Consider the following 144,179-nt stretch of genomic DNA (forward strand, 5'->3'; position numbering starts at 1 on the left):
AGTTGTAAAGTGAAATGTGTTAATCTGGAAAAAGTTTGATTAAATTGATTTCAATTTCCATGGTGTAACATGACAAAAGGTAATGACTTTGAAAGTGTATTATGATTTTCTAGACTCTGTATATGTTGTACTCTCCAGCAGGTCCATTTCCTTCTACATTGCATACATGTTTTTGTTGTTGGTTCCACAAGCTTCCAAAGCAGTTATAAGCCTTTCCTTTAACTGGTTGATTGTGCTCACATTCAATCCTGCACATTAATCCAACAGCCAAGCTTTCAGGTCTGGACAGAAAACAGAAGGCTGATAGCTGTTCAGCAACCTGACAGGAGGAATTGAGTGAGTGCTTGATGCCCAGGTGCTAGTGGTAATATTTTGGATAGATTGGCAACCGTGGTCTCAGGATTTATCAAACCCTGATCATAAGAATATTGGAAGACATTAAACAGTACTGTGGTCATTTAAAGGCCTGAAAAAAAAAATCACACTCTCTAAATTGAATTCTAAAAGTCTGAACTTTTGTTTATAATACTAAAAATGTATTTTTTCTGTTATGGCTGATGGAATAAAAAACAAGAAGAAGTGACTTTTGGGTTTAGAAGGAATGTGGTGTAAATTTGTATCTATACTCATCTTTTTTAAGGTGCATCTTACTAACGGCGAGAAACACATCCATCTGGATCCACCTTCCCCCACAGAAGAATAGGAAGAGACAACTTGTATAAAATTTGTTTCTATTATGGGCGCAGCATGCCTGGTATTTTATTGTAAATACAAAAACTGTACTGATTAGTAAGGTAATGCCGTTTTTGAGGCAGCATATTGGTAATACTGAAAGAGCATCTATTGCATTTGAGACTAGAGGTCACATGTTGTATTTGGTCTGAGGGGATTGTGGTGAATGCACAGCATAGGATCATCTTTTGTTTTCTGTGTGTCTGTTCCTATCATTGTGTGTCCTGTAGAAGTGTCACCATGAAGTACACAAATGGTAAAGTGATGTTCATTTTAAATTGTTACTTCTTTTCCAACTGCAGCTGGTACCATATATAATATGGGATGTACCAAGCACGGGCTTATTTTTTCTGTTTTTGTCTCAAAATATTACCTTATGTTGTCATAGCAGCTGTCCATCAAGCCTATATAAGGCTCATTTGGCTCTGGCTCACAAACCCCTATACCTGGGAGGTATACCTGATTTTAACTGCATTTTAATGTTCTTTTAAAGTAAATAGGTCAGTGTAGGACTTGCATATAATGAGGTGCCCTTGATGCTGGTATGCAGGCTCAAATGTTTTGCTCAAAATATGAACTAATACCTCATGTTTTCATTTTGCTAGATACACACATATATGCAGTGTTAAGGATAAGCACTGACAACAACTGTCTTTTTCTTTTGTATACATATGTGGCATTTATATTGCCATGCTACTGGTACCATATACAATATGGGATATACTGGGCGCAGGCTTATTACCATGCAGCTGGTAGCATAGTTAATATGGGATATACTGAGCGCAGGCTTATTTTGTCTATTATCTTTTCCAACTGACCCTGCTTTCTCAGGTTCTATCAGTATTTGTGCTGCTCTACACTGTCACTGTAGTACTGGCCAAATACTGAAATTGCAACTAGGACATTAGTTTGTGGCTCACTATACTTCTCAGTACTCTCTACTGCCAAGAGCAATATTGGTTGAACTTGGATACTGTATCCTTCCTGTTCCATCATCCATACCTGCTACATCAGTATCCTATCGGTGCATCATCTATCCCAGCGGTCATGGTACTGTCAGATCAGTATTTTCTTTGGTCATATCCTATTTTGCCAACCTACACCTGTTAAGTTATTACTACTTGAGATTAAGTCCTGGGGACAACCACGTACCAGCTCACATATCTAGCTCCATTGGCACAGTGGTTGGTATAGGTGAAGTTCTGATAACGTAGCAATTAAGGGTGTTGTGACATTATAACCAGCCATAACAAGTTTTGGAAATATAGTCCAGCACAAGTTCAGTATAATGAGCTGCAATCTCTGTCACAAATTGTGCAGCACATTTCTACTCTATTGTCAGTTCAAAAATAATGGTTGATGTACAGTAAACTAAATTAAATCTTCCAGATAGATTTTCTGGCAATAGAAGAGACTTTTCCAATTTCAGAGACAGGTGCAAACTATATTTTAAATTCTGGGTCTAAGTCACAATGGGTCGGCATCATCATCTCTATATTACAAGAAGAGCTGCAGACATAGGTGTTCAGTTTGGTTCCTGACAGTATCATACGATTTTTGTGGGTTCATTCTTTCAGATTCTGAGCCTGTTGTATGACGATCTTTCAAACATGGAGGTCGTGCAGTTGAGGACTATTGTACAGAATTGTTGACACTGGGCCTCATATTGAGTGGAATAACCTGGCTCTCTGTAGCCAATTCAGGTTGTGTCTTTCAAAACAAATAAAGGGTACTCTGATCCATTATCCAATTCCTAATTCGTTAATGGGTTTATCCATTCAAATTGACAGATATTTTTAAGTAAGAAGAAAAGAGAAAGATTTTGTAACACAGTATACTTCTCATTTTTCTAAGCAAGCCAAGATGTAAACTTTTGAGCCCATGCAGTTAGCAGTCTTTCGTCTGACCTCTGAGGAAAAGGCAAGAGTTTTTACCCAACAATTGTGTCTTTACTGTGACGAAATAGACCATTTGGAACAATAAACACCCTACAACTCTGGAAATCCTATGCACTTAGATGATAAATGGAAAGTTCATGTACGTGTACTTACAGAAAAGTAAAAATACCCTTCAGGTACCTGCTCAGGCATCTCGAATTCCAATGTTTTGAAATTGTACACAGTGGGCAGCTGGAAATTTCTTGTATATTTCAGTGGCCTGTAAATCTCTTACTACCCAACCTCTGACCAATCCTCTCTCTGTATGTGGTTTAGACAGCCATTTGCTCACTGGAAAAAGAGTTTTGGAGAGTACTGTGTTCATTACGCTTTCAGTTGGGTCAATGAATATAGAGTCCAATTCTTTTCTATTGCTTGAATCTTCATTGAATGTATCCCTGACCCTTGGATAAGCCTGCCATTGACAGGTCCTTAGGAGAACTTAGTGCATGGAGTAAAAATTGTTTAGGGACATGCCTGTCCAAAGTTGGCCACTACAGCCATGAAACCCTCCTCAGTACCAGGATTACTCAAGTGTTTTTTCCAAACAGGCTGTGGACATATTACCCCCTCATTATCCATATATCTGATAGATCTCCACATTATTCATAGATCCGATACTAGGTTGCAAATATCCTAAGGCCATAATTTATTATCTCTGAAACCCAGGCCATGGAAGAATACATTTTAGAAAATGTCAAGAAAGAATTCTTTAAGCCTTCCAGATCCCCCCTTAGTGCTGGGTTCTTCTTTTTAAAGAAGAAAGACTGCAATGTACATGTGTATGTATTGATTTAAGGGGTATGAATGAGAGAGGAATAACAAATAAATATCCTGGAAATCACAAGTGCCCTCCTCTTTTAATGGCATTTTAAAGAGAATATGATATGTATACCATATAGAATACATTACCTCCATTATTAATAATTTGGCAAAATCCTGATACGTATTTGTGAAGGCGATAAGTAGAGAATAGGTTTCAATAGTCATTCCAGGCAAAATGAACACTGTGTAATGTCATTTGGGCTATGTAATATCCCAGCTGTGTTCCAGGATTTAATCAATGATGTGTTAAAAGACAATTTGGGCAAGTTCATTATAGTCTAGATGCCAAGATAGAAAAATGACATTTCTTGGATAGAACATTTTTGCCAGCAGCTTTTTTCTATGGGCGACTGCCAAAGTTTGAACCATTACTGATTGGAATCTCCCCACCACCCTGAAAAAGACCCTAATTTTTAAATGTTGTAAATTATTTTTTTGTGAAGGGAGCTAACCCAGCTGCCTGGTCCCTTGAGGAAATACAAGCATTTGGGACCCAGATTCAGAAATGCCATTTTCATTGAAGTGGATGTCTTCGATGTTCCATATCAATACAATTGTAGTGACAAATGATTCCACTGTACATACTCTAAATATTTATTCTCATTATGTAGTTGACACTCACACTGAGGGAATATAATTAAATGTATATCTCTATTACATTTACATGGCCTAAACATCCATTTCAACTAATCTAGCCACCACTACACTTTGGCCTTTGGGGTAGTCCAGGCTACATAGCGTTTCCTCAAAAAATCTTCTGCTTCTTAGACTCCACAAAATTAAATACCCTCCAAAATGGGTAAATGCAACAAATCCACCTTTCCTCTCATATGGTCAACTCCTCATGCTGACAAAAAAAAAAGCAAAAGAAATCTCCTGATGATTTTTCAACATGGCCCTCACTATACTTTACTCCTTTCTCCAGTAGAGGATACACCAACATGCTACTCACATTAAAATATTACAATTGAAAATATTTGTAACAGGTATCAGGATTGATACCTGGCTATACTGTGTACGGCCAGGTCAGGATTCAAGAATTGCAAATATACAGGATTGCCAGGTCAAGATCAAACTTACAGATGCACAGGATTACCAAGTCAGAATCATGGTCACAAGGTTAGCAGATAAAGAGAATCTCAGTTACTGTAGCTGAGTTACACCATGAACTCTGCTCATCAATCTATCTAGTCTGCTGGGAGAGCCAGGGTTTACAAAAGCTAAAACACAAGTGCAGTTCATAAACTGCTGGAGAATGTAGAAGAGTGGATTAAATGCTGCATTGCTGGAAAAGCAGGAAAGCCAGATACAGCTGCACCCCTGGTGGAAGTATGACACTGCACAAAAGTTTTTAGTCCACGGAGACCAACGGATAGATTTACTAAGGGTGGTTTGATGAAGCCACCAGTCTTCAGCGGTCTTAAAACCGCCGGATCTACTAAAGACCAAACCACCAGTTAAAAGGCTGAAAACCAGTTTAATAAACCACTACTTTAATGGCCATCCTGATTTGTAATATGATCAAACAATCAGATTGAAATTGCTCAAACTAGCTGTTTAATCTATCAAAGATGAGGCAGCACTGAATTTTTGAATTGTGGGGCAATTTTTATTTACTGATTAAGGGGTAAGATTAATTTGTAATCAACTTACGGGGGCAAATTTTATTTTTTATTATATTACTATTAAGCTGTATAAGTGCATTTTGCAGTTCCTTACTGCACAGCCTGGAACACTCTAGAAATTCTAAATAAATGGTTATGAAAATACTTAAAAGAAAAAGTTAAAATATATAGGATTATGGTTTGGAATCTGTAATCTGGAAACCGGATATCTCGAAAAATAAATAATTTCTGATTCTTGGTAATAATGTCATACACAGACATTATGGCCAAGAGCCATCTCTAACAGTCTGTGTATGGAGTACTTCTTAGCGAAGTTTAATGAAGGATGGTGACCAGAACAATTTGGGAAAAGAGAGGAGTCATCTCTTAATGTAATTTAGTATATTTATCATCATCAGCTATTTCTGCAGCACTGTACACATCAGTCCCTGCCCCATTGGAGCAGTCTAAATTCCCTAACACACACACACACACAGAGGGAGAGTAAGGTCAATTTAATAGCAGTCAATTAACCTACTAGTATGTTTTTGGATTGTGGGAGGAAACCGGAGCACCTGGAGAAAACCCATGCAAACAAGGGGAGAACATACAAACTCCACACAGATAAGGCCATGGTCGGGAATTGAACTCATGACCCCAGTGCTATGAGGCAGAAGTGCTAACCATTCAGCCATCGTACAATGTTCTCCAAATCATAGACAGTATTTCGGGTAATAAATTGCATACCTGTAATAAACAAAACAAGATAGAGAGAAACCATACAAGGTTCGGTAACATTTTTATTTAACTTTTTTTTTTTTGTGTGTATTTTGGGCTATTGCCACAAATTTATTTTTTTCCTTCCAGTGTCTTAGCTGAAGATCCACATGGTGGAGCTGTCACAGTTTGAAAATAAAATACATAGCAGTTTCCCCCTGTCCTGATTCATATGTAGAATAATGATATGGATTTCATCTAGAAGCAATTGCAGAGCAATATAAGGACCTCTCATTCCTGACGGTCCTGGGTCAATGTCCAAAATGTTTCCCTTTGTGCATTTTAAGAAGAATCCAATACTGTTAAGACTGCTTTTTTTTGTTTTCATTGTTTCCATAAGTAGAGCCCCTGTCTATTTCAGTGACGCCAATCATCCGACGTACTCCAACAGAAACTACAAAAAGAATGAACATATAAATATAAAAATGAAGTACATAAACAGTCTTCTCCTTCTCAAGCCACTGGACCACTGATTGGTTTAATCATCAAAAATAGCTTAAACAGTCTAGATTTTCAGTAAGAAATGCTGCCATATGTAAAAATACCTCACATTATTTTATTATCAATATAAACTTCATGAAATTGAGGTGGTTTAAATGTGAGATAGCTATAAAAGCACTATCGATTTAAATCACATAGGTGATAAAGGAATTTAAGGAATAGATGAAAGTGGAGGGGACATTTAGCCAATTTAAAAGTATGAACTGCTACCGACTACTGCACTTAACATTTTTAAAAATAATAAAGTTGGCTTTAGCAAATTGTTAAATAGCATATTTATCCCTTACCAACTTGACAGAAACCTCAGAACTACCATATAATGTTTTAATGTTTTGGTACAAGAATTGGCTACGAAAGAAAGGAAAAAAAATATATATGACGCTCAAAATTTAAATATTAAACTCTGTAACAAAACACAGCAGTTGTAGTACTGGGATCCTTATTTTTCCCTTTGATCAACTTTCAGCCATTAAATTAGTATATTAAGCACTTGTGTACGGAGCCAGTTACTTTAACAAAGGCCTAGAATATTCTTGAAATGAGAAAAAAAGTGGAAAGTAATAAAAATATATATACAATCTTGTCTTATTCCATATAAAATAAAAACCTTTATAATAAAGCATGCATATCTAAATCACATGCAATGTTACTATTGAGATATTGTTTGTATTCTATTAAGTAACTTTGAGCAAGACTTTGTGGCCATGTTGTTTCTTATTATATAACCGCTATGTGCTAGTCTACTTTAGATACCAAGTGGCTACAATTATTTTAGCAAGTGGTTTCACTATTTAGCATATTTGAGTAACAGAGTCTGAATTATTATTGATTTACTAGAGTTGAGCATCCCATGAAGTTTTAGCTATTAATTGCATTGTTTTATTCTCAATTGGTGTTCTACAAGATTCAGAGCCGTAAATTACAATTCTAGCGCTTGGGGCAAGAAAGACAAATGCCGCCCCCCTAGTCCTCAATTTTAACCAAATGAACCTAGAATATTCTAAAATTGCGCCCCCTTCAGTGTTGCGCCCTGGGCGGTCGCCCGTGTATATGTATGGTTGGTGTTATGCTGGCTTATTGACCCTTAGGACACACACACTTGGTAAACATTTATAGATACACTATATGGACAAAAGTATTTGGCCACACCTGTTAATTATTAAATTGAGGTGTTTTAATCAGACCCATTGCCAGAGGTGTAAAAAAAATTGACCACCTCCGCAGTCTCCATTTGTAAACATTTGTGATACAAAATGGGTTGTTCTAAAGAGCTCAGTGATTCAAGCATGGTACTGTGATAGGATGTCACCTTTTCATTTACACGATTTTGTGAAATTTCATCCATGCTGGACATTCCACAGTCAACTGTAAGTGATATTATTAGAAAGTGAAAGCGTTTAGGAACAACAGCAACTCAGCCATGAAGCGGAAGACCAGGTAAAATCACAAGCAGGGTCAACGACTGCTAAGGCACATGGTGCGTAAAAGTCGCCAACACTCTGCTGATTCCATAGCTGAAGAGTTCCAAACTTACACTGGCAATAATGTAAGCACAAAAGCTGTGTGGCTTGAGCTTAATGGAATGGGTTTCCGTGTCCAAGCACCTGAATGCAAGCCTCACTTCACCAAGACCAATACCAAGACCACCGACACTGGACTATGGAGCATTGGACACGTGTTCTGTGGAATGACGAATCACACTTCTGTTTGGCAGTCAGATGGGAGAGTCTGGGTTTGGCGGATGCCGGGAGAACGCTTCCTCCCTGACTGCATTATGCCAACTGTGAAGTTTGGTGGAGGAGAAATAATGGTATGGGGCTGTTTTTCAGGGTTTGGGCTAAACCCCTTATCTCCAGAGAAGGGCAATCTTAATGCTTTAGCATACCGAGTCATTTTGGACAATGCTGTGCTTCCAACTTTGTGGCAACAGTTTGTGGAAGGTCCTTTTCTATTCCAACATGCGGCAGTGCACAAAGCAAGGACTACAAAGACATGGTTTGATGTGGAAGAACTTGAGAGGTCCGCACACAGCCCTGACCTCAACACCATCGAACACCTTAAGGATGAACTGGAATGGAGATTGCGAGCCAGGTCTTCTTGTCCAGCATCAGTGCCTGACCTCTACAGAAAGAATGGGCACAAATTCCCAAAGAAACACTCCAACATCTTGTGGAAACCCAAGAAGAGTGGAAGCTGTTATCGCTGCAAAAGGGAGAGCATCTCCATATTAATGTATATGAATTTAAATACAATGTCATTAAAGTCCCTGTTGGTGTAATGGTCAAGCGTCCAAATACTTTTGTCCATAAAGTGTATATGTTTATATGGGATGTAATTTGCACTGATAAAGTTATGTTTTAAAATAAACATTTTTTATTTTATATGGCATGGGATGATTTTTACTTATGCTTTATAATTTCAGTTTTCTTTATTCACCTCTTTGATCATTTTGAGAAAATTATAAATCAGATCAGCTGTCTTACTGTAGGTTATTTAAATCTAGAAATGTAATTTTGTTTTAGAAATGCAGAGAAGTTATTCCTCTCACAAAAACTGATTTCTGGCATCCATTAGTAAAGTCTAACTTCACTGCTCAGCAGGGAGCAGTGATTATATTTTCAATATTAGATTTATATGTGACACCCAGGTTATACCATTCTGTGTGCTGAAAATCAGACATTATGTTTCAGCAGAATCTATCAATATTTCATCCATGAATCACTTTATATGGGGTTATTGGCCGTAGCAGAGAATCATCAAGCCCCGCTGAAGCTTATGCAAGTTCAATTGTCCTAATAATATATGTGAATAGTTAGCAAAATAATATTTTGACAGAAGCTACAAAACCCTGTCCTAGTACCCATATAATAAAATATAACCATGCAATTACTAGTTGGAACACACCAACTGCATAGGAACTTAAAATGTATGTCAGAACAGCAGTGCTTACTCGCGCACCTATCTTATTGACTTGGATGGGTGAACAGTCTCCTTTAGCCAACAATACATAAATAATTGAACAATACTACAATAATCTAATAAAATCAGATAGTTTCTTTTTAAAACCAGAAAGACCCATACAAAAAGCAATAAGAACAGACAATCAAAAGAGGTATAACGAAACTGGAGGCAATATCAATTTATCAATTGTATAATAATTTCTTATTTCTAGAATATCTGTTACATGCAAAAAAACTTTTACCTCCCCATAGTTCTAATTAATTCAAATAAATGTATTAACATTGACCTGATTTATGATAATCTACTGCAATTAATTAATTATATAAAATATAATAATATATTTATTTATTTAGAATTTATGTTTCTCTTTATTTCATTTTTAACAATGCAATTAACAAATGTTTAAGTCCAATTAACCTTTTCAATATTTTACATTAATGAGCATGGATTATAAGTGGCTATTATAGAAATGTCTACACCATATAAACGGGTCTATTTGAATGAAACTACCCATAATTCCACAGACAGAGCACTTCAGCGTTTGAAACCCATTTGTAATCTACTTTGCAGTATAAGCCGCACTTCTGTCTCTTGGCAGCATACAAGCGAGAAGCACGTTGGGCATTTTAATCTGGCCGCTTCCGACATTGGTACTTAGATTGCGCAGCACTTTGTTTTTATCTTACTGTACATGGATTCTATGCATATTTTTATAATTAAAGAATCTATTTTAACCTCCATCTACTTTTGAAACCTCTAGTATGATTGGACAGTGGAGATGCAGTCTGGATTGCAGTAGGAGGAGAATTAATGTAAGGAACAGAGAAAAACACATTATTATTATCGTAGATTTGTACAGCGCCACAATATTCTGCAGCGCCGTACAGTAGGGAAAGAGTCACATACATAAAACATGGACATACAAGGCAGACAAAATACATGCAGACATGAAAACAAAGGGTATGGAGGTCCATGCTCACTAGAGAGCTTACATTCTTCGTGGAAGAGGGCACATCTGACACAAGAGGAGCAAGTGTGGCTTAGAATGGTGATTGGGACAAATGTGAGGGTGTATTCGTGTGAATAGTATCATCAGGGATAAAGTAAGCTTAAAAAGTGTGGTGGGGAATTTAATAAGTGGTGAGCAGCACGGGTGAAGTCTTGTGGGCGTGAGAGGTGGTTACCAGAGACGAAACCAGGTGCAGATCAGAGGTAGATCTAAAATCTAAGAGGGTGGGAGGGAGAGTATTTTGATATGAGATTTGAGATGTAATGTATAACTGGGTTGTGTTGTTGAGGGCTTTGTACGTAAGGGTGAGTAATTTGAATTGGATTCTGGAGGACACATGGAGCCGGTGTAGGAATTTGCAAAGCGGTGCAGCAGATGGGGAGCAGTGAGAGAGGAAGATCAGTCTTGCAGCAACATTTAGGATGGATTTAAGTGTGGATATATGGATGTTGGGAATGCCAGATAGTAGGAAGTTGCAGTATTCAATACAGGAGATGATGAGAGAATGGATAAGAGTTTTGGTAGCACATCGAGTTGGAAAAGGGCACATTCTGGCAACGTTTTTTAAGGTGCAATCGACAGGACTAGCTGAGTCTCTGGATATGAAGAATAAAGCAGAGGGCGGAGTCATGTGTGACACAAAGGCAGAGGTCTTGGGAGACTTTAGAAATTGGGTTGTTATTGACAGTGAGGGAGATTTGAGGGAAGGTGATGATTTTGGCAGGAGGGAAGATAATAAGTTCTGTTTTGGAAATGTTGAGCTTTTGGTAGCATTGGGACCTCCTTGTGGAGATAGCTGAAAGACAGATGGTTTTATGAGAGAGCACAGAAGGGGAGTGGTCAAGGGAAGAGGTATAGATTGGGTCTCATCAGCGTAAAGGGTGGTATTGAAGGCTGAATGACTGAATTAGTGCCACAAGATAGGAGGTGTACAATGAAAAAAAAGTAAAGGGCCAAGAACAGAGCCTTGTGAGACCCCAACTGATAGTGGGAGTGGAGGGGATAGGAGAGAGGTAGAAACGCTAAAGGATAGATGGTTTGATAGGTAGGAAGTTAATCAGGAAAGAAATATGTCATGAAGGCCAATGGAGTGAAGGGTGTGTAGAAGAGGGTGATCAACTGTGTCAAAAGCAGCAGAGAGGTCCAGGAGAATGAGTAAGGAGAAATATTCCTTAGACTTTGCTGTAAGTAGATTGATCAAATTTGTGAGAGCAGTTTCAGTGGAATGTTGGGAACGGAAGCCTGATAGTCGAGAATGGAGAGAGAGGAGAGAAAGCGAGACAGGCGTATGCCTCTAAATTACTTGAGCGATTAGTGTACATAGGGAGGAGAGAAATAAGGCAGTAGTTGGGGAGAGAGACTGGATTGAGAGATGGTTTCTTGAGAATTGATGAGATGAGCGCATGTTTGAAGGAGAATGGAAATCTGCTAGTGGAAAGAGACAGGATGAAGAGGTGAGCGGAGAAGGGAGGGAGTGGAGAAGTTGAGAGGGAATATGGTCCAGGGGGCAGGTTGTAGAGAGAGATGATGAGATGAGTGTAGAGACCTTATCTTCAGTTACTGAAGAGAATGAATTATGGGTGGATTGGGGAGTGTAGGGGAAGGTGGTTAGAGTGGGTGAAGTGTGAGGAATTTGGCATGAGAAAATATCTTGTTGAATGGTGTCGATTTTGGCTTTGAAGTAGGTGGCAAAATTATGTGCTGTGAGGGAGGAAGGGGGGAGGAGGTGCAGGTGGGCAAAAAAGTGAGTTGATGGTGGCAAATAGGCAACGTGGGTTAGAAGACTGGGTGGATATTAGAGATTTGAATGATGTTTGCTTGGCAATTGAAAGGGCAGTGCAGTAAGATGAAAGGATGAATTTATAGTGGAGGAACTAGGGATAGGAATGAGATATCCTCCACAGTGTGGGAGCACTTTTGCAGGTAGCAGGTCATTTTGATGTGCCATGATTGGGACTTGCATTGTCAGAGACTGTATGTGGTAGCTAGAGCTGCATTGTCTAGGGCTGAAGTGAGTGTTTTGTTGTAGAAAGAAGCGGCTTTATTAGGGCAGGACAATGCAAACATAGGAAAAAACAGTTATTTTAGTGAAGATGAGAAGTGGATTAGGTTAAGAGTACTTAGGTATCGTTGTGTACGTGTGGATTTGGGTGCAGGGGGGAGGGCATGATATAAGGTGAGGCTGAAGGAAAGCAGGTTGTGGTAGGAGAGTGGGAATGCTAAGTTGGTGAAACTAGAGTTGGACCAGTAGCGGGAGAAGACAAGATCAAAGGGATGTCCATCACAATGGGTGGGAGATGAGGTTCACTGGGAGAGACCAAAGCAGGAAGTAAGTGAAAGGCATTTAATTGTAGAAGAGACAGTGGGATTATCAATGAGAATGTTTAAATTTCCAGTATGAGAGTAGGCAGGTCAAAGGATAGTAAATAAGAAACAACATCAATAACACATCAACTCCGCTTTTATAAACGTCCCTACTTCTATCTTCTCTTTCTCCCTTTAGACTGTATGCTTCAAGATATGAGTTGAAACAAGAGGTAATGTCTATACTTCCTAACTTATTGTACACATATTAGAACTTTATGAATGCCAACACTAACCATCACTTAAATATTAGGTTTATACATACACAGTGTTCACGAGTTTAAACTTACCTACTACCATGAGAAGTGTAAACATGGTCAGTGTGAGGTATGATCCGCTGCTGATCATGTTAACAAGCACTTTACATAAAGGATAAGATAGCAGAGAGGCCCAAAACAGCCAGTTCAAGAGAGTCCATGGTCTACGGGGATGTACAATAGCGGTGCCAGGATAGACTCCAGTTTTGTAGTACTCTTCTTGAAAAGCATCCTAAGAAAATGAAAATGAAAATATTTACATTACAAAAGTGGAGTCTTAACTTTCATTAAAAATGCACATTCAGGTAATTGTTTTTTTCTTTTTTGTTCATATTTTATCTTTTCAGGTATACATTGGTGTCCTTTAATCTATAAGATAAAAACAAAACGACAGGGTGCTGTAATTGTAGCATAGGGCCTGATTTACAATGTGCATTGGATGTGTTTATGGTCCACCCACTGCACATCAAGGTGTATGCCAACTCTCTACTTTCAGGAGACACCTCTGCAAACTAGAATTGCACTGCAGTGGAAAAATGTGTAGAGGTGCACTGTGCAAAAGTATAAACTTCACATCAAAAGTCCAATCTCTCAACACTTTAGAGCCACCCCTTCAATTAACTAAAATTTCTGTTTTTTCCTAAAATACTCCTCAGTTTAGCCTCATTTATGGCTTAAATGATAAGAGTTAGGAGACAATCCTAAAAATACTTCCTCTTCCACCATTCTCATTTCAATATTGCTCAACAATAAAACGGTTTCTAAATTGCCCTGCAAAACTAAGTTTAGCTATACCCTACTTTGCGAGCAATATCCTCACTCCATGCATTAGCCAGAGCACACTTTGCTTCTTCACAAAACCATACACTTGGCATAAATCTAGGCACACTTGCGCAAACCAAGGTATTGACCGTTTTGTGGTTCGTAAATGAAGCACAGAGTATGCACTAGAAATAATGTTTTGTGAAGACTTAAGTTAAGGCACAAACAGAGACAACTTAGGATTCTGTGTCTGAAATCTGCATAAAGAAGGACATGGCTTCATCTGCTTCATAATGAAATGGCAACAGTAAAGCACAAACATGTTAAGGCAAATATGATGCTGCTTGATGCTCGGGCATTTCATCAGGCGTAGAACATGTATTTTTTGCAATAAGTTCCTGCAACTGAATACAATTTGTCTATAACTGATGATATTGCTTTGCTGTTATGAAATAGATACAACAGAATAAAAAGTGTTAATATAATGTAAGTGTTATTCACTATTATGATATCCATTCAGCACTTGTTTTGCTCCTTTCCTTGCTGAGCAAGAAAGAGAGAACTTCCCGCTAATCCAGCCTTCAGATTCTAATACCAAATGGCACCAAAATAATGAAATAAATAATTTGTTTCAGTCTCTTTCTCCTCACACTCATAATGGATTGATAATGAGATAGCAGTAAGTGCTGAGTCTATCTAAAATACTCACTTTTTCCTGGTACAGTTTGTGGAGCCATTCGGCACATTCATGTTCCTCTTCTGGTATTTCTTCTAATGGAATTCGCCTAGAGGATTCACAAAATGTAAAATAAAACAAACAAATATAGAATTAGATAAACTATGCTTGTAGAGGTGTTCATACACTGGATCTATGTCCAACTCACCACATCATTTTGGGGTCAAAACAGAGCACTAGGGCCATATATCTGGTTCTTATGGGGCACAACTAGTGCAAAAGACTGACGATTGCGCACAAAGTCATTTCGCTGTCACTGCCTGACCCCATTTTCTGACAATCTTGATCAACAACTGAAATATCACAATCAAAAGTGTATTGGCAACAGAGGTTGTTTTGGGCGCATACATGCCGATATTGGCAGACAACTGGTGTAAAAAAACGAAAAAAAACGAATTGGCCAGCAAAAGAGCAGGATGCCTGCCCACCTCTAGGCCATCTAATAAATACAATGGCAAATCTAATTTAAAGAACTATGACAGTACTGTACAAAATTTTAACACACATGTAACAATCAAATGCTTACAGACAGGATTATGCTACATGAGGAATGGCATCCAGTACTATACACTCCTTAAGCCAGATCCTTGCACATTTTACTACTCAAGCATCTATGCACTTAGTAGGGCGAATGACAAAGGTTAAAGTGACTGGTGTGGAGTTTCAGTGGATCATGGCTGGGACTTAATTTGACCTGATTTTGCAATTTTAATTGTTAGGACATCGAATGCGCCTTACCCCACATGTATATGCTAAATATACTGTACAAATAATTAATGAAATCATGTATTATGGAAACATCTTGAGAGGATGAAACAGTATCAGTCTAATACCTTTATAATCTTGCCACCCGAAACCTTGACCTATGAGGCCTTTCCACAAATTTGGGCCTGAAGGCACACAGGCACACACACACACACACACACACACACACACACACACACACACACACACACACGTGTCATTTTCTGTGCTAGATACATTAATCTTTTTTCCTTTTCCCTTTAAAATACCTATTCACTGCATCACCATCTGTCCATCATATAGAGAGTTTTGATTCTGCATTATTTTTCTGCTTCCAAATTACTCCAAAAGAGTCTGTCTCCTAAATTCAATATTACTGCAACCATGTGAATGTGAATATTAGTATGTATGGTGTAGCGGTGCTTATAAAAGTCTGCTGATGTGCATAAACTTACAAATACAAGCATACAAATCATAGATGGCCCTCTGGCTATTTGATCTACTGTGATACTAGTGTATTTATATGAACCTTTATGCAGGTACATCTGTCCTGAGCATTTGAAGCATAAACAATATGTATTTGCTATACTTGGATTTATGTCACACTTTGTATTTACATTTTAATTTGGGACACTTTAAATTTAGTTACCAAAACAAATTTTGGGTCACTTATGACCTAAGTGGTGCAGAGAAAATTTGCATGGAGTCTGCATTTGTGCACACAATGGGCCGGATTCACCTGTACATAAGTTACGTTTTTAAAATGAGCATGGAACTTGAACATAACTGCACCCGCATTCAAATCCAAGTGGATCTCAAGATAATTTGAATCTGGGTATAAGTACACTCTGCCTAAACAGTACTTGCCATATATTAATAGACAGAACGCATGCAAAGTTAGAAATTTTATAAAAGAAATTGTGTTTAAAAAAGTTAAAAAAATATATTAAAATCGGGATGTTCTTAAAGTGTACTGTACATACAATTAGTTTTTATAGTTTCTCTTCCTTGCATACACATGTTCTGTACTATCTAGTGGCACACATACATGTAGTTTTTGATACCTCACTATCGGTCGATACTTACACCTGCCCTGTAGCTGGTGCAAATGATACAGCTAAAATACCCCACATACTTAAGAGATATTTGAAATTGGCTGCATTTGCATTGCCAAGCCCTTACTGTACATTGACAACGTTCACCCCCCTTCCCTTCATTGTTCCTCTCTTCAAGTTGTAGGTGGTGGTAGTAAGAGTCATTTGCGTTCAGACATGAACTGAATGCAATTGCGTTCACTGATGTAATGTCTGTTTTTGAGCACGCGCAGACCTATTCGATGCAACATACGGCATGTAAAGGGACTTACTGAAGATGAATCAGGCCCATTATTAACATATGTGCTTGGGGTAAGTCAAATTACTATCAATCATATGTACCTTGCTATCAACAGGCTATGTTTAGCTGTATTTTATGTGCAAAGTAAAGTTTAATTATGTACAGCACATGTTAAAAATCTCTTGTAAAAGGCATATAATCTCTGCATTTATTATGCTTGGGAAAAGCCATGTTAAACAGCATTAGGTCTTCATCAGATTGCTCTCTGATGAGTTCATCTGTAATTTGTTTGATCTCTTTTTAGTAGATTTTTTTTTACAAAACTGTATTTGAAATTGTAGCATAAATAATAATAATAATAATAATAATAATAATAATAATAATAATAATAATAATTTAAAAAAAAAAAAAAAAGTATGAACAAAAGGAAAAATGTATGGGGTAGGAGTGAGAGAGTAAATATAAATCAGAGGAAATCCTTCAGTACCAAACGCCTCTGAATCTCTAGTATGGGGTGTGGTGGATTGTCAGGTTACAATAATGGGATGTACTGTGGGTATATTGACAGTTTTTGAGGTTGTCCTTCCATTTAGACAACAGCAGCAACAAGTTTAATTTGAAGAACTGGGATAGGTTTTTAGAAAAGTATGTCTCCTAAGTATTTCAAATGGGATGGATGCCAAGTAAATGGAAAGGCCTGTTGTAAGCCCCTGTGAATTGGCTAAGGAGTGGTAATTTTTAATAAGGTAATTTAACATACTAAACTCTCAGGTGGCTATTTTCCATGTCACATTAAGTTTTTAGGTTTTAAGAAACCTCTCCTGCAGCATCTTATAGCTGCATATCAGAAAGGTAAATGGTGGGAGGGAAGTGATGGCTCAAACTTTATAATAACCTAGGGGAAGACAGGAAGAACAAAACCCTAACTCAAAAAGGTAAAAAACCCTGCTGAAATACATTTTTTTGCACTAGCTGCCTCACACAAATTTGGAAATAGACTAATATGCAGAACAAAAGTCCAGAATTACTGCAAAACATACTATAGTACAAGCAACTGTTCAAAACAACTCCACCCTCTTTTCAAAACTGCATAAAACTAGAGCCTATGGAAGTTAAGTGTGAGAACAATGAAAAAGCCTTAGCTGATTTTTTTTTTTTTTTTTAACAAGTCTAATTAGAATAAACAGCCAAATAAATTTAGGTTATTTGACAAGAGCATGTATTGCCATGTACTGTAAAATTCTTACCTTACAAACAGATCTGCATGGTACTTCTTCCCATTTAATACTCCAAGTAAGGTTGGATTTTCATTATTTCTAAAATTTAGTGTGGAGTCATATACGGCGGAGACTGTGGTGGAGAAAAGAAAAAAAAGTCAATGATTATTCAACACAAAAGGTATAAGCATTTCACAGTTAATCAGGCACAATATTAATAAATAGTAGATACATTTGATTAAAATTTCCAGGAATGCTTTACTGCCTATATAAAATCAAACTCCAGGATTTCTAAAGGTTTTTTTTTTGCCCCAACTAAAAACGATGCAATGTGTGACAGGAACCAGGAATCTACAAATATTATAATGGAAAGGGAAATACAGAAACTAAATGCCGTATTTTGTTTAGTTGACAAGCACTGGGATTTTCTAGTTTGTGTGACAAATGCCCCATGTACTCCACATAAGTAATTTTTTCAGGATTTTATGTGATCCTCGTGTATTGACAGCCTACAATTTTTTCAACATTTGACTTGCTCACAAAATGGCTGCCTCAATTGTGTGCAACAGATATATCCACATTGTGATTCTTCAGAAAAGCCCTTGACCAGAAGGGGAAACCTACAGCGGGTAGGGTGTATTTAGCTGAAGTCTGTTCTGTGCTGAAAAAAATTATGTTGATGGTGAAACTTGGGACACCCACCCAGGGTTAGGCTGGGTTGGGGGGCATATGCCCCTCGGGCCGGTCCCATTGTGGGCTACCATCCTGGTTCACTGGGCCACCTGCAATTATTTTCTTTAAAATGTTCCTAGTAGGCTGTAATGTAGAGTCTTGACATACGGGCTAAAATTTACCAGCCCTCCCCTGCCTTCCCCCACTTTGCCTCCAGAATTCTGAGTGGCATAGATACAGAAATGTGCTGGAGACATTCCTTAGAGATTATTATCCATGAAATGATAGCATCATGCAGTTACTGCAGGTTTGTCGGCTGAACATGCATGCTGCAAATCTCCTGTGCTTCCAAATCTCAAAGGTGCTCTACTGGATTGAAATGTGGTGACTGTGGAGGCATTGGAGTACACTAAACTCATTGTCATGTTTGTAACAAGGTGCATTATCCTGCTGGAAGAAGCCACTAGAAGATGGGTGGACTGTGGCCATAAAAGGATGCTCATGGACAGTAACAACACTCAGGAAGATTGTGGCATTTAAATAATGCTCAACTGATATTAAGGGATCTAATATGTGTCAAGCAAATATTCCTCACACCATAATACTGATCCTACCATCTACATGTAGAATAAGAAATTGAAATTCGTCAGACCAGGCAATATTTTTCACAGTCTTCAAATGTCCAGTTTTGGCAAGTCTATAGCCACTGTAGCCTCAATTTCCTGTTCTTAGCTGTCAGGAGTTGAATCTGGTGTGATCTTCTGCTGATGTAGCTCATCCACTCCAAGAATCAACATGCTGTGCATTCAGAGATGCACTTATGCATACCACTGCTGTACTGCCAGGTTATTTGAGTTACTGTCTCTTTCCTGTCTGCTTGAGACAGTCTGGCGATTCTCCTCATTTTTTTGTGTACTATTCTTTGTAAATTCTACAAAGATATGTTTATTAGAATGTTAGGAATGTTTATTGTGTTTGTAAAAATGCATTTTATATACATGTTCTAACAAGCATAAGTGACCGTCATCACCATTACTTGGCACTTTCACCAGACCTGTAACTGGTGCAAGTGATATGACAGAAAGACAAGTACCTTTGAGATACCCAAAGCTTGAATCAGATGTTGCTGCATAAGCTCAAGCTTGGCACGCCCTTACTGTACGTTGACTATGTGCATATGCCCATTCCCCTCCCCGTTACGCCCATGAAATCATAAGTGGTAGTAAGGGTCCATTGCGCTTGAAGATAAATTGGACATTACTGCGTTCTCTGGCATATGGTTAGCTTCTGGGCATGCGCAGAGCGATTTGATGGAAAATACGGCACGTTTAGGCACATAAAGATGCACAGACTGGCTACTATATTACATCCACTTTATAAATTTCTCCTGTCACGAACACCCCAGCCTGTCTCAGATACAGCAATCTGAACAGCTGGTCATGACTGGTGTTACCTTAGTTTATTAACAATGAATACACCTTCTCTGCCACCACAAATGATTTATTATGGTGTCCTTACGTTCACCAGAACCACTTATTAATGTTTCACACTTAAATCACATACACATGTAGCATGAGCCTCCCTGGGCTTCATGAATTCACAAAGAATCACGGAAAACACACTAGATTAAATTTATTTAATCTGAAAAATGTTTCCAAGGCTTATTTACAAAAAGGTAATAAACATACATACAATAGGTTGCACAAATAAGTTTTAAAAAATTAAAATAAAATAGGAAATAAAAACCAGAGTCCCTACTTACAAGTTCAGGAATTGGTGTGTGAGGAGTACACATTGAAAAGAATGGCACATTTCAGTCGTGACAGACCACCACAAAGAAATTAACCCTGTCCTACTGAAAAGCCAACTTCTTGTTGGTTCTTCACCCCCTACCTTAGGAATTTCATTTATACCTAAGTTAGTTCGATACCCAAAATGACACAGGGCTTTCGAAGTAAATTATGGATACCCTGAGTATTTTTACAGGACCAGAGTTCTCACCTCTGCTCGTTCGGCCTGGCTAAGTCTAACTTCTCTGCATACACAAACTACTCATTTTACCTGTCTCTGTGCTTGGCTTCTTTCACAAGACCATTGACACTTGCCTAGGTCAGACTCAGGTCAGTTAACAAAATACACTTTAAAAAGGTTACATAAAATGTAATGAGTGTTATACATAAATTTAACAGAAAATGACAATCAGTCATTAAATATACTACATTTCTTCAAACCTCCTAACATAAGCAATTGGGGGACTAGATATTTCCAGACACAGGATATTACAACACTATTGATTAGGGTATAAACTAGTGTACATCATCACAACAGGTACCACATGCATCATACCAGAGGACAAGAGATACTATGCACATGGTCACTGTGAAACGTTTGTGAATTTGTCAAGTAAAATTCCCTGGAAATTAGGATAGTGTGAAATCTGTTAGCAGTTGTGGTGGTGCCCCAGGCCCCTGCGACTCTGTAGGGGCTTCTCGTGACGTCCCGTCTGTCTCCATGACGACCGGGGGGGTCACTTCCGGTTCATGCGTCCCGGTTGCCTGGGCAACAACAGGGACGCATCGAGATCCGTGCCGCAGCGCCTGGCCAGCTGTCACACAGCCGGACGCATGCGCGCAGGTCAGTTTTTCAGTCAGCCGTTTCGGGATAATTATGGGGCAGACCAGAGAGGTCTCCATTCCCTGTTACCGGCTGCATGCCAGTAATTAATTTAGCAGCACCTTGCTGGGCTTTGGTCTGATTGGTCCCTTGCAATATTTAAGGCAGTGAGGACTGAGCCTCACTGCCGGTTATAGCGTCCTGTCTCCAGTACTGCTGCCTGCTCCTGTTCTATTGTTTGGTGTGGAACCTGTGATTGATTACTCGTGTATGACCTTTGCCTGTCCCTGGATTCTGAACCTGAGCTAGTGACCCTGACCTATTGCCTGTCCCTGGATCTTAAACCTGTGCCTGTGATCTTGATCCTTTTGCCTGCACCCGATTCATCCTCTGGTCCTCTGTCCAGTCTGCTGCTCTCTGGCCTGCTGCTGCCCCGTGTGCAACCTCCTATACCTGTACGCTGCCGTGCCAGCATAAACTCATACTACTCGGAGCATAAGACCTGGGGGCATCTGAGTACCAGTGTGCGTAACCAGACTCTACAGGAAAGGCAGCTGCTAAAGGTGAAGACCTCTTATACCTGTTCTAGGAGTTTATGCCGCACTGGTGGTCATAACAAAATCCATGTATTGTATAGACCAAAGTGTAAAGATAAATTATATTTATTATGCTTCAATATTAATCTAGTTATTCTAAAACATCAAACAAACAGGGGCGCTTCCATGGTGTGTTATCCAAGTTAAAAGGTTTATTCAAAAGAATAAAATTGCACGTACCAGATAATCAAAGGTTTCACGCATAGGTTACAGTAAAAGTCACTTCTAGTCTGCATACACGGACATCATTTTCGAAGCGGCTATAACATGTAAGTATTCCACAAACACCTCTACGCGTTTCATCTCAAGGACTTCGTCGGGAGGTGTGGTTCTAAGTTCAAAAGCTCACCTATTTCTAGGGTAATCTTAATTGACACCACAGGTGAACGTGACAGCCCTTCGTTCACTAGTTGGCTTAACATATGCACATATCAATTTAAAAATACATTATCCATACTATTCAAATTACATAGATATAATACAGAATAGTAACAATTGGAAACAACCATGATAAAAATACATACAGTATATAAAAATGTATAAAAACAACATAACATAAACTATTATGTATATAAACTCTTATAAGAAGGGAGTGACTTCACAACCTTCATTTAACCCCCACGGTACAAATGTATTCAGAGTATAGATCCAGTAAGTTTCTCTCTGAGCGAATTTTAAAAGGCGATCTCCTCCTCTTTCATTCACCTCAATGTGTTCTATTGCCTTAAATCGAACGGTATCAGGATTAGCATTATGACAGGCGAGAAAATGTCTTGGGACACTATGATTTTCAATCTTATGTTTAATATTACGTAAATGTTCAAAGACCCTTTTATTTACGTAATATTAAACATAAGATTGAAACATTTGTACCGTGGAGGTTAAATGAAGGTTGTGAAGTCACTCCCTTCTTATAAGAGTTTATATACATAATAGTTTATGTTATGTTGTTTTTATACATTTTTATATACTGTATGTATTTTTATCATGGTTGTTTCCAATTGTTACTATTCTGTATTATATCTATGTAATTTGTATAGTATGGATAATGTATTTTTAAATTGATATGTGCATATGTTAAGCCAACTAGTGAACGAAGGGCTGTCTCGTTCACCTGTGGTGTCAATTAAGATTACCCTAGAAATAGGTGAGCTTTTGAACTTAGAACCACACCTCCTGACGAAGTCCTTGAGATGAAACGCGTAGAGGTGTTTGTGGAATTCTTACATGTTATAGCCGCTTCGAAAATGATGTCCGTGTATGCAGACTAGAAGTGACTTTTACTGTAACCTATGCGTGAAACCTTTGATTATCTGGTACGTGCAATTTTATTCTTTTGAATAAACCTTTTAACTTGGATAACACACCATGGAAGCGCCCCTGTTTGTTTGATGTTTTAGGATTTGCTATTTCCCCGTGGAGATCGGGTGATAAAAAGGGAAGGACGCGCAGAAGAAAAATCTGCTGGTGTTGGATTTCTTGTGGAACTATTATCTACCACGAATTGGCACGACAGTGAACTTTATATATTTGCTGTGCGCACTGTCTGTTGTGTTGTATTAATCTAGTTATGTTTGATTAGGGCAAACAGATTTATAAAGCTTACTAAAAAAAAACAAGAAAAAACAATGTGAGGGTATGTGGAAGGGCATCATGACAAATATATGCCAGAACTATGCATGCTTTCCTATGAAATACATTGAGTAACTCTTTGTTTGAAGCACATAAACCAATGGGCATAGTCCAGAGGTCTGGGAAAAAAACCCATTAGATGCCTAAATAAGTGATTCACACCTTAGATAAAAACAGAATTATACAACTTCCACTAGATGGCAGCTATCACAGTGTGAACACTATTTTACTCTGACAAGTAACTTACATTTTTTATTTGACATGCTTTTTGGAATGCTTTACCCAGATGCTTCATATTGTAGATTGTTTGTGGGTTAGATTGCCATTTGTCAATTGCCATTGTCCAAGATAAGCTATTGGCTCTGTATTGCAAAGGATTATAAAAAAAACATGGCACCTCAGCATTTTAAATAGCTTTTGTAAGACACGTTACTAATATTTAAAGAATCATAATTGCTTATGTTTCAGCTACTATCAGGCACACAAGTCCATCCCAGCATATGTGAAATGCAAGTTTTCTTTAAAAATATTTTAACAGTGACAAGCAAAGATAACCTAAAATATTGAATATACACAGGATGACAGATAATGTGTCTAGCCAATGAAATAAGTAAATGTATATATATTTTTTTTATTTCATTGCTAAAAACTCACAGGCTTTCGTTCTATATTAGGCTTCTTTCACTTTCAGTTAAGTAAAACTAGCCCAATGTTCATTTGTTACCAGGTCATGTAACAACAGTGAAATTAAGTCTCTAGGATTAATAAAACGAACTGTGTATATCTCCATTAATTGCCGTATATTGTAATTAATTTAAATGGTATTCAATATTACAAGCTCTCCATATTTTCTGTTGTATCTGATTTAGCCACAAATGAGCTATTATAGAAAGAAAATTTACATTTTAAATTTATGCACTTCAGTCAACAACAAATTTTGCTTTTGAAAATATGTACACATCAACTACTCACACTGCTATAAATTCAGTTCATATAGTGTACTTCTGATGTTGCCTCATGCAGATACACAAGTTGTACATCTCAATGGAATTGTATATTAACTCCACAACTTACAATTGGAAGCCATGAAAGTTATTGTGCTTCTTATAGCATGATGTCTAAGTCCTGAATGTGAGCTGGAACATTTTGTAGGAATGGCACATAAATCATGGACATACAGAATATATGTATCGGGATGTGCATTAATGAAGCATTTGTTCATTAATTTTAATATACCGCCGTGGTACTTGTTACATAGGCTTCCCCAGGTGTAGAATGGGGAAGCCTTTACCGATGAAAGCCTATAAAACCAACCACTTGCGAGGGTTAACACCGGCGATAGCCTTTCAAAAGAAAAGCAAAAAATGATGTTTATCCCGAAACCCATTTGTTTGGGTGTGAACATTTTTATTCAAAACTACACGGACAGCCAGCCTGCTGGATGACAGGCCGACTTCTTCTATATCGCAAAGATTTTCAGCTATGCAGATTCTTAAGTGTTTAAGAATTTAAGTGTCTACAAAAACTATGGGGCCTAGGAAAAGTATTTATTAATATGTGAAAAAGAAGAAAGACATTACTACAAAATGTGCTTATCCCACTGAAAGTGTAGGACGTGACTATACCACTTCAGAGAAGGTGTAAAAATTCAAGTCCTTTTGCAGGGAGAGAAAAAAAAACCAACAGACTAAAACACACAACAGGGAACACACCTTAAATAGGCTTTCTCCACTTTATCAAATGTAAATAATCTCATCCAACAAAACAAAACTTTGCATCTGCATGTGGGTGTAATAGTAGCCCACACACCACAAAAACTGCCTCCAATCTCCCCAAATACAATAAGACACTAATAACTTTGCATCCCCGCAAATGCCTCTATTAGCAAATCCATGCACTTACCCATAAAACAGATGTACTTGCAAAAAAGTAGACATGCAACGTCAGAAATCAGAATTTGCACTGAAATTTTAGACATTCATAAAAAAATTATTACAACTATATTCCACAGCCACTGTACATGGGAAACAACTTTATCCCTCAGCGAGCATGACCGTAAAGAGAAACAACAGGTTACACACAGCTACTCCACACTGACAAATAATGACAAGAGCTCCCATGCAGCACAATAGCAAAAATCTCCACTAGAACCAGCAGAGGAAGGATGCTCAGTCGAGATACATGGTGAAGGACAGTTAGAGTTGCCAGGTGCTTATGTTTTTGCTATTTCTGTGGTGATTGGTTCAGGTATAACTTCAGCTGTCTCTCCTCATCCCAAGTTTACCACCCAACTGGTGGCAGCACGCAGAGGCCAGTGGCCAATGACTGCTTTATTGTTGGAGGCGGATGGTGCTGCTACCTAACAGTGGCCATGGGCACTTTCCCAACTAGCAACTACAATTTTTATTCCACTACCTTATGTGTCAAGTGTTCCCAACACCTCTTCAATTGTAAGCTCATTTGGGCATTTGCAATATGATGCCCTCAATGTATGGTGCTGCATAATATGTCAGCGCTTTATACGTAGAGGATAATAATTAGAGATGGGCGGGTCCGGTTCCCCGAGAACCGAATCCACCCAAACTTTGGGTATCCGAGTACTACTCTCCCTCCCGCTCTGAATCCAAATCGAGGCTGAACGTCATCGGATCTCGGGGCTCTGTTCTCGCGATACTTCAAGATTATAAATACACACCTCCACAGCAATCCATCGCCATTTGACAGAGGGAGAGAGCAGGGTGTAGTCACAGGCTGATTAGAGCAGGGACAGAGAATCCAATATTCTTATTCCAATTGTTGTAACAAAAATCGCTAGAGAAGAAAGGAGGATAGAGTTTTTTTTCCTTTTCAATATTTGGCACTCCCCAGTGCTTTTGGGGTGTCCCCCCTAATTGTGCATAAATATTTCTGGCTGTCAAAATTACTATCTGTCAGCAGTATCTACCAACTAATTTTTAGCACTCCCCAGTGCTTTTGGGGTGTCCCCCCTAATTGTGCATAAATATTGCTGGCTGTCAAAATTACTATCTGTCAGCAGTATCTACCAACTAATTTTTAGCACTCCCCAGTGCTTTTGGGGTGTCCCCCATAATTGTGCATAAATATTTCTGGCTGCCAAAATTACTATCTGTCAGCAGTATCTTACCAAATAATTTTTAGCACTCCACAGTGCTTTGGGCTCAGAATGGATTCAAAGCAGTCCACATATGATCAGAATGAGCAACCAGGTTCTGTCACCAGTCCTGATGTTAGTGTTCCCAGTATGTCATCTGGGCAAGGTGATGTCAAACTACACAGTGTTTCGAAATCAATCCAAAAAACAAACAAAAATTTTTTTTACTGTGTTGAAGCGAAAAAGAAATGTTACTGAGCAAAAGTTAAGTGGCAATAAAAAAAAAATTGCCAACACGCCATTCTACACATGCAGTGGCAAAGAGAGAATGAGACCTTCACCTTTGGCTATTAGTGGCAGATCCCAAAAAGTTACCGAGCCTACAATTGGTGCACAACTACTGTTACGTGTCAAAGCCGAGCTGCAAGATAACAGTAAGGCATTAGAGGATAATATTTGCTTTGATTCACAAATGACACCAATCCCTGTGGAGAGTCCATCCAACAGTGGGATGTCTAATCGTGAGCATTCTGTTAGTGTACCCATAAAGAAGGGCCCTTTCAGCAGTTCTGCTGATGTGTACCTGAACAGCCCAAGTGTAGCCGGTGATACACAAATTGAGGATGCCACTTTGGAAATAGAAGAGGATGAGGGGGAGATTTGTGGAGGTGACGAGGGCGCTAATGAGGATGTTGATGATTATGATGCAGACAGATACCAAATTGCATAGATAGCCACCAAACTACCGTGGTCCATTTAATTTTACTTTCTAGTTCCACAGTCTGTGCAGGCTACTTTTTTTATATTCAACTACAAGTGGAGGACGGGGGGGCATAGATAGCTACCAAACTACCGTGGTCCATTTAATTTTACTTTCTAGTTCCACAGTCTGTGCAGGCTGCTTTTTTTTAATATTCAACTACAAGTGTAGGGTGTAATATACACCCAAAGACGATGGCTACATTGCCAATAATCAAAGATGGAGGAGGTAGACAACCAGGTTTGTCTGTATAATTTGCAGACAAGTGTTCGAATTAAGGACGGCCTACCAGGGATTTAACAGTTTTTTTCATAATTTATTAGCTTTAGAATTACCTCACTTATCTAAGAAACTGGTGGAGCACTAAATTAGGTTATTTTAGACCCAAATTTTTTTATTTTTTTCGAAAATAGCAAAACAAAACCAAAACCAAAATACGCAAGGGCGGTTTTTCCAAAACCAAATCCAAACCCAAAACCAAAACACGAAGGTAATCCAGATCCAAAACCGAATACAAAACCAAAACACGGGGGTCAGTGACCATCTCTAATAATAATATCCCCCTTACTAGACATGCTTGTTTGCTTTTGGTTGTGAGGTGTCACTTCTAGAGGAGACACTGGACATCAACTTTACAAATGTAGCTAGACATGTAATTATTTCACATCTTCCCATTCTTCTAGGGAAGAAGTCAAGAAAAACCAAAACAAGCAAAATGCAGCAAAGTATGTTAGGACATAGTACTTACTATAAAACGTGTTTTAATAATAGCTCAGTCCCCTAATACAAAAGGGAAATTAAACTATGTTTAAAATAATTTACTCTTGAGTAGCCAAAAAAATTAAGGATCAAATATTTCCCAGGTTTCAAAAGAGAGAGAGGGGGAGGGATTAAATTGTTAAACTGAAGTTTCTAGTGAGATTGCAGGAAATGATGAATTCACTTTTCACTTTGACCATTGCTTCGCTGTATGTTTCAACCAGGCATCATTCTAACACTAGTTTACGCATCCTTGTTCAGCATTGGTTCAGACTGTGTGTCTACATTGTATTACAAATAACAGTCATGCTGGGATAAACCTAATAGGCTCCATCTCGTTCTATAATAGGATTGTTTAGGATTTCATCATCAAGTATTCCTTTATTCAATTATTTTCATTATCTTAAAAATTACGTTCAACTGGTAATTCAATGTACTAGATTAGACGCCAATCCTTCTGAGTGTTAATTATCTTGCACATGTGATTGCAGCAGCTGGTCATATTGTATTATAGGCAAAGCTGTAATTCTAAGTAAAATTTCTCCATAAGCTGTTTGTTCAGAATTCTAACAACAATAAATTGTGTTATTTGAAGAGGAATAAATATTAAAGTATTCATTTAAAAACAAAACTCATCAACATTAAATTTGTAATACTGTGTAAAATTAAATATTGTATAAGTGAACTTTGAAATGTAATAGATGACATTGCACAGCTTTGATTATTTATAAATTTAAGGTGCTCCGCTTTTATATTAAGTTGCTCTCTTAGAAACATTTTAAATGCTATACTTTGGTGGAAATTCACTAAAGTTGGACACATTTTATTGCAATTGTTGGCTTACATTTTCCCTTTTTTCTGTAAAGCTACAACACGACTGAAATTATTAAACAATTATTAAACTAAAACTACCTGAAAATAACGCAAAAATATAATTCCAAATTTAAACAAGACACACAAAACATCCCTTGGCTGTTAAGAAATGTGCAGCCCCACTTGGTGCTGTCCTGAGCTAAGGAGTGTCACTGCTGCTCCATTACTGAAGCAAGAACAGCATTAACATCATTTGTGGTTAGCGTGAACTTCCCAGCCCTGCCCTATGTGCGGAGGTCTTGTGGTGAAATTAATCGGGTGCCTCTCTTATCCAATGCCTTTCTCACCCCCTCTCAGTTTTAAAAAGTATGTCTACACTGGCCCCAATGTGATATTGTGACCAGTCCTCTTCCAAGTTTCCATTCAGTGAGGTCCTTCTTCCCCCTGGTTAATGAAAACTGAAGTATATCAGTGCTAGCACTGAGCCAGTTCCCCTGACCAGCACTGATCTATTTCAACATCCCATTGTATGTATCACCCCTCCATCACATACAACTCTACCACTGCTTGTATATCTTAGCTTCATGGATGACCATGAAGAGCTATTGTTTTATATAACACAACATCCAAACTACAAGATAGAGATGCCCAACAGGTTCAGACCCCAACTCCAATCCCTAATGTCTGCAAGTGGGACATATTTTAAAGACGTTTGGCCCTGATCTTTATCTGTATTTGTATCTAATTCAGTTATTGTTACCATTTTAAGACACATAGGGGCATATTCAATTGTTGGCGAAATGCCAAAAATCTCGCGGCGCGCACTATTACCGTCATTATGGTAATAGTGCACTTAAATACCAATATTACAGTAGTTTCCTCGCTGGATTTCAGCTTGCAGCTCCCCGAGCCGCGAGATGAAACCCAGCTTACTATTACCGTAATAACGGTAATAGTTTTAATGCCGCGGGAATTAAAAACAATTGAATATGCCCCATAGTCTAAGACGGTTTAAAATTTAGGTCATCTCCCACAGCACAGCAAAAGCTGTGAAGAGAGATGGTCTCCCTATCGAAGCAGGATAAACACTATGATACCTCAACATCAGCTAGTCATTAGATATGACTTTATGCATGCTTAGCTTTTGTTTATTTTTAATATTTGCAAAAAAGTTACAGGTTACAGTTCTGAACGCCTTTACTCATAGTGACGTCTAGAAAAGTCACATCTAGTGGTGTCATGCAACAGACTAACAATTTTAAAGTCATTATGAAAATTGTGGAGGGGGGGCACCCATCTCCAGACTATGGATTTCAATGACTGAAGGCATGTGCTGTGACAGTGCTAGGGACTGGATAGTTATTATTATTATTATCATTTATTTGTTAGGCGCCACAAGATTTCCGCAGCGCCGTACACAAAGCAAACAGTAGACTATACAGGGTGAGACAGTGCAGAACAATAAACAAAAATACCAATGCTTCAGAAACTCCAGGCAGGTTAATGCAGTAGAGGTGGAGTAGAAGAACAGGTGTGGAGACAAGAGGGAAGAAGGCCCTGCTCATTCGAGCTTACATCCTAAGGGTGGGTGAAACGAACCAGACACAATTGAAGGAAGTTGAAGTGTGGTGAGAAGGACCGGGAGGAGAGAGGATAGAACGTTAGGAGTAGATGCGGGGTTAGGTAGAAGGTTGGTACGCTTTGAGGAACAGGTGAGTTTTGAGTGCTCGTTTAAAGGAGCACAGATTAGGAGAGAGACGGATGGAGTGAGGGAGGTCGTTCCAGTGAAGGGGGGCAGCACGGGAGAAGTCCTGGATTCTGGAGTGGGAAGTGGTAATAAGAGTGGAGGAGAGGCGGCGGTCATTAGCTGAGCGTAGGGAGCGGGCAGGAGTGTGAATGGAGAGTAGGTTATAGATATAAGGGGCCGTAGACTGAGAGAGAGCCTTGTACGTGGTGGTAAGGAGTTTGAAAAGGATTCTGTAGGGGAAAGGGAGCCAGTGTAATGCAAGGCAGAGAGGAGAGGCAGAGGAGGAGCGGCGTGAAAGGAAGATGAGTCTAGCAGCCGCATTGAGTATAGAGCGGAGGGGTGCGAGGTGGGAGTGGGGGAGGCCAGTAAGGAGGAGGTTGCAGTAATCAAGGCGGGAGATGATGAGTGCGTGTATGATAGTTTTGGTGGCATCCTGAGAGAGGAAGGGACGGATGAGGGCAATGTTGCGGAGTTGGAAGCGACAGGCTTGGGCGAGGGATTGAATATGGGGGGCAAAAGAGAGAGAGGAGTCAAGAGTGACCCCAAGGCAGCGGAGTTGGGTGACAGAGGAGATGGTGGAGTTGTTAACAACGATAGAGAGGTCATGGTGGGAAGGGAGTCTAGGTGGGGGAAAGACAATGAGTTCGGTTTTAGAGATGTTAATTTTAAGAAAGCGCGAGGACATCCAGGAGGTGATGGCTGAGAGGCAGTCAGATACACGAGAGAGGAGGGAGGAGGAAAGAACAGGAGAAGATATGTAGAGTTGAATGTCGTCAGCATAGAGGTGATACTGAAGACCGAAAGAGGAGATGAGAGCGCCAAGGGAGGAAGTGTAGAGCGAAAAGAGTAAAGGGCCAAGAACAGAGCCCTGAGGGACTCCAACAGGGAGAGGGGAGGGGGTGGAGGAAGAACCAGACGTGGATACAGAGAAAGAGCGGTTAGCAAGGTATGAGGTGAACCAGGCATGGACAGAACCAGAAAGGCAGAGAGAAGAGTTACTTGCCTAGCAATGCGTACAAACAATGTTGAAAACTGATTGCTGTCTGTACAGTGATGGGACTAGGTATTTCCTCATGATAAACTAGGCTACTAATCCAATTTGATCTGTATCTATTAGTATACAGAGCTCCCTCATTAAAACACAATCTCAAAGCTGCACGATCACTAGGAAAATATTTTCCACTTACTGAAAAGCAAGTGTGACAGCAAAGGGAGCACTGTACAAATTGGTGAGACATATTTTAGTCTCTTATGAGTTTGAAAAGGTCTACTCTGGCTAAAAAAGTGAAAGTAGTAAAGTACAAAACAAATTTAGTTTATCAATACTTGGAACTAGACAGATACACCTAATGAGAGCATTTCTGGGGTTGTTCTCAATATATAAAAGTCACCAAGGAATCATTATGGTAAGTGTATTTTTCATGATTTTGATGGTTTTACCTAGCTAATCTAACAGGTTACTAAAAGTGTCCCAAAAAAGAATATAAAATTTAAATGGGTAGATTAAAATGAACCCTTTCAAGTCCTACTTAATATTTTATACACTCAACAATTTAATTATTAAGCAGTCTTTAGTAACAAACTATTTTTTAAAAATAATATTTTTTTTCATAGGAAAGTATATCCCAGTGACATTATCTGTATCGTTACAAGAAAAAATAGTCTCTAAGTTGCTTTCCTTACCTACATTTCTCAAACTTTGCACAGTGACTGCGAATCCTTTTGTTCTGGGCAAAAGATGATACTTCAGCTTAGGAAGGCCCTTTGACTCTGCAACTTGCATGCTGATAACATGCTTCTTTTCTGTGAATCGCGTGCCCTCACAATGAATTAGAAACTGAAAAGAAAAAGTTGTGATTGTATAATATATATATTTATATATATTCCAACTTATCAACATTTAGTCATTTTTAAGCTCAAATCATTTCTGCAGCACTGTAGAGAACGCATACAGATCATAACGGTTACATAATTTTTACATTTACGTGAAATGGACACAATATGCATGAGAACTTTGTCTATATTGATTTTCATTATACTCTTCAAATTGGAATTCACCTGATGTCTTTCAGCAAACCTGTGAGTCCGGGAAGTAGGGCATATGTGCATTACAAGTGAGTAAAGCTCATAATACAATTCTATTCAAATAGTCCTGGTATGCAAATAAAGGGCAGAAAAGAGATCCTGCAACACGCTAGACATGTGGAAACTTTTATTTTGGGTTTTAAAGTTTAATCAAGTTTGCAAGTGGCAAGAAAGCAAACGGATAGGTACATTGTGAATTCAAAGAAACATATGATATTGCATCTCATAAAAAATGCCATCAAACAGGGGTTAGCTAGTAAAATTTAGCCTGGGGTGAGACTCGGCTCAGCAATCCATTAGGTGCATTTTAAAGAAAAGTAAATTTACAGCGCCTAATGACCTAGCCCAAGGTAGAACACTATGGCACCGGCCCAGGGGGCAGATGCGTTCCTTACGAGCCAGCCCCCGCGTAAAACAATGAAAACTTTGGCGAGTATATATTAGAATGTGATGAGGTCTACTTTATTATGCTATGATGGCACTGTTATTTATTTTGTTTGCGTAGAACTAACAAAAGATGAAAAATAATTCTTTGTTTACCTTTAAGAATAAAAATAGGAATATTGGACATGTACTGGGTAGGAGCATGTGAGACTTGTTACTCAAAGATGGTTTATGTTTTATCCAAGGAAAGACCTAAGATACATACCAGCACACTTTTATTTTGATTTAACTTACCCAAAAATGCTCAGGGTAATCCCTAAGATTTCGTAAACACTGTATAACTGTTTTCCGATCTTCTTCCCATTTTCGTTTACAGAACACAATCTCCAAGAAGTACCACATCCAGCCAATTACAGGCACATAGGATAATTCCTTTTTTGCTAGTACCTTTGAGCTCTAGCAAATAGAAAAAGACAAAGCAAATAAGAGTCATGTACATTTAGAGTTACAATTATATTTCAGAGTTCTCCATTTTATTTCAAAGTTTAGGCCTTGAAGCCATAAGATATCAAAAAGATTCAACAATGCTATATATAGTTCTGGATGCTTAAAAAGGTCTCAAATATAATTAATATGCTGCTATAGCAACATATATGGAAGGAAAAACAAATTCACAGCTATATTATGTTATTGAAGCAATCTGACAGAAAACATGGGAAGGGAAAGAAGGGTTTTTAAGCCACTCCCTAGTGACTATGAGCAGCTACAAAGTAAGAGCAGGCTCCTCTGCAAACAAAAATTGCATTGTAAAATTGGTATCTACTTTTACAATAGAACTTGAAGAAACTATAGTGCATTCACATCCTACAGGTGGTGCTATAAAAGTTGAGCTTTTAGCCCAAGTGTGGTACATCAGTACTACTAGTAAGAAAAATATTTTTCACAAGCCTCACATGAGACAAGTGGAACCACAAGGCATACCTCCTAACTGTCCTGATTTAGATGGGACAGTCCCGGAACGTTTGTAGGTAAGCACAACAGAACAGTGATGAGCGACGCAATACAGCAATGAATTTAGAGGTGTGGAGGATGGCTAAGAGTGGCCTGGTTTTGCAGAAGCACCAGGTATGACTCCAGGAGATGTGGCATGAACCCGGGGAAAAATAAAAATAAGCTAATAAAGTACAAATTAATTTACGGGAATTAAGCATAAGTAATAAATACATCAGACATTCTTAAATAAGGGGGAGAAACAATAAGCTGTATTACAAATATTACAATAACTATATCAGTGTTAAAAAGTGCATTAAAAATAGTAGGTATGTAAAGCAGAGCACTATTAACATATACTTCTTAATTGCATTTCTTATGAAATTAGAAAATTAACGCATTGTGCAAAGTCCTTAAGAATACAATATTAGGTCTAATAAAGTGCAAGTAAATAGACTATTTGACATTAGTATATCAAACGCTGTTTCATATAATATACTTGTTACATAATCATCATGCTGTCTTTCAATCCTTTGCAGCAGGTTACCATATTGGGGGCGGTATGCTTCTCTAACATGGCAGACATAGTGACTGAAAACTTGGCAGTCTTCATTTGCAGAAACTCACTTTGTGGATTGCTTGATTCATACAAAAGGTGATCATATATGATAGCAGAATAACTGAAATGATTATTCTCCGCCTTTTGACCAGCACCCGATTCCATTAAAACAATGTTCTAAAGACATAGGGAGAGTATTTCCTGTCTTTTATGAACTGTGGAGGGAATACTTAACTTTTTGGCAGAGCTGCGGCAGAACATCAAATTAACACAAAACAATGTATTCTAAGTTCATATCTATACATTTTAATTTTGGGGGTTATTGGACATTTAACCTGGTTCAAGCTTGCTACAGTATATTTATATTGGGCTAGAGGCTCTGAGTTTCATTTGCACCTGTATAAATCATTCTCCGACATAAGGGATGTAATTGCAATTTTTTTGTTTGCATGCAGTGAAAATGCAGCACTCAAACAATTGGTAGCATTTTCTTACAGTGCAATGGGAGTTGAGCTTGCACTACCAACTAATTCTATTTGCACATCTTAAAATTGACCCCCCCTCACCCCCCCTTCCGCCTCACTGAACATGATTTTGCCAAGGATCTAGCTGGTTTTCCTCCCACATTAAAAGTAAAGCACTATATCTGTAAATCAATGTATATTTTTCTGTTGGGAATGGTGTCGGTCTTACAGGCTGCCATAATTGGACTCGGTCTGACAGTGGGAGAAAGAGGATCATTCACCGATAAGCCGCAAAGCACTTATGCATTCAGTGGCAAAGGAATGCTTGTGTGTAGTATCTCAATAGATTGCAGTGGATCTCCTCTACTACAGTATTAGAGCCAGTGTAACCTGGACCTAATAGCAGCATACATACATATAAACTGTTATTAGCTCTAAACAATACTGGATCTAATAGTGTTCATGTGCAGGGGAGAGCCAGTTGTTAACCTCACTATTGGGTCTTCTGAAAAGGAAAAAAAAATATATAATATGTTTTTGTTTTTTTAAAAAAAACACATTTAAGTGTTTAAAAAAATAAAAATAAAATTATATATTACACACACACACACACACACACACACACACACACACACACACACACACACACACACACAATATATTAAACATTTCCTTCCTTCTTCTCACTCTCTGCCTGTCGTCACACACTTTTGTGAAAATGTGTAACCATTACACAGGATGAGGATTGACCCAGCCCACCACACCAAAGGACACTAGCCACCAATATTTCTCCTCCAATCCTGGGTGACAACTTGTAGTTTATGTGAAACTAAGGGGAGAATCATGTGATCAAGCGATTTTTTTACAACTCTTAGCTCATTATAATTAGGGATGTGCACCGGCGACTTTTGAGGTCTCGTGTTTTGTGTTTTGGATCCGGATTTTCGTTATTTTTGGGGTTCGGATTTGTCTCGCAAAACACTTGACGAAAGGTCTCGGTTCGGATTTAAGGTTTTGGATTCGGATTTTTTTTGAAAAAAACATAAAAAGTTTAAAAATCAAGTTTTTGGGCTTATTTTCACTCCTAGGCTATTATTAACCTCAATAACATTCAATAACAAGCATTTCCACTAATTTACAGTGTATTCTGAACACCTCACAATATAGTTATTAGTCCAAAACGTTGCAACAAGGTATCTTTCTGGACTGCGTAGAGGAGTGGGTCACCACAATATATATTAAAAACCCTGAACTTGTTTGATTCGCACCAATAAATGTACCTGGACTGCGTAGAGGAGTGGGTCACCACAATATATATTAAAAACCCTGAACTTTTATGAATCGCACCAATAAATGTACCTGGACTGCGTAGAGGAGTGGGTCACCACAATATATTAAAAACTCTGAACTTTTATGAATCGCACCAATAAATGTACCTGGACTGCGTAGAGGAGTGGGTCACCACAATATATTAAAAACCCTGAACTTTTATGAATCGCACCAATAAATGTACCTGGACTGCGTAGAGGAGTGGGTCACCACAATATATATTAAAAACCCTGAACTTTTATGATTCGCACCAATAAATGTACCTGGACTGCCTAGAGGAGTGGGTCACCACAATATATATAATAAGAAAACCATCAACTTGTTTGATTCGCACCAATAAATGTACCTGGACTGCGTAGAGGAGTGGGTCACCACAATATATATTAAAAACCCTGAACTTTTATGATTCGCACCAATAAATGTACCTGGACTGCGTAGAGGAGTGGGCACTGGGCACCACAATAAAATATATAAAAAACCTTCAACAGGTCTGCATTACACTACACATACGGCTGCTCCTCCATCCTCTCCATCATATACATGTTGGAGTTTTAGCGTGTGACAACCTCTTGTTTTTGATAATGTCAGTGCATTTTGAATATTTTTCAATTTGCCCCACACCACTGAATGTACTTTATCTATGATACGCATCTATCTATCTTGACTGCGTAGTGTGGTGGCCCCGGTACACAATTTGGTACCGAGGCCACAATATAATTAAAAAACCCTCCACGTGTCAGAATTCCACCAAAAAAGGGTATGGACTGCGTAGTGTGGTGGCCCCGGTACACAATTTGGTACCGAGGCCACAATATAATTAAAAAATTGGGCATCAACTGTCACCGTTGTTTAATATCTGATACACCTAAATATGGACTGCACAGTGGAGTGGCCCCGGTAGTAAATTTGGTGCCGGGGCCACAATAAAATAAATACACCCTCAACTGGTCTGAATTCCACCAAACAAGTATCTGGACTGCGTAGTGGGGTGGCCCCGGTACCCAATTTGATACCGGGGCCACAATACCTCCTCCAAACATGGTACAGACAATTCGTCATTGAGATCCCATCAAGTATGTTAAAGACAGACAGGGTCGAAGTGTTATTGGTTGACTTTGTAAACCAAAAAACTGTCCCTGTTGCACATAGTCGTGCAATGAAGACTGACTTTTTCATTTAAAGGCACCATCTTTCAAGTGTAGTGTTTGTAAGTCTAAGTCATATTATACTTTTGGTAAAATTGGTTTATTTTGTTCCTCTTTATGGTAACTACTAATAGAATTAAAGTATTAAATAGAAGCGGCAGTTCCTCTTTATGGTAATTAGTAATAGAATTAAAGTATTAAATAGAATTAAAGTATTAAATAGAATTAAAGTATTAAATAGAATTAAAGTATTAAATAGAGTGGTATAGAGTTGTAGTGTGGTATAGATAGAGTGGTCCCCACAATATAATAATAAAACCCTCAACTGGTCTGAATTCCACCAAACAAGTATCTGGACTGCGTAGTGTGGTGGCCCCGGTACACAATTTGGTACCGAGGCCACAATATAATTAAAAAACCCTCCACGTGTCAGAATTCCACCAAAAAAGGTATGGACTGCGTAGTGTGGTGGCCCCGGTACACAATTTGGTACCGAGGCCACAATATAATTAAAAAATTGGGCATCAACTGTCACCGTTGTTTAATATCTGATACACCTAAATATGGACTGCACAGTGGAGTGGCCCCGGTAGTAAATTTGGTGCCGGGGCCACAATACCTCCTCCAACTTCCAAGTGTAGTGTTTATAAAGACAGACAGCGTCAAAGTGTTATTAGTTGACTTTCTTAACCCTAAAATTGTCCCTGTTGCAAATATTCGTGCAATGGACAGTTACTTTTTTATTGAAAGACTCAAGCTTTCAAGTGTAGTGTTTATAAAATATAAACAACAATACAGTAGTTTTAGAGCACGTCAATACCTCTTGTTTTAAATTATGACACGGCATTTTACTTTTGGTTTAATTTCTTGAATTTTTTTAAATTTGGTTTTACTTTTTGAACATGGCAAACGACTGTTGATTGGTCATATAATGCAAAAAAAAAAGGTCCAAGATGGAATTGTCCTTGGGCCCTCACACCCACCCTTATGTTGTTGAAATAGGACATGCACACTTTAACAAACCAATCATTTCAGCGACAGGGCCTACCAAACAACTTTGGCTGAAATGATTGGTTTGTTTGGGCCCCCACACCAAAAAAGCTATTCATCTCTCCCTGTACAGACTAAACAGGCTCTACTGAGGCAAGATGTCGTCCTCATCCTCAACCTCTGATTCCTCTCCCCCTACAGTGTGTACTTCCTCCTCATCACACATTATCAATTCGTCCCCGCTGGACTCCACAACCACAGGTCCCTCTGTAGTATCTGGAGGGCAGTGCTGTACTTCATTGAGGAATTGATTATTCATTTTTATAAACATCATTTTTTCAACGTTCTGAGGAAGCAACCTCCTTCGCCGCTCACTGACCAGGTTCCCCGCTGCACTAAAAACTCTTTCCGAGTACACACTGGAGGGGGGACAACTCAGGTAAAATAGAGCCAGTTTGTACAGGGGCTTCCAAACTGCCTTTTTTTCCTGCCAGTAACAATATGGACTGTCTGACATGTCTACTTGGATGGTGTCAGCAAAGTAATCATCCACAATTTTTTCTATTGTGACAGCATCCAATGCAGCGAGAGTAGACATGTCTGCAATGGTTGGCAGGTCCTTCAGTCCGGACCAGATGTTATCAGCATCCCCGCCAGTGCCTCTTTTGGGAAAACTGAGCTTTTTCCTCGCAGCCATAGATGTGAAAGAAAATGAGGGTGGAGCTGTTGGCATGTCACGGTCCTCTTCAGAGGACAATCTCCTGACCAGCAGGTCTTTGCACCGCTGTAGACTTGTGTCCGCCGGAAACAGAGACACAACATACGCTTTAAACCGAGGATCGAGCACGGTGGCCAGAATGTATTCCTCTGACTTTAAAAGAGTGACCACCCTCGGATCCTGGCAAAGCGTACGAAGGGCTACATCCACAAGAGCTACATGCTTGGTGTAATCGCAATGGCTTACCAGCTCCTCCCTCACTTTCTCCAGCTGCTTCTGCAACAGCCTGATCAGGGGAATGACCTGACTCAAGCTGGCAGTGTCGGAACTGACTTCTCGTGTGGCAAGTTCAAATGGCTGCAGAACCTTGCACAACACGGAAATCAGTCTCCACTGTGCTTGACTGAGGCGCATCCCCACTCCTTTGCCTATGTCGTAGGTGGCTGTGTAGGCCTGAATGGCCTTTTGCTGCTCCTCCATCCTCTGCAGCATATAGAGGGTGGAGTTCCAGCGCGTCACAACCGCTTGTTTGAGGAGATGGCAGGGCAGGTTCATGCTTTTTTGATGTGCCTCTAGTCTGCGGTAGGCACTGGCTGAATGCCGAAAGTGTCCAGCAATTTTGCGCGCCACCGCAAGCATCTCCTGCACACCCCTGTCACTCTTGAGGTAATGCTGCACCACCAAATTAATGGTGTGGGCAAAACATGGGACGTGCTGGAAATTGCCCATATTTAATGCCCGCACAATGTTACTGGCATTGTCTGACACCACAAATCCCCATGAGAGTCTAAGTGGGGTAAGCCACTGGGAGATAATTTCCCTCATTTTCTCTAATATGTTGTCAGCGTTGTGCCTCTTATTAAAGCCTGTAATACACAATGTTGCCTGCCTTTGCACGAGCCGCCATTTTGTAGTTGCTGCTACTGATGCAGCTGTTGCTGTTGCTGCGGAAGGGGATGCATCTACCCAGTGGGCTGTCACAGTCATATAGTCCTTCGTTTGCCCAGAACCACTTGTCCACATGTCCGTGGTTAAGTGGACAGTGGGTACAACCGCATTTTTTAGAGCACTGAGGACACTTGATCGTACTTCTCTGTACATTTTTGGTATCGCCTGCCTAGTGAAGTGGAATCTCGAGGGGATTTGGTACCGGGGACACAATACCTCCATCAACCCTCTAAATCCCACTCCACTGATGGCGGACACCGGGCGCACGTCTAACACCAACATTGCAGTTACAGCCGCAGTTATACGCTTTGCAATAGGGTGACTACTATCGTATTTTGTGGTCATGGCAAACGACTGTTGGACGGTCAATTGTTTTGTGAAAGACTTAGCGGTCTTACGACTTCCCCTCTGGGAAGATGACCGACTAACAGCAGCAACAGCAGCAGCGGCAGTAGTAGGCGTACCGCTGCAGGATTCCTCGGATGAATCCCGTATTGAGGAGGACTCAGTTTGGCTGCTGACTTGGGCTGCAGGACTGAATCTGATGGAGATTGTGGAGGAAGTTGACGAGGAGGGTGTTGCTGGTGTGTATCCAACTGGACCACGGGATTTAGGTGTCCCTGTACCGATGAGGGTCCTAGCCCCAGTTCCTGAACTAACCACTGAACTATGAAGGTTATTCAGGTGACGTATAAGGGAGGATGTTCCTAGGTGGGCAAGATCCTTACCCCTGCTTATTTGAGCTTTACATAAGCTACATATGGCCATACATTGGTTGTCTGGATTTGGATAAAAATAACTCCAGACCGAAGAGGTGCATTTTTTGGTCTTCTGACCAGGCATGACGATGGGCTTTTTCATCCCATGGACATCAGCTGTTTCCCCCCCTGGTGCCTCATTTACAATAACCACATCACCATCCTCATCATCAAGTTCCTCCACAGCGCCAGCTACATCATCAATAGCCTCCTCCCGAGCCACCTCTTCCCGTACAGTGATGGGAAGGTCAGGCTTGACAACCACCAACATCCTTGGACTCGCCTTGGGGATTTGTGATAATTTCTCTTTAGAAGGCAGAGTTGTTTGCTGTTTTGTTGCTGACAGCATAACTCTCTTCAATTTTTTGTAGGGGGGGGAGGAGGAGGAGGGCTAAGATCCGTGGGTGAAGCTGAACCACTAGTCATGAACACGGGCCAGGGCCTAAGCCGTTCCTTGCCACTCCGTGTCGTAAATGGCATATTGGCAACTTTACGTTTCTCCTCAGATGATTTTAAGTTTCTCTTTTTGCTACTTTTTCTTAACTTGGGCTTTTTGGATTTTACATGCCCGGTACTACGAGATTGGGCATCGGGCTTGGAAGACGACGTTGATGGCATTTCATCGTCTATGTCATGACTAGTGGCAGCAGCTTCAGCATTAGGAGGAAGTGGGTCTTGATCTTTCCCTACTTTATCCTCCAAATTTTTGGTCTCCATTATATGTAGCACAAGATACTGCAGAATGTGTGAACTTGGTAATATTGCAGTACCAATGGACTTATACTGCTGGATTGGTTTTGCAAATTTGGTTATAATTATTATATATATTTTTTTTTTTTTTTTACTTTTTTTTTATTTTTTAAAAACTTGGGAATAATGGGGAAATAACTATGCCCTTAGAAGCACAGAGCACAGGACACAGCACCACTGCACTGAACAGGACACGGCACAGGACCCAGCAGCACTACGGAACTCAGCAGGACAGAGCACAGGACACAGCACCACTGGACTGATACTGCAGAATGTGTGAACTTTGTAATATTGCAGTACCAATGGACTTATACTGCTGGATTGGTTTTGCAAATTTGGTTATAATTATTATATATTTTTTTTTTTTTTAATTTTTAATTTTTTTTTACTTTTTTTTATTTTTTAAAAACTTGGGAATAATGGGGAAATAACTATGCCCTTAGAAGCACAGAGCACAGGACACAGCACCACTGGACTGAACAGGACACGGCACAGGACCCAGCAGCACTACGGAACTCAGCAGGACAGAGCACAGGACACAGCACCACTGGACTGATACTGCAGAATGTGTAAACTTTGTAATATTGCAGTACCACTGGACTTTGACTGCTGAATGTGTGAACTTGGTAATATTGCAGTACCAATGGGCTTATACTGCAGGATTGGTTGTGCAAATTTTGTGGTAATTAAAAAAAATTAAATTAGTTTTTGGTATTTTTTTAAATAACTTTTTTTTATTTTTTTAAACACAGGGGAATATTGGGGAAATAACTATGCCCTTAGAAGCACAGAGCACAGGACACAGCACCACTGGACTGAACAGGACACAGCACAGGACCCAGCAGCACCACTGACCTCAGAAGGACAGAGCACAGCACACAGCACCACTGGACTGATACTGCAGAACACAGCACAGCACAGCACAGCACAGCACAGCACAGAACTAAACAGCACAGCACAGAACTAAACAGCACAGCACGAGATCTACCAGGACAGAGGACCACCTAACACACCCTCCCTCTACCCTGATCAATGCCCGAGTGAAGATGGCGGCGACTAGCGGGGAATTTATAGGATCCGAGTATCGCGAGATCCGACAACGGGATTATGAGTCAGAGCCTCAGTTTCAGATTTGAATTTGGCGCCAATACCCGGATCTGTCTCGGATCCGACTCGGATCGGCAACGTTCGGGTGGGCTCAGATTTCATAAATCCGAGTGCGCTCATCCCTAATTATAATGCGAATATAATAGATATGTATTTGCATTTTTGTAACAAAACAAATCTGTCAGGAAAAACAAAGCAATTTAAAAGTTATGCCCATTTTAAGCGACACTTCCCAAAATGTCTGGTCTTATAGCTAAAGGACATCAACTGAAAAATAAAAATATTTGGTTGGACTGCAAGGAGTTAATATAAGAAACAAAACTGTACTTACTGCGGCTGTCCCTTTCATCAGATCCACACAGGTCTGTCGGATTTCCAATGGCTGTAAAAAGGTCCTACTCTACACTCCTCTCTACACTTAACAACGAGCCGGTTGGAACAGACTCATTGGGTGTTGATGCCTCTTTAATTACTGGAAAAGGAAAGTTCAAAGAGGGGCATCAACACCAATCATCATGTCTGAAATAGGAAGAACGACCATCAGGAAATCCAGTGGATCTGACAAAACATGCATACATAGTAAGTACAATTTTGTTTCCTATATAAGCTCATTCAACTTCACCAAAAACAATTATTTTGCAAAAACTTTATTCTGCATCTTCACATATAAGCATAGGTACGTATGACTTGAAAGGCTTTTTATCTTCAGTGAACTAAAATGTATTAGCTTGTATATAACCTGCTGCAACTTTTACCAAATACACTGGTTCTCTCTGGCTTTATTCCTGTGTTCAGAGTTGTTTGTTTTGTTACTGTCTGCTTTAAAAACAGGAAACAAGTTCTGCATTTATTCAAAAGGTAAAACAAATAAAACAACTCCTTATTTATATAAATACATGGCTGAAAAGCAGCAGAGAAGCCAGAAAGATGAAGCAATTTATTTAATGAAAGCAGCAGAAGTACATGTACAAACCAGTAGATGAAAGTCATCTAAACGATGGATGTCTCGTTAATTTAGCATAACACAATCAAGTACCTTATGCAGACAGCCAATATTGTTCTTTAAATGGTGCAAATATGTTACCTGTAAAGCCACTGTGAAAATGCATGACACCAGAATATAAAGTAAACATTAAGCAACTTAATAATAAATGAGAGCATTAGATGACTAATAGATATTTCTGAAATGAAGAGGAAACACAGATACTGTAGTGGCTGAACAAAAAATTTTGGTAAAATTTTTGGCACCGCTCTAACAAAAGAACAGGATCATTATTTGTAAATAATTCAGAAGGTTAATTAATATATATACTAAAGCTACTTTTTGCTTTCCTCTGCCATTTCCAAATACATATCCATATATACATACAGTTTAAATTTCATTATAAAACACTATTACATTGAATGAATTCATCACTCTATTTTCAATTTGAATAAAGTAAACTGTTGTTTGACAAAAACAAATACTGTAAATTCAAAAAAGGAAGATGAAAGTAAGCTACAATACTATATAAGCAAATCCGTGGTATTTCTCCTGTTCTGAATTGTCCAGATTTCAATTATTCAATAGAACATTCTTTCCATAAAAGTTGGTTCCCTTTTAAACAAAATAATGAAATTTCCTTTTGCCATTTCTGATTCCCTGGAGATTGGGTCAACATCTACCAGATAAATGACTCAATGGGGATTATTTGAAATAGCAGTAACTCATAGCAATTAATTGACTCTAATCAATCTAGAGCAAGTTGTAACAATAAAACCAAATGTCTGATTTCATGCTTTGTTTTTTATTTATGAACAAAGTGCCAAAAACCCAGAGTGGCTCGAATCCGTTCAGGTTTGTTGTTTTACACTAAGCATGTCACTTCCATTCCTCAGGTTACTGTTCACCAACAAATTGTCACAGAGTCGGTACTGTTAGATACACCATTACGACCGACCAGTATAGTATCTGTGTGGAGTTTGTATGTTCTGCCCAGGTGCTCTGTGTATCAGGGTCACTAGGCTGTGACCCTATTGTATAATAGAATGCTCTATATCTTGTATATCAGTCGTTATACTGCTATGTGCATTGTATATTGTTTATTAAGATGCTCTGTGTATTGTATATTGGCCACTAGAATGCTCTCCACATTCTATAAAGGTCAGGGGCGCACGCAGGATTGTTAGGGGGGGGGAGGTTTCCCCCCCCCACCAAAAAAAAAGCGAGAGAGCTGCTGCGCATGCACAGCAGCTTAGTTTTGACAGCACTGTACTATACAGCAGCCGCAGCGCTGTCAAAGAAGCGTCTGCGGTGGTGCTGTATACAATACCCTGCGTGCGCCACTGAAAGGTCACAAGAATGCTTTCCATATAAGGTGCTCTCTAAATTGCTTATTAGGATAATATTTGTATTGTGCAGAGGTCACTAGAATACTCTACATTGTTTAATAAGATGCTCTGCATCGTATATTGGACAAAATAATGTGTCCGGCATTGTGTCAATAAAATGTTCTGTGTATTATATATTGGCTATCAAATTGCTCTGTGTATTGAATAGAGGACACGCAAATGCTCTGTATTACGCAATATATAGTTTATCAAGATGCTTTGTGTATTATTGCCTGTTACTAGAATGTTCCCTGCATTGAATATATGTCACTTAGATGATCTCTGCATTGGTAGAGAATAGATCACTAATCTGTACTCCACATTGTATGTTATGTATTAATATGATCTGTGGAATGTATATCAGGCTCTAGAATGCTCTCTAATTGTATGGACATCCCTATAATAATTTCTGCATTGAACACCAGTAACAGGTTTCTGGTAGGTTTTGTATTTGATTATAGCTGTCTGGCAAAACAAAATTTCAGAGGCTATATAAAACCACCACACCAAACTGTTTTTGTTACACCCAAGTTTTCATTGCTACTTGCTGACAGAAGATACAGTGTTTTCCCTAGGATAAAATTTTACAGCCAGACCCTGCCTGTGGTCCAAATTCCTGTTATAATGGACATCATTACACTGCACAGGATTGAAAGTACCATATCATCATCATCATCATCATTTATTTATATAACGCCACTGATTCCGCAGCGCTGTACAAAGAACACATTCACATCAGTCCCTGCCCCATTGGAGCTTACAGTCTAAATTCCCTAATATAGACACACACTCACACACACACACAGACAGAGAGGGAGACAGACAGGTAGAGACTAAGGTCAATTTTGATAGTAGCCAATTAACCTACTGTTTTACCTTGCTTACTGTACTGAAAACATAACATAGTGTGACCATATCATTCATACAGGTGCTATGTAATAGGGATTCCCCCACAGGCAGGTGAGGTAACAAAGGAAAGAAATGTATATGTTTTTGTGTAGTTTTTAGCTCCAAATATAGGTCTCTTGTAAGCAGCGACACCATTTCAGATGTAAAACATAGGCCTCCACCAAGTAATCCACAGTGTGTAACAATAGGTATATCTATCAGCACTCGTAAAGCAAACTAACACTGGTAGAAAGAAAAAAAAACAAAAACTTTGCCCCAACTGGGAGTGCCAACTCATTTCTTCACCCCCCCCCATTAAGTGGCCAACAATGCACCGCTTTACCATCACTTAACACAAACCCCACAGAGTTCCCTCCACAGCCAGTCTCTGTAGTCACTTGAGGTGTTTCAATTATTCAGGCAAAGGAAATGCTCCTTACTCCAAATATTGTAACAGTCTTGGGTTTTATTGTAGCACAGGACTTTATTGAACTCCTGGCAGCCAAAACCAGTTCTCAGGAGACAGACTGTCTATCTCTACAACTCTTAACAGTATCCCGATTGCGGCAGTACAGGACACACTACAGCTTTACACAGAGTTTTCTACGGAACATCTTTTCAATGCTGAGAGGCAGGGTGGATTTGACTGGTTCCTTCAAAATATTACCCCCTGTTTTTCACCATACCTACCCAGCCAACTGATCTCCTCTGCCGATTGAAGTTACTGTGAATTTGTATATGAAGTGTCTCTGATTGACATGAATAAGATACATGCACTAGTTCTTTAACACGCTGGTTTTGGATAATTTAATCATGATCTGCAACTGTGGATGTTAGAGGTGAAAGTGCATGCACAATAGCAAAACAAGCCAATGCTGCATGCATTGTAGTGTGCCTAAATGTTTACACTCACCATGAACTTGAACACCAGAGGCTCAAATGACAATGCAACTAAGCATCCACTTAGCAGAAGGAGATATAAAGAACAGCAAAACTTGACAGTAATCACTTGAAAAGTAAATACATATATAATCTGCCTCATATGTCTGTTTGCATTTTTTTTAAATCACTTTATAAAAATATATTCCATCAACAACTAACTGCATTCTATGAACCCTTGGAAGCCACAAAATAAATATTGCTATTATGGTAAAAAGATCTATTGGCAGGCACTGAAATAGAAACATTTTTATGATAAACCTAGAAGGTTCAGGCATGCTATAATTTCAAAATAACTGCATTTTAATTATATATATTTTTTTCCCTTTTGTTAGGTTTATGTTCATAAAAAATAGCAGATACCAATTACATACTTGATGATTGTGAATTTTAAGTTAGATGGAAAGAATTATAAAAGATACAGATACTAATGTGGGAGTTCTGACTGTAATTCAGAACAACATTGAAAAAAAAAAAAAAGGAATATTATACTCACCCCTAAAACACCAAATCTCTCACAAAAGTTCCAACCACAGAGAAAGTCAATTTCAAAGTTATGATTGAGAATTACTATAGCGTTCTCATGGCCATATTTGGTGTAGTGTTCAGGATTTGTATATAGTGTGCAATCAGTGGCCGACCACCATTCCAACAACATCACCAATTCTGGAACAGATTACAAACACCATTATAGGTTACATGTTATAATAGCAAGGTGAATCATAATCAATTACTGATGGGTAACATTTGGCAGCATACTAATTTAGATTAGCAAAATTTACTTCAAATGCCACATAAAAAGTAAATCACAAACCCCATACTGTAAGTTATAGGTGCACAAAATGACAGTGCGCGCGTGTGTATATATACACTAAATTGTAAATGGAGCAGTAAAATATATATTTACTGCTCCATTTATAATTTAGTTGTATATGTGATATCAAGGCGCCCTGTAGATGTTGTTCTTGTTGTTACCTCTTGATCAGGCAACATACAACTAATACCTCAAGTTGACCCTGGTTGGCCACTTTTAAGGACTGCCCTGAGCCTTGTTGATGACAAAACAGTTGATGGCGAACTGTAGGGGCTTGAACTCAAAGGGGCAGTATCTGGACATGAGTGGCATACTGGTTTGAATACACTGCCCCTTTGGGACAACCTGTTAGTATTATGGCCTTTATGACATGGGGTCTCAATTCATGAACTTGTAGTTGGGTTCTGCTGCAGGGTTGTGGGGTATTGAAGTTCTGCAGCAGCATAATAGATATTCATGGATGATTGCGAGAGGTGAGGAATTCCACAGGGTAGTTGACTAAGCCTTCATCATTCATTGTGTTGTCCAATTACTTATGTTCTCTTCTTGCGGGGAAATTGAAATAGCAGGTACTTGTTGATTGCTGTGACTGTCATTCTTTGGTGATTAAAACATCACAATATTTAATGGAACTGCTATATTTTCACATATTGTAAATGTGTGAATAATGTTCATTTGTTAACATTATTTCCATATAACATTTAGGTTAAAATAAATTTACGTTAGACTGTGAAATGACACATCAATAAATGTGTATATATGCAGACAGTTTTATAGAAAGCTGAGTAACATTACAAAGGCTGTTCATTATGTAAGTCTATCACATGATCAGCGTAGTCAGCTGTTTAATCTTAACCTGTCTGCACGGAATGTAAAGATTCACATGCTTCCTTAGGGAAACAATGAATGTTAAATAGACTTGAACCTAGGCTCCAATGGAGGCATTTTGGATTTTTCCAATCAACTGTGACTTAAATGCTCTAATTGTGCCAAATTTCAACCTTAACATAAAACATTATTTGGACATGCCTACAACCTGTTTTACATTACACTAATATGATTGATCACATATTCTACATATTCCCTGTATAGCAAAACATAATATGATTGGCATTATATAAATAACATTATTATACATAATATTGTGTGTTTTAAAACCATTTTCAGGAGGTAATAAGAATTAAAATATGAGAGAAGAGGTGCTGTATCATACAGGAGGCATTTTTTTTCCCTAAGTACAACAGATTTCCTGTCGATAACCCTATTGAAGGTAATGCAGGGAGCCATTCATGGTTTGAAATGGCCAATGAGAGCTTGCAATTAAGTAGAGTAAAGTTAAAGTTATATTTTTATGGAAGACAAAAGAAGTAGTCTTATCTGCGCTTCCCTCGAAAGATGTATGTTTTTAAAGTACATAGGAAAACCTTATATCCTATAGGGCAAAGATAGTTATGGCAAAAGAGAATCTTGGAGAATTTGCTTTGCCAAAGTTATATTTGTGATAAGAATATTGATAAGAATATTTCAAGATAGTTTCCTTGAATCAGATTATATTTTAAGATTTGTGGGTAAACTTTTTTGGAGATTTGAAATTGTATACTGTATGTGCCTTAGTTAAGTACAAATTGTTGTTTTCTGTCATCAGTCATGTTAGATTTTCAAATGTCCCCTGCTATCAAAATCAGTCCACACAGGAAATAAACAAGAGCTTTCTTAAAACAGAAGATATTCAATATGCTCAAAGCTAGGTTCTTGCAACCAGCATTTCCCAGAACCAGACCAGTCAATGAAGAACTTTACACATGATCCCCATGTACAGCAAATAGAGGATTCCTCATCTGAATCATAGAGCAATCTTGTGCTAAAAATATGTTCCCTACAAGCTGTCACTCATCAGTAGAGCTCTAGGGAGAGACTTTTATTGAAACGCAATTGAAGGACGAAGTCCTCTATCACTGAGACCACCCTGTTTACTTTCCCCCTTCTTATCCTTCTATCTCCTTTTCCCCCGCTTTTATCTTTTTTGCTTCCCCTTGGCTAGTTTTATACACCTTGATTTTGTCTATGTTCTTGTTCTTTGTGTTTGTCTTATTTATTGCATTGTAACCGGTTTCGGATTTTGTATTTATGTATATACTATACAATAAAAATACACCTTATATTACATGTACAACACTTGTTGGTTACTATATAATTATTCCCACCTTCCCATACAGAGACTTATTACTTGCACCAGGGAAAATCTGTTTATTTTGCTACTTTGTGAGTTTGAGGTTTCTTCTTCCACCATACCCCTTTTTCCCTATTTGGCTGCGCCATTACACATCCCCACTAGGGACCGCAGGTAAGGACTCTTATACTATACTATCTATACTATACTATTTTCATCACAGAGCCTGGACACAAGCAGCTCTTCACTTCATGGGGAGATAAATCTAGAAACTGTAAGGCTGGGTACACACTACGCAAAATTTCTCCCAATGTGATATCCTTAACGATTTCATCAACGATTAAAATAAAATAAAAAATCTCATCAGCATGCCTATTCATGTGTACACACTTTTACATGATTCACCTTCAGATCTGTGCTCTTCACCTGACATAGTGACTCTAAATACTTCATATACACCCATGGACATGCCAGTCAGGAGTACACTGCAGAATTGGAATGACATTGTTCCATCGTTAAACAAGATTTTCAGTTTAAAAATCGAATGAAACGATTCAATGTGCTTTGGAATGAAAATCGTTCATAGTTGCAGTGCACACACTAATGAGATATCGGACTGAATGGACATTTATTGTTTGATTGGCCCGGTAGTCGGCTGAAAACACTGTAGTGTGAACCCTGCCTAAGAAGATTTATGCAAATTGATTCAATGTGTCTATTTACACCACCTTTGCACAAATATCTACCATTTTAACAGTAAAACCAAAACCAGAGATGCAAACCAATGGCTTCTGTGCTTTAAGATAGAGCAATAGGACAGGACATCCAATAAGGTTATGGTTGACAGAAGGCCTGGTGCACATAGGAGGATGTATGTATGCTGTGTTTGGAGAGAGTTCGGGAACAATTAAATGGACTTTCCATGTTAGCATGACTCATTTATTGTATTGTACAGGCTATCTTGCAACTTCTCCTAAGCTTTCTTTACAACTGTCTGCAATTATATTATCAGATAGCTTTCTACTTCCAGTGCCCTAGGATATGACACAACACTGCTCTAATGTATGCACTGGGTACATTGCAATAGCAGGTTTGGTAATACCCATGAATATTTTAAAAAAACAAAAAAAAATAACAACAACAACAACTGTACCCAATGAGATAAACAGATAAAGAACTTGAGAAGTTAAAAAAATGTTTTTAGAAAAAGTTTAAGGAGATCAGGTAACAGCCAACTGATCATATGAAGGTTGGAAAGGTCCTTTTGCTATAGACAAATCAAACAGCATAAAGAAAATGATTTTGTTTAGTATGACATTTGTGACACAATGGACAGAAATTTTGTTCCACCACACAAGAAGTTAGAAAACTGCACAATAAGACTCTCACGGCTTAATGGAATTTGCATATAAATGGTATGGATCAGGAAATTAAATGTAATCTTTGTGGTACTGTAGTTTTCTCTAATTGATTAAAATTTGCATAAATTACTTTTTGTTGGTGTTCTTGTGCAAGAGCTAGTTTTTCCAACAGAAACAAAATGCAAACAGGAAACATAACCAATAATTGTTTGATAACAGCACTTGCTAAAAAGATTAATTGCACATTTAAAACCACTCATATTTCAATAATTTTATAGATTACACCAGTGGTTCCCAAACTTTTGCAGTTCGCGGCACCCTTAGAGTCTCCATAATTTTTTTAAGGCACCCCTTAAAATAATTACCGAGCAGTCCTGTTTTAGAAGTAGTTGGGTCAAAAAATTGTATGTAAGTATTTAGGTCAGGACAGAAATGCTTATTTAGTTGTATGCAAAAATGCCCCCTCTGCATCCAGACACTCTGCCCCCGCTGCATCCAGACACTCTGCCCTCTCTCACGCTGCCCCCTCTGCCCTCTGTCACGCTGTCCCCCCTCCTCTGCCCTGTCACGCTGTCCCCTCTCCTCTGCCCTCTGTCACGCTGTCCCCCTTCACTGCCCCTCTCACGCTGTCCTCCTCCTCTGCCCACTGTCCCCCTCCACTGCCCTCTGTCACGCTGTCCCAGCTCATCTGCCATGCTGTCCCCCTCCTCTGCCCTCTGTCACGCTGTCCCAGCTCCTCTGCCCTCTGTCACGCTGTCCCAACTCCTCTGTCACGCTGTCCCAGCTCCTCTGCCCTCTGTCCCCCTCCTCTGCCCTCTCTCACACTGTCCCCCTCCTGTCACGCTGTCACTCTCCTCTGGCCCCCTCCTGTCACGCTGTCAATCTCCTCTGTCCCACCCTTTCACGCTGTCACTCTCCTCTGTCCCCCTCCTCTCACGCTGTCACTCTCCTCTGTCCCCCTCCTTTCACGCTGTCACTCTCCTCTGTCCCCCTCCTCTCACGCTGTCACTCTCCTCTGTCCCCCACCTCTCACGCTGTCACTCTCCTCTGTCCCCCTCCTCTCACGCTGTCCCTCTCCTCTGTCCCCCTCCTCTCACGCTGTCCCTCTCCTCTGCCCTCTCTCACTTTGCCCCTCTGCCGCGCGCCAGCCATAAAAAAAACAAACAAACACTTACCAATCCGCACGGCGCCGGGACCCAGCATCCTCCTCTCTCACGCAGCTGTCACTGATAGGACAGCTGCTGCGTGGGTGAGGAGGATGCTGGGTCCCGGCGCCACGCGGATTGGTAGGTGTTTCTGTTTGTTTTTTTTATGGCTGGCCCGCGGCACCCCCCTGACAGCGCCGCGGCACCCCTGGGAGCCGCGGCGCACAGTTTGGGAACCGCCGGATTACACCACAACTGGCACAAGTGATATTGAAAAATGCACAGATATATTGTTTTTGACAGTCTTTGAAGTACCAGGGAAAAAGTTGAATTTTCTTTTAAAAAACAAACCTAACCAATTTTCTAGATGAATATATTATGATCAAACAAACTCGTAACATGTAATAACAAGTTGCATGTTCCACAGAACTGCAGGTCCCCAAAGTCATGACTGGTAAGCACCACCGCCCACTACCATAACTGAAGAGTATATCTCTGTGGACTTCTACTTATATTGACTCTCCTTTTTTTTCTGCAGGTTAAATAAGCCTATTTGCTGCAGCCACCTGGGATTTTCTGGTATAATGAGGGAAGGTGGATATTACAGTGCAGACAACAAAAACCCAATATGAAGTATAAGGGCAGTGAGAAAAAGAACATAAACGCAATATAAAGAATATTCAGCAAGGCTAGGTAAAAAAAATACCATGGAACACGAGTGCTAAATTGTGGCTCACATTAAAGATCAGAGAATGAGTAATGTTTAGGAAGGCTGCAGATATTGGAAGTAAGAAGCAGGTAAACAATCAGCATCCAAATAGAAAGTAAACTACAGCAGGCCAACATTAAGAAAAATTTGAGGTTCGTAAAAAATAAAAATAAATATGCACACACAACTAATATATATATATATATATATATATATATATATATATATATATATATATATATATATATATATACACACATACATACATACACACAGGATATCACACCAGTCAATTATATTGGTTTAACCAAAATAGTGAAGCGAATGGAAACCAAATATTACCTGGGGTTAGTCCACAAAGTCATGAAAGAGGTTTATAGATTATGACAATAAATGAACAGCATATACTGTGACAATCATTGGCTGTGGTCAAAAATGCTTGTGTATATGAACATCTTCAATTATATTGAAAGCATTAATATGCAAATAACATTACAGCATGTATTGACTCTTTGCTATTATTGCTAGTTAAGCCAAGAGCAGAGAATTAATTTTTCAAGTGAGGATGAGATGCATACCTAGGGACCGTCTTGGGTCCCCATACCCCACGTATGTTCTGTGGTGTTTAAAAAGCATGTATGTATGTCTGTTGACATTAGACAGATGCCATTTGAAACGCAATATACTTCATCTTGCTAGTATTTCAGTGTGTGAACCCACATGAGTATAAACACCAGGGGAAGATATTGCTAGTAGCACTTCCATACCTTTTAACATCGTCGGACTGGCCCGCCAGGGAGGTGGGAGCGCGATCGCAGGAGGAGGGGTGGGGGGAGGAAAGTGTGCAAAGGCATTGGTGGTCAGTGGACAGCAACAGGCAGCCAATCGCTAGACTGAATGTTGCTGTATGGGGTCCCACAGTGCTGTGCGCCAGACAGAAAGTCTCACTTCACTTACTGTGTGCCTATAGGAAGGGGGGGCTGCACAGAGAAAACTATAGGGAGGAGGCCTGCACAGAGAAAACTATAGGGAGGAGGCCTGCACAGAGAAAACTATAGGGAGGAGCAGGGCCGGATTTACCACTATGCAACCTAGGCACTTGCCTAGGGCCCAGCGGTCCCCAGAGGGCCCTCCCAGGGCTGGCGGTGAGACCAACCTTTAAAAATGGGCCACTACTTATGGGACAATGCTATGTGCTTGCCCCCCTGGGCTAAAGTCTGCCAGCCAGGCCCTGAATAAGGCTATATGTTATGCTAAAAACTATAGTGCTATGGATTTTTTCAGGTAGGGGGCCCCAAACCAGTATCTTGCCTAGGGCCCCATGAGGTCTAAATCCGGCTCTGGGGAGGAGGCCTGCACAGAGAAAACTATAGGGAGGAGGCCTGCACAGAGAAAAACTATAGGGTGGAGGTCTGCACAGAGAAAAACTATAGAGCGGAGGGCTACACAGAGAAAACTATAGGGCGGAGGGCTGCACAGAGAAAACTATAGGGAGGAGGCCTGCACAGAGAAACCTATAGGAAGGAGGCCTGCACAGAGAAAACTATAGGGAGGAGGCCTGCACAGAGAAACCTATAGGAAGGAGGGCTGCACAGAGAAAACTATAGGGAGGAGGCCTGCACAGAGAAAACTATAGGGAGGAGGGCTGCACAGAGAAAACTATAGGGAGGAGGCCTGCACAGAGAAAACTATAGGGAGGAGGCCTGCACAGAGAAAACTATAGGGAGGAGGGCTGCACAGAGAAAACTATAGGGAGGAGGGCTGCACAGAGAAAACTATAGGGAGGAGGCCTGCACAGAGAAAACTATAGGGAGGAGGCCTGCACAGAGAAAACTATAGGGAGGAGGCCTGCACAGAGAAAACTATAGGGAGGAGGCCTGCACAGAGAAAACTATAGGGAGGAGGCCTGCACAGAGAAAACTATAGGGAGGAGGCCTGCACAGAGAAAACTATAGGGAGGAGGCCTGCACAGAGAAAACTATGGGAGGAGGGCTGCACAGAGAAAACTATAGGGAGGAGGGCTGCACAGAGAAAACTATAGGGAGGAGGGCTGCACAGAGAAAACTATAGGGAGGAGGGCTGCACTGAGAAAACTAAATGGAGGGCGGCTGCTATGATGTGTGAGGGAATGGGGGTGCTGTGTTAATAGTACATGTTAATAGTACATGGGTTGAAGGTAGGCTATTAATTTAATAGTGAGCACTATTACTTTAATGCTGGGGCTGTAGAGAGGTCTAATTATTAAATGTGGGTGCTGTTGATTTAATGCCAGAGATGGTTGGAATATTCTAAATTTCTTCAAGGACAAGCAGCAACCCAGCAGCCAAAGGTGGTAAAAGTGACAAGACAGGCAGGAGAGAGCAGGACTGCCAACTGTCCTGAATCTGATGGGGCAGTCCCAAATTTGGGTCACTGTCACGCTTGGTCAGGATTTGGTCTGGCTACAAGGATAGTTGGAAGGTATGTCCCACTTCACACTGTACTGATTGTGAAGGCAGAACTGTATGCACCTAACAGCAGTGCACACAGTTTTGCCTGTGTACTTGTCTAAAATGATAACCGCTCTGTCTTAAGTGCACCAGACTGCCCAACACCCCCTTTGCAGCACTACATGGTATTTGGTGGGCTCCAGTGATTGATTTCCCCGGTGGACCCTTCATGCCCCAGTCCGATACTGCCTTTTAGTGTTATTTAGAATACAGAAATCAGGACATAATAAGCTCCACCCTCTGTTCTGCTCACAAAGGCACATATTTTTTGTTATGTTTTGCGGCCCGCGGATCGAGATTTCCTGCCAAAATCGGGTCAGTTTGGGTGATATACATTTCTCATTGTGCAGATTTTACACTTAAATTGTTAGTATTCCTCATATTTCACACTTAAAATGGAGATATACAAACAAGAGCGCTCCACTTAGTGTGGAAGCCTATAAAGTGAATCAAGGGCTATCACCTTACCCCACATAGTAGAAATTTTCAACTTCAAACGTTGGCCAGTATGAAATCTGTATCAGTTCTCTGGTTTCATGGTTTTCATATGGCTGCAGCCCACCCACAACATTATGGATGAAGAGAAATATTTCTTACACTGAGATCAGATAATCATCTCCCGCAGAGCTACAAGTCTGATCTCCAGAAAATAGGAGCAGTGCAGGGCTATGCATCTCACAAATCATAAGGACACCTGATGTGCCAGCTCTTGTAATGCCCTGAAAATGTCAGCAAGTGCTAGAAAAATAACCAGAAAATATTTTAACAGGGCCAAACGGATTTATTTTCTTCAAAAAAGCACATTTTATCTTTGTAGAAAACAGCTAGACTGCAAACATTTAACACATTTATTTTAGATGTTCAATTCCCTTAAACATATTTGTCAGCTCAAAACAATAATTTTACATGTATTTAGAAGAGTATATTGGGTATACTGGGATATTATACTATAAATTCAACAATCATTGGCATTAGAAAAACATAGTTGCTTTAATACACACACGCGGTGACAAAGGGGTTGTGCCACTGCTTTCTAAAAGAGGAGTCAGGTATTTAGCTGGCCATCTGCAGAGAAAGGCTGCAAACAGACTTACGCTTACGCTTTTATACTGTAGTTCACCTAACTTAAAGAGATACAAGTGGATGACATATGTGTGACAAAATAATAGCAAAGAATCTGATTTACCTATATGTTTTTAAGTGGTTTAAAAAACATTTTTTCTATAGCAAGCAGCAGCCCGACACGGTGTCTGCTATCAAAACAGAGCACCTACAAACAACCCCCCTTTTAAAAGCAACGTGGGATTGTCATCTGTCCATCAAGTTAGAGCTATGGCTAACTATTTAAACCTGTCTGTTTCATTGCTCAGTTATGACAAACGTGTGGAACTCTATGCTGTTGACTTACTTTACCATCCTGACACTAAAAGCAAAGTAAAAAGCAAGAAGGTGTTTGTGTGTGTATTACCTGAAGTGTACCCGTGTCACAATTCATATACATACACACAAAAAACATAGATACTCTGCACTCACCAAATACATCATTAATGCTGTTCTACCTACTGTTGTAAGCTGTACTCTATTAAAAACAGCTGTGTACAGGCAAGTCTCAACCAAGATAAAAAGCATAGCAATGATTATGTTAAAGCTCTGAATAAATTCATGTTTTTTCAGTAGGACTAGTTAACAGGGGTAGACTTTGGTTTGAGTTGGTCAACTTAACATATACTGCAATACGTGGAACTAACATACAGCTTGAAGTAGTCAAAAGTCTTAATGGTGTATTTGGTGAATGCGGAGTATCAATTTTTAGTTTTGAGCACAACCCTCTTGCACCCCAGTTTGTACATGGTGGGCCCGATTCATCTAAGCACGTATCTGCTGATTTTTAGCATTTTGTGCTCAACATCACTCGGTGCATGCCCAGAACCAGCAGAAACGTCTGTGAAAGCACTCATGTTACCTGCGCTTGCGAGCGCAAAGGACTCATACTACAGCCTACGATCTCAGAGAGTGAACTGGGTGGGGATGGGGCGTTTTGCCGTAGTCAATGTACAATGTATAATAGGGGCGTGCCAAAAGCGAGCGCACACAGCCATGGCCGTAGCAAGCTCTAGGGCCTTGGAAATAACCTTCCTTACCTGGTGTATCTCTTGTTCCAGTTACGAGGCTAGTCTAATTTGAGCCTGCGGGCTGGGCAGCAAAAAGAAATTAAAAAGAAAGATAATAAATAAAAATGCCCCCCAACCCTCCTAATGATATTAACCCTAGTGCTGCCAGCTTAGTGCTGGCTGCCATGAAACCGGGAAGGGGGGGGGCCCTGATTTCACGAAAATCAGCACTAGGCAAACCAGCCGGTGTTGGTGGCACTATAGTATGGGGTACCCCTAGTATAATGACAAACCAACCCCAGACTGTTCAGCACAGGGCTCAATTCCCTAAGGAGACGGGTCCGCAAAAATGAAAAAAAAAACTGTGCTGAAAACACTTGGGCTTTTTCCATGCCCCTGGGGAGTAGGTGTGCACCAGCATATGCATGGCAGCCAGGGCATGCTGGCACTTGGAGAACCACAAGTGCCAGCATGCCCTAACACCCAGGGCCCGCTGAGCCATGCAGTTCCATGAAGTAAAATTTAAATAAATCCCACCACTTGTGTATTAAATTAATGTGGTTGTAACGAGGGGTGTTATTTATTTAAATTTTAGTTTGTGGAACTACATGGCTCAGCGGGTCCTGAGTGTCAGGACATGCTGGCACTTGTGGTTCTCCAAGTGCCAGCGTGCCTTGGCTGCATGCTGGTGCTTGTAGTTCTAGAAGCACCAGCAAGCCCAGATTGTTAATGGCAGCCCTGGCTGGCTGGGACTTGTAGCTCCACAAAGTTAAATCATGTGTACACATACATTAACCATTTTATAACCCCATTCCCACCACCCAGTGTGGAAAGAGCCCTAGTGGGTGTCCCTAGTGGGGGGGGCCTGCACACCGTGCTAAACAGCCTAGTGTTGGTACGTCATTCTGGCAGGGGGACCCCCTGCTGCGGGTTCCCCTGCTATAGTGCCACCTGCTCCGGCTGGCTTGCCTAGTGCTGACTTTTGTGAAATCCGGGGGACCCCACTCATTTTTCCATGCCCCGATTTCACGCCAACCAGCAGTAGGCTGGCAGCACTAGGGTTAATATCATTAGTAGGGGGACTCCACACTTTTTTTTTTTATTATTATTTATTTACACTGTATAGAGCCGGCGGGTCAGGGGGCTGTAATAACGCCCAATCCTCCAGGTCTACAGGCGCTGACAGGTACGCATGTACCTGCAGCATCCTGTGTAGTAGAGAACAGCAACCCTGCACCGGAAATTCAACAGGGCATGGATCTTAAGATAATGATAGTGAACGTGGGCTTGGAATACCTGACTTAATGAATCAGGCCTGGTGAGTGTAGAAGATCAATGTCTTTATACACACACACACCTCTACCAAGCCAAGCTGTGCCCAAGGAAGCTGTCTCTTTGGCACACTGCTCAGATCTTTCCTGTTTCTTTTAGTGCAAAACAGCAATGGCTTGTATAGTTGCCATCTGTCCCTGATTTCCAGAAACTGTCCTGTTTTAAAGAGGTGTCTCAATTTTTCAATATTGACCCACTGCAGGATCTAATTGTCTATTTCTACATAAAAATGCATTTGTTATGATCGTTTCATGTTTTCTGACCTTTAAAAGTTGAATATGTTTTAAGTATTAGCATGTAAGATTCAACCAATTAAATTATAATCATGTTTAGTGAAAAGATCATGATAGAGCCTGTAGAGCATGGAGGTTTGGCTAGACTGGAATACCTAGAAGTTATTTTAAGATTCTGGCAACTAGGAGCCTGCCAACTAATGCACTAAAATGAAAATTTCATTCCTACTTATTAGTAGCTGGATTTTCCACATCAACACTTTAATTAATTAGAACCCAAACCCTAAGCATTAATAAGTAAGCAAGGTTAACCAAGTACAATAAAATAGTGCATACTGTATTCAAATGCCAAAACATTCTATCAGGTAATGCAACTTATTATGCCCCATGACTTTGCTACCAATAAAGATTTTTTTGTATATGTTAAAATAAATGTAAAATTGAAATCATAAAACAAATCGAAAAGCACAACAGTATATTTTAAGTTTCTCCGGTCCGGAAACCTATTTACAGCGACTTAATATATACATTGACACCACACAGTGTGAAATCAGACAAGAGTCAGATCTGTTAATTATGTTAGAGTCTCATCGTATTTAAACAGATAGATAGTGGGCATTCTAAAATCGAGTTCCCAAGAAACCCTGCAAAACCCTTAGATGAGGGTTCAGTCTATCTTGGAGTTTGTCTACATTGTCTATATTGGTTCATGTGACAAAATGTTAGATTAATTTAAATTTAATCTAACCGCAGCTGATAGAGATTGAGTTTAGATCAAGTTTATACTTCCGTTCAGGTGTTAAAAGACACATACTTTTTATTTTATTTTCACACTCCCCTTTACAGCACTAACCTTTTTCCAGATACAGTACTATCTTGTACTGTTAGTTCTGTACACTAGATATTATTGGTTATTACTAGAGATGCTCCATCACCCCCGTGTTTTGGTTTTGGATCTGGATTACTGTCGTGTTTTGGTTTTGCTAAACCGCCCTTGCGTGTTTTGGCTTTGGTATTGTTTTGCTTTTTTTTAAAAAATACCATTTTTTTGGTCTAAAATAACCTAATTTAGTGCTCCACCAGTTTCTTGGATAAGTGAGGTAATTCTAAAGCTAATAAATTATGAAAAAACAGTTTAATCCCTAATTCTAACACTTGCCTGCAAATTATACAGACAAACCTGGTTGTCTTCCACCTCCATCTTTGATTATTGGCAATGTAGCCATCGTCTTTGGGTGTATATTACACCCTCCACTTGTAGTTGAATAGAAAAAAAGCAGCCTGCATAGACTGTAGAATTAGAAAGTAAAAATAAATGGACCAAGGTAGTTTGGTGGCTATCTATGCCCCCATGACACTGCTGCAAAATAGGACATTTTGGACAGCCAGATAAATTTCTGCAAAAGAATGGGGGGACACCCCAACAGCACTTGGAGTGCCAGAAACTGAACAAAACTCCTCCTCTCTTCTCCTCTTACTGCTGTAACAACTGATTACAATGATATTGAATACAATCAATCACTGTCCCTGCGCTGATATAGCCAGTGTGACCTAACCCTGCTTTCTCCCTCTGTCAAATTGCGATGGATTGCTGTGGAGGCTGGTATTTATGCTTTTCAAATCTCGCGAGAACCGAGCTCAGAAAAACGAATACGTCACGATGACGTTTTGCCTCGATTTCGAATCCGAATGGGCGGGAGAGTACCGAGCGTGCTCGGCTCGGTACTCGGATACCCTAAATTCGGTAGGATTCGGATTTCGGGGAACCGAGCCCGCCCATCTCTAGTTATTACTGCAACTAGTCAAAATAGCAATTTATGTTTTCCTTAAGCAAAACTACAAAAATACTACAGATACAGGGGCTGATTAAAGTCCAAACGTACATCCATTTGCATAGTGTATCTTGCGTGAATCTGCACTGCGCATTCTCTGAAACTAAACGTATGCAAATGCAAGAAAATTCATACATGCAAATATCTGACGCTTACGACCCCTTATGACTTGACAGGTAGAAGAGGGGAGGAAAGGGATGTACTAACGTAAGCCCTGTACAGTAAGAGTATGTTCAAGCAGATGTGGCTAGTTAAAATCCTGTGTGTAGCACAAATACGCATGTTTTCAAAAGTATCTTTTGCACCTACTACAGGGGCAAGGGTGAGAAAATCCACGCATGTGCATTCTGATGTGAATTTATTGTAAATACACATGTAGTTAACCTAAAAATTTCTCCAAAAAACCTCGCTACTTCCGCCTTTATGTGTATCTACACTTATGGCGAAAGTACACACGGTTATAATATAGAACATATTTCCATCCCTATTCAAATCATTATGAATCTTAAAAAACATTTGGATTTGAATATAGGGAAAAATACACAAAAGTTGCCTAATCTTTTTAAACAAGTAAATTGCTCACAGTTTGTATTCCAACTTGAATCAGGCCCACAGTATACAGGTTTTCTCAGGTTAGGACAAATGATATTTTGCTTTTACAGATAAACACAATAAAACACTTTGTTCTTATTTTACTTAATAGTTTTTGAGCTTTTAGACTTCTTGTTCATTTTACACTATTCCATTTTTTTATGGCCCTTGTAAACCTCAATGGGGTTTTTAAGTGTATATGTAGGGCTATACCTGGAAAATCAGGATACATTCAATGTCCGATATCTGCCAAAAATCACACCAATTTCAATAGTTATATTTAACTGCTGGAAATCAAGACTGTTTGCAGGCATAATATTCCAAATGGCTTTGAAGAGAAAGCAGTACCTATATCATGACTTAACTCAGTCATCACTGGCAACCACCTCTCACTCCCACCTACCACGCCCAATCAGGCTTTACAACAGTCTTCAAATATTTAGACACTTTCTGAAACCCTTCTCTTTTTTAGAGTCTACCTTATCCCCAATGACACTAATCACACTAATGCACCCTCACAAATGTCCCAGTCTCCACTCTGAACCACAGTCACTCTGCTTGTTCAGCTGTGCCCAGGGGCGGATTGGGAACATAAAATGGCCCTGGAAAAAAATCTGGAGGTGGCCTCATGTGAGCGGGACCAAATCAAGTGTAGGCAGGGCAAACACAAAAGTAGGCGGGATTAGTGCAAAGTTGATTATGCCATCAGAGGGCTGAATATTGCTAGACTGCCCATTACATACCACCGATGTCCCAACATTCCCACTCATCGGACAGAGCCCTAAATCCGGACTGTCCCGCTGAAACATATTCATCTTTATTTAATAACATGTTGCAGAGGAACTGCCAATATAGAAAAATACAGTTGGCAGACTGTCCTGCTCTTTCCTACCTGTTCTTGTTGCTTTCCCTACCTGTGGTTGCTGGTGTCTCTTGATCAGTTGCCGCTTGTCTGGATCCTGGAATGCTGGGGGTCCTATTTGGAAGAAAAATGAGTACATGAAATTTAGAAAACTCCAACAAGCTCCCGTGTTGAATCAAAAGCACCCACATTTAATAATAGGCTTCCCTCCAGCCCCAACGTTAAAATGCTAGAATTCACATTTAATAAATAAACCTATTTCCCTCCCTCCAAACAGCCCCACCAATAAATTAATAGCACTCACATTTAATAAATATAACCATTTCCACACACATGCCGGCATTAAATAATTCATATTCAATAAATAGCCCTCTTCCCAAACTCACCCCCACATTCAATTAATAGCCCCCAAACCATCCCGTATTAAATAGTCCCCGCTATTAAATTAAATTGCCCCACCATCCCATCACTCCACAAACAAAATAGCACCCATTACTTAGCCACCACCTACCTCACACTCATATTACAATGCAACAAGCCCCCTTTGCCAACACAAACACTACATTGCCACAAGCCCCCGTGGACAGCACACACCATTGCCATCAGCCCCCCCTGCTGCTTTCACACACACACTGTGCCATCAGCCCCCGCTGCTGCCTTCACACACACACATTGCCATTAGCCCCCCCTGCTGCCTTCACACACACACAGTGCCATCAGCCCCCCCCTGCTGCCTTCACACACACACAGTGCCATCAGCCCCCCCTGCTGCCTTCACACACACACAGTGCCATCAGCCCCCCCTGCTGCCTTCACACACACACACACACACACACACACACATTGCCATCAGCCCCCCCTGCTGTCTTCACACACATAGTGCCATCAGCCCCCCCTTTGCTGCTTTCACACACACACATTGCCATCAGCCCCCCCTGCTGCTTTCATACACACACAGTGTCATCAGCCCCCCCCCTGCTGCCTTCACACACACATAGTGCCATCAGCCTCCCCCTGCTGCTTTCACACACACACACACACACACACACACACACACACACACTGCCATCAGCCCCCCCTGCTGCTTTCACACACACACACACACACACACACACACACACACACACACACACACAGTGCCATCAGCCCCCCCTGCTGTTTTTACACACATAGTGCCATCAGCCCCCCCTTTGCTGCTTTCATACACACACATTGCCATCAGCCTCCCCCCCTGCTGCCTCCACACACACACACACCGTGCCATCAGCCCCCCCTGCTGCTTTCACACACACACACACACACACACTGCCTTGAGAAAGGCTCTAGATGAGCCAAAACGCGTTGGCTGACGGGAGGATCGTGACGTCAGACGTGAGAGACCTGTAGTAGGAAGTGCTCCTGTTTCCGTTGATCGGCAGAACGGAGTTTTGTTGCAGTGAGTTTCCCGGGACTTGGCTCGCTACATATATGTACCATCAGACACGCTTTTTGCCCTTCTGAGCACGGTAAGGGTCCACCTATCGCTACTTATCAGGTCCCGCTGACGTTTATTTGTCTGTTTGTTTTTTATTGTTTTTTAATAAATCACCCATACGTTGTTACACTATGGCGTATTTCTTCTTTTTTTGGAGTCTGGTTTAACCGAAGGAAAGTCTGCATTAGCGGATCGATGTATATTAAGAATTACACTATGGTTTCGGTTTGACCACATTATCTGTCCGGCATTATCGAGTGAATTTGTATTAGAGGACTGACGAACGTGAAGAACTACATCTTTTGATACAGGCTTGTTTTATCAGACTATTTGGTGAGTGCGCAACCCTGAGGGGTTAATTTTAACCCGTCATCACGTGAGGTGTTCCCGTTTATTTACTATTGCACGGAGTACATAGGGATTTTTTCTCCTCTATCCACATCTTGATATATATGTGGATTGCACTATGTTTTTTGTTTTCTTTTTTTCTTTCCTAAGTATGATCTACGAGGAACATTGAAATATTCGGGACTTTATAAGAAGATTCTACATCCGTGCCCTTTGGAACATAGGATTTCCTGTGTACCCATATATACCTCTTTGGTTTCTGGACTTTTCATTATTGAATGTCGTGGATTTATAGATGATTGGCGCCTGTTTGCAAATTTTGCTGTTTGTGTAGCTAAAATATTATAATAAACTTATCTGTGGTTTTTATATTAAAAAAATAGTTCAAAATGAGCATCAATAGATCTATAAATAATTCGATGCTCACTTCTGAAACTATTAGAGCTCAGTAGTTCGGAAAGAGAAGCTATTCTCAAATAATGTGATATTGATGTATTCAAACTATTTCTGTCAAATGTAGCTAGTTTATAACTAAACAATTGAAAGACAACTATTGATCTGTATGCTTGCTGCGATTTAGAACGTCTTAGCCTGGTGTCACATATACGCTTTAAATGCTTGTTCTTTTGCAGATAGAAAAGCTCTAGTGTTCACAGTGCTCATTTGATTCCTGGTAATAGCATGAAGTGGGAATGCTTCCCTACTGTCATACAGGAGTTATTAATTCCTCAAGATGCTGCATGTAATGTTTTTATCATTCACTTTATTCTGCCCTAGGGGTCTGATTGAGCACTATGAATGCTAAGGCTTTTCTATCTGGAAAAGCACAAGCTTTTAAAGCACTTGTGTGAAACCACTCTTATTCTGAACATGCACATAACCAGGATTTGAAATGGAATTTAATAATTGGGCACAAAATGCTTGAACTACATGTCCATTTCATTATAACATGTAATTAGTGCTAAAATGTTATCCTAATGACTAGGTTTGAATGGGCCAATTAAAGTCATTTCTAGTTAAACCCTTCTGTTTGCACCAAAACACAAGGGGCTGGAGTGATTAAGGAGAACAAATAAAAAAAAAAAAAAAAAAAAAAGGAGATACTTTGCACCTGGGCAAAACCATGTTGCATTAGAAGGGGAGGTAAATTTAAAATGTGGGGACAGATTTATAGTTGTGTTAGGGCATGTCCTAAATCAACTTTAAACTCCAGTGTAAAAATAAAGTTAGCAAGTTATTTGTGTGCTACATGACAAAAAAGGCCAGTATTTTCTTTATGTACAAAATAATAAACTAATTTGCACCCCTTGCATTGTAACATGGTTTGTCCAGGATCAAATGTACTTCTTTTTTTGCCTTACTCTCCTTATTGACTCTGTCCCAATGCTTCTTAATAGATCTCACTGACCATTATGCTGCAACTTTTCAGAATGATTTTACCGCTGAATGGCACTACTCTGTCATATAACATGCCCATTAAGAAGTTCAATTATTCAGTAGTAGTATTTTTGCAATGATATTGGATACATAGACAATATATACGTAATATATTTTTCCTCTGTTGCCATTTTAACCATAGTTATGGGTGGCACAGAACTCACCACTAAAGGAGGAGCCACATGTGTTTATTCCGCAGGGAAAAAACATTTTATTCAGTAATTGCTGTTTCCATCATTGGGAACTTCTGAATATGTAAGCATTCTTTAAAGTGAAGTACTTGTAACAGATGTAAGAACATCCACATGAAAAGAAAGCCCATGTAATTGCATGGGATACGTGAATTAGGTCCTTTATTATTCGCTGGTCAGAGCAATAACAAAGTTTTTTTTTTCTTTTTAACTGACAAAACATTGGAAGTATGAATTAAGTCAATGTACAGTATACCATGCTTAACACATTCAATATAAATATCCAGGCCTGACACTAGTCACTTAAGTATAAACCCCTTATATACACTACATTATTGAGTAAACACTGAATTTAACAACAACAACTATACCATATGGAAATTAGATAAACAGATTTTAAATATAAATGAAATAACGAAAATAATGAAAAAAAAAAGTAACTTACGACTTGATATGCAATATGCCAGTCTGCAGTTGATCTTCCGATACAGTTGTTTATTAAAAGGCCAAATAAGAAGAGTAAAAAGTTGAATAAAATTAATGATAAGTCCAGTTCCAATAAACACATAACTGATAAAAAGATGACAAAGAAACTGAGACTTCAGAAACCCAATAATGGTCATTTTTCACCAGGAACTGATAATGGATGTTTCCCAAAACCATTCAGATAATCAGGAGACGACCTATATAAAATATAAACATAAAAATGTTATAAAGACAATTACCAGACAGTCTATACAGAGACAAAAGGTAACATGGAGAGAAAAGACAAAATACATCACTATTGTTACTCCCTTGACTCCACTACTTCAACTGCCAGTAAATTGAAATAGAGTTTGACAGTTGAAAAGAACTTCGATCTGTCTCATCTGCCTTTTTTGAGTGCATTTATTATTTGTTTATGCAAACCATGATTTGACTCTCAATGAATCGTGTCATTTTTGGTCCTGCCCCCCTCTGTAAAATGCTGCGTTTGCATAATTATGTTAGAGGTGGGGCCAAAATTACACCATTCACCAAGCCCCACCCCTTCCATCCATACACCCCACCTTCCCTCCGGGAACTCCTGGAGGGGAACATTAAAAAGTTAGCAAGTGTCCTATCTTATGCTATTAGTAGATCTTGCTCCTCCCACTAACATTCAAAATATGTCTTCCTGCTTCTTCATTCCTCTCCTCAGAAAATGAAACTGCCCTGTGATCCATAGACAAGACACTATTTCCAGTACATAAAAATACTATATGCTGTGGTGAACATTCTGCTGATCTGGGGGCAGTTTGTTTCATCTCCACCCATGTAAAAACAGGGGACATTCCAAAGAGCAGGAGGTTAACAGAAAGGGTATCTGATCGGAGTCAAAATTAACTTTATTTAAAAAAAAATGTAATAGTATATCTACTCTTCAAACCATTTGCAAGGGATAGAAGTTGAACACTGCCACCTAAACCAGATATCTTGCATGACTAACATTTTTCTTTATACACTTTATTTATTTTTAATCACTAAGATGACCCTTTGTTTCCATGAGCCAGAGCAGCCACCTACCTCTAAAATTGAGGTGATGATTAGACTAAATGAAAGAAAGAGTACATATGATCACATTCAACTAGAACAGGAGTTCTAAACCTTTTAGTCTCACATCTCCTCTGAAAGTAAACTTAAAATTCACACCTCCCCTCCTTTTCAAATGCAATTAATAATGGATAAATTACGTAATTGACATGGAAATTTTATTTTAACATCCTTAGATACACAGAAATGGTAAAAAAAATGTTGTTCTTCAGGAACAACTTTTTGTCTTTCAGTATGATTATGAAGTCCCTTAAAGTCTTCAGTGTTATTTAATGAGATACTTATTGCTGTATCTGTTCAATGAGACCACAAATTCGGGGTTCAATCTAAGACAAAGCTAGAAAGACATGCCTGGAATCCAACCAAATACTTGCCTATGTTTTCACATACACCAACGTTGAGAATCCAAATACACAAAGGTTGGATGTTGGAAAGGGAATAAAGATTGAAAGGGCATTGGGTATGCCTCTATTTGTGAGCACCAAAATTCACCAATATCTTGACTGAAGAAACTTTGTTTCAGCAAATACTTGCTCTGTAAATCAATGGAGGTCATCTTTCCTTATGTCAGCATCATCCATTGAGTCAAAGTTAAAGGTGAATGGGTTTCGAATCCACTGGTTATTTTTTAATTCCTCTTGAACAAAGTATTTACCAAATGCGCCTATGATATTTTCCAAATGCCTTACCATATCACTTTGTATCAAACCTGGGACGCTCTCTCCCAAAAGAACATTTTCCAGAGTAGAAAAATGTCCATAATTGTCCCTCTTCACATGTCTCTTCTGAAGAGATAGCTATTGTTGGAAATCAGAGAATTTCTCATTTGCATTCAGGACAGTTACTTCTGATCACTTAAGTGAAATGCTGAGGTCATTCAAATATTAAAATATATCTGCAAAATAGCCCAATGACAAATTGAAATATTGAGCTTCAAACTCTTTACACAGCGTATTTTTGTTTTCTCTCAAAATTTCAGCTATTTCCTTTCTAAGTTCGATAACTCAAGTGAAGACTCTTCCACATGATAACCAGCGTACTTCTATGTGGTACAGCAACACTTAGTGATTCTTGACATCATGAAGAGTCTGTAGTTCTGAGCTTGAGACCGTATGAAGTTCACTGCATGAACAGTGGTATCTATGACAGATCGAAGTTTTGAACTGAGTGTTTTTGATGCTAAAGGTAGTGGTTCCGAAACTGTGCACCCAGGGAGCCGCGGCAATCTCACAGTGGTGCCGTGGCCAGGGGTAAGCAAGGTGGGGGACTACTTAGTAATTATTTTGGCTTAGGGGCGCCTTGAAAAAATTATGGAGACCCTAAGGGTGCCTTGAACTGAGGGATCCACTGTGCTAAGGAATGATGATGTAAAAAACAATGTATTAACTTCACTTGTGGAGACTCCCACTGCAACAAGGCACCAAAACCTGATTTATTCCCCAACATTGAAGGGTCACCATCAGTAGTTAAGAAACCCAATTTTACTTTCCAGTCCAACACATTTTTGGAAAAGAACTCATCAATTAGCTGTTAAATATCAAAAGCTTTTATGGCACCCAACAGTGGTTCACAGAACAAAAATTCCTCCTTGATGCAGATGTTGGTGGCATATCTCACTAAGGCCAGGAGTTAACTGCATTGAGCCTTATCCGTACTTTCATACAACTGAAGTGCAAAAGGTAGAAAGTTACTTTCTTGAGTTCTTTCACAAGTTGAGCCAAAACAACAGATGACACATCTAAAAATGTACATCTGATGTCATTTGACAGAGGTATTTGAGCAATCTGGTTCCTCTGTTGCCCTCAAAGAACAGTGTGAGGAAACAGGGTGCTACTGGACTGAGAAATTTTTATTCGTCACCCATTTCTCAAAAGTTTAATGTAATTTTTAATCCTTGGCCCAGTCTAAGTATATACGCCAGAGCATCAGTGTATTATGTGTATTATTATTTCATGTTATTAGGTATATCTTGCGCTTGCAATTACCTGCAATATTGTGTGTATTAGAAATAGAAAAAATATTGCCTTATTGTGTGAAAATAACAGGACAGCAGAAGTCATTTTGCTTGTGTTAGCTAAGGTAATTACCATTTGTCTCAAATGTCCATTGTCATGAGGTGTGGCTTAGATCTGGTTTGTAATCAGAACAAAGTTTAAGTGACTTGGCATAGCTAGCTGGCAGCCCACATTAATTAGCTAAGTCAACAGGTAATCTGAGAGGTAGTTAGGTTAGTCTATGGGGTGACGTATGTGGGGTGAGACGTATGTGCGTTTTCAACACTAAGTGGGTTTTCTCACAAAGTGTTAGGAAATGCACAGTTAAGACAACACAGCAACTAACCATCATTCCTTCTCTTCTCATCTCCAGGTATGTCCAGATTCTACTACTCAGAACTACATTCATTTCTGTATCTCATCTCTGCAACTGTGTGTTTAAAAGTATGTTATAGGAAATTGTTGTCAGTTCTAAGTTAGGTCGGCCAGAGTCTTTTATTGATGCCTAATTTATGATAGGTATCTGGCCTTCTCTAGTCTTTTCAACAAATGTTTTCTTTTACTTTGATTAGCTGACCAATTAGCACATCTGTAGTGTTTTACTAAATTAGCCTGACTACATCTTAGCTTCAGTCTATGGGGTGACGTATGTGGGATGAGACGTATGTATGTTTTCTACACTAAGTGGGTTTTCTCACAAAGTGTTAGGAAATGCACAATTAGACAAACATTGGACTACATTTGACTTGATTTTACTTCCAGCAATAAGCTACATCTGGCACAGCCTATTTCTGCATTACTTGTCTATCTATATGGAACACTGCAAATAGGTAATTCTTTAAAATCCCCTTACTTCTTGCTTTTGACTCCTTTTATCACAATGTTTAACAAATTGCTTTCCTTGGTCTCTTTTCATGGCATGATCTTTAGGACTGTGTCATCTTTCACCCCTCCACCAACACAAACATTTGTTCATTTTGCACCTGCATTACTCCACTCACCTCTAGTTAACACCCATGAACTGTTGTCCTATTTATTAAAAGAATAAAGAACAGAAATTAAAAAGTCACACATCTTACAATCCACTTACCTATCTTTCTCTCACTCTGCTTCTATTAGCTGGTGATATATCACCTAATCCAGGTCCCCCACACTCCTCACACACATACATACATACATACATACATACATCAGAGCACTACCGCTCTATAGCAAACCTCAAACACATCACCTGTCTCCCCTCTCTTCCAAAGTCCTTTAAATGTGCCGTTTGGAATGCACGCTCTGTTTGTAACAAACTTACCTCCATTCATGATCTCTTCCTCTCAAGAAACCTCAACCTTCTGGCAATAACAGAAACATGGCTCATGCAATCAGACACTGCCTCACCTGCAGCACTTTCACATGGTGGCCTCAATCTCATCCACACCTCCAGACCTGAAGGCAGACAAGGAGGTGGGGTTGGACTACTTCTCTCCCCACAGTGCATGTTTACAGTTCTACCAAATGTCCCATCACTCACGTTCACATCTTTTGAAGTACATGCTATTCGCATTTTTAATCCATTCTCTCTACGTGTTGCGGTGATCTATCGTCCAACAAGGATTTCTCTGCATTGCTCCCTCACTTCTTATCTTCAGACATCCCCACCATCATCATGGGTGATTTCAACATCCCCATTCATAACCCACCTTCCAAAGCTGCTTCCAAACTACTCTCTCTAACTTCCTCACTTGACGTCTCCCAGTGGATTGAATCATCTACTCATAAGGATGGCCACTGTCTTGATCTTGTTTTCTCTAGACCAGTGGTTCCCAAACTTTTGCAGTTCGCGGCACCCTTAGAGTCTCCATAATTTTTTCAAGGCACCCCTCCAAAAATAATTATCGAGCAGTCCTGTTTTACAGGTAGTCAAAAAACGTAATAAGTATTTAGGTCAGGACAGAGATACTTATTTAGTTGTATGCAAAATAATACACATAAATCCAAGGGAAAAGAATATTTTTACATATAAATGAAAAAAATATTTGTCAAAGAATAATTTACAGCTAACACACACTGTGCCCCCTGTATCCACACACTCTGTGCCCCTCTGCATCCACACACTCTGTGCCCCTCTGCATCCACACACTCTGTGCCCCTCTGCATCCACGCTCTGCATCCTTTTAGCCCCCTCTGCATCCGCACTGTGCCCCCTCGCTCTGCCCCCTCTGCATCCTTTCTGCCCCCTCTGCATCCGTGCTGTGCCCCCTCGCTCTGCCCCCTCTGTATCCCGCCGTGGACAGAAAGAAAAAAAAACTAAAAAAAAGGAAAAAATAAAATTACCAATCCGGCAGAGCTCGGGATCCAGCAACCTCTCTCCTGCCGCTTCTCACTGAATATGTCACGCCCGGCTTTCAGTGAGGAGGTAGGAGGTTGCTGGGTCCCGGGCGCCGCCGAATTGGTAAGTTTTTTGTTTTTGTTTTTCTTCTTCCTGGCCACGGCACCCCTGTGATAGCGCCGCGGCACCCAGGCGCACAGTTTGGGAACCTAGGCTCTAGACTATGCTCAGTTTCTAACTTTCTTAACACACCCTTCCCCCTCTCGGATCATCACCTTATAAGCTACACACTCACCACCACTGCTCTATCCTCTCTACTGTCTAACTCTACCAAGCCTCCTCATACCCGCAGAAATCTTAATTATATTAATCTTCAACAATTTTCCACCTCTCTCCAACACCTTCTCTCCCCTATCTCTACATTCTCATCCCCTGAGATGGCAGTACCTCATTTTCACCAAACCTTAGCAACGGACCTTGATCAAGTGGCTCCAGCGACACTACATACTACACGTCGACATCGATGTCAACCGTGGCACACTAAAGCAACACGAAATCTTCAAAAACTGTCCCGTAAAGCAGAACGTCACTGGCGTAATTCTCGCACCTCTAATGACTTCACATATATTTCTGTCTACCACTCCTATCGAAATGCTCTGGACACTGCAAAACAAACATACTTCCAATCTCTTATCTATGCTCAGGCTTCTAACCCCAAACACCTTTTTAATACATTTAAATATCTTCTCAATCCTCCCACCCCGAACCCTCCATCTACTATCAGTGCTCAGGATCTTGCGTCCTACTTCAAGGACAAGATTAATAACATCAGACTAGAGATGGTATCCTCTTCCTCGACAAGCAATCAGCTCAATTCCTTCCCACTACCCTCTGACACCCTCTCTTTATCTGACCCCACAAATGAAGAGGAAGTTTCTACTCTCTTCTTATCTTCCTACTCTACCTCCTGTCCTCTTGATTCTATTCCCTCGCAAATTGGTAGATCCCTGTCTCCTGTGCTCATCTCACCTCTAACTAAAATCTATAATCTCTCGCTCTCTACTGACATCTTTCCATCACTATACAAGCATGCAGTGTTTACTCCTATTCTAAAAAACAAAATTACGACCCAAACTCTCTCTCAAATTACCGTCCCATCTCTCAGCTCCCTTGCCCCTCCAAGCTTCTAGAGACTTGCCTACACTCGCCTCACACGCTTTCTTTCCGCAAACAACCTGTTGGATCCTCTTCAATCTGGCTTTCGTTCTCAACACTCCACAGAGACTGCATTGACTAAGGTTGTCAATGATCTGATCACTGCTAAAACTAAATGCCATTACTCTCTCCTAATTCTCCTGGATCTCTCGGCTGCATTTGATACTGTTGACCACTCTCTTCTCATACAAACGCTGCAATCCCTAGGTCTTCAACACACTGTTCTATCCTGGTTCTCATCCTACCTCTCTATTTGCTCTTTCACTGTTAATTTCTCTGGAGCCACCTCTGCTCCGCTTCCTCTATCAGTTGGAGTACCACAAGGCTCCGTGCTAGGTCCTCTGCTGTTCTCTATCTATACCACTTCTCTTGGAAATCTAATAAGTTCCTTTGGCTTTCAGTATCATCTCTATGCGGATGATACCCAAATCTATCTATCCTCTCCTGATATCTCGACATCTGTGTTGTCCTGTGTAACTGACTGTCTTTCTGCCATATCATCTTGGATGTCCTCTCGCCAACTCAAACTTAATCTTTCAAAAACAGAGTTAATAATATTCCCACCCACCAACAAGAGCATACCTGACATTTCTATCTCTGTTGCTAACTTGACCATAAATCCCACCCCACAAGCTCGCTGCCTAGGTGTAATCCTTGACTCACACCTAACCTTTGTTCCCCACATTGACTCTATATCTAAATCATGTTACATACATCTAAAGAACATTTCCAGAATTTGTACATATCTCATGCAAGACACTGCAAAAACCTTAATTTATGCACTTATCTCCCGCATTGACTATTGCAATTCCCTCCTCACTGGTCTTCCCAAAAATAGACTCAAACCCCTACAATCTATTTTGCATGCTGTGGCAAAACTGATTTTTCTTGCAAAACATTATTCCTCTGTTGAATCACTCTGTATGTCTCTACACTGGCTGCCTGTTTTCTACCGAATCCAATATAAAATACTTTTACTAACCTACAAGGCCATCAACAAAGCTGCACCAACATACATCTCCTCTCTTGTCTCAAAATATCCCCCAACTCGGCAACTCCGTTCTGCACAAGATCTGCGTCTCTCATCCACCCTCATTACATCCTCCCATTCCCGGTTACAGGACTTTTTTCGGGCTGCACCCACTCTATGGAATTCTCTCCCTCGCACAAGACTCTCCTCTGTTCTACAAACTTTCAAGCGTTCTCTGAAAACCTACCTCTTCAGACAAGCTTATAATATTCCTCAACCACCCTCTAAACCTCACTACCTTAGCCTATTACCGCCCGTTACACAATTTCACACAAGACAACTACCCCCTGACCAACACTGTTGTGTGACAGGATCATTTAGCCTATGAGTCACTTTTACCTTTGCAGTCTCCCATTGTCCCATAGATTGTAAGCTTGCGAGCAGGGCCTTCTCACCTCTTTGTCTGTTTTACCCAGTTTGTTTATTAGTTTATTATGTTCGTCCCCAATTGTAAAATGCTACGGAATATGTTGGCACTATATAAATAAATGATGATGATGATGATGATGATAGAACTTCTAGATGATATGCAATGTGCCTCCACAGCAATATACTGGCTGAAATAGCATTGGGAAATGTATTAACATGTATCCATATAAATGTCATTGCATCAAAATGTATCACAGACTCAGATTGTGTAATGTTGCAGATAGAATGTGTCAAATGTCTTGTTGTTTTATGCAAGCGTGAAGTGTCATTCCTTGATGTTATATTGTAACCCTTTGTTTAGTGTATCCAGCCAAATAGCTAATTGAGTCAAGTCTTTCCATTGTACAATCAAGGTAACAGAGTCAGTATGTCTAACAGTTAAAGTATCCACTGATAGACCCCTGCTGAAAGGGGGAAGATTGAGACATTATATTTTACTCCCTGTGTATACAACCATGAATAGAAGGAGAGATGAATGGCAAGAGAGTTATTCTAGCTTGGAGGATCCTGGTGTACAAGACATCAGAGAAAAGGACTCTAGGCAGGTATTGTAGTGTCTTTTTGATTTTTGAAACTTTCTGGATAACTAATTTACGCATAAGAAAAAAAAATACAATCATGCCCAACAAAACAAATGACTCTTACTCAGGACTTTGACGACACGCCTCACTGCAAAAGCTTTTTATAGACTGAAATAATGTGAATTTACTGTTGAACAAGTACGAACTGTAATGGCAAGGTGTCACTGTGTATCTAATATATTGTATATTTGAAACTACCTTTAACAGCACTTTCATATAAAGACAAATTGAGCCACTTGACCTCTAAAGCTCTAATGTCTTGTAGGACATCATAAAAGTACTATTACAGAAATAGTAATCTGGCATTTCTTGGTAGTAGTGGTTTCAAATCTTCCAGTCATTAAAATACTTGGAATCAGTGAAAATTAGTGTCCAAACCACCCCAGGCCTTGTATTATTCACCTATTGATGAAGAGTTGCAATTTACATGTGAAAAGAGATTGGAACACAGAGTTTTTACCTTTGCCATACCAACCTTTAACAAGGTTAACACTTTTGTATTCTGAACCATTGCGCAGTTGTCCAAATCTTTTGATGAAAAATAACTTGTCATTTAAAAGGTTGTGAGGTTACCAGCAGCAACACAAGGCTTGTGGGTTACAGTTATTTATTTTCCACAGCTTCCACTGCACAGTGCAGCCAGGACAAGCCATCTGACTAGCCATATCAATATTGACCCTGAACCAACTAGGACCAGCAGCAGCTAGATATTAAGTATAATTGTTACTGGAGGTAGAGAAAAACGAAGATGGCCCATCCTTTCATTTAATCTTTTTTTCTTCCATTTTAAGGAGAGAGACAAATCACTGAACTGTCTTGCACCACTCCTTACACTTACATTTTACACAGCATGCGCAGCTCCCATAGTTAGTTAAAAACAAAAAGTTTTTTTGCTACACCGACATTACAAATTACACATTCTATGGCTAAATTTTCTGGAAGTCTGTGTTTTAGGTGGTTAAAAATTGTAAAAGTTTTGTAAAAAAAAATAAAATAACCAAAAGTGGCTGAATGAGTCTCCTAAACATTTCCTTTAAAAAAATATCTGCAGACATATCATTCATGCAGATCAGTTACATTATTCAAATGTTATCAGCAACTGAAAAGTGGGCAAAATTGAAGGCTCACTTACACCTTAAGTAAAATGATGAAGGATGGATGGATGACCCATGTTTTTTTTTCTTGTTTTTTTATTCTTTGAGAGAAGAGGTTAATGATTTATAGTGTCATAATGGGTCATTTCTGCCTTTGTTGAAAACAACATACATTTATGAAAAAGCTATGCTATGAATGTCTTCTATAGAGTCAGACATTAAAACTAAAAAAATCAGAAATAAAAAAAACAGTTACAAGCTACAGTTGTGAACAAATACTGTATATTGGCAGCCTTTACATTTTTTTTTCAAATAGCTCACAATTTTCTCTAAACATAATGTGAAATTAACAACAGTATTTGGTCCCCTCAATTATTTTTCTGTTAATATTACATAACCTTTGTTTTTATTCAGAATACTTATTCTTTAAAATTAAAAGAATGAAAAAGTTATTGACACCCCTGGCTTAATATAGGGTGGCATAGCATTTGGTCAAAGTAACTGCAATCAACCTATTCCTGTAGCCATGCATGAGCTTTCCGCACTTCTCTACTACCAGGTCCACTTTTCATGTGCAAACTCCTCCAGTTCTTCCAGATTTGATTAGCACCTTCTCCCAACTAATGTTTATAGATATTTCCACAGGAATGAGGGCTTCCCCTATTGGTACCTCTATCATCTACAATGACTGATGTCGCACTGAGCAGGCAATGTATACAACAGTGAGCGCCAAAATCTGTAGTTTCTGTATGTAGTGAGCCAAGTAATATCTTTCTTAAAATCTCTTAAGTTCTACACGAGGGTCATTAGAAATTATCAGTGTACCCTATTAGGATATCATATACACATGTCGATTTAAATGGTCTAAAATTGGTGGCCTGCAACACTGTCACTTGTGGACTGTGGAAGCAACCATTTGTTTCAGTATTAAACTGCTCTTGTGGTCTAAATGAAACGGTTTTGATGATCGCCTTAATTAAAACACCATAATCCACAATCTGTTTTTAGTACAATCGCCCACTTCTGGCCGATTTGTTATAATGTGCAAACTATTGGAAAATAAATGAAAAGGTGACCTAGAGATCAGAAGATGCTTCTAACCTCATCTGCAGCCTCATTTAGACTTCATATGACTGCCATCCATTTGAGCTCCACAGTGCCCTTCCGGTTATAAGAATGAGTATGAGTGCTGGTCCACTGACACATGCTGAATTTCATTGTAATTTCTTCTGCATCTGCAACAAACATTTTTTCTTAATCTGTGTGGTACCGGAATGTCTACTTTATCATTTCTCTTGGAATTTAATATGTCTGTTCAATGTAATTTGTGGAAGTTTATATCCAAAAAGGGAATGGTGCTACTAGTGTGACTAAGTTTATTGTATGCCTTTTTGGAGAATTGTATACAACATGATTTTTAAAATGATGAATTAACAATTGAAAATAGGTCCACTCCCTTACCCCATTGTGTCAGTCGGGAAAAAAATATGGCAGTATATGCCAGAAAAATAGGACTGCACAATTCTACTGTACTTATAAGAAATGAATCCCACCTCATTGTTTATGGGGATTAATAGGCCTTGTCTGTAGCATTCCCAGATGCATGTTGCAGGACAATTCCTGCCAGTGCTTGAAAACAGCTTAGTGTAGAAAGTTGATTAGACTTTACTGTGTCTAAAAAAAGACAACTGGTCTTATATATATATATATATATTATATATATATGTATACATAGTATCACTACCACATGCATTCACATTAAAGGCTGTCTGCATACCTGGAAATTACAATATTGCTACTGCTAACTCATTTACAGCTGAATTTACTTCAACAGATTATAGTACCTTCTAACAACAGTAGTTTTTTAGAGCCTTATTTCAAAATATGAAGTACATTACATAGCCTTTACGATATTTATATCATAAGAGAAAGGGTGTATGTTTATTCTGCCTTTTAGTTGCCTTAGTATCATCTTAAAAAGGTCAGGACAGCTGGTAAAAATGGTCACAAATAGGCTCACTCCTATATCTTACACTAGATTATTGCTAAATGAAATGTGTGCTGCAGACCAACTCAGGTGTAAATCTGACTAGGCTTATCAAAAATAACACAAAGCAGACTTTGGGTCAATGTTGGCTCTCTTTTGAAACAGTACTGGCTAGCAGCCACAAAAGAAGTACTTTCAAGCCAACAAATTCTGTCTTTAGTTTTTCAGTATACCAGATGGATAAAGCAAGACTGACTGTTCAATTAACAGATTACCAGTTTGTATCATATTCTGATTACATCCAATGCAGTATATTATACAAAATAATTAATTTCACTTTAAAGCACACAACTAAACCAAATTTCCTTTGTTTCAACTTTGCTACATTCACGCTGCACAGAGACAATGCTTTCAAAGAGCTTAGAGAACGGCTCTAGAATAAAAACAGGTTTTCATTTATAGTAGTGACTAACTATATGCAAAGCACCTGAAATAACTATTCTGGAAACAGACTGATTTTATTATCTATTTAAAAACAAGACAACATAACAAGCAGCACTATACATTGAGGGGCTCATGATACAAATACATTACAAGCAATAACAAGAAACATAATGGAAAAATGGCCATGCCCAAATTATATTATTTTCGTAAATTTGTAAGGCGCCGCAGCGCCGTACAGTAGGGAAGACAAAGACATACATAAAACAGTACATACGTAAAAGAAGAACAGACAAGTAAGACAAGATTAATGGATACATGAAAACAAAGGGTATGGAGGACCCTGCTCATTAGAGAGCTTACATTCTAAAGGGAAGAGGGCACAGCTGAAACAAGAGGAGCGAGTGTGGCTCAGAGTGGAGATTGGGATAGTTGTGAGGGTGCATTAGTGTGAATAGTTGTATCGAGGATAAGGTCACCTCTAAAAAAGAGATGGGTTTTTCAAAGAGCATCAATATATATCTTATAATAATATTATCATATCTTGGGCTATTGGGGAACAAATGATAGCTAAGGCCGTGTACACACTACAGGTTTTTCAGCTGATTATCAGGCCAATCACACGCTAAACGACCGTTTGGCCCGATATCTCATTAGTATGCATGCTGCAACAATAAACAATTATCGTTCCAAAGTACATTGTATCGATTCATTTGATTTTCAAACTGGACTAAAAATGTTGTTCGAAGATGGAACAATATCATTCAAATTCTGCAGTGTGTATGCACTCATGACAGGCAGTGTCCATAGATCTATATGAAGTGTACAGTCATGATCTTTTCAGCCGATGGTTATGACAGATGAGGAGCACAAATCTGAAGGTGAATCATGTAAAATGTGTATAGTGTGTACACATAAATCAGCATGCTGAACGGGACTTTTTACTTTTAATTGTTGATAAAATTATTAAGGATATCACATTGGGAGAAATTTTGTATAGTGTGTACACAGCCTAAGGTAGATCAACAAGTGTAGCTGTTGGTGGGGAAAGAGTACTGTAAAATATATAAAAATAAGGCATTAGCAGAAAAATGTTTTTCACAACTTCCCACCGCACAAGGTACAAAAGGTGCATAGTAAGTTCAAATTACTTTCTACTCGATTTGAGATGCATCTCACCATTATATTTAAGTGGGGGTAATTACTGCTGGCACCTAACCTTTGGAAGTCATTTCTGTTGTTAATTGATGAGCATCTTTCCTGACTTCCAAGTAGATTCTGCTGGCTCCTAAAGTGTACGTTATTTTATTCAGCACAAACACAGGTGGTATAACGGACTGCCAAGCAGTTCTAGGCTAGTAAGGGTTCCACCACGTCGATGTCCTCAAGGGCGGCCTCTTGGCATGTTTGTTGTAAACAAAGTGAGGATAAGTGAATAATGAAATAACATAGAAGTCCATGATTGAGGTCAGAGCAAGATACGCCAATATTGGTGGCTGCAATTAACTGACACAGTTTCCAGACCACCCAGCAGGTCACATGTTCCAGGTCACCCAGCAGATGCACAGGGAGAGTTCACCAACTGTCTCAGTATCCAGAGCAACCAGCAGGTGCACAGGTGTATTAATATTTACCAGACATGTTGCAGTTTCATGTCAAGCCTTTTTCTTCCAAAGTTGAAAACAGGGAATGGTTGAAACTCAAATCCGCTGTGTTGTCTTTAACACAAGCACTTATTGGATGTACGGTGAAAAAGTGCTGTCTCCCTGGCATGGGACCCAATATTTATTTTTCCTGAATTGTGTGGTGGGATGTTATGTTTAAAATATTTTATAAAAAAGTGAGGTAAGTTTACCCATTAAGAATAATTTTCAAGCTCCAGTGAAGGCACACCCCCTGGAGCTTGGTTTCAGAAAATCTCATCCACATGTACTGAATAAGCACTTCAATTCTGATACTTTATTTTTTTTTTTGCTTCTCAACTCTGTATAGCCCTCTTTCACAGTTAGATTATAGACAGCTAGCTATACAGCACATTAAAAGCAGTAGAACAGGAAAGGGAGGTTGTACAGGAACCTTCCACAAGGCACACATGACTTGTCACTGTGACATCATCGAGCATTTGACTTTGCAACATTGTTAAAAGCCAGCACATTTTTATATGCACATTTATACACTTTTAAACCACAAACAATACTTATCATACAACCAAAGCAAGATGCATGTTTTAGAGAAAGCAGTTTTATTTTTAATACATTTTAAGCATTTTTGCCCTGTCTATGTCCTGAGCTTATTGTGTGCACAAATCATTGCTCAACATAGAAATACAGTCTGGTATATTTTTCTTTTCAGAACTTACCTTCAATTGGTAACAATCTTGTTAAAAGGGATCACCACCTCTTGTCTATTTGCAGTTTCTGTGACATCATCAGCTAAAAGACTTAAAAGGGTTAAAAGGAAAAAAAAACATCAAGATGCAATTTAATGTTGTACAAAACAAAACTACAAAAAAAATAGCTTGGCAACTTATTTCATTAGCCATATATAACTGTTTAATTCTAGCTTTTATATTATTTCTATGTTCCTATTATTTTTAAAAGACAGAAGCTAGCTCTGCTACTGTCCAGTTCAAGAGGTTTATTAGCCTATGACTAAAATCTCTTCACATATCTCAACATGCTTAATAGGAGTATCGACACAAAATGCTAAAAGGTAATTAAATAAATTACACAAAATGTATTAAGTTGATTGAATCAGTGATTAATCCTCCTTCGTTCCTGGAAGGCAACAAATCCACACTGTTTATGTGCCCTGACAGAACTTCATTTGCATATTTTGAGAGTTACATTAACTCGCAGCGCTTATATTTCTAGGGTTAAAAAAATATTAGACACACTGGTGGGCTCTGTCCTTCATGTTTACAGCAATCCCTCCCAGGCACACAGTCGGACTGAGTGTAATTCAATTTAAAACATTGTGTTTGTTTTTACTGTTTTGTTTTTTTTTCAATTTTGCTACATTTATTTCTTAACACGTACAGCTGGTGCGCCCTCAGGACAAGGTTGGGGATCACTATATGACTGGCTACACTACCGCCCTAACAGCCAGCGTGTTCCACTTAGCACACACACCAGCGCTGCTGGGCTTCTCTCGCTCTGTTTGGATTTCGTCAACCAGTTCTCAGTGCCCTTTTCCACTCAGCCGGATAGACCTGTGGAGGACTAGCACACGCTTTATTACTTGCATAATGTACACCTTCCCGTGCCTCCTCATTTCCTTAGGTAAATAATATAACCGCGTTACTCATATAACTGCTCCTGAGGTAGAGGAGGACGAAGCAACGTGTAGCTTCATCTCTCTTTCCATATACTGCACGCAGCTTGAAGCAATCCCCAGATGTATGAAAGAAATAGTACGCTGCCTCCTCCTGAGCCCCCTCTCCTCCATCTTGTCCCTCCCAATTACATGTAATATAGGGCTAGATACCCATGACATTTCCCCCTGGTTACCATGGAGATAATATGAAGGAAGGAGAGTCTGATGCTGGGTGGCACAAAGGCAGCAGCGTTTGCTGGAGCGCATCACAACAAGGGCTGATAAACACAAAAACAGGTTCTAAAATGCTCACATAAAATCTCCCCTATACTATTAAGCAGTCACACACAAGGGGTGGATTGGAAAAGCAACAAAGGTAAACTACATTTTTATTACAGCTTCACAACTTCCCCTTATTCATTCAAAGTACTTGGAGAACTGGCTGAGGAAAGGGCGTGCACGTGAACTAAACCCCTCTACTTCATTTACAAAAATCACACCCTAGAGAGAGCCTTTATTTAGTACATACTCAAATTTCTGAGAGAATGATTCGACTCTTTCTCTGCTCATCAACGAGATCTTCTGAACTGATCGTTCAACAGATGAAATAGATCAGGTTCATGAACAAGAAAAACAGCCATTAGCCTCAGTGCACTGATACATTCGTATTATTTCTATAGAACAGAACACGTACCTCGTGTATTCCAGAGCTGGACATGTGCATTTAAGGAAATAGACAGGACTGGCAAAGCCCCTAGTAAGTATAACTACTTTCCGATGCTGTGTATTAGATGAGCCAAACACGGGAAGAACGCCAGACGCCGCCTATGGGGTGGTATTAACAAAAAAAAAAAGGCAAGAATGGTCCTCATCTGACGTCTCTCCCCACTGTATGTCACTTCCTTTTAAAGCTACAATTCTTTTCTTCTCCTCAACTGATCTTACGTGTCTATTTAATATTATCACTCATGTTATTCTAACATCTTCTCCCACTTTGCCTTCTAGTGATTTGATTGTTTTGTGTGTGATTTTCTCTCTCTAGTTTCTGTGCATGTATGCAATCATACAATAAAAGCAGCATGATTCCACTACTTGTCACATAATGTCAAACTCTCTCTGCATTGCCCTCCAGTATGCAATATGATAGGAAAAACCACAGAATTAGCCATTTCTGAAACATGAAATCTCAAATTACTGATCTACTTGCATATTTAATGCATGCTCATTAAAAAATACTTTTATGCAGGCAGCAAAATATCTTTTATTTCCCTTCAGTTGTTTAAACTCAAAGTTTCAGATTTCCTCTACATTCAGTTTTGTTTAAATTTTTAAATCCATTATGCAACCTGAATTTGTATTAGTACCAGATATAGTAATATCCCTCCCTACGCTCAGCTAATGACCGCCGCCTCTCCTCCACTCTTATTACCACTTCCCACTCCAGAATCCAGGACTTCTCCCGTGCTGCCCCCCTTCACTGGAACGACCTCCCTCGCTCCATCCGTCTCTCTCCTAATCTGTGCTCCTTCAAACGAGCACTCAAAACTCACCTGTTCCTCAAAGCGTACCAACCTTCTACCTAACCCCGCATCTCCTCCTAACGTTCTATCCTCTCTCCTCCCGGTCCTTCTCCCCACACTTCAACTTCCTTCAATTGTGTCTGGTTCGTTTCACCCACCCTTAGCATGTAAGCTCGAATGAGCAGGGCCTTCTTCCCTCTTGTCTCCACACCTGTTCTTCTACTCCGCCTCTACTGCATTAACCTGCCTGGAGTTTCTGAAGCATTGGTATTTTTGTTTATTGTTCTGTACTGACTCACCCTGTATAGTCTACTGTTTGCTTTGTGTACGGCGCTGCGGAAATCCTGTGGCGCCTAACAAATAAATGTTATAAAATCATGGACCACATACATTTAAGCGCAGACTTCCAAAGACATAGAAGATGTTCAATATGGATATAGGCTCCTTCCACTTGATGATAAATGATTTTCCGTGTCTATAGGTGGGTATACCAGACCTATAACACACTCAAATGACACAAAACAGGGACAAAATAATAGTGCAATATGTTTCACAACTTAGTAATGATAGTCCCAAAAGAAGTCCCAAAAGATAGATCTTCTATATTCATTCACTTTGTGCAGGGAACAGAAACGACACCAAACAAAAATTCTGTGTTGTTTATATCCAACTCCCCCAATGATGTTATGCTTACAGGAATACAAATGGTATTGGGTATCTCATACATTCAAAGACAAACTCCTTCACATCCCATCTCAGAGCGAACTCCACCGATTGAATAATGCAAAACAATAATAAAACACAATCTGGTGCATTAACTTTTAAAAAACATGTTTATTGCATAACCAACATGTCATGCTTCACAGGTTAAAACATGTATGAAAAGGTGATGTATATATTCGTACCAGATTTTAGTTGTAATCATGCATGTATGATCAAACGTCAATTGTATCAGATGATCGTCCAGCAACAGGAACATGAATCAGCTTACACCCTACGCGTTTCGACTCAAGACAAGAGTCCTTGAGAAAGACTCTTGTTTTGAGTCGAAACGCGTAGGGTGTAAGCTGATTCATGTTCCTGTTGCTGGACGATCATCTGATACAATGATACAATTGATGTTTGATCATACATGCATGATTACAACTAAAATCTGTCAGGCGTCGTCCCTCTGCTCCTTCGGGGTCATGGCCTGTCACTTGCTCCGCTGCGTCTGGTTGCCTGGCACGGCCACCAGCTCCTTTGCACATGCGCTTTGCCAGCAACGGGACGCTATCAGGATCTACGGTGGCGGCGGTGGCTGATGACATGATGCCGGGAGCACTTCTTTAGCCACAGGTACTATTTAAGGCAGACTCTGACACCATCATGGTGCCAGAGTATTGGGTCATCCTGCTCCAGTGTACCATTTGACTATTCCTGACCATTCCTCCTGCTTTCCAGTGTTTCCTTACCGACCCGGCTTGTCTGAAGTTACCGACCCGGCTTGTCTGACCATTCTATTAGATTGTTCCCTGTGTACCTCCACTGCTAGCATGTTGCAGACGCGGCTGGCCTGAATACTCTCGTACCTCGCTAAATGGCTCAGTGAAGGACTGCGACCTGCGCAACTCCTGTGGCAAAACCCCCTTGTGGGGGTTCCTGGAGAAGACCGGGGCCGCATTAGACTCTACACTATCTACTAGAGCTGCACCAACGTTAGCAGGTACTTTTCGTATCAGTGTTGTGACACTTTGGGTTTATAAAAGGGCAACACCCCCTTTTTTTCTGGCCAGGGTGTATGTGTCAGTTTGTGTGGCCTGTCTGCGAATGAATTCTTTACCTCGTAATCCATTTCACGCAGTGCCTCCACCTTTGTCTGGGTACGGTAAGATCCTCATTGAGTCGTGTCTTGGCTGTAGCAAAACCAGAGGCACCCCTACTCTGAACCACAGACACACACAAATAATATATTACCACATCAGATTGATTTACATTTATTGATGTGGCATGTGCTTCTAAAGAGTTTTTCTGCCTTTTGAATCAAAAATAGACATTTGCAGTTTAAACAAAACACTTGCATAAAACTGGTGAACAGTACTATATATTATCTATTCTCTTTTATCCAGGTTTCTGGTCAGTTTTAAGCCCAGAGGATTTGCTGAATGCAAAACCGCCAGTTAAAAGACTGAAATCCACAGTTTAACAAACTTTACAAATCTATCCCTATTTTTAACATGATTAAAATGCAAGCTGCTGGTTGCGAGAGGCGAGACTGCTCAAACAGCTTTGCTTAAAGTGACAGCATGCACTTGTGTCCATGTGCATGCTGCCATTTGTAGTACCAAATGTATGTATTTCAAATGGTGTCTACATGAGAAAATATTAAGTGTTGCCATGTGTCATAAAAAGTATTAAGGCCCCACTGATAATCAAATAGTATGTTAAAACATCAAAACAGAGATTTGTAGACTGGTGATATTGGCTATATCAGTTTACTGTCGCTTTACTATCAACTCGCACTTTCATACATCAGCGGGTTCAAACTTGCCAGAGAGAATAGTTGAAAAAGGCAAATTGCAGCTTAATACATTTACCTCCGAATGTCCCTTCACTTTCATTATTAATTTAAGACATATGGCTAAACTGAGCATGATTTAAGAACATGTGAAAAATAAAATATTAAACTGCTGAAGGGGATTAATAATGTGTATATATTGGATTTTGCACTGAATAAAGAGATACATTTTAGAGCCAAGGAATTCAAGGGCTTTTCTGAGAATAAGAAAAACAATATTTTGAGTTTGGCAGAGGCAAACCTTTTCGTTAAGGGAAATGGGACAGGCAAAATGTTGCCTAGAGTAGAGTTTCCCAAACCCATTCCTCAAGGCTCCCTAACAGTGCAGGTTTTCCATATCTCCTTGCTGGTGCACAGGTGTATTCATTACTGACTGACACATTGTAACAGATCCACAGGTGGTCCTAATTATGTCACATGTGATCCTGAAAACCTGCACTGTTGGGGAGCCCAGAGAACTGGGTTTGGTAAACCCTGGCCTAGAGTAATATGTAAATGTAATAGATATATACAACATCCACGTAATTGATTAATGGACACAAATGGTGTATTACAGTACTCTCATAAGAATAAACAAAAATATTTCTTAAATACTACAAATATTTGCATAAAGATACAATAATTAATTAATAATAATAGCATAAACAATCTTATTAAATTTAATTTTTATTTAAAATATGTACAAAAGAATAATAAATACTAGCTAAAGCTCTGATATTGGATGTTTATGCTGCTGCATTTTCACATTTATAAATTATGAGATAACTACCTATTTAATTAAGTTGTATAACTTAATATAAAGCATAGTATCCCTGGTCATGATTTACACTGAGCACTGTTTAATACTGATGAAGGATAAAAATCTTGATATCCCATCTTCATAGTGCTGAATTTATCATTGTGAATATAAGTTAGAGGAAAATTATAATGCACTCAATTCACCTGGATTGAAAAATTGATGTCATGCATATAATTATCTTTCATTTATTTCATCATCATCACCATTTATTTATATAGCGCCACTGATTCCGTAGCGCTCTACAGAGAACTCACTCACATCAGTCCCTGTCCCATTATAGTCTAAATTCCCTAACATAAACACACAGACACAGAGAGAGAGAGACTAGGGTCAATTTTGATAGCAGCCAATTAATGTACTAGTATGTTTTTTTGGAGTGTGGGAGGAAACCGGAGCACCCGGAGGAAACCCACGCAAACATGGGGAGAACATACAAACTCCACACAGATAAGGCCATGGTCGGGAATTGAACTCATGACCCCAGCGCTGTGAGGAAGAAGTGCTAACCACTTAGCCACCGTGCTGCATGGCAAATGATTTGCAGCATAGTACATGAAATTATAGTAGTATACAATGCACAGAAAGCAATGATCCATAATATACTACATTACAAAATACACTGACCAGAAATCTATTAATTAACAGATAACTTGGTAATGCAGATCACGTTATTTATGGGACATTGAGTTAGAGCGATGGTAATGTCCAACGTGAATTAGGTCTGTGCTCAAGAAGACAGGGCTAGGGATGCAGACCTAGCGGTACCAATGGTGATGCAATAGTAGAATGTAAACACAAGGAAAGAGGGCTGTACTCATAAGAGCTTACATCTGAAAAGGGAAGGTGAAGATACAAAAAGAGTGGGGAGTGGTGGTGGAAGCAGAGGCAGAGGAGTTAGGAGGAGGCCATACATGAGAGTAGAGGCTAATCCAATAGGATATAGGAAAACATTCCACAGGTGAGTAGATGCCTGTGTGAAGTCCTGGAGGCAAGAGTGGGAAGAGGTAGTAAGGCTGCAGTCATTGGCAGAGTAGAGAGGGTGGGAAGGAGTGTCGGTAGAGATGCGGTTGGAGATGTAAGGGAAAGATTGTATGATGGCTCTTGTAGGTGAGGATTTTAAATTTAATTATGTAGGAGTCAGTGTAGTGATTGGCAGAGAGGGACACCAGAGGTAAATTAATGGGAGAAAAAAATAAGGTGGGCAACAGCATTGAGGATAGATTGAAGGAGGAGGTGACAATAATCAAAAGCAAGATATTGCATGAGAGTGAATAAGAGTTTTATCAGCTTCCATAGTGAAAATGTGCCGGATCTTGAAATGTCCCTGAGGTTGAATTGGAGAGGGACTAAATTTGAGAAGTGAAGGAGTGGGAGGAATTACCCCTAGGCAGTGGACTTGAGGACAGGATAGTGTTATCAAGATAAAGAGAGAAGGTAAAGAAGAAGCCTGGAGATGTGGAGAGGATCGAACGGACGAGTATTTTCAGAAATACTGAGTTTCAGAAAACACTAGGACATCAAAGATAAGAAGGCAGAGAGACAGTACGAGAAAAAGTGAGTATAGGTGAGAGGTCAGGGGATGATAGATAAATTGTGTTGTCATCAAGCCAAAGGAGCTAATGCGGTCACACAAAAAAATAGGTTTAGAAGGAGAAGGGCAGGGAGGCAAGAATGGGTCTTTGGGAAACTACAATAGGTAAGGGAAAACAAGGAGAGGAAAGTGTTACGGAGGCTTACAGACTGGAGAATTTGTAAAAGGAGGAGTCTATTGTATCAAAGACAACAGAAAGGTAGAGAAGGATGTGAAGGAAGAAGTGTCCTTTAGATTTAGTGGAGAGAAGGTGATTAGTGACTTTAGGGAGGGCAGTTTCAGAGGAGTGGAGTGAAGGGAGCGAAACCCAATGGGTCAAGGAGGGAGTAAGATGAGAAGAAGGAGGTGAGATGGTTGTAAACAACCCACTTGAGAAGCTTGGAAGCACAGGGAAGGAGGATGATTGGGTAATAACTAGAGAGAAATAACTAGAGAGAAAGAGAGACAGGATCAAGAGAGGGTTTTTTGAGAATGGGGAGCCAAGTGTATGCTTGAAGGAGGACGAGAACTTATTGGAGTAAAGAGATAAGTTGAGGAAGTGACCAAAGTGGAAGCAGGCCTTGAGAAAGTGTAAACAGAGGAGGTGAGACAGGATGTGCCCCCTTGGCCCCATCCTCTCTCACCTCCTCTGCTCACTCTCTCTCAAGGTGAAGAGAGGAAGTAAGGAGGATAGAAGGGCATAGACTTCATTCGCAAATACCAGTGTGAAGGAGGAAAATATGGAGGGGCTAGAAAGGGGGAATGGCAGTGAGGAGCGGCATCCCCAGAGAAAAGGGGGTTGGTCCAAGAAAGGACTCATGGGAGGAGATATCATTATGTAGAGAGAGTAGAGAGCGAGGAAGAAAGAATTTGAAAGTGGCAAAGAAGTGATGGGGGTTTGAGAATAAGGGTTACATGAGAGACTTGAAGTAGGACTGATTAGAAGGGAATAAAGCAAAATTTTAAAATGAGAGAATGAGCTTGATGTGAAGGAATTCGACCTGAGAGTGCAACATCCTCCAGAGCAATTCCACAGTATTGAATCAGATTGAACATAGCGAGTAGTACCATGGTTGAGGTGGGAATTGATGAAAGCTTATAGTGACAGCTGGGGTGACAGAGTAAGTGTGGGATTGTAAAGTGATACAGCCTGATTGGGACAAGAATGGGTGGTGAGGGGGAGAGAAGTGAGAACAGGTGGAGGAGAAAGCTGTAGGAACAATGGCTTCCAGGTTGCACCTGGTGAGAGTAGCTTCAGTAGAGAGGGAGGTAAGAGGAATAGGGAGATGTTAAAAGAATGGAGATGGTGGTCATATGAGTGAACAGTGAATCTTTGAAGAAGTCGGAGACAGTACAGAGATGGGTAAAGACCAGTGGCCACCGCTGTGGGAGGGAAAGGAGATCCATTGAGAGAGAACAAAAGAGGAGAGGAAGGAAAAAAGTTTGGAGGCATCAGGGTTGGAGGGATTGTCAATAGGGATGTTAAAGTCCCCCACGATGAGACAGGGAGATAGAGGAGAGATAGTGAGGGAGTCAGAGGGCAAAGTGATCGAAGAATTGAGAGACCTGGCCAGGGGGATGGTAAACAATGGCCACACGGAGGTAGGTCGGGTGGAAGACACAAATGGAATGGTCTTCAAAGGAGGAGAAGAGGAGGGTCAATTAGGAGGGAATAACCCCAAGTGCAGCTGGGGGGAGGGAAAAGAGGAATTTGATACTAACCCTTAAGATAAGGACAAGCACCCAAAAAATAAAAAGGCAGGAGAGGTGTTGTTATCATGAAATAGTCAGGTTTTGGTGATGACAAGTAGGTTGAAGGAATTAGAGATAAAGATATATGGACAGAGGCCAGTTTGTTGCTTACTGACCTGGCATACCAGAAAGCACAAGATAGAGGGAGGGAGGAAAGGGGTGAGAGATGTAGATGAGGTTGCCCAGGTTGCTGGATTGAAATGTAGAGTTTTGAGTAAGGGTGGTAACAGGGAGAGGAGGATGTGTAGCAGAACTGGAAGGGGGCCCACAGAGGGCAGTGGAAGGTGGAAGGAAACCTGCAGGTGGGAGAGAAGTTGAGATGGGGCTGATCTTGATCATTGATGGGAGAGGCAGTAGTAGGAAGGAGCAGGAGAGAAAATTGGGAGCAGGGTGAGGTAGGTATAGAAGGAGAGAGGGGGAGATGAGGGAGGGGGGCAGTTAAGCAGAGCAGGAGCAGAGGAGCAAAGAGAGGAGACATAGTGGGAGATGGAGGATGAAGGGGATGGAGAGGGGAGGAGGAGGGAGTAGGAAGGTTGGATAAGGGAAGCGGAGGGAAGGAGGGAGAGATGAGCAAAACACCATAAGGCTAGTGATAAGCCTGAGATTATGAATTGAAATTATAACTGACAAAGAATGACAGTGAGAGATTAAATGTGAGGTGAGGTGATAACTGTTGGTATAGTGGAGCACTACGCTCCGTCTCCATTATCTCTTATTCCCCAGTGGTCTAGTGGAGGCAGAAGTGGGACAGGGCATCTGTGTCCTGAATGCGCTACTGCGCTTGTGCAAACCACAAAGTGTAAGTTCGGCTTTCGCCAGAGACTTGACAGTGAACGGACGCACTAACTAGTAGCTGCGCTATGTATATGTATAAAGCAACCAAACTGTCTGCAAAGTGACCCGGAGGCTCCCCACTAATATAGAAGAGAATCTGCACCACAATACAATACTGCATAGACGTGCAGCATACCAAAGAGCCTGCCTGCATATATCTCTAAGAGTAGACTTGCATCTATATATACAAGACTGCATAATACTGTATAAGCTGATTGCCTGCTGTACTACTACAAACAACTGTGAGTACCTGCATATATATCATCTGTTGCCAAGTTCAATAAACAGCAACCTGTTTAAGTTCAAAAGTGTTTGTGACATCACATCCACCTAACACCGCTGACACCTATCATAACATCCAAAGGTATAACCAATAGGCTATGGGCCCAGCACTGACTGTTCAAGTAAATGCTTAAAGGTTAAGAATGGTAAAGGAAGTACACAAGAATAAAAGGAACCTGATATATCAGAAACATCCTTTATTTAAGTACACAAAGAAAAATGCACAGCACAGGCACCAGTATGAACTTTGCCAAGTTAAAGGTTCTGAGAATTATGCAATGTGGAAATTTGCAATGCAAATGCAGTTAAAGTAGAAAAAGTTGTGGAAAGTCACAGTTGATCCGGGAGACAGTCCAAACGCTGATGAGGTAGATAAAGCTATGGGTACCATAGGCTTACCTGTAGAACAGCACGTGTACTCCATCATTAATGATAAAGAGATCAGAAAATGAGAAGTGGACTGCTCTGCAAACTGCGTATTAGGACAAAGGTCTGATGAGAAGAATTAACTTTAGGTGTACACTGTATGGGATGAAATTAAGTCCTTGTGAGAAAATGAACAAGTACATAGACATAATGCTGTCAGTATCCCAGCAATTGGCATCTGTGGGAGCACAGGTGGATCATGAGGAAGTTGCAATGGCGATGCTGTAGAACCTCACACCAGAGTATGATTTCCTGGTAGTAACTTTGGAGTCCAATGATACCAATTTAACAACAAATCATGAGAGTTAAGCTGCAGCAATTCCAACAGAGAATTCCCGTTGAGGTAAATGCTGAGAGTACCACTCTACTCACAATAGGTAAGAAGTCCAAAAAGTCCAAGAATAAATTCTTCATATGTCATAAAATGGAGCACAAAGCATCTGAATGTAGGCTGAAAGATTCAAGTGGTGCGCAGAAGAAGTATGACAAACCTAATGAGTTGGCATTGAATGTAGCAAGAAGGACTGCTGGTATATGGACTCGGGGGCCACTAGGCACTTTAGCTGCAATCAAGAATGGTTCACTATGTTGAAACTATGTGATCCTATTTCACTTAAAGGAATTGGAGATAAAGTTCTTACTGCAACAAAAGTCAGGACAATCACAGTGCGCCTAAGCATTAAAGGTGAGACTGTCACTACAGAAATCCAAAATGTCCTGTATGTACCAGATTTTGGAACCAACCTTATCGCTATAAGCATCCTTGAGAGAAAAGGTTACAAGGTCCAATTCGCAGAGGGCAAATGTGTGGTTCAAAACCAGAGAGGGACTGTAATTGCAACAGCAACCCGGTGTAACCAACTGTATGTCTTAGACACCAAAGAATATCATGCATACCCATAACCCCCCTGGCTTCACTTTAAGGACAATGCATAACAACCTCACTGCCACATCAACAATATACAATAACCAATATACATATTTACAATGAGCTACAATGTCCCCTTATCCACATGTAATTAGACACTGCAGTTGTACTCTGTTCAGCTGGGAAACAAAAGCAAGGGCTATAAAAAGTACATGGTATAATCCACATTTTGTGAGAAAGGAGGGACCGGCTGGTTAGGGTGTTATCAAACTCATTTCGTCACAGCAACCATACATTGATCTGTAGTTGACAGGCCGAGTAACCGCGAATCGATCAGCATCAAGTGGGCCTTTTGTAAAAAGGTGAATGCAGATGGAACCATCGCACGCTATAAAGCCCACCTTGTTGTCAAGTGATACACACAAAAGTCTGGGTTTGACTACGGAAAGATCTTCTTGCCTGTTGCTAGATACAGCACCCTGAGGTTAGTGATTGCCATCTCCACTATCCATGATTTGTTGTTATACCAATTTGACTTTGATTCAGAATTCCAGTGAAGACATCTGTGGATAAAAGTTTAAAAATGACACAAGCAATGTTACCAACAAGCAGCTGCCCCCCCTTCAGCACACAATGTCCCCCTTTACCACACTGTGCCCCCCCTCAGCACACAATGTCCCCCATCAGCTCACAATACAGTACAAACCTCCCTCAGTACACAATGTCCCCCTTCAGCTCACACTACCCCCCTCAGCACACAATGTCCCTCTTCAGCTCACACTACTATATCCCCCTCAGTACACAATATCCCCTCTCAGCTCACACTTCCCCCCACCACAATGTCCCCATTCAGCTCACAATGCATTACAACCCTCCCCTCAGCACAAAATGTCCCCCTTCAGCTTACACTACCCCCCACCTCAGCACACAATGTCCCCCTGCAACACACACTACCCCCCAACACACAATGTCCCCCTTCAGCTCACACTACCCTGCCCCCCAGGACACAATGTCTACCTTCAGCACACACTTTTCCTCACTACACTCTCCCCCCTACAGAACACTAAGTCTCTGCACATATACAAGCCTTTGCTTACCTGGCTTCTTCTCTTCTCTCTTGTCGGCAGTGAATACCTATCCCCGCAGCTCCTCACTGACACTGTCGAGACGTGATGATGACATCACACTAGACAGTCAGAGAGGAGGGCTGCACATGGAGGAGGGGGAGGAAGCGGCAGTGTGGCAAAGGGGGGAGGGATGGCTTCGGGTGCAGGATCAATAATAAAAATAAAAAAAAAAATGGAAAAAAAAATCTGAAATGCTGCTGGCGCTGCGCCCCACCCCTTCCCAGATCCCAGCGCCCCAGGCTGCAGCTTGATCAGTCTATTGATTGATCAGGCCGTGCTTGTAACAAACTAGACTAAAAATCCACACTTGCAATGCAACCTAACACTGGCTAACATAGCCTAAAGCTGGGTACACACTGCCTAATTTTCCACCAACTTCTAATGCCAATCGATTTAACATCCGATCAATGGTCGAATCACTCGGTCTATAGACTGCATACACACTAGCCTCATTTTAGATGATAATTGGACCAGAGACCGTCCCAGATGCGACTTTTACAGCCATGTTGTTGTGAACAATGATTTCAATGTAATACACATTGAAGCGACATTTGCGGGTCATGTAACGATATACCAAAGACATTAGCATAAAGGGATAGAGCTTTCATTATAGTTAACACCCATAAACATATAAAAAGAGAAGACAACACTGTCTCTTCATTCACTCATACTTTTTTCCCTACAATGGATACAGTAGAAGAACAACAAGCAACTGCACTTTTCCTGCTTGTTGTGGCAAGAAGACTGCAGGTACAGAACCGAAGAAAAAGAAGGAGAAAGAATAGATCTTGTTGGAGCAAAGATTGGTTCAAGAAGAGAGACACATTCTCTCATATGCCCCTGGTACAGAAGATATGGAACCACAACCCAGATGACTTTAGGAATTTCCTGCGCATGAATGAAGCCACTTTTCAGGAACTGCTCCAACTTGTAACCCCTCTCATCCAGAGGGAGAATACCCATTTAAGGAGACCTATAGCACTGGAGTAAAGACTAGTTGCAAAGCTAAGGTTTTTGGCAACAGGGAGGACACTGGCAGATCTAAAATACAGAACAGCTATTTCACCTCAAGCTCTGGCTTTGATAATACCTGAGACCTGTGATACTATCATCGAAGTTCTCCATGAACAGTACATGAAGGTTGGAAAAAGAAATAGTCTTCATTATAAAAAAAACTTTATTAACATAGATAATATTCAAAATAAACATTATAGTAGTAAAGTGCAATGCCAAAATTAGTACCAAAGCAACAGTTTATAATTGTTCATAGTGAAAAATTTCACCTTTATCCATTTGAGATGTGCTCCCAGTATAATGTTGCATACATTCTGATGCTATTGGTGTGGATGTCATATAGGTTTGAGACATTACGCCTATGGTAGCATGCTGCAGCTGTGCTGTACGAAATGTGTACGCCTGTTTGTGTCTGCGGTTAGATGGTGAAATAACTGTTTCCAGCCATAAATCCTCTGCGGTAGCCCTACACATAAGGTCACACACCAGCCTCTCCATTTCATCTTATATACGCTTGCTACAACTTTTCATTTTACTAGCCAGTGTTGCTCCCAGGAAATCAAATGTGTGCTGTTCCTTTATTTTGCCATCAAAGTGTTAGTGCAATCAAGTATTTTGTCTGTTAGCGCATCAGTTTCTTGTATTTCACGTATTCTTCAACTCTTTTGCTTCTGAATATTTTTTGCTTGTGTACTGGCTTTGGGCACGTACTGCCTATCAGCTGTCACCTGGCTTTCAAGTACAGTGCTATTACTTGTTGCTTCTTATTTCTACTGCAATTACAAAGGATTTTTTAGCATAATTTAATGCCCATACTGGATGCCAACTATTAATTCTTATTTGTGGATATTGGGAAAAATGGTAAAGTCTCAGATGGTGGTGCATTGGAGGGAACTACCTTCCATAACACCAAATGCCCTTAAAATTCCATCTAGGAATTGTACAAAATGTGGACTAAACTTTGTGATTGTGGCAGATGACACCTTTGCATTACACAACAATGTTTTAAAACCATACCCACAATGAAATCTGAGCATTAAAAGGCGTATATTTAATTACAGACTGTCACCTGCTAGGTGTGCTAGGCGTGTAGTTGAAAATGCCTTAGGGATACTAAGTAACAGGTTCAGAGTTTTTCATTCGGCCATAAACCTACGTTTGAACAAGGTTGACATTTTGTTGGGCATCATCGCTGATTGGTCCACAGCTGAAACCAATGCCCTTGTGTAAGTATTTAAAATTACAGAGGGGACTGTCTGGCGCCGAGGGACATGAGCAGATGGCGGATGAGGAGCAGCTGTCGGTGGGGGTTAGAGCAATGGAGGGGGAAATGGTGCTAAAAGGCCCAAAAAAATATGAAGACGTTGTCGTCTGGGATGGAGATGGTCAAAAAGGAGAAGAAGAAATAAAGTTTACGGCACTAAAAAGAGCAAAGCCAATGAGCCCAATAGAGGTGCAGATGATGGTAAAATACTGGACCAGTACTATTGCGACTGTAAAAAGTGAGAATACAGAAAAGTTAATAATAGAAAGGAACTGATAATGCAAAATCTACTGTCATTACAGAAGGTAAACTTGGCAAGAAAAGAGATAAATTCCAAGTTCAGTTTTATATGACGAACGATGGATCGTCATCTATGAGTTGTTTGTTTGATACTGTGATAAACCCTAAGCCGATGATTTACAATACAGCAATATAAATTGCGGCATAACATCATTGACATTTACTTCAGTGAAGCTATTATTTGTACATTATATGGGCACATTATATGTCTTGTTCACCGCCCTTTGCAAATCTATGAATAGAGTCTGCTCCCTATTGGTCACTCCGTATCATGTGACCTTTAGACTGACGATTGGTTGATTCGGATCATGTGACCGGGTTCCAGCACCATTTAAAACATCTCCTCTTGCTCTCTGATTATGCCTCTGATGAAACGGCTTGTCTTATGCCGAGAAACGCATCAGTAGTGGGCTTTTTTTGGTGTGAAGCGACTATTTTAAACCCTGGGGTTTACTTATCTCATGCACAGTTCCAGGTGATCTAAGGCTTATTCATTGGCTCACGGATAGATTGTCATCTCTTTCATTCAACACACAGGCTGGAGGAACGGAAAAGTACCATCTACATTGGAAATTATTTCTCATCTACATCCTCTTTCAATTTATTTGATGTTGATGTGCACTCAGAGCTGTGCAAATTGTCACCTGAGCCTGCGGACTTATGATTGCTATTCCATTGTCTACATTCAAGCTGATTGACATGTGGACTTTGTCTTACAGCAAACTAATTCCAAATCAGAAACACTAGGAATTTGGACTGTGCTTATTTATTTATTTATATGTCGTGATTATTCACCCATTTTCTATTTGTTGCTACATTTGAATTTATTTTATTTCATCTTTTACTGATTTTATTAAATTGTAACATATTAGTTTCAAGTTTGCGCTCCCTCATGGTTTCTTTATCATTATATATTGTATTATACAGGTTCTAGAGTCTGTCATGAGAGCTGCAACTTAACCACTTTACTTAATATTGTTTTTAGGTTCATAAGCGCCCACTTATTGTGTGCTTTTCAAGTTCAGAAGAGGTGGTCCGACCTTAAAAATAAAGATCAAAGGAGACTGGTGCGAATTCATAGAAACATAAAGAAGTGAGTACCACATCTAGTGTACCAATTTGAACGAGTTTATTTATTTCATTTTAATGTAACATGAAGCAATGGAAAAGCTAGATTTGTAACATTGTTTTTTTTTTCCAGAACGAAGAGTTAACGTTGATAAGAGCAGCTTAGATACCACTCATACCACTAATGTTACATCTGTTATCAAACAAGCAAAAATGTTGTCGAATACAAATATATGAAAGACGTTATACAAGAAGGTAATTAAATGAACACGTGTAGGTAACACAATACTTTGGGCACATACCTTTACCGTTATAATAACAAAAATGGTGCCTGTTTTACAGAACCTATGGAAGTTAAGCCCGCTATTGTTGCGATTGTACCAGAGGGACCACACCATAAACTGAACTCGAGCAGTGTGTAAGGTGAGCAAATGGGACTTTTTCTGGTGTTGGATAAAGCCTTTTGTTCACTTTATTACAGATTTTTCTGCTAAACATTTTTTATTTCCTTGTTTCCTAGATACCATCGTTATCCGATGAAAGTTCTGAGGGAGAAAAAATGTTGTAAAGCTCAACGATTATTTTAAAGAAATAACAGCAATTATAAGTGAAGTCAAGAAAAAAATGAAAAACTTGAGAAGAATTTTGTTGAAATGTCTATTAGGGATGAGCGCACTCGGATTTATGAAATCCGAGCCCACCCGAACGGTGCGGATCCGAGTCGGATCCGAGACAGATCCGGGTATTGGCGCCAAATTCAAAAGTGAAACTGAGGCTCTGACTCATAATCCCGTTGTCGGATCTCGCGATACTCGGATCCTATAAATTCCCCGCTAGTCGCCGCCATCTTCACTCGGGCATTGATCAGGGTAGAGGGAGGGTGTGTTAGGTGGTCCTCTGTGCTGTTTAGTTCTGTGCTGTTTAGTTCTGTGCTGTTTAGTTCTGTGCTGTTTAGTTCTGTGCTGTTTAGTTCTGTGCTGTTTAGTTCTGTGCTGTTTAGTGCTGTGCTGTGCTGTGTTCTGCAGTATCAGTCCAGTGGTGCTGTGTGCTGTGCTCTGTCCTTCTGAGGTCAGTGGTGCTGCTGGGTCCTGTGCTGTGTCCTGTTCAGTCCAGTGGTGCTGTGTCCTGTGCTCTGTGCTTCTAAGGGCATAGTTATTTCCCCATTATTCCCAAGTTTTTAAAAAATAAAAAAAAAGTAAAAAAAAATAAAAAATTAGAAATTAAAAAAAATATATATAATTATAACCAAATGTGCAAAACCAATCCAGCAGTATAAGTCCATTGGTACTGCAATATTACCAAGTTCACACATTCTGCAGTATCAGTCCAGTGGTGCTGTGTCCTGTGCTCTGTCCTGCTGAGTTCCGTAGTGCTGCTGGGTCCTGTGCCGTGTCCTGTTCAGTCCAGTGGTGCTGTGTCCTGTGCTCTGTGCTTCTAAGGGCATAGTTATTTCCCCATTATTCCCAAGTTTTTAAAAAATAAAAAAAAAGTAAAAAAAAAAAAAAAATTAAAAAAAAAAAAAATATATAATAATTATAACCAAATTTGCAAAACCAATCCAGCAGTATAAGTCCATTGGTACTGCAATATTACCAAGTTCACACATTCTGCAGTATCAGTCCAGTGGTGCTGTGTCCTGTGCATTGTCCTGCTGAGTTCCGTAGTGCTGCTGGGTCCTGTGCCGTGTCCTGTTCAGTCCAGTGGTGCTGTGTCCTGTGCTCTGTGCTTCTAAGGGCATAGTTTTTTCCCCACTATTCCCAAGTTTTTTAAAAATTAAAAAAAAGTAAAAAAAAAATAAAAAAATTAAAAAAAAAAAAAATTATATAATAATTATAACCAAATTTGCAAAACCAATCCAGCAGTATAAGTCCATTGGTACTGCAATATTACCAAGTTCACACATTCTGCAGTATCTTGTGCTACATATAATGGAGACCAAAAATTTGGAGGATAAAGTAGGGAAAGATCAAGACCCACTTCCTCCTAATGCTGAAGCTGCTGCCACTAGTCATGACATAGACGATGAAATGCCATCAACGTCGTCTTCCAAGCCCGATGCCCAATCTCGTAGTACCGGGCATGTAAAATCCAAAAAGCCCAAGTTAAGAAAAAGTAGCAAAAAGAGAAACTTTAAATCATCTGAGGAGAAACGTAAAGTTGCCAATATGCCATTTACGACACGGAGTGGCAAGGAACGGCTTAGGCCCTGGCCCGTGTTCATGACTAGTGGTTCAGCTTCACCCACGGATCTTAGCCCTCCTCCTCCTCCCCCCCCCTACAAAAAATTGAAGAGAGTTATGCTGTCAGCAACAAAACAGCAAACAACTCTGCCTTCTAAAGAGAAATTATCACAAATCCCCAAGGCGAGTCCAAGGGTGTTGGTGGTTGTCAAGCCTGACCTTCCCATCACTGTACGGGAAGAGGTGGCTCGGGAGGAGGCTATTGATGATGTAGCTGGCGCTGTGGAGGAACTTGATGATGAGGATGGTGATGTGGTTATTGTAAATGAGGCACCAGGGGGGGAAAAAGCTGATGTCCATGGGATGAAAAAGCCCATCGTCATGCCTGGTCAGAAGACCAAAAAATGCACCTCTTCGGTCTGGAGTTATTTTTATCCAAATCCAGACAACCAATGTATGGCCATATGTAGCTTATGTAAAGCTCAAATAAGCAGGGGTAAGGATCTTGCCCACCTAGGAACATCCTCCCTTATACGTCACCTGAATAACCTTCATAGTTCAGTGGTTAGTTCAGGAACTGGGGCTAGGACCCTCATCGGTACAGGGACACCTAAATCCCGTGGTCCAGTTGGATACACACCAGCAACACCCTCCTCGTCAACTTCCTCCACAATCTCCATCAGATTCAGTCCTGCAGCCCAAGTCAGCAGCCAGACTGAGTCCTCCTCAATACGGGATTCATCCGAGGAATCCTGCAGCGGTACGCCTACTACTGCCACTGCTGCTGTTGCTGCTGTTAGTCGGTCATCTTCCCAGAGGGGAAGTCGTAAGACCGCTAAGTCTTTCACAAAACAATTGACCGTCCAACAGTCGTTTGCCATGACCACAAAATACGATAGTAGTCACCCTATTGCAAAGCGTATAACTGCGGCTGTAACTGCAATGTTGGTGTTAGACGTGCGCCCGGTGTCCGCCATCAGTGGAGTGGGATTTAGAGGGTTAATGGAGGTATTGTGTCCCCGGTACCAAATCCCCTCGAGATTCCACTTCACTAGGCAGGCGATACCAAAAATGTACAGAGAAGTACGATCAAGTGTCCTCAGTGCTCTTAAAAATGCGGTTGTACCCACTGTCCACTTAACCACGGACATGTGGACAAGTGGTTCTGGGCAAACGAAGGACTATATGACTGTGACAGCCCACTGGGTAGATGCATCCCCTTCCGCAGCAACAGCAACAGCTGCATCAGTAGCAGCATCTACAAAATGGCTGCTCATGCAAAGGCAGGCAACATTGTGCATTACAGGCTTTAATAAGAGGCACAACGCTGACAACATATTAGAGAAAATGAGGGAAATTATCTCCCAGTGGCTTACCCCACTTAGACTCTCATGGGGATTTGTGGTGTCAGACAATGCCAGTAACATTGTGCGGGCATTAAATATGGGCAATTTCCAGCACGTCCCATGTTTTGCCCACACCATTAATTTGGTGGTGCAGCATTACCTCAAGAGTGACAGGGGTGTGCAGGAGATGCTTGCGGTGGCGCGCAAAATTGCTGGACACTTTCGGCATTCAGCCAGTGCCTACCGCAGACTAGAGGCACATCAAAAAAGCATGAACCTGCCCTGCCATCACCTCAAACAAGAGGTTGTGACGCGCTGGAACTCCACCCTCTATATGCTGCAGAGGATGGAGGAGCAGCAAAAGGCCATTCAGGCCTACACAGCCACCTACGACATAGGCAAAGGAGTGGGGATGCGCCTCAGTCAAGCGCAGTGGAGACTGATTTCCGTGTTGTGCAAGGTTCTGCAGCCATTTGAACTTGCCACACGAGAAGTCAGTTCCGACACTGCCAGCTTGAGTCAGGTCAATCCCCTGATCAGGCTGTTGCAGAAGCAGCTGGAGAAAGTGAGGGAGGAGCTGGTAAGCCATTGCGATTACACCAAGCATGTAGCTCTTGTGGATGTAGCCCTTCGTACGCTTTGCCAGGATCCGAGGGTGGTCACTCTTTTAAAGTCAGAGGAATACATTCTGGCCACCGTGCTCGATCCTCGGTTTAAAGCGTATGTTGTGTCTCTGTTTCCGGCGGACAAAAGTCTACAGCGGTGCAAAGACCTGCTGGTCAGGAGATTGTCCTCTGAAGAGGACCGTGACATGCCAACAGCTCCACCCTCATTTTCTTCCACATCTATGGCTGCGAGGAAAAAGCTCAGTTTTCCCAAAAGAGGCACTGGCGGGGATGCTGATAACATCTGGTCCGGACTGAAGGACCTGCCAACCATTGCAGACATGTCTACTCTCGCTGCATTGGATGCTGTCACAATAGAAAAAATTGTGGATGATTACTTTGCTGACACCATCCAAGTAGACATGTCAGACAGTCCATATTGTTACTGGCAGGAAAAAAAGGCAGTTTGGAAGCCCCTGTATAAACTGGCTCTATTTTACCTGAGTTGTCCCCCCTCCAGTGTGTACTCGGAAAGAGTTTTTAGTGCAGCGGGGAACCTGGTCAGTGAGCGGCGAAGGAGGTTGCTTCCTCATAACGTTGAAAAAATGATGTTTATAAAAATGAATAATCAATTCCTCAATGAAGTACAGCACTGCCCTCCAGATACTACAGAGGGACCTGTGGTTGTGGAGTCCAGCGGGGACGAATTGATAATGTGTGATGAGGAGGAAGTACACACTGTAGGGGGAGAGGAATCAGAGGTTGAGGATGAGGACGACATCTTGCCTCAGTAGAGCCTGTTTAGTCTGTACAGGGAGAGATGAATAGCTTTTTTGGTGTGGGGGCCCAAACAAACCAATCATTTCAGCCAAAGTTGTTTGGTAGGCCCTGTCGCTGAAATGATTGGTTTGTTAAAGTGTGCATGTCCTATTTAAACAACATAAGGGTGGGTGTGAGGGCCCAAGGACAATTCCATCTTGGACCTTTTTTTTTTGCATTATATGACCAATCAACAGTCGTTTGCCATGTTCAAAAAGTAAAACCAAATTTAAAAAAATACAAGAAATTAAACCAAAAGTAAAATGCCGTGTCATAATTTAAAACAAGAGGTATTGACGTGCTCTAAAACTACTGTATTGTTGTTTATATTTTATAAACACTACACTTGACAGCTTGAGTCTTTCAATAAAAAAGTAACTGTCCATTGCACGAATATTTGCAACAGGGAAAATTTTAGGGTTAAGAAAGTCAACTAATAACACTTCGACGCTGTCTGTCTTTATAAACACTACACTTGGAAGTTGGAGGAGGTATTGTGGCCCCGGCACCAAATTTACTACCGGGGCCACTCCACTGTGCAGTCCATATTTAGGTGTATCAGATATTAAACAACGGTGACAGTTGATGCCCAATTTTTTAATTATATTGTGGCCTCGGTACCAAATTGTGTACCGGGGCCACCACACTACGCAGTCCAGATACTTGTTTGGTGGAATTCTGACACGTGGAGGGTTTTATTATTATTATATTGTGTGGACCACTCTATCTATACCACACTACAACTCTATATACCACTCTATTTCATACTTTAATTCTATTTCATACTTTAATTCTATTTCATACTTTAATTCTATTTCATACTTTAATTCTATTTCATACTTTAATTCTATTACTAATTACCATAAAGAGGAACAAAATAAACCAATTTTACCAAAAGTATAATATGACTTAGACTTACAAACACTACACTTGAAAGATCGTGCCTTTAAATGAAAAAGTCAGTCTTCATTGCACGACTATGTGCAACAGGGACAGTTTTTTGGGTTTACAAAGTCAAACAATAACACTTTGACCCTGTCTGTCTGGGATCTCAATGACGAATTGTCTGTACCATGTTTGGAGGAGGTATTGTGGCCCCGGTATCAAATTGGGTACCGGGGCCACCCCACTATGCAGTCCAGATACTTGTTTGGTGGAATTCTGACACGTGGAGGGTTTTTTAATTATATTGTGGCCTCGGTACCAAATTGTGTACCGGGGCCACCACACTACGCAGTCAAGATAGATAGATGCGTATTGCGTATCATAGATAAAGTACATTCAGTGGTGTGGGGCAAATTGAAAAATATTCAAAATGCACTGACATTATCAAAAACAAGAGGTTGTCACACGCTAAAACTCCAACATGTATATGATGGAGAGGATGGAGGAGCAGCCGTATGTGTAGTGTAATGCAGATCTGTTGAAGGTTTTTTATATATTTTATTGTGGTGCCCAGTGCCCACTCCTCTACGCAGTCCAGGTACATTTATTGGTGCGAATCATAAAAGTTCAGGGTTTTTAATATATATTGTGGTGACCCACTCCTCTACGCAGTCCAGGTACAATTATTGGTGCGAATCATAAAAGTTCAGGGTTTTTAATATATTGTGGTGACCCACTCCTCTACGCAGTCCAGGTACAATTATTGGTGCGAATCATAAAAGTTCAGGGTTTTTAATATATTGTGGTGACCCACTCCTCTACGCAGTCCAGGTACATTTATTGGTGCGATTCATAAAAGTTCAGGGTTTTTAATATATTGTGGTGACCCACTCCTCTACGCAGTCCAGGTACATTTATTGGTGCGAATCATAAAAGTTCAGGGTTTTTAATATATATTGTGGTGACCCACTCCTCTACGCAGTCCAGGTACATTTATTGGTGCGAATCATAAAAGTTCAGGGTTTTTAAGATATTGTGGTGACCCACTCCTCTACGCAGTCCAGGTACAATTATTGGTGCGAATGATAAAAGTTCAGGGTTTTTAATATATATTGTGGTGACCCACTCCTCTACGCAGTCCAGGTACATTTATTGGTGCGAATCATAAAAGTTCAGGGTTTTTAATATATATTGTGGTGACCCACTCCTCTACGCAGTCCAGAAAGATACCTTGTTGCAACGTTTTGGACTAATAACTATATTGTGAGGTGTTCAGAATACACTGTAAATTAGTGGAAATGCTTGTTATTGAATGTTATTGAGGTTAATAATAGCCTAGGAGTGAAAATAAGCCCAAAAACTTGATTTTTAAACTTTTTATGTTTTTTTCAAAAAAAATCCGAATCCAAAACCTTAAATCCGAACCGAGACCTTTCGTCAAGTGTTTTGCGAGACAAATCCGAACCTCAAAAATAACGAAAATCCGGATCCAAAACACAAAACACGAGACCTCAAAAGTCGCCGGTGCACATCCCTAATGTGTATGCTGTTTGGAACGGTTGTACCACAAACCACTAGCACCTTTGAAGTGTAGTACTACTTTTATAACTTTTATTATTCTGCACTAAATATTTATGTACATTTTTCTGCAATAAAACTGTTGCATTAACACTGTGTGGTTTTTTTCTGGGTATGTTACAGATATTAGTTAATAACGGTTAATAAAGGTTAATATTAGTTTATAAAGTTTATAAGCTTATTCGTTTATACAGGTATAAGCTTAGAAAGGGTAAATATGAATAGATTGCTGTGACAGGATGGACCGCCTATGCCAACCTGTCTGTTGTTGCTGGGAACCGGCTGGGCTTACTTTGCCACCGTTCCCTTTCGTTATCCCAAATGCGCCCTCTTGCCGCAGTAGGAGGGGCTCATAATGCTGCCACCACTGAACTCCTTTATGGCGCTCAGAACCACGTTCCTTCTGGTTAACTGTTACTGCTAGTGTACTCCTGTGCTGGTAACTCCCGACCTCTTACTATGGATCCGGGTTACTGTGGATGGATCCTCCCTGGCCTATCACACTGATCAGAGCTGCAGGTAGCAGGCAGAGCGGGGGTACTGGAAAAGCTTGGGTCCAAACCTCAGAATCAGCCGGTGAACGGATTAGATTTAGGGTCTAATTGGCAGGTCACAGGATTACAGCAATATTGAAGAAGTTGTCAAGCAAGTCTTTTAAGCAGAGTGATGTTTATTGCTCAAGTGTCCTGACAAAGACAGTCCCACTGATTTAAGGTATCAGTGGTCAGGTCAGATGGAACATCAGAATGATAAATTTCAGTGTACAAGTCAGTACATTTATACCTTTCAGACACATGCTATTTTTAGCATCAGGATATACTCTATTTACTCAAACATAGATTTACATGCATTGCAAAGCCACTAATATTTATACTTAGCTGTGAAATTCTTAAAACCCTTGCTGTGATTTCCTGGATCTTATTTCAGAAGCAGGAGACCCACTAGCAAGTCAAAAGGTCTGACTGACATGAATACTTCAGACAGTCGCTGAATACCCATTCCCACAGAACAAAATAAAACCAAAACAAGCTACTTCCCCACATCACAATACACCAAAGTCTTGGTAAACACAGGCTCATTGTCTCAGATATATACATCAGAAATAGGCATATACTATAGCAAGGTTAAACAAGAGGCAAATTTCTTCCCCTGGTCTCAGAAATAACGATTTTGTATGTCACAATATACACAATATCAAAAAATAAGTGCACATGCAGTTACATAAATAAGTGCCCTGCGCTATTTGCTTTAAATAAATTGTTACCAAAAGTTATTTAATAGTGATCCAGTCACACCTCTTCCCCCCTTGTCCATGCGGCAACCAGGGTGCCATGTCCAACGATTTGGCTCCCGGTCCGCAGTATCCTAGGGTTACCGGAGGTGATCCGGAGGATCCGGCTCTTCCTGCCAAGACAGTCCATCCGCATTGCTGTGAGCCTTTCCTTGCTTGTGAATTATGTCAAAGTCATAAATTTGAAGTGCAAGGCTCCAGCGCAACAAACGGCCATTTACCCCTGAGGTGTGTTGTAGGCACTTTAAAGGATTATGATCAGTCACCACAGTAAAATGTCGTCCATACAAATAAGTTTGTAGTTTTTTCACTGCCCACATAATGGCAAAACATTCCTTCTCAATTGTGGCATGCCCCACCTCCCGGTTTAGCAGTTTTCTGCTCAAATAGGCCACGAGGTGCTCCTGCCCATCAGGCCCCACCTGACTAAGTACTGCTCCCAGTCCATACTGTGACGCGTCAGTTTGCACAATAAAGTCCTTGTCATAATTAGGCGCCAACAGTACTGGAGCATGAACTTCCTTTAATAACTGAAATTCCAGCTCACAAGTGGGTTTCCAGTTAACTATTTTGGGAAGTTTATACTTAGTGAGATCTGTCAGGGGCTTTGCTACAGTACTAAAGTGTGGGACAGGATGTCTGTAGTCCCCTGCAGTCGTTAAGAATGTTAGTACATGTAATTGGGTCGTGGGCTGGGTCCAGGCTCGGATTGTCTCTACCTTAGCTGGTTCTGACCTAGCCATTCCTTCCCCCACACGATCACCTGGGTACTGTACCTCTGACATCCCCATCTGGCACTTCTCTGCCCTAACAGTCAAACATGCCCACCCCATATTCCCTAACACCAGCCCTTTTTGCTCCAGATAATCTTCCCAAATCTTACTGAAATTGGAAATGTCCTCTAGGTAACCCTGATCTCTGCCTAACTCATCTACAGAAGCATTAGTACAGGGCAAGGGGTAGATGTCAGACATGGGCACAGGCAGGGGACCTATATCCACAGTCACTTGCTGAAAAGGTTCCCCAATTATTGGTAAGGACCTGAGGGGAGCATGAACACTGGGGTGCCCAAGATGCTGACACACATCACAGGACTTACAGTAGGCCAGGACGTCATTGGGCATTCCAGGGCAGAAAAAGTTCTGTGTCAGGCGCTTCAGTGTTCGGTCTCTTCCCTGGTGTCCCTCGATAGGTATTTCATAAGCAATTGCCATTAGTTGCGCACAAAAGCCCCATGGTACCACCAGTTGAACTTGTTCCCAGTCTGGTCTATCCCCATCTGCCTTCCTAGCTACACAGTACAACAACCCTTTACACCAGGTCACACTCCCTACCTCCCTCGCTAACCTAATGTTATTTAATAGCGATCCAGTCACAATTGCCAATATAGGTGTAAAGGGTTACATAACACACGTGCTTTACACAAGTGTAATGGTCTGCAACCAGACAAGTACAATATACTTGTATACAAAACATAAAAAACTTATGTATTCTAGTACAGTACATGGACACTGTAATAGAATTAGCCATTCTGGCATACACATATTTTGCTTTACAAAAGAATGTGAATTGCGTGCCCAATAAGGTGATACAGGGACCTAATTAAGAAGGTAAACATAGGAAATACACATAAAAACGTTGATTTGGTATAACACTATACTTTATTAAACTGGATGGCTTATGCTAGACTCATCAATCAATAGACTACTTCTATTGTTATTTCGTTACAATCATTTAATCAACAAGTCAGTGATGTGCGGACACCACACCATGTGGGACAGGTAATGTCATGTATTGCAAATTTCCACTCTGCTGATGAATCAGCTGTCAGCTGCTGCTTTCATGTGTGCAATATTGAAATCTACTTGCACGAGTGGATACTAATGGTAGCTTGACATACTACTATTCTAGTTTGTGACAGCCGGTTTGATTATTAAGTCACCATCTTCAGCCGGAGTCAACATAAAAAAACCATTGCTGATTACTTCTAAGGAGACAGTGTCCGTTTATTTGAACTCTCTGCTCTGTTGATGAATCAGGTGTCGGCTGTTGACAACATTTGTGCAGTATTGAGATCTATCTGCATTTTACATAAACATTTTTCTGTAATTGAGATGCATCACTGATATCAGTGCTTCCTTTTTGTTTGCTTTCTGAGATTAATCTAGAGAGTTGGCATCCTCTTATAAAAGGAGCGAGTACTATATTTATGTATGAAATTCTATGGGGATATTGAGTTACATTTTTGGCACCTATGATAATTAGCGGTTTTACCACTTTGTTTACATGCAATATCACTCATTGCATGTGTGGTTTATTTCACATTTTAATTTTAGCCCATTTCCATGAAGGGTGTCAATAATTCTGGAGCTGACTATATATATATATATATGTATATATATATATATATATATATATATATATATATATATATATATATATATATATATATATTGTGGCAAGAGCCCGCTACTGCAGAAGCACACGCGAACAACTTCTTCCTTTTTATGTAGCTTTATTGTCAGGATGGTAAATGTTTTGACACCGTATACTTTCACAGCAATTATGGAGACCCTAAACGCTAGCTATACATAGACCAGCTCTCTCTCAGGACCAGCCAGCTTACCCAGCGTTGGTCTCAGTGAACAAATGACACAAACAAGCTTTTATACCTGATACTCCTCCCCCAGCCTTAGCTTGATGGACAGGTGACACACCCACCTTCTCTTTAAGAGAAAACGCCCATCACTGGCTCTGTTTGAACTAACAAACACACCCTGTCTGTTTGCTGAGAGGAAGCAGCTTTTAAATCATGTAAGTTAACCAACTTTAAACTACACATAAGTCTTTACGTGGTTTAACCTGAATCTAGGTGCATAACTGCGCCAATGTCTTACTCTGCTTGTATGTTTTCTTTGCATCTTGTCAGATAAATGCCTCCCTTTGTTACATATCCCTCCCCCTAGCGTCTCCAAGTAGGGGGACGCGGGCTTCGCGAGGAGCGCATATTTTCGTGACAATGCATCTGCATTCTTGTGCAGAATCCCAGGTCTATGTTCTACTGAGAACTTGAAAGGTTGTAGTGCCAAGAACCAGCGGGTTACCTTGGCATTTAGCTTCCGGTTGCTCTGCATCCATCTCAATGGTGCATGGTCTGTTATTAAGGTGAACTCTCTGCCTAGGAGATAATAGCGCAGAGCTTCTGTAGCCCATTTTATGGCGAGACATTGTTTCTCCACAGTGGCATATTTTTGTTCCCTTGGAAGCAACTTACGACTTAGGTACAGGACAGGATTTTCTACTCTATTCTTCTCCTGTTACAAGACTGCACGTAAGCCAACACCAGAAGCATCAGTTTGGAGGAAGAACCTCCGGGTAAAATCCGGTGCTTGTAGAACTGGGGAGGAACAAAGAGCTAACCGAAGATCAGACCAGGCGGTTTCTGCAGAATCAAACCAGGTTAATCTATCTGGACAACTTTTTTTTAACATGTCCGTAAGTGGAGAAGCTCTAGTGGCAAAGTGGCTTACAAACCGCCTGTAGTAACTTACTAAGCCTAAAAAGGTTTTTAACTGCGACTTTTTTTCTGGTCTTGCCCAATTTTTGACTGTCTCCACTTTGTCTAGCTGGGGTTTTACAAGCCCTCGACCAACAATGTACCCCAAATATTTGGCTTCTCTCATGGCTATGGCACATTTCTCTGGGTTAGCTGTTAATCCTGCTAACCGTAATGAAGCTAAGACCGCCTCAACTTTGGCTAAATGTGATCCCCAGTCTGGGGTATAAATCACTATATCGTCCAAGTAAGCGGCTGCATAAGCTGTGTGAGGTCGTAGCAATTTATTCATGGCTCTTTGGAAGGTGGCAGGTGCCCCATGCAACCCAAAGGGTAGGACTTTATACTGATAGAGACCATCAGGGGTGGAAAATGCAGTCTTGGGCTTGGCCATGGAAGTCAGGGGAACTTGCCAATAACCCTTTGTTAGATCAAGGGTTGTTAAATAATTGCTACCAGCAAGATTTTCCACTAGTTCATCCACACGTGGCATCGGATAGGCATCAAACTGCGACATACTGTTTAGGCGCCGAAAGTCATTGCAGAACCTAATTGTCCCATTGGGTTTTGGGACAAGCACAATGGGACTATTCCACTCACTAGTGGACTCTTCAATTACATCTAACTGGAGCATCTTCTCGACCTGCTTTCTCACGTCCACCCGTCTGGCTTCTGGAATACGATACGGCTTCTGCTTTACAATGACTCCTGGCGCAGTGACAATGTCGTGTTTGATTAAGGTAGTGCGCCCAGGAATGGAAGAGAAGACATCTCTGTTCCGGCGAATCATTTCTTCAGTCTGTTGTCTCTGCTGAATGGACAAAGCTGGCTCTATGGGCACTTCAGACTTTTCAATGGCAGTACTCACTACCTGAGGAGAGGTTTCCTCATCATGCCAAGGTTTAAGGAGGTTAACATGATATATTTGCTCCTCCCTTCTCCTACCTAACTGGCGGACTCTGTAATTGACAGGACCGACAGCCTCTAGAATTTCATATGGACCCTGTCAATGGGCGAAAAGTTTGCTTTCCTGGGTGGGAACCAGCACTAGAACCTTGTCCCCAGACTTGAAAGATTGAACAACAGCATTTTTATCATAACTTTTTCTCTGTCGTTCCTGAGCCTCTTTTACATGTTGCTGCACAATGGGCCCTATCTTTCCTAGCCTCTCATACATTTGGGACACAAATTGGACCAGATTTGGCTCCCTGGGACCTTGCTGCTCCCACCCTTCTTTTAACATATCCAAGATACCCCTGGGCTGTCTCCCAAACAATAACTCAAAGGGACAAAACCCTGTTGAGGCTTGAGGTACCTCAAGGATGGCAAACATCAAATAGGGAATTAGAGTGTCCCAATATTTTTTTTCTTGAGCCACTGCTTTCCTGAGCATGTGCTTTAATGTGCGGTTAAAGCGTTCCACCAAGCCATCTGTTTGTGGATGGTATAAAGAGGTGTGAAGCGCCATAACCCCTAGCAACTGGCACATGTCCTTCATCAGTTTAGACATAAATGGAGTACCCTGATCTGTGAGAATTTCTTTGGGTATTCCCAAACCTGTAAACATCAATACAAGTTCTCTAGCTATGGTGCTGGACTTTATGTTTCGTAGGGGAATTGCCTCTGGATACCTGGTTGCATAGTCAAGCACCACTAGTATATATTGGTGCCCATGTGGAGATTTTTCCAGTGGCCCCACAAGGTCCATAGCTATCCGTTCAAAGGGAACTTGTACTATTGGTATTGGAATGAGAGGTGCCCTGTACATGGGTTTGGGACAGGTTCTCTGACAAATGGGACAGGACCGGCAATACTTTTTCACTGCCATGTGTATCCCGGGCCAGTAAAACCTAAGCAGACCTCGTTCCCGTGTTTTATCCTCCCCTAGGTGTCCCCCACAGACATGTGTGTGTGCTGCTTTTAACACTAGGGTTACATGGACCTGAGGAACCATTAATTGTTCTACTTTTTCTCCCTGCACATTAGCAACCCTATACAGGAAATTATTTTTAACAATAAAATATGGTATACCTTCTGCAGGCTGGGCGGTTTTCGCTACCCCATTTACCTCAGTAACACTTTTAAAGGCATGTTCCAAAGTGGCATCATTAAGTTGGTCTCGAGCAAAGTCCTGCAGAGGAAACAAGATTGGTATTGCGGACCAGTCCGTATCCTCACTGACAGGCGGGGTGGGCTCATCTGCGACATCACCGACCAATGCTAGTTTGGACTGTCCATGTTTCCCTGCAGGTGGATGCTTTTGTGGAACTCCTGCTGTGACTCCCAGGATGGCATTCCGGTTTGGCGGTTCCCAAAGATCGATGTCCAGATGCTGTGGATTCTTAGGCGGTTCCTTTAAGACCGGGCTTCCGACCGTTGCATCAGTTGCCGGCATGTCCGGCCGGATCCGCTCACCGAGGACATTATTAAACAGTGGGAAGTCTCGCCCCAAAATGAGTGGATATGGGAGTTTAGGGGCTATGGCAGCTACCACCATAACAGTTTTGTCTTTGAGTGTGACTGGTAGTATTGTTCTTTCATACTCCTCTGTCGTGCCATGTACGCAAAGAACCTTCACCTTGGGCAACCGAGAAGTTATGGTTTCGGGTAAGGCAGAGCTGGAAACCAATGAGAGTTCACTCCCCAAGTCAACCAAGGCCAGAACAAGGTTTTGATTGATTAGCACAGTCACCCGGAACAAACAAGGACTTCCTGATGTGGGACTCATGGTAAAACAGCTTGGAAAAGCAGGCCCAATATGTGCCATGGAACAGTCCATGGGTGCCGATAGTTTAGGACACTCTGCCTTAAAGTGGCCTGGCTCACCACATTCAAAACACTTTAGATTAGACAGCTTTGCACCTGGCCCTCTGTCCATAGCAGTTTTGCCATTGGGCCCTGTAGCAAGGATTGTCAAACCTGGCTTTTGGCGTGGCAGCGGCTTTGGCACAAATGCAGGTTCTTTAGTCATTCGCTGTAGTGCACAAAACCTTTCTACCATGGTGGCAAGCTCTTCATAAGTTTGTGGGTCTGATTGCAGAACCCACCTTTGCAAATCGCGGGTTCAGGCCCCGGATGCAGTGATCTATCGCCAGAACTTCAATAATCCGAGAAGGCGTATTCTCCTCAGGCTGCAGCCATTTCTTTAAAATTTTAGAAAGCTCAGCCACTTGCGCTCTGACCAGTTTTTCTTTATCATAGCGCCATTGGTGATAGCGCTGGGCTCGGCCTGGCCCGGAAACTCCAATGCGAGCCAATATCTCAGACTTTAGGCACAAATAATCAGAGGCCCGTTCCTCATCTAGATCCATATACCCTCGCTGAGCTTCACCAGTCAGATATGGCGCCAGCCTCTCAGCCCATTGTTTAGGAGACCATTTTGCCCTTTTTGCAAGTCTCTCAAAGGACACCAGATATGCTTCTATGTCATCACCTGGCGACATTTTTTGGAGAACAGGACCAAGTGGTTCATTTCTGTCGTGTCTCACCTGGCTTAACTCTTCTCTTAAGAGCCATGTGTTTTCCACCTGTGCCTCGGCAAATCGGAGCATCTGAGCTTGCTGCTGTTGCTGCGCAGCGGCCACATTCACGAGGGTTCTCAGTACTTCGTCCATGTTGACATCTGCGCGGGTTGGGTAGCGGAAACTTGCTTCCCGGAGTATCCCACTCCTGACACCACTTGTGGCAAGAACCCGCTACTGGAGAAGCACACACGAACAACTTCTTCCTTTTTATGTAGCTTTATTGTCAGGATGGTAAATGTTTTGACACCGTATACTTTCACAGCAATTATGGAGACCCTTAACTCTAGCTATACATAGACCAGCTCTCTCTCAGGACCAGCCAGCTTACCCAGCGTTGGTCTCAGTGACCAAATGACACAAACAAGCTTTTATACCTGATACTCCTCCCCCAGCCTTTGCTTGATGGACAGGTGACACACCCACCTATCTGTTTGCTGAGAGGAAGCAGCTTTTAAATCATGTAAGTTAACCAACTTTAAACTACACATAAGTCTTTACCTGGTTTAACCTGAATCTAGGTGCATAACTGCGCCAATGTCTTACTCTGCTTGTATGTTTTCTTTGCATCTTGTCAGATAAATGCCTCCCTTTGTTACAATATATATATATATATATATATATATATATATATATATATATATATAGTTGCTGCAGTGGTGTCTAACCTACATGTTTTAAGTCCCAGGAAGAGTGATTATATTTGGTAAATGCTTCTCAGAGAGATGTTCAGCTTTAGGGACAAGCTGGTAAGGGTAAATGGAGAAGAGAGGGGTGTGCTCCATTTACAAGGCCCAGTACGGGTCTTCTGCTCTGCTGTCAGACTGATTAATGCTGGCACTGGTGAGCTGTGTTTAAAAGGCTGCTAGGAAGTAGAATTAGTCTCTCACTACCTGGGGAAAGGGGCTGCAGAGCCTTTATAAGAGGATCTTTGCTGTGAGAAAACCATGTTGGAACTTCTTATGTTTTAGTTTGGACGTTAGTAGTTATTATTACTATTATCTTTTATTTATAAGATGCCACAAAAGGTCCACAGCGCCATATATGACATATACAGAAGGCAGTGATCCATAACACATTACATGAAGAACACAATACAAACACCAAAAACAAATATATAGATAAGGCTTTAAAGCAGAGCAAATAATTCACTGGGGAATGAGTGAGAGTGATGGCAGTGACCAGAGTGAAGTAGGCCTGAGCTTGAGAAATCATGGCTAGGGAAGCAGTCCAAGAGGTACAGAGGGTGCTGTAATAGTAGAAAAAGAACAACAAATAAAAGCCCTGCTCGTGAGAGCTTACATTCTAAAGAAAAGGGGGAGACACAATTAGCATGGTATCGATTAGGAGAGTGGGGGTGAAAACTGAGAAAAGGGAGTTAGGAGAAATGCGTATAGGCTTCAATAAAGAAAAAAATCTTAAGAGCACACTTGAAGCCTTTGTTCCGCAACTGTGGAGTAGCCCTAGCAAAGTCCTGGAGGCAGGAGTTAGAAGAGGTAATCAATGAAGTAGCGAGGTGGTGGTCATTGGCAGAGCAGAGCGGGTGTCAAGGAGTGTAGGTAGAGATAAAGTTGGAGATGTTGAGGGGGAGGATTGGTTGAGAGCTTTGAAAGTCAGGGTGAGGAGTTTAAATTTAATTCTGTAGGCCGCGGGGAGCCAGTTTAGCGACTGGCAGAGAGGGACAGCAGAGATCATAGGGGAGAAAAATAAGACAGGCTGCAATGAGGATAGACTTCAGAGGGGCACATCAGCGGGCAGTGTAATGTTGTCCAAAATGTTATTTTCACCTATTTGAGGTGAGTATATTTGTACTATTGAAATAATCTTTATAACATGCAGTGCCTTTTCTTTTTTTCTCTGGTTCACAAACTAAAATGTATGGATTCAGAAATTTGATTGGGATCAACGAGTTTGATATCCCCTGGCAAAAATCCAACCGCACCAGAATACCCTCTATTTTAGATTTCTTTTGGGAGCAAGATTGAAACTCATTTTTACTGGCTGCATTATTGGGTCCCCATATTTTGTCCTTTGGCTCTAGTCATATTGCATATTCTAAGACTGCACAGACAGTCAGTGCAGTCTCAGTTGTCTCAAACACTGCTTTGCTCTGTGAATCAGAATGAATTAGTGTATCAAGTTTAGAGTTTACACTGTAAAACAGCATTTTAACTGAGAGTTGCCTAGACTAATAAATGTGTCTGGGTAAAGCACTTGTGTAGTCTACTTGTATTAGCCTACTCACTGGTGTACCATACCTCCCAACATTTGGTTAGCCGGTATTGGGGCAGTGGGCGTGACCATGTCATGATAGGGGTGTGGTCACATCACAATGGGAATGTGACCACACCCCCAGGGGCATGCCTAGTGCTTTTGAAGTTCCAGACTGCCCTGAACTCTCCTCCCCTCCAAACAACTCCATTGCCATTTGCAACAGAGCCCTTGGCACCCGTTTACATTTGCTCTGCTACGCAGGAGAGCAGTGAATAAGACATGCCTCCCAAATTTCGCACCCGCAGGACAAAGCTGTCCCGATCGGGATGGCGGTACAGAGGAACTGAATCAGAACTGAATCTGGTAGCTTAGTCCATCATTTCTTCTTCAGTGAACATATAACTAGCCAGGCTTCAAGACTGTGAGGTAAGTCTACATGGATAAATAAATGGTGATAATGATGATGATGATGGATGATCTGCAGCAATAACTTCTATTTTAATTCAGTAATGCATCTCCAACTCCATCTCCAAAAAAGCTTTGTGGGCTGAAGTGATTAAGGGGCTATCATACATCTCCCGTCAAGACATACAAACAGCGATGTCTGTGAACAAAAGTTGTATTGAACCAAGCCTCCTTTTGAAAATGCATTCCACATAGGAAAGACCGGAAGGGCATAAACCGTAAGTATAGTAATGAGATGGAAGGATTTTCATGCAAGTAGAGTATAAAAGGATATATGGATGCTTACAGAACCAGCCTTGACAAAGACCAGAGTTCCAGGTCGAAACGCGTTAGTGATTGGAAACTTACCTTATCAGCAATTCCGTGTGTTTCAGCGTACCCGGATTGGAGTGTTAAATCTGTGGGCGTATTTTTCAGATGCAGTTACATATGGACTTCTGGTATGAGCATATCCATATGCTATGTTACATGGAATTATTAAATTAAGTTGTTTTATGGTTTTATATTGTATTAAAACAGTCCAGCATTTATTTGGTTAATGCACAAGATTTTGCCTTCCATTTTTTTCTCTTAATGCATGGTGTTGGATGAGGGATCCATACCAGTTGATTCCATGAGAGAGACACATCTAAAGAAATTTTGAGAAGGCGTGTAATCTTATGAGAATTGGTAAACATATACCCTGAAGGTACACATATATATCATCATCATAGGATGTTTTCTTTCTTTGCCCCACATCCATTCAACACTGGAATAAGAATACATCATCTATATAGTGGTGGTGGTGGACTCCAACATTATTTCCAAAACAATTTTGCACTATGTTGTATTTGTGTTTATATTTTTTATATATGATGGAGAGATAACATCATTCATCTATTGCGAATAAGAACCGCTTGAAAGTGTGGGTTCAAGTGTATGAATATCCAAGTGTACAAAGAGGGGAGCGCAAGTGTATGTATCTCATTTGTTATGTGGTGTAATATGGATGTCAATGAGGAATATAAACTTGCACTTAGTCACTGATCCAGCATTGGTTATAAAAGGTGTCCCTACAGCAATTATTGTTTTAAAGTGATGTAGCATAAAGTGACATATTTGTGTCATTCATTGTCAGTCATAAGCATTAAATGAAATCTGAGTTTCCAGGTATTTATTCAGGTTTAATCAGAAGCTATTTTTACTTCTGCTCACACAGTGGTAGGCAAATGCATTCTTTTAACTTTGCTGTAGTAGACAGTATAATCAGGGCATTTCATTACTCTTGCATATATCACACTTTCACTTTGAATGTCTATTGCGAAAAACAGTTTCCTTTCTAAATCTAGGCAATTTATTGCAATTTAAATAATACATTGCAGCTCTGACTAGATGTATAAGTGAAATTTATTAAAAAAAATGGTTCTTGAACACTAATCAACTAAATACATTAAAACACCAAATTAACTTAGTGCAACATTACACAATGGGAAAAGGATTTGCATGCAAAGATGTCATAGGTATGGCCATGAGAATATGTTTGCTCATTTGTTATATTTGCATAGTACCGGTGACACAAGCGGGCCGCGCATGTGCCACTAAGATAATGAAAGCAGGTGGAGAACTACTTCTGGCTGATCAGAGGGGCATTTTTGTTAGGAAAAAGCATGCAGAGGAGGAGCAGGGCGTGAAACTGCCAGAGACACTCTGGGAAGAAGAAGGGAGGTGGAGAAAGCAGAGCTAAGGGAAAGGGGTGTTACATTGGAGGCACTGCTGAGATATCATGCAACCACTAAGAATTTGATGACTGAAAGTGAGCGTTATGGCAAAGTTGTTGCAGGAAGAAGTTTATGGTTGGTGCGAACATCTAGAGATACAGACCGCTGTTTTGCGTTAAGTGGCAAATTGTCTGATGTAATGGATGAAGAAGTCAGACAGATAGTGACAGAACTGGGATGCTGAGGCCTGAAGATCTAGACATGTGTGGTGATGGTCATACAGTGGAGTATACTGTGCTACAGGAGGTAACCAGGATACATAGTCACTTGCTCCCAGCTGACATTTTGGATGGAAGAGATCGACGCTGGATCATAGTGTTGCCCACTAGGCCAAGTGAAGATTTGAGAGTTGTCCTAGAAGTAAACTTTGCTGAAAGGGAGGAGAATCATTCCAGTGTACAACTCCCAGAGATGGGAAAATTCATCCCTAGGCTCAAGTGAAGTTTCTGAATATGGGTGTTAAGAAGACATTGGGTCTTCTTTCCCATCGTTAATAGTGGCCTACTCTCCACCAGGATATTTGCAAGTTTGTTTCTGTCTGCGATGTGTGCGCCCAGGTTTCCAAACGACGTCCTCTGGGTTTACTCCTTTCTCTTCCACCTCTGGTTGCTCCCTGGTCTAGTATCACCATGGACTTTATTCCTGACCTCCCTCCAAGCCATAGTTACATCACCATCTGGGTGGTAATTAGAGATGCTCGGGCTCAGTTTTCCGAAAACCAAGCCCACCCGAACATTGCAAATTCAAGTACCGAGCCGAGTCGACTTGGTACTCTCCCGCTTCCTCCAATCTGAATCGAGGCAAAAGGTCATTGTTGTATTGTTGGATCTCGCGGGTTTTGGATTCCATACCTCCCTCCCCAGGAGACACAGCGCCATTGATTAATACCATTGCTCATACAGAAAGAGGAGGGGTAGCAGTGTTCTTGTCACTTGACAAAAATTGACTGTAAATGACTGTAAATTAATGTTATTGAGGTTAATAATGATGTAGGAACAAAAAAGAGTCAAATTATGTGATTCTAGCATTTTTTTAGAAATATATTTAGAAAAAAATACAGATCCAAAACCAATACCAAAACACGTGAAAGTAGTTTTGCCAGAACCAAAACCAAAACTCGAAGTTAATACAGATCCAAAACCAAAACCGGGGGTTCAATGAACATCTCTAGTGGTAATGGCTCACTTTGTTCTTTTGAGGAGTCCACCTTCCGCTGTCGAACTGGTTGCTATCTTTTTTAAAGAGACTTTCCGCTTGCATGGGTGTCCTCGGGAGATTATTTCTGACTGAGGGGTCCAGTTCATTTTGTGCTTCTGAAGATTCTTTTGTAGGAACTTGGGCATCGATTTAAAATTCACTTCTGGCTACCATGCACGAACCAATGGCCAGTCTGAGTGGGTTAGTCAGGATTTGGAAATTTTTTTCCGTTGTTACTCTTCCGAGAATCAGTCAGAGTAAAGCAACCTCCTTGCGTGGGCCGAATTCTTCCATAACAACTACCTCCACGAAGCTACAGGTTCCTTACCTTTCTTCATTGTCATCGGCAGTGATCCCATCCTTCCTGATTAATTCTCCAATTCTGGTTCTTCTGTTCCAGCAGTCGCTGCTCTTGCATGGGACTTTGCTCGTATTTGGGCCCAAACTAAATTCAAACTACTGTAATCTTCTGCATGCTACAAAGATTCTGCTGATCGCCGCCATAGGACCTTCCCTGCGCTCCACATTGGTGACAAGGTTTGGCTCTCCACTCGTAACTTGAGGCTTCGAGTCCCTTAAATGAAGCTGGCCCCTTTTTTATTGGGCCCTTTCCTATTATTCAAGTAATCAAGCCAATTACCTACAAATCTCGTCTCCCTTCACTCCGAGTCCACAACTCCTTTCATGTATCTCTCCTTAAATCTTTGGTCCTTAACAATTATTTTCCAGGAACTCTCCCGGCCATCTCCTATAAGAACCACTTCTGGTGATGAGTACTAGGTTAATCGCCTTTTGGATTTTCGCATCTTTCGAGGCCAACACCATTATTTATTCCATTTTAAAGGATTTGGTTCTGAGAAGAGATTATGGGAAAACAAGAAGGACCTTCATGCTCCTCAGGTTCTGAAGAGATTGAATAAACAACTGTCAGAGATAGCCTCTATTGGGTCCTTTCTCTCGAGCCCTGGCACCTGTCTTAAGTGGGTATCGGATCGATAGAGAGACAGACAAAGTTCAGTTGTAAGGCTGAAACTCAATCTGGTTCTGACCAGCCCCCAGTCAGAGTAGCTTTATTTATACACAGAAGATGGCATAAAAAGATGTATGGTTACACAACAAAACAGCAGTTTGACATTTATGATCAGCAGATGTTCTTGTTTCAGTCGCGCAAGCCAGTGGCAGAAATAGCTGCGGTTTCAATGGTGTGGGGTTTTCACAGGAAACTGCTAGATGTGCAGACTTCTTGAGAACATGTGAAACAAAGCAGAAGAACAAGAAGTCAAGTATCGGTTACATGGTAATGGTCTGCAGAGCCCTGCAGACTATTGCTCAAACATTAATTATACAAAATGTATTATTCTTCAGAAATTGATTAAATGGATATCTCTCACATAAACCCCTCTTTTTATCATTTTTATAATTATCCTGCCTATCCTTTTGGTGTGCACAAAGTATTCCTGCACCTGACCTACTTCATTCAATTCAATGGAACCCCTAGCAGGCCCTTAGAGGATGGTAAATGTACATTCAGCCAGGTCTATAGTTTATGTACACCTGGGTTCTTGAAAATAATAAAACATAAGGGAGAACCTTTTTAAGTATGTAACTTATTCAGAGTCTAGTGAGAGCGAGTTGGACCTGGGTTTCTGGATCGGACTTTAGATGTTTCTTAAGTGACCTTTTTATCTTGATATCTTTTTTGCATCTTTTCAAACAGCATTGGAAAAAACATAAGCTTAGTTTAAAAGCAACATATAGTATCAATATTGAAATGCATATCTTGGCTATCCATATTGAAACATACATTTATAGTTATTGCAAAACACAGAATGAACACACCCTTCATGATTGATCCTGAGCCACCGTGGCCTTTTTACAGTGGCTGGCGTGGATCCAAGGATCTTTCCCCTCTAGTTTCACTGAAGTGGGTGTGGTCAGCAGGACTTGGTATGGTCCTTCAAATCGTGGTTCCAGAGCCCTCCTGACGTGTCTCTTCACAACAACGTAGTCTCCCGGTACTAAGACATGTGTTCCAACACAATCCTCTGGATCTGGGATAGAAGAGAAAACTCGAGAATGTGTATTAGTGAGGGACTTCTGCAATTCTTTCACATAATTAGTCAGTTCACCTTGGTGTTTTACCATAGATTGAGGAAAATAACACCCTGTTTTTGGCGGCCCCCCAAATAATATCTCATAGGGGCTTAGCCTGTGTTTTTTGTTTGGTGTCGTCCTGACTGAGTATAGGGCAAGGGGGAGGCACTGTAACCATGGCATTCCTGTGCTTTTCATGGCTTTTTGTATCTTAAGTTTCAGTGTGCCGTTTAATCTTTCCACCTTGCCACTACTCTGTGGATGGTAGGGGGTATGGAATGCCTGACTGATCCCCAAATCTGACATGATAGTTGTCATTACTTCACCCGTAAAGGTGGTGCCCCTGTCTGATTCTATCACTTCTGGGACACCATATCTGCATACTACTTCTGACAGTAGTTTCTTTTACATTGCCTGGAGGTGTGGTTTCCAAGTCCATTAGGGCTAAGCAGTCATGATCATTAAAACTGTGAAAATTTTTGAGTTGCATTTCCTGCCCTGTCACTGTGTGTGCTGTTTGCGCTTACATCAGTGCTTAGGCAGATGCCACTGTCATTAGTGCCCGGGCGGATGTCACCGTCTTTCTTACTGCTACTCCCCTCTTTTATATCCATGCAACTTGGGAGCAATGTTGCTGGATTTAAAACTGTACATCTTTTTAGTGTGACATTCGAGGGTGTGAGAAGTGCCACTTCATATTTGGTTAGTCTGGCTGCAGAAATGTGTTTTGTTCTGGCTTGATTAGTATTTCCATTACTGAGTGTGGAACCTGAATGGTGAGTGGGTGGTCCAACACTATGTCTGCAACTTTTTGTAGTAGTAACGCAGCCGCAGCTACTGCTTTTATACACGTGGGAGCTGCTGTTATAACAGGGTCTAGCTTTTGAGAGTAGTATGCTAGTGGTCTCTGTTTGCCCCCATGTTCTTGTGTCAGTACCCCGTGTGCATGGCCATTTTGTTCGTGACAAAACATGTTGAAAGGTAGTTCATAGTTAGAGAGGCCAAGAGCCGGGGCACTTGCAATCAATTCCTTTATTATTTCAAAGGCTGTTAGTTGTTCACTTGTTAGAGTGATTGGGCCTGTGGCGTTACCCTTAGTTACAGTGTAAAGAGGGTCTAAGAGTTCTGAAGCATTCATTAACCACTCCCGGCAGTAGCCAGCAAGTCCTAAAAAGGCACGTAACTGTCTCACTGTGGTGGGGGGCGGGAACTTTTGTATGGCAGTTACTCTAGAACTCAACAGGTGTTTAGCGCCTGCTGATATGCAGTGACCCAAAAATTGTACTTGAGGTAAAGCACACTGCAATTTTTCTTTTGAGACTTTACATTTTTCTTGTGCTAGAAATTTTAGCAAACTTTTTGTTTCCTTTAAGCAAATTGTTTCAGTGTCTGCACAGAGCAGTAAATCATCTACATACTGTATTAGACGTGTATTTTCATGTTCTGGTGCCCATGCAGTTAGGACTGTATGCAGGGCTTCAGAGAAGGCCGATGGGGAAATGGCCGCTCCCTGGGGCAATCTAGTCCAACAATATTGTGCATCATCTACTGTAAACGCAGTGCATTTCTGACTATCTGGGTGTAGTGGTACAGAGAAAAATGCATTTGCTAAATCAATTACAGAAAACCTGGTAGATGATGCTGGAATGTCATTGAGTAATACATGGGGATTTGGGACAATCTCTTTTCATGTGTCCTGTCTGTTTGCAAAAGAAACATGCTCCGAGGGTTGTGCCACTAGGGTCTCTTGCCCCTCTTTTATCACTGGTAGTTTGGATAATATAAATAGGGTTTTTTTTTCTTTTTCTGCTCTTCCCTATCTTCCATTACCCGTAATATATCAAGTAGGACTTCCATGTCCATACTACCTGCCTCTGGTCTGTTTCTGAATAGAGATTCTCTCATTTCTTGTTTAAGACCCATGAGAAAGGTATTTTTAGTAATTGTACTTCACGGAGTTCAGCAGTGCCGAATCCTCCGTCCGTGTGATTGATTAGGCACCGATCATACCACTTACGGCAGTCTTCCCCGTTATCTTGCTTTAAGGGAGTGCCTACCGGGACTTTACGTTGTTCTGCAGCTGCCCATACATTCATTTTGGCTAAAAGGGTAGTTGCAGATTCAGATATTATCTACGGGACATTCTACATTATCTGAGTTTTTAAGGACTGCAGTTCCACTCGGGCCGATTATAATATTGGCTAATTCTTCCAAGTCTGACCATGTACAAGTGTAAATTCTATTCATTCTTCTAAAGTAGGCAAGACACTGGGTGGGATGTTTTCAGGACTTTTATCACAGATATCCCTTGACTCACTCGGGCTCCATGGTCTATGTTGGACAGTTCTGCGTATTACTGCAGGGGGGTCTGTATTATCTAATGTGGTGGAAGTTCCCAAGGGGAACATATCCGTGGTTAACTGTGGGGGATCACACTTCTCATCAGTGGATTCCTGGGGACGGCCACAGAATGGACAGACTTCTGAATATGGGGGGACACATCTAAAACATTTTTTACAAGTGGTTCCGTAAGGGAGATCACTTTTGACTTTATTGTTGAAAGGTTTAGTATTAGGATTATATGGCGGTGGTCCGGTGACCAGAGGAAACGCCCATTGTCCATAGAAATCGGGCTGTTTCGTGGGTCTTTGTCTTAAATTCAAGTCTGATTGGTTATTAGAGAGGGGTCTTAAATCAGGGTACATGATGGGTCCTGATGGGGAGGGTGGATATGGGGGTAGAAATGTATTATTATTATTATTTGGAACACCAGGGACCCCCACCACTGGTGTTTCTTCTTCTGTATCACTTAAATTTGTCAGTTGTAACATATTACTGGGGATATCATCATCTTCTAACTGTTCTGCCAATTTGCACCACATCTGACACCTTTTAAAATATCCTTTTTCCTTTAAAACTTTCTCATTGTCTTTCACAAACTGTTTCCAGAATGCAACTTTTAATGTGCCCTCTTCAGACAGTCCTACTACTTTAAATAATTTCCTCATTCCCTTAGTGAGGTCTTTACCTCCACGTTTAGACACGTACTGTATTGGACTCAGACCGTCATATATTTCGGGTCTTTGTTGTCCCTTTATGGACCCTTTATTTCCCATTAGGAATTACCTTATGGTCCCTTTATGGACCCTTTATTTCCCATTAGGAATTACCTTATGGTCCCTTTATGGACCCTTTATTTCCCATTAGGAATTACCTTATGGTCCCTTTATTTGAATGAGGATTTTTATAACAAATTTTTGTAGGACTTCTGCCTTTTTTAATATTTCTCACAACTTTCAATAAAATCCAACAGAAAAAGACAATTATAAACAATACTGTAACAATTTCTAAAGTGATTTCACTCAGTTCTCCTATTTCAGATGTGGTCACATTAGACATTTATCATATAGATGTAATGCAGTAATTTTGTTAAACCAAAAAATTCAACTTTTTAATCTACCTTGATACCCTTAATAGTATCTGTTGCCAGAGCTCAGAGATCCCCGTCAATCAGACTGAGGTACCCTCGAACTAAGACACTACCTCCTTATACAGAGACAGCACTGTAAAAGAGTAAAAATAAAGCTTTTTACTCACCAGCTGGATTTTGTTAATGTCTGTCTGTGTACAAAGAAGAGGTCCCAAAGGCGTCGAGAGGTCTGATGTATTGGAGATCCCGGCAAACGAGCCCCCACTGAAACTGTCAGAGATAGCCTCTATTGGGTCCTTTCTCTCGAGCCCTGGCACCTGTCTTAAGTGGGTATCGGATCGATAGAGAGACAGACAAAGTTCAGTTGTAAGGCTGAAACTCAATCTGGTTCTGACCAGCCCCCAGTCAGAGTAGCTTTATTTATACACAGAAGATGGCATAAAAAGATGTATGGTTACACAACAAAACAGCAGTTTGACATTTAGGATCAGCAGATGTTCTTGTTTCAGTCGCGCAAGCCAGTGGCAGAAATAGCTGCGGTTTCAATGGTGTGGGGTTTTCACAGGAAACTGCTAGATGTGCAGACTTCTTGAGAACATGTGAAACAAAGCAGAAGAACAAGAAGTCAAGTATCGGTTACATGGTAATGGTCTGCAGAGCCCTGCAGACTATTGCTCAAACATTAATTATACAAAATGTATTATTCTTCAGAAATTGATTAAATGGATATCTCTCACACAACGCATGAAGATCCATTTGGACAAAAGGAGGGGAGGGAATACTGTCAGGAGCTGTCCTTACTCTTTTTCCTCAACACAGGGATGGTCACCTACAGGCTGCTCTGACACCAGACGCGTCTCTTCCGGCCTAAGCGCTGGACATATGGTGCATGCACATCCCGTTGCAAGGCAACGGGATGTTGTTATGAATTCCTGGTGGCATTCTGTCATACCACACCGCCGGTAATTAGTGCCTCAGTCTCCCCTATATAAAGCATACTCTTGTACTCTTGCACCATTAGGGTGCCAGAGTATTAGTTCCTACCTGACTCCAGTGCATTCCTGCTCCTTAGAGTATCTTCTGTCTGACTACTTGGTTTCTGACCTGGCTTGTCTGACCTCCCATTAGATACTGCTTCTGTTTGTTATTGGATTTTATCCCGGGCTGTCTGACCTCCCTTTGGAGCCACTTCTGCCTGATTCTGGATTCTGACCTGACTTGTCTGACTATCCTTGTATTATGTTGGCTTATTACCGGTATTGACATCTGGCTTCCCTGTGACCTCTCTCTGGAAATTCCCTCTGTGCTGCGCTTTCCGATAAGGCTTGACCCAGACAGTTGACCACACTCTCTATCTGCTTGGCCTGCACGTCCCTTGCGGCTAAATCCAAACATCCTTGCAGGGGCACATTAGACTCCGCATCTCCACATTCAGCTGCGTAGATTCCAACAGGTAGGCACAATCCAGTGTTTGCCTCGTTACATTTAAATTATATGTAGCCCCTGGAACTGTGGTTAGCAATGATGGTCAATGGGTGTTTGTTTAATAATGTTTCACCTTGGTCTTTAGCACAGTGCCTCCACCAGATTCTTGCTTGCGGTGCTTGAATTAGTAGAGTCCTTCAATTTCTACCAGGGGTCGACTCCTCTTAATAATCCACCTAGTGCATATTTTAGTGCATAAATGTGGGCTTAAGCAAAGGGGTTTAAGTAATAATAACTACAGCCAGCCACTGTATTTCTATGGTGGGTCAGGCAATAAGTATATAACTGACAAAAAAGGGGTAGCAATAAGATTGCCTCACAAGAACACCCCATTATAACTGTAAATATAATTAACATAGACAATTACATAGCACGGTTGAACAATGCATATTGTGCAGGTAATACAGGTAAGACATGCAAAACACATTCAGGATCTCAAGCCCCTTTACTCTTAGCAGCTGTATCACTGGGTTCTATGGGAACCTTCTTGCTCATATCTACATACACCAATTCTGAGCTAGCTAAGCAAATACAGTCATAATAACACATAACAATGGTTTTGACATGTAGAAGATTAATGAGTTCAGGTTATTTGGTGCCATTAGCGTGCTTTAAGATAGTTATCCGAGCAAAGTGTTGAAAAGTGAGGAAATACTTAGTATTAAGAAAAAGCAATCCTCTGGTCACAGACAATTATCAGCCTGTGATGCAAAACATGGTACAGTCTTTGCAGGTTGTCCCAAATACATGGAAGGGGCTTATATAAACAAGTTAGTCTCTGGCTACTAACTCGCTAATAAAAGTTAGACTAATGTACACTTTCATTTTAGTGAATGTATGGGAATGCATGCCCCTAGTTCAAACGGGCAAACAGTCTCTAGTAGAAACCCAGTAATGATAGTTATCAGGGCTAATCACATTGTCTAAAGGTCAGCTCTGCAGTCTTTGAGCGAGGTACTCAGACGTGGACACACAATCAATCCCTAGATCCTTGTCCCCCAGTGCAGTTAAGTGATTACTTATAATATGGAATAGTTCACCAAAGTTCCAAATAGAGATCAGAGTTGAACCAATTTTGGTTGTGCCAAATAAAAGTACTTTTTCATTTCTGCACTAAAATACTTTCATTTAGCCTTCTAAAACAATACTTTTATGCTTAGAACAATGAACTTGAGTTAAACTTGTTGGGCCTGATTCATTAAAGAAAGTAAATAATAAAGAATGTGTAACTTTGCACATTGGCAAAACTATGTTGCATTGGAGGGGAAGCAAATTTAAAATGTGATGGCAGATTTATAGTTGGGGTAAGTCATGTCCTAAATCAACTTTAAATTTCAGTGTACAAATAAAGCAATCAAGTATTTGTGTTCTACATGAAAAAACAGCTAGTATTTATCTTATGTGCAAAATAATAAACTAATTTGCACCCCTTGCATTGTAACATGTTTTTGTCCAGTTTTGCCTTACTTTCCTTAATGAATCAGGCCCTTTTTGTTCTGAGTTTTTACTTGTGGATGAAAAAATGTAAGCGTTTGAATAAGTTAAACTAATCAACTATATATTGTTTTGCAGTTATAAAATTGTGAAACAATGCAATAAAACATTGGTTTCCCTTGTGTTTGCTGTCCCTTCAATGACTTCCATGACAAATATTTTAGCCGTACCTTTAACCTGAATGGCGTCAATTCCGGATGTTCAATGTTTTGCAAATGGGCAAGCATTGTGTCAATGTAACACTTGATATGATGACCTGGGATACCAGTGCCAGGAAATAGTTTACTCTCAAGTTCTACATTATAGGGAATTACCTCCGACTCTTCCTTTTCTAAGTACAATCTATTGGGAATCCCACCCTATTCATTTTATCTCTTTATCCTTATTGCTTTCTTTTAACACTTTAATTTTAAAATTAACAAAATATTCTTGATTGACTGGAGCGGAAACTATGTTCCATAGTGAATTTTTAATCTGCTGGTTTTTCCTTGCACATTGGGCTGCAGCGGAGTAGGAGGGATGCAGTTTCAATAAAGAGTCACGGGCAACAGACCATAAACCTGTGAAAAGCAGCTGATTAATCAATCTCTCTCTCATCTCTCTCTCGCTTTCTCTCTCTCTCTCTCTCTCTCTCTCTCACACACACACACACACACATACTATTTCTAGGTATTATTGTGTGATTAGTGCCTCCACCTGAATCTACACTACATTTAGGGTAAATGATTGAGCTATATAAATATGTGTATATATATATATATATATATATATATATATATATATATATATACATATATCTATATCTATATCTATATATATATGATCTAGCGTTGTTGTGCTTCGGTTTCGCCCACAAAATTCAGATCTCAAGATGAGGCAAAACGTCATTTCCAGGATTTTTTTTTGCAAGACTCTTGTGAGTTTTGGATTGCCATCTTTTGTATATAGTCCTCCCTCGTTTTCTCAAGTGCCATTTTAGAACAGACAGTGTATAGGGAGGAGGTTAGCTGCAGTGCCATGCTCAGAATATAGTGCTCAGGGTGAACGAGGGACATAGGGAAGCAGTCGTATCATTATTGTAAAGCAGCTCTGTAGAGATTAATCAGCTACAATAGTTTTCTGATCCCTTGCTTTTAATTTTAATCCTAAATAGACTTTATATGGGCTAGTGGCTACTGGTTGTTGTGAATGCATTGCATATACAATATATAATAGAATTAGACAGTATATACATGAGTTAGATATATTTAATTCTAATCTAAGTAGTTTTTTGTTTTTTTTATTTCTTGGAGAAGAGCAGTGTGCTTTTGCTGTCTGACTCTTAGCAGAAGAATCCAAAAAACAAATAGATTTATTTGTTTTAGAATTGAAATTTTTCTAGTGAAAGTAATCTTTTGTAGGGCAGTGACAACTGAAATAATTTCCAAAAATCTGGGTGTTTGCGCGATTCAGCAGCAGTTACACACTCCAAAAAAGGCTATATATTATTATATTCTAATCTCTTCTATTTTTCAATTTTTGCCAGTTTTGAAAGGCTCATTAAGTGATATTTATATTAAAAAAAGGGTGTTTGCAGGTGAGGTTCATCAGCAGCTACACAACCCCAAAAAAGGCTATATATTCTAATCTTTTCCATTTTTCTATTTATCAATACTTGTCAATTTTAGAAGGCTCATTTAGTGACATCCACATTAAAAAAGGGTGTGGTTGTGTGAGAGTCAGCACGCAGCTGTAGACCCCAAAAAAGCGATATATATTATTATCTAATCTTTTCTACGTTTCAATACTTGTCAGATTTTAAAAGCTCATTCAGTAACATCCATATTTAAAAAAGGGTGTTTGTGTGTGAGGATCAACACGCAGCTGCACACCCCCAAAAAACACTATATATTCTAATCTTTTCTATTTATCAATATTTGTCAGTTTTGAAAGGCTCAACTAGTGACCTCCATTATAAAAAAAAGGATGTTTGCGGGTGAGGTTCATCAGCAGCTACACACCCCAAAAAAAGCTATATATTCTAAACTTTTATATTTTTCTTTACTTGTCAATTTTTGAAGGCTCATTTAGTGACATCCACATTAAAAAGGGTGTTTGTGTATGAGGGTCAGCACGCTGCAGCACACCCCAAAAAAGTGTTATATATAATTATATTCTAATATTTTCTATTTTTCAATCACCATCATCACCATTTATTTATATAGCGCTACTGATTCCGCAGTGCTGTACTGAGAACTCATTCACATCAGTCCCTGCCCCATTGGAGCTTACAGTCTAAATTCCCTAACACACACACACAGACAGACAGACAGAGAGAGAGACTAGGGTAAATTTTGATAGTAGCCAATTAACCTACTAGTATGATTTTGAAGTATGGGAGGAAACCAGAGCACCCGGAGGATACCCACGCAAACACAAGGAGAACATACAAACTCCACATACAAACTCATGACCCCAGCATTGTGAGGCAGAAGAGCTAACCACTTAGCCACCATGCTGCCTCAATACTTGTCAGATTTTAAAGGCACATTCAGTGACATCCATATCTAAAAAAGGGTGCTTGTGTGTGACGGTCAGCACGCAGCTGCACACCCCAAAAAAACTATACTAATCTTTTCTATTTTTCTATTTTTCAATATTTGTCAATTTAGGAAGCGTCATTCAGTGACATCCATATTAAAAAAGGGTGTTTTGTGTGTTAGGGTGAGCACGCAGCTGCACACCCCAAAAAAGTGTTATATATTATTATTTTTCTAAACACACCCATCTGGTATCTCTGCTGTCTTTACTGCTTCCTGTTCCCTGACTCATACTTTACATCTCTTCTTCCTCTTTTCTCTCCTTCTACCTTTGCATTCCTTCATTTTACTCCCCTCTTGTGCTTTCACCATTTCCTCACTCCACTTGTTAGCCCTTACCATTCTTGATTTCTGAATTATTTCAACTGTCTATTCCACACCTTCTCTAGCTTTATCATGATTTACTCCTCGTTCACTTCTGTCCCCTCCCTCTATCCCCCTGCTTCCCATGTCCAACCTTTCCATATTCTTCCTTCTCCTCTCTCCCCCCCTCTCACTTCCCATCCCCCTCCCTATTTCACTCCTCTCTTCTCTTCTGTGCCTCTGGGCACCTGATCTAACACACTGTCCCCTCTTCCATCTTTTTCTCTCTCCTCCACACTCACACCCTTTCCCTCTTGTCCCCTTCGCTGCTCTTCTCTCAGCGTCAGTCTTCTCCTACTTACCACCTCCCTCTCTTTCCCCCCAGGTAATCTACTCCCTCTCGTCACTCCTACCTTCTACCTCTCCCATTCATAAACCCCCTTATCTGCCCCATCTCCACTCCTCCCCTACCTCTTGCTCCCCTGCCCCTCGTCTCCTGTCTGCTGACAAATCCCCTCTTATTTCTACTTCTCGTCCAATTCCTACCCTCTCTTCCTGTCATTCCCCTCGCTCCATATCATACTCGCCCTTGCAGATGAGCAACCCTAACAATCTTATCCACATCTCTCCTCTTCCCTCTCTTCCACTCTCCTGTGGTCTCAGGAATGCCAGATCAGTCTGTAACAAATTTACCTCTATCCATGATCTCTTTATCTCTAAATCTTTCAACCTGCTTGCCATCACTGAAATCTGGCTATACCCTGAGGACACTACCTCTCCAGCTGCTCTCTCTTTCAGGGGCTTGTCCTTCTCCCACACACCCAGACCTGGGGAACGGCAAGGTGGTGGCGTTGGCATACTTCTCTCCTCCTGCTGTTCTTTTCGGGTTCTTCCCCCTGAACCCTCCCTCTCTTTTTCCTCCTTTGAGGTACACTCTATCCGCCTATTCCACCCAGTCCACCTCCGTGTTGCGGTTATATACCGTCCTCCCGGTCCTGACTCCCAATTTCTTGATCACTTTGCCACCTGGCTCTCTCTCCTCTGACCTTCCCTCCCTCATCTTGGGGGACTTTAATATCCCTATAGACAATCCCTCAGACCCTACTGCCTCCAAACTTCTCTCCCTCTCCTCCTCCCTTGGTCTCTCTCAATTAGAGATGCTCACTGACCCCAATGTTTTGGTTTTGGATCTAGATCACCGTCATGTTTTGGTTTTGGTTTTGGTTTTGCCAAACCGTCATTGCGTGTTTTGGTTTTGGTTTTGTTTGATTTTGTTTTGCTATTTTGATTAAAAATCAATGTTTTCGGACCTAAAATAACCAAATTTAGTGCTCCACCTGTTTCTTGGATAAGTAATGTAATTGTAAAGCTAATAAATTATCCAAAAAACAGTTTAATTCCTGGTAGGCCTTCATTAATTCTACACACAAACCAGATTGTCTTCCTCTCCATCTATGAATATTGGCAATGCAGCCATCGTCTTTGGATGTATGTTACACCCTACACTTATACTTAAATATGTAAAGAACATAGGACAAAGGCAGTTTGGTTTCTGTCTCTTTAGGCCCCCCTCCACTTGTAGAAAATACAAAAAAATTCAGCCGTTATAGACTGTACAATATTAATTGAAATGGAAAAAGCCAGTTTGGTTTCTGTCTCTCTAGGCCCCCCTCCACTTGTATAAAATACCAATAAATTCAAACCAGCCCAGATGTCAAACTCTTGTGGTCTGCCACCTGCGTCATCTCTGCTTGTGTTTGAAAAGTGCAAATTGGTGCCAGAACCTCACGTGCCAGAACTGCTGCCACTGGCGCAGGACTTACACAATCAACCGCATCCTCATCAGCGCAGAAATGCGGAAAGTGTACCTCTTTATGGGTACACTAACAGAATGCTCACGATTAGACATCTCACTTTTGAGATAGACTCTCCACAGGGATTGGTGTCATTTGTGATTCAGAGCAAACATTATCCTCTACTGCTTTACTGTTATCTTTCAGCTCGGCTTTGACGTGTAACAGTAGTTGTGCACCACTTGTAGGCTCGGTAACATTTTTTGATGTTCCACTAATAGACAAAGGTGAAGGCCTCATTCTCTCTTTGCCACTGCGTGTGTAGAATGGCATGTTGGCATTTTTTTTTTTATCGGCACCTAACTTTTCCTCAGTTACACTTCTTTTTCTCTTCAACGCGGTAAATTTTTTTTGGGTGTGTGTTTTTTTGACGGATTTCAAAAGACTGTGTAGTTTGATATCGCCTTTCCCAGATGACATACTGGGAACACTACAATCAGGACTGGTGACAGAACCTGGTTGCTGATTCTGCTCATATGTGGACTGCTTTGAATCCATTATGAGCCCAAAGCACTTGTAGTTCTACAAATTGTTTTAGATACTGCTGACAAATATGACTTTTGACAGCCAGAAATATTAATGCAAAATAATGGGGGACACCCCAAAAGCACTTGGGAGTGCTAAATATTATATTTTAAGTCTGCTGACAGATAGGACTTTTGACAGCCAGAAATATTAATGCAAAAGAATGGGGGACACCCCAAAAGCACTTGGGAGTGCTAAAAGTTATATTTTAAGTCTGCTGACAGATAGGACTTTTGACAGACAGAAATATTAATGCAACAGAATCGGGGACACCCAAAAACACTTGAGAGTGCTAAAAATTATTTTTAAGATTGCTGACATATATGACTTTTGACAGCCAGAAATATTAATGCAAAAACATGGGGGACACCCCAAAGCACTTGTAGTGCCAAATATTGGAAAAAAAACAAAAACTCCTCTATCCTCCTCTCTTCTCTATCAATTGTTATCAGAATTGTAATCAGAATTGTTATCAGAATTGTTATCAGAATTGTATTCTCTGTCTCTGTTCTAATCAGCCTGTGACTACACCCTGCTCTCTCCCTATGTCAAATGGTGATGGATTGCTGTGGAGGCAGGTATTTATAATTTTCAAGTATCGCGTGAACCGAGCCCCGAGATCCGACAACGTCACAATGACGTTCGGCCTCGATTTGGAATCCAAGCGGGCGGGAGAGTACCGAGCCTACTTGGCTCGGTACTCGGATAGGCAAAGTTCGGGTGGGTTCGGTTCTCGGGGAACCGAGCCCGCCCATCTCTACTCTCAATGGACCTCCTCTCCCTCCCACCGCAGTGGCCACTCGTTAGATCTGTTTTTTTCACACCTTGGTACTGTCTCTGACCTCATTAACTCACCTTTTCCTCTCTCGAACCACCATCTCCTCTCTTTTAGCATCTCTCCACCCCTCTCATCGTCCCCGTCCCCCAAGGTTACTCTCAGCAGGCTAAATCTTGACACGGTTGATTCTACCAGTTTTTCCTCCTCCCTGGGCTTGCTCTCCCCCTCATCACCACTCTTTCCTGCCCCGATAAGGCTGCCTCCTTTTACAATCGCATTCTTACTGCTGCACTTGACTCTGTTGCCCCAGCTTTCACAGTCAAGCTTCATCGGTCCCCGCCACAACCGTGGCACAATAAACTTACCCGCTATCTTCAAAAATGTTCCCGCAGTGCAGAACGGCTTTGGAGAAAGTCACGCACTCATGCTGACTTCCTCCACTTCAAGTTCATACTTGCCTCTTACAGTTCGGCCCTATCGCTCTCTAAACAATCTTTCTTTAAAGCTCTCATTTCTTACCAATCCTTCAACCCCCTTTGGCTTTTTTCCACCTTCAACTCCCTCTTCCACCCTCCCCCTCTCCCACTCCCCCCCACGCTCTCTAACTTTGCTACCCACTTCACCTCCAATAATGATTCCTCCCTCTCATTCAAACCTCACATTCTGTCCCTCTCAAAATCCTGCTACTTCCACCTTCGGAATATATCTAAGATACGTCCCTTTCTCACCACGGAACCTACGAAAACCCTTGTTCACTCGCTTGTTATCTCTCGCCTTGACTACTGCAACCTCCTTCTCTCTGGCCTACCTGATTTTCGCCTTGACCCTCTTAAGTCTATCCTCAATGCTGCTGCCCGCCTCATTTTTCTCTCCCGCCACTCTGTCTCTGCAGTCTCCCTCCAACAGTCACTACATTGGCTCCCCATACCCTACAGAATTCAATTTAAACTCCTCACCCTCACCTTTAAAGCCCTTAGTCAATCTTCCCCTCCCTACTTCTCTAATCTCATCTCTTCCTACACTCCTACCTGCCCCATCCACTCCGCCTGTGACCGCCACCTCACTACTTCACTGATCACTTCCTCTCACTCTTGTCTTCAGGACTTTGCCAGGGCTGCTCCCCTGCTGTTGAACGATCTTCCACGTTCCATCAGGTTAGCATCTACTCTCAAAGGCTTTAAGAGTGCTCTTAAGACTCATTTCTTTATTCAAGTCTATCAGTCCTCCTCATAACGTCCTTGTCCTGGCTCTCTCCCCCAGTTAGTACCACCCTATTTGTGTCTCCCCTTCCCTTTAGGATGTAAGCTCTCATGAGCAGGGCCCTCTTTCCTTGTGTGCTCCTTCTACTTTTCCATCACCCTCTGTACCTCTTGGCCTGCTTCGCTAGCCCTGGTTTCCCTGTTTTCCTAAGCTTCGTCTTTCGTCTTTCTTCTTGCTGATTTCTACCCTCCCTTTCACTATCCGTCCCAGAAATAATCTGATCTGCTGTACCCTGTCACCTGTGTTTGTATATATTTTTGCATCATGTTGTGTCTTGGTTCTCTGTTTTCTGTATATGTAATGTACGGCGCTGCGGACCCTTTGTGGCGCCTTATAAGTCAAAGATAATAATAATAATAATAATATTCTAATATTTCCTATTTTTGAAAGCCTCATTCAGTGACAACCATATTAAAAAAGGGTGATTGCATGTGAGGGTTTTTATGGGCATTTTTGACATTCAGCAAATTTATGTAGAACATTACATTGGGTGCAAAAAAAAATTAATCTGCCATGCCACCAACGGAAGCGAGCCCATTGGATTAATTAAACAACAAAAATAATTTAGTGTAAGATGCAAGATTTAAAAATGTTGAAATGCTACACACACTAAATTTGAAATGTTAGACAGCGTGCACTATAGAGTGTGAAGAGACAAATCAGGTCATTAGATAGACAGATGCAACAGTAGATATTTAGACAAGTAGATACCTAATTTTAAAGAGTAACCTAATTTGATGTTGCTATATAAATAAATGAAGATGCTGAGAGACGAAGGAGGCCTGCAGTCGTACTGAAAGCCTTCAAAGGCTACACACACAACACATTTTTTGATGGACAGAGCATTCATCGGTAACCAAGAGCAGGGCTTCCTTTCCTTGTTTTACTTATATGCTCTGTGCCATAATGCTGCACTTCTGAATCAAACCATGGGCCTCGTATATATGTGGAGGAAGGGCTGAAAAATCATTCCCCTGGGGTAAGCTTCATCCAACCCCGGGTTAAAAGGGACTTACAGTGGAGGTGGTCCCCAAGACCAATGTATATAAATACGGTATGTAAATAAATAATATTTATATGTTCTATTAGTTAAGTGTAAGAAATATGTCAAAGAGACAGTTCAGATAGGCCTATAGTTGTCCTTCCCACACATGTAAGTATGCATAATGCTCACATTGATACAGGTTTGGTTGCCCAAAACATGTCTTAACAGTGCAATTGAAAGTCCACATTCTGAGAAACTAAAAGGACAGATTTTGGCTCTGGCAAATGATAAGTGTATAGATGTAGATATGATGGATGATGATTTATGCTATGCAGGGGCGGATTGAGAACTTAAAGTGGCTCTGGATAAAATTCTTGAAGTGGCCTCATTTGGGTGGGACCAAGTCAACTGTAGGTGGGCAAACACAAAAGTAGGTAGGATTTAGAACTACTGGAGTTTGGTTGTAGTAACATTTAGGAAAACCTGGATGTGATGACAATTTTCCTCCAACCAATCCCAACATTAAAGTAATAGTATTCCAATTTAATAAATAAACCTATTTACCTCCCTTCAAACAGACCCAGCAATAAATTTGTAACATTTAAATGTAATATAATAATTTCCCACAACCATCCCCAACATTAAATAATTAATAGTGACATTTAATAACTAGCCCTCCTCCCCAAACTCAGCCCCACATTCAATTAATAACCCCAAACCAGCCCAGCATTAAATTAAATAGTCCATAAATAAATTAAATTGCCTCACCATCACCCACAAATAAAATAGCACCCATTAAATAATAAGCCCCACCTACACTTCACCCTTATATTATTAGCCTACCTCCCACCAATGTGCTATTAAGACAGCCCCTCTCCCTTCCCTCATATCGCACAATATTTTAAGACCCCACTCCTTCACACATTATAGCAGCCCCCATCCCTATCATTCGGCATAGGCAGCCCTCCCTCCCAATAGTTTGATATAGGCAGCCTCTCCCTCCCAATAGTTTGGTATAGGCAGCACCCCCAGTGTTCTCCCCAGCACCTATTTTTTGGGTGCTCCAACCGGCTGTTTTCACTTGCCACCAGGCTCTTGGAGCCCAACAGAGTCCTATTATAATAGAATAAACCATTGTTTCTCCTATTATAACAGACACTATGTGAGCCCTACAGCCAGCAGTGTGTGTTAGACCACTAACCACCAGTCTGACCAGTCCTGGTAGGTGTGGACATTAACTTCCAACACATTTCATTATTATTGCAAAATATTACAGCTTCCCCCACCTGGATGCTTCTTAATGCCACCCATATGGAAATTTTTTCTTGGGAGAAGAGCCCCCTCTCTATAGTTTGGTATCTGCAGCCCGCCCCCTCCCTATATTTTGTTAGGTGCAGCCCCCCTCCCTATAGATTGATAGGTGCAGCCCGCGCCCTCTCTATAGTTTGGTAGGTGTAGCCCGTCCCCTATAGTTTGATAGGTGCAGCCCCCCCTCCCTATACTTTGGTACAGGCATCCACTCCGTATAGTTTAGTATGGCAGCACCCTCTCTCCATATTGTTTTGTATGGCAGCCCCCTCACTTACCTTTAGTTGCACTAGCCGGTGTTGCTCCTCACTTCTCAGATCAGACTATAAGTGAAGACTTCCTGCTTCCTGTCTGCCACACAATGTTGTGGGACCCCATACTGCAACAGGCAGCGTAGCGACTCGCTGCCTTTTGCTGTCCACTGACCACTAATGCATTTGATCATTGCCCTCTCACACCCCCATCCCCCCATAGTCCCCCCCCCTGCACGGATATAAAATAATAATAATAAAAAAATATTTTAAAAATTGGGATAATGATTTTTTTTTAAAAAGTGAGATATGAGGCGACCTAGTTAGGCCACTGGCCTACCTGGAAAGTTCCTGGTAAGGCCTATGCCCAATCCGCCCCTGTGTGGAATAGTTTCAAAAATATTTTATTATCGCAAAGGTTAAAAACACTTACAATAATAAATAAATATAGATCTTATCTGTATTGTCACATAAAACACTGTCACAGGTCCAGACCAACCAGCGAAACATGATAATGAAACTTGCAGCAAGACCACCCAGATTCTTTCTCCTCCAAAACGGTTTAGAATGGTTACCTGTATATGTTACTAGGACAATCACAGTTAAAGTGGTGCCTCAGTGCACATCCATTCTCTCTCAGCAGTGTTTCATTCAACCCTCCTCTGGGGGTAACATCACTCACATGGCACTGTCTCTGGTGTACTCTAAGTTGTAACTCACTGCTGCTCTGTGGGACGGGGGGGGCAATAGTCACTCAGGTCTAGCACTGTCCTTGCTAATGTTCTTACAATTAAAAAAAATCAAAAAGTGTCCTCGCTGGTATTTTATTGTTTCCCTTTTTTGTCTTTCCGCAGTTTTCCTGATTTAAATTAAATGTACATAAAATATACATAATTTTTAGAACATTTTTACATTGAGATCTGAACATATATTTATTGTAACCGAGTTAGGGGGACAGGTGCCATCTCCTGGGATGGATGGTAGTGTACTGCAGCAGAGAAGTCCCAAAAGTCCAAAGTTTTACTACAACTGACCTCAGTAAGTTTTATTAAGCTGAAAAAAAATAAAGAAATCTTCAAAATAAACAACTTGCCTGTCTGGTACTAAGCACATGTCTTTCATGACTGTCAAATTAAACAAAAGCATTAGTCTGGGGGAGACGTATGTGTTTTCTACACTAAGGGCCTGAGTCATTAAGGGACGTATGTCCATTTTCAGCGCGTACCATACGCAAAAGTGTTGTTCGCATGCTCAGCAGTCCAGCGAACACACTCTTCCGAACGCAAAAGCTCTACGGGTGCGAACACAATTGCCATTTGCGACAACCTACAACTTTGGGGCGTGAACAGGGTGGTAACGGGGCGCGGTGCCGTAGTCAATTCACAATGAAGGCTATCCTGTGTACCGACGTCAAAGTCAGACTTGTGCGAACGCATGCAATCACGTGTTTGGCAGCGTATTCTATGCACCTGCTCTGGGTCTAGTTTATCTATCATTGCTGAACCCCTAACACACAGAAATTGGCCTCAGGATCGCCATGTGATCGTGATGTATGCTGACTCTCACCTGTATACTCTCTGCCAATTAAACAATGCTATAAAGCTCTGAGTACATCATGTGCCCTGTTCACTGCTGGCTGATTTACTGGTATGTATTAGTAGGGTTTATTTGGTTTATTATTTTTGAAAGTGTCTTGTTTACTGCTAGCCTATTGTTTATCATTTTATTATATTTTGGGTGGTCGTTCCCCCTGAGATATGTATTTTTTTGGGTGTAATACTTTGTTTCATGTAATAGTTTCCTTGGTGGGGCTGTTTACTAGTTTTTTCATTTTTCCTATCTTTTCTTTAGTTTTCCATTGACATTGCAGGGTCACAGCACATTAACAGCACAAGATAACCCTCCATTTTGTGGTAAGTAACATGGGCCTAGGTCTGCAACCTGACATAGCATATAAGGAGAAGGAATCATTTCTTATCCCCCCCTGAGACATATGTATGTGTCTATTTTTTTTTTTTCTTGCTTTGTTTAATGCCTACTCATGTCACAATGGCAAATTGTGTTTTCTGTTATGTGCAAAACATTTTTTTTTTTCAGCCCCATTATGAGTTCGGCCAACCCACTTGTCGGTGTAAGTATATTGCAAGTGTTTCCTGTGCAAACAGGAGTGACATTTCCAAAACGATGAGGTAATTATTTTTTTTTAACATCCTTCTCTTTCAAATATAGCGTTTCTTAGAAATGGCCGAGGCACATGTGGCAGCACAGGAGGGCAACCAGTGTTGACGCCTCCAAAATCAGCAACTAGCCCATCGTTGCTGGTCCAGGGAGCGTGTCTTCGGGCCACGTGTCAGCCTCTTTGGAATGTCTGATGCTAAGGTGGTGCGTCATTATCAGCTCCCGCCTCGTGTCATTATGGACTCCCTGCGCATTGTGCAGAGTGACCTGGAGCCAAAGCGCAACATCCCAACAGCAATACCGCCATTGACCAAACTGTTGGTGGTATTGCATTTTTGTCCCACAGGGACTTTTCAGACCACTGTGGGAGTCGCTTCAGGAATGTCCCAGAAGTCCTTCAGTCGTGTGCTGAAGGTTGTTCTGGGGGCGTTCCTTTCGTGGCTCAGGCAATTCATGTATCTGCCACTCGATGAGGAGTCCCTTGTGCAGATCAAAAGGCAGTTTTCCAACATAACCGGTTTCCTGCACATCATAGGGGCAGTAGATGGGACTCATGTAGCCTTGGTCCCCTCAGGTGGGAATGCTGGCAATTTTTTTAAATCGCAAGCATTTCCACTTAATAAATGTCCAAGCTATATGTGACGCGTCTCTCCAGATTCGTGACCTTGTAGCTATGTGGCCAGGGAGTACACATGACTCCTTTGTCTTCCGGCAATCAGGGATGTGGCAAAGATTGCAACAGAGGCAAAGGGGTGCAAGGCCGAATGGTGATGTGTAGCTATTAGGTACTGTTTTTTCTTTTCAATAGATGTCATATATGTAGTACTTTAAAGTGGAAATATTAATGCCTTAAGTTTGATAGCTAAGTAGACATATTACAAAGGTGCATTGTAATATCATTCCCAGGTACATTCAATTGTGATGTTTACCTTAAAATCCTACCTGGACAGCTCCCCATATCCCCATGCTTTAAACAATATGTCCTGGACACCTACTTTTCTCATAAGTTTTTTTTTTACTAAAGAAAACATGCAAAACTAAGAAGTATGTCATTATAGATTTTATTTACACTGTAAGGAAAAATAAAAACAAACAATTACTTGGATTTTCGGGGCCTCTTTGCTGGAACAATGGTTGCAGCTGTTCTTGGATGAGTCTGGCTTCTGGTAACCCGTGATGTAGAAGGCAACAGTGGGGAGGAAGCAGAGGCCAGTGGAGCAGCAGCCGACGATTGTGTGGCACAGGGTGCATGGGTGGCATGGGTGGCACGGGGTGCACGGGTGTCAGATATGGCAGAAGGGGCAGAGATGGCAGAAGGGGCATAGATGGCAGAAGGGGCAGAAGGAGCAGAGGTGGCAGAAGGGGCAGAGATGGCAGAAGGGGCAGAGATGGCAGAGAAGGCAGAGATGGCAGAAGGGGCAGAAGGAGCAGATATGGCAGAAGGGGCAGAGATGACAGAAGGGGCATAGATGACAGAGATGGCAGAAGGGGAAGATCCCTGTGATATGCGTGCTGCAGGATTGGTGATATAGATTGCAATAAGGTCAGTGAGACGTGTAAGGGTATTGTTGATAGAGGTAAGGTTTAAGTCCAAAGTGTTCTCTATACGGGTGAGGCTACTGTGTAAATTATTCTCCATACAGGTGAGGATTGTGGCAATATCTGTGGTGTTGGACTGAATAGTGGTATTTGTCTCCCGAATACTGTGATAGCAGGTGTGCAGTGATTCCCGTTCACTGACTTCTGCTTCCTCAGTCATCTGATGCTCTTCCACATTATGTGCATCTTCCACCAGCTCATCCTCATTCTTTCTCCAGACCTTTGCAGATCGCCACCGAAGAGCTACTCCTCTGTTGAAGGTAGGGGACCAAGTATGGCTTTCCGCTAAAGATTTAAAACGCATACAGGGCGTGCTGGAGGCGTACTTTAAAAGTCTGCGAATGGTTCAGCTCTACGGACCAACCAATTTTGCACCGGTTATAAATCAGGTCGCCAATGCTGCAGGTCAAGTAACAGATGGATCTCAGTACTACGTCCTTCTTATCATCACCAATGGCGTCATCTCCGATATGGCACAGACCAAAGAGGCGATTGTCAATGCTTCATCGTTACCATTGTCCATTATTATAGTAGGAGTTGGACCAGCTGAGTTTGATACAATGGAGGAACTGGATAGGGACGAGGTCCGGGTTTCCTCAAGAGGCCACTATGCAGAAAGAGACATTGTGTAGTTTGTGCCATTCCAGGATTACGTGGACCGGTCTGGAAACCAAGTCCTCAGCATGGCCCGGCTCGCCAAGGACGTCTTAGCTGAGTTGTTATCTCCCCATCGGCCCTGGGACTGCTCCATTACCTTGCTCCCCAATCAACCTATACCCAAGGGGCGAACTTATCCTCTTTCTCGCCCAGAGACCTTGGCAATGTCTCAATATATCACGGAGAATCTGGAACATGGGTTTATTCGCAAGTCTACCTCTCCTGCTGGGGCTGGATTCTTCTTTGTCAAGAAAAAAGATGGGTCCCTGCGCCCGTGCATTGACTATAGACCCCTGAATCGTATTACTATCAAGCATCGGTACCCGTTACCTCTTATCTCCGATCTATTAGACAGGATTAGCAGGGCTCAAGTATTTACTAAATTAGACCTACGAGGGGCCTACAACCTCATTCGTATAAAGAAGGGTGGCGAGTGGAAGACCGGCTTCAATACGAGGGATGGTCATTTCGAATACCTGGTAATGCCCTTCGGCCTTTGCAATGCCCCTGCCATCTTCCAGACTTTCGTAAATGACATCTTTCAAGATCTGTTGTATACCTCCTTAGTTGTTTATCTAGATGACATTCTAGTGTTTTCAAAAGAGCTGAGTTCTCATCAACAACAAGTAAGGGAGGTCTTACGAAGACTGCGCAAATACCATCTCTATTGCAAATTGGAAAAATGTGTCTTTGAAGCTCTCCAAGTGTCCTTCCTTGGGTTTATCGTGTCCGGCTCTGGTTTACAGATGCATCCCGCCAAGGTGTCGTCCATCTTGAATTGGCCTCAACCGCAGGTCCTTAAAGGTATCCAAAGGTTCATCGGGTTCGCCAATTATTATCGGCAGTTCATCCAAGATTTCTCTTCCATTATTGCTCCAATCACAGCATTAACTAGGAGATCTGCCAATCCGAAGATATGATCTCCAGAGGCTGTTTCTGCCTTTACTACTCTGAAAAAGGCCTCTGTTCTCTCCCTGCCGTACCAACAACGACCCTTCTTTGTGGAAGTAGACGCCTCTTCAATAGGCATTGGAGCTGTGTTATTCCAAAAGACACCTTCAGGTACCCATTCTCCATGCGGGTTCTTCTCCAGACGATTCCTTCCTAATGAGATTAATTATGGAATCGGAGACAATCTCGCTATCAAAGCAGCTTTGGAGGAATGGCGACACTTACTAGAGGGCGCTTTATTTCCTGTTACCATATTCACAGATCACCGAAATTTGACATTCATTCGTGAAGCTCGCTGTTTGAATCCTCAGCAGGCCCGCTGGGCGTCATTCTTTGCTCGCTTCAATATGATTCTTACCTTCTGTCCAGGTGCTAAAAATGGGCGGGCAGACGCTCTATCCCGTTCTTTTGATGATACAGATCGCCTGAATCCATCGATTCCTCAATGCATTATCGACCTGTCATGACTATATTGTGTACCTGCTATTATTGGCGCAACTCAGAGGAAGGTGCGGAGTCTAACGTGCCCCTGGTATTCACCAGCCACCCTGCAAGGAAGTATGGAGTCCGCTGCAGGGACACGCAGGTCGCGGTCCTTCCAAGAGTCAACAGCGAGATACAAGGAGGTGTCAGACAGGCCGGGTCGGTAACCTTCTGGTAGCAGAGGTACAAAGGGAAATCCAGAAGAATGGTGAGGCAAGCCGGGTCGGTAACTTTCAGGTAGCGCAGTACAAAGGCAGAATCCATAGAGGTGGTCAAACGGTCTGGGTCAAAAGGTCACAGGCAGCAGAAGGAAAGTCAGGAAACAAATACAGCAACTAGTACACACAACGCTGGAGGCAGGAAGACCTGATACTCTGGCACTGGTAGGTGGGCCAGAGGAAGTTTAAATAGTGTGGTGCCCCAATCAGAATCAGCGCTGCAGCGCTGTCTTAACTGCCGCCGGGAGATCCGCTCATAGCGTCCCGTTGAGTAGCAATGGGGCGCGTCATCACTACAGAGGTCGGGTGGCAGGGGGATCCGAAAATGATGCGTCTGGTTGCTTGGCAACCAGACGCGCTATCGGAAGACAGGCGGCCGTGCGGGACGGCGCCTGACACGACCCTTCTAACATCGTTGCAATTACTAATACTGTTGAGGATGCTTCTCCCACAGGACGATCATTTGTGGAACCACAATTACGACTCAAGGTATTGCGATGGGCCCATTCGTCCTGTATCGCGGGTCATGTTGGCATAAGGAATACCACATTCCTTCTCTGTCGTCGTTTCTGGTGGCCCACTATACGTGCTGATATACGGGACTTTATTGCAGCATGTACCATTTGTGCCCAACACAAAAACTTCCAGGAAGGTCCCTGATGGATTGCTCCAACCCCTGCCTACGCCTGATGCTCCCTGGGAGAGTATAGCCATGGATTTTATTACTGACCTTCCCTGCAGTTCAGGATTCAATACCATCTGGGTCGTCATTGATCGATTTTCTAAAATGGTGCACTTCATTCCTTTTTCAGGTCTACCTTCGGCCAGTCACTTAGCCGACACGTTTATCAAAGAGATCTTCAGACTTCATGGTTGCCCAAGAGAAATCATCTCTGACAGAGGAGTTCAATTCATCTCCCGGTTCTGGAGGGCCTTCTGTAAAAAGCTGGGTACGGAGTTAAAATTCTCGTCGGGGTATCACCCCCA

The 144,179-nt window shown here is 40.9% G+C and overlaps 1 protein-coding gene across 3 annotated transcripts; it reads right to left on the bottom strand.

The window, feature by feature from the left end:
• Positions 1-5,880: 5,880 nt before the first annotated feature.
• Positions 5,881-82,812, bottom strand: AGPAT4 (1-acylglycerol-3-phosphate O-acyltransferase 4). 3 transcript variants are annotated; one of them, XM_075203268.1, is made up of 10 exons: positions 82,661-82,812; positions 81,011-81,091; positions 66,434-66,671; positions 47,386-47,555; positions 33,229-33,390; positions 32,149-32,302; positions 17,792-17,894; positions 14,439-14,514; positions 13,001-13,199; positions 5,881-6,269 (listed from the first exon to the last, which is right to left on the bottom strand). In XM_075203268.1, exons 3-10 carry the CDS (start codon positions 66,609-66,611, stop codon positions 6,178-6,180), a joined length of 1,134 nt encoding a protein of 377 aa, XP_075059369.1. In that variant the 5' UTR covers positions 66,612-66,671; positions 81,011-81,091; positions 82,661-82,812; the 3' UTR covers positions 5,881-6,177. The 3 variants fall into 3 exon arrangements, with proteins under 3 accessions (XP_075059369.1, XP_075059370.1, XP_075059371.1); XM_075203269.1 differs by lacking the exons at positions 81,011-81,091; positions 82,661-82,812 and adding an exon at positions 56,046-56,315 and having other exon boundaries at positions 66,434-66,504; XM_075203270.1 differs by lacking the exons at positions 66,434-66,671; positions 81,011-81,091; positions 82,661-82,812 and adding an exon at positions 46,864-46,912 and having other exon boundaries at positions 47,386-47,435.
• Between the last annotated feature and the right edge of the window lie 61,367 nt (positions 82,813-144,179).

This window comes from Mixophyes fleayi, chromosome 3, assembly GCF_038048845.1.
Source record: "Mixophyes fleayi isolate aMixFle1 chromosome 3, aMixFle1.hap1, whole genome shotgun sequence".
Lineage (NCBI taxonomy): Eukaryota > Metazoa > Chordata > Amphibia > Anura > Limnodynastidae > Mixophyes > Mixophyes fleayi.

Excerpts from the sequence above, each read along its gene's own strand:
- AGPAT4 (XM_075203268.1), bottom strand. The coding sequence starts at position 66,611 with ATGACCATTATTGGGTTTCTGAAGTCTCAGTTTCTTTGTCATCTTTTT. Across the intron at positions 47,556-66,433 it reads GGCATATTGCATATCAAGTC|AATTGGTGATGTTGTTGGAA; the intron begins GTAAGTTACTTT and ends AATCTGTTCCAG. Across the intron at positions 6,270-13,000 it reads TACACTTCTCATGGTAGTAG|TTTCTGTTGGAGTACGTCGG; the intron begins GTAAGTTTAAAC and ends TTCTTTTTGTAG.